Raw genomic sequence first — 142,595 nt, forward strand, 5'->3', positions numbered from 1 at the left:
TACTAAGTGGCGAATCCAAATCATTTATTAGGTTGTAAAGAATTGTCCTCATTTGCCACACATTTTTAAAAAGTTAGGGGACCAATTTGGTTATTAAAAAAAAAAAAAAGTTTACCCAAATAGAACAAATACCAAAACTGAAGGTGCAAATTTATAATGAAGTCTTGAGCTTGTGATACAAGTTTACCTTAGTCACGATCATGGCTGCGTCATATATGTGGATGACATCAACGTCTTTCAACGCGGTAGTTTTAAGTTATAATTTTGTCCTGCCGTGGGAATCTTCTGATTCTTATCCGCCCCACCTGAGGCAAACTGCACCTAAGGGTTATAAGAATCATTTAGGTGGTTACACTTTTTTGCAATCTAACAGCACAGGTTGTGCCACATGGCTCAACCATTTTATTCTTATCAGCCCCTCTCGAAAGGTTGAGCTTTATTAACCTTGTCCGATATTTTTTGGATGGAAACATACGATCGGGAGAAGTCGAGAACTTTCTAGACTCTGAAACATGGGAGCTTTGCTCACAAGTCACAAGAAATAATTGTTTAGAGTAGAGTGACAAGAATGTAGTTTTAACTGTCAGGACCAGATAACGACCAAAGTGAAGGGGTGTGGACCAAAGAGTCAGTGTTCGTCCGTACGAGGGATCGCTGAATTTCATAGCAGACTAGCCTTCATGCATGCACTCACATGCTTGCAGAAGATATTTTTTGAACTACAACGTGCTACGCTTGATTTACACATTTTAAATGTATTTATATGCGTTAATTGCTTCAATATTTTTTTTTATGACAAAAAAGTCAAATATTTGAAGTAAATGAATAATATTCTAACATGCTAGAAGAAACCCCTCATAAACCAATCAAAGCAGCTGAATCAACATAATAAAATCGGTCTTTCAATTTTCATCTACATTATATTGAATTTCCATTAAGAATAGAGAAAATAATATTTAATAAACAACTGATTGAATTACATTATTGCTAGCTTATTGTGAGGCTAGGTCCACCCCTCCCCCTTAGTATAGAAAACATCGTTTGTTAAAAAAAAAAAAAATCATTTGACAACTAATTGAATCACATTATTATGCACGTGCAAAAGACATTTTTTATAATTGCCACTACGTGCCTCTTAAGTGTTTAAAAATACAAAAAAATAATACAACTTATTGAATCACATTATTGTGTGCGGGTGAAAGACCTTTTTTTTTTATCACCAGCGGTACACGGCTCTTAAGATGTTTTGAACATGCTTAAAAGTAGAGAAAATAATATTTAATAAATAACTGATTGGAACACATTATTGCTAACCCAAATATGAAATCCAAAGTTTCATGTGAATAGAAGCTGAGTGCGCTGCCACACGAGCCTCACCGCTTGCATGTTATCAGCTCAAATGCCTAAACTTGCGTGTGAACTGCATGCGCCTGACGGACAAAATTTATATATCTAGGTGACGTCACTCTAACGTCAGACAATCTCAAGCGAGGAGTCAGGCCATGCTCGCCCGATTGCTCGGTCCTAGGGAGATGGGCCCACTAAATGGCCTTACTAATAGGCATGCGCTGGAGCCGATTTTAGAGGAATTGGGGGATTTAATCGGATGATGATTCTCTACCCTCCTAATCTCTCTACCCTTCCATGCCCTCATATTTGAATGGTCATGATTAAGCCACATCAACATGTTATATTAATTTTTTAATAGAGATAATAAGACAAAAAATAATATGTGAAAGAATGGGATGGAAGAGGATGAGAATAGGAGGGTAGAGAATCCTCGTCCGATTTAATCACCAATAGGTGGGACAATTTCGAGGGGTGGACATGCTCCAAGTAAGTTGAGCTTTGTTAATTTTCTCCAATATTTTTTTGGAGGGAAACATATATTCCAGTGAAGTCTGAATGAAGGCAGAGCACTACATCACTACGTTAACTGTGCATGTCCATGACAAGAATGGTAGTTCAAAGTATAACAGATGTCGAGTTTGTATATGGGTATGGCTTACTTGTAATACTTGCGCACGTGTATAATTTAGATGAATTACACCTGGTGGCACTTATTTTGATTGGATTTTTTAAGAGCACGAGTGATTTACAAGAAGTAAAACTCCAACAACCTGTAGAAAATTTGACAATTAAAATATTTCAAATTAAGTTCTTCACAGCAACAATCTAACTCTTAACCATTCTTCTCTTCCCAACGTTTAATCTCAAATTCGAATTCTTCTTTGCCTCCTTCATTGATTCATTGCTTCATTTTGCCTATTACATTAGCAGCCATGATATTGAAATGCCCAAAACCAGTATTTAAGTGACAAAAATAGCAGAAAACATTTGCCACACTTCATAAATAAAGCGAAAAACCAATACAAAATACTCCATTCAACATTCAAATGTTCGAAATAAACCACATTCACAAAAATATTTTCTTTTGATACAACATTCTCAAAGACATGATAATAAAAGCAATATTAACAAAGATACAAGTTTTTGTGTTTCACACTTAAAAAAGTAGGTCATCGATAAGTATAAGACCTTCAATTTTGATCATACATGTTTTTTGAAATATAATTGTAACCACTACTCCATCAAGGATGGAACTCAAAGCTCCAACTTTCATAACCAAGACATCACATAAGTGTCTGGTTATGTTAATATATCAGTTGAGTCTCCAGCAGCCGTGTAGCAGCAGCTCCTGTATAGTGAAGGCGGAACAAAGCAAATCCGCTTTTGATCGAAAATCATAGGACATGGTTGGAATTGAAACGTTGTTACCCTGGACGATTTGATTTATCGCTTAATGGAGATGCTTCCGGGAAATTGAAAGAACCCTTCCAATTCGCTGCGCATTCCATGCCTGCTTCAGACGGTATGAGCAGACAGCAATACAATGCGCTAGCTGCAGCTTCACAGTCCTGCAAACAGAAATCAAATTAAGTACATCAGTGAAAGTAGAAAATAGCTTCTCGGAGTCGAAGGTTAAGCATAAGAGCATTCATTTAATCACGGTGCAAAGCCAGAAAGTATTCACTTCCATGTTTTCAGCTTGATTTTCTCACCTTGTTTCTTGAAACTGCTCTGCATTCGGATCCGTCTTGGAGCATCTCCACGGGGGTGAACAGGAATGGATGTTGGTGGATATTGCAGTTGTCTGAGGAATATCTATAGTTGTGTTGATAGAAGAAGTACCGTCTTCAAATAATGCTTCTGAGAAAAGACATTATTACCTTATCTGGACTCGTTGGGTTCGGAGAATCCAGATAGCAGTTCAACCATTTGCATTTTCAGGTGTTCCTTTGTACCAACAAAATTTCACCTAACAAGGTTGAAGTGTACAGGACTTGGAGATTCTGTGGCACACAACAATGATTTCGGACATAATTGTCCAAAACCAATACTGCGTGTCAAAGACTACATATCTTGGTTTCAGAAATGTAGACAATTGAAGGTGTCTTTGAATTATTTGTAGGAGAATATCACGATGTAATAATGCGAGTTTAAGACACATTCTTACAAGGCCCTCTTAATATTCTCCTACAGATAAGGGTATCGTTGTTCATTATCGATATTGGACTGTTTCTCCAATAGCTAACGCAGAATAATCTTTTGCACGTCCGTGGAGTAACTCAGCATTAGTATCACTGGTTTACTCCACTATCCCCATCATACACCCATCCCAATGACTCTCATAGGTTGGAGCCATTGGAAAGAGTGTACGATGCCTCTGTTATTCAAGAACTTTGCGGGAAAAGAGTCGCAGGCTCCATATTGAAAGATTGCGACTCGTTGTGTCCAATACAGGTATTGGCAAGCAGAAGCTCTCCCAGTTCTGAGAACAATATTGGTGACGGCAATGGGTAATTATGTAGCTGATGAAACAGTTGGAAGGGTGATCCCCGATTTTCTTCTGGCTGAGAATAAGCCTGGATGAAAAATCATGACAAGCAAGTGTTAAGTTTTGATGCACTTCTGGTGCACCATATTCAGTTCATGTAATAAAAATTCAGTCTAACCTCGGAAATCCTTTCATTTGTAGCACAATTTGGAGAATTATGAGTGATGTTGATAACTTGTTCGTTGTCATAATTGGTTGCAATGTTGTTCTTATTTGTAAGATAAAAACCATTATCCCCAATTGGAGATGGACAGTTACTGAATTCGCCGATATGGGCATCTGGAACATCTCCCAGCTGGTGTGGCTGATGTGTTTGAGGTGGCTCGGGAGGAGGAAAGGGTGAATCCAAATCTTTTTGTAGCCCAGCAGGAAACTGCCATATTTAAAGATGGACAAAACAAAGCCAAGGTTAAATTCTGAGTAACTTCTTGTGTTTCGTATTACCAAGTTCACATCAGAAATCTTTAAAATGCGTATTCATCCTCACCTCCAGAATCATATCGTTTAGAGCTTGATCAATAAAATAAGATGAAATACCGCTACTAGGTTCACCATCACCATGATTACCATTGCCAAGCACAGCAAGTTCTAGCTGTTTGTATGTCAGAATTTCCTCTGTGTCGGAAATCACATGATTCATTGCAGCAGCTTGGTTATCAGTATTATAGGTCATGCAACCACCAGTACCAGGATCAATTGATTCATCACTACAGACATCAGGAGCATTTCCAAGCTGAGGTGGCTGAGGTGACTGGGGACGAGGAAAGAGTGAATTCGGATATTCACCTGCAGGAGCACATGACTGCAATGTGTAATTCTGTAGCTGATCAAACCGTTGAAAGGGTGATCCCTGATTTTCTTCTGGCTGAGAATAAGCCTGGATGTAGAATCACGACCAGCTGATCAAACCGTTAAGTTTTATGTATTTATGGTGCACCATATTAAGTTCGTATAATAAAAAGTTCATTCTCACCTCGGAAATCCTTTCATTTGGAGCAAGATTTTGAGAATTATAAGCGATGTTGATAACTGGTTCGTTATCATAATTGGTTGCAATGTTATTCTTAATTATATCATAAGAATCATTATCCCCAATGGTAGATGGCCAGTTACTGAATTCGCCACAATGGACGTCCGGAAAATTTCTTAGCTGGTGTGGCTGAGGTGGCCCGGGAGGAGATAAGGGTGAATCCAAATCTTTTTCTAGCTGATCATAAAACTGCCATATTAAGATTCACCAAACAAAGCAAAGTGTAAATTTTGATATACTTCTTGCAATTCGTATTGCCAAAATTCACATCAGAATGTTTAAAAACGAGTATTCATCCTTACCTCCAGAGTCATATCATCTACAGCTTGATAAATAAAATCAGATGAAATGCCGATACCAGGTTCACCATCATCATGATTGCTACTGCCAAGCACAGCACGTTCTGGCTGTTTGTCTGCCAGAATTTCTTCTTTGTTGGGAACCATATGATTCATTGCAGCAGCTTGGTTATCAAAATTATAGGGGATGCAGCCACCAGTACCAGAACCAGGATCAACTAATTCATGACCATAGATATCAGGAGCATTTCCAAGCTGAGGTGGCTGATGCGGCTGAGGTGGCTGAGGTGGCTCAGGAGGAGGAAAGAGTAAATCCAGAAATCCTCCTAGCGGAGCAAAAGCCTGCCAGTGCCAGATTAAGAATCACAAAACAAGCAAGTGTTAAGTTTTGATACACTTCTTGTGCCACATATTAACATTTTACATCAGAAAATGTTCGAAAAAGTTCTTTTTTTCTTCATGAAAGATTAACTCATGCCCGTCAAGGGTACAAGGTACTACTCTTAGTCATGAAGGAGAGAGGATCAACACATCCAGAAACCTCCCATTGATTCCATGCTTATTAAAACAAAAAACAAAAAAGATACGGGGACATAAAACCAAACCTCATGAATCATGTCACGTAGAGCTTGATCAATAGAATCAGATGAGACACCGCCACCAGGTTCACCATGATCATGGTTTCCACTGCCAAGTAGATCATCTTCTAGCTCTTTATATGCCAAAACTTCTTCTGTATCTGGAGTCATATGATTCATTGCAGCAGCAGAAGCAGTGTGATCATCTCCAGGACTAGAGGCAATGTAGCCACTATTACCAGGATCAGCTAAATCATCACAGACTGATGTACCCTCAGGCTTCTTTTTATCAGACTTAGAATCAACTGGCTTACACTTCAGGAGGCAGATAACATAGTCCCTCTTCAGATCCCTCTCCTGACGGGGACTAGAACCCTGCTTAGGTTTAGTGCAATAGTACTCGTGTATGATCCAGCCAGTCCTAACGGATTTAGACGCACCACCTTCTTGGAAGGTCTTGATTTGGAAGGTTAATGTCCTCTTTTTGCAAGTGAAGTATTTCAAGCTGATATCCCGCGGCTTGCCTGTGATCTTCCAGAAGCCATGCTCTGTGACTCTGTTGCAGCGAAGACTATTTATGTATTTGTAATCACACCAGCTGAAGGAGTACCACGCCTTAGCTTGAAAAACAGAATCAGGGAACATGCGTTCTGCAACACAAAGCAAGATAATGAAAATTTATAACGACTAAAGATTATATTGGATTGAATAACTCATTAGATTCAGGGTCCATTCGGTGCCTAGGATTTGATTGAATTGGATAACTCACAATCTTTAAGCTATGTTGATGGGATAAATGAAAAAAATTTGTCCACTTTGAAGGTAGAAGATGGATTACTCATAAGGAAACTTATTTCTTCCAATCACTACAAAATTGGCAGGATTTGAAGGAATAAGTTTCCTTCATGTCCAATCGCACCTAATACCATCAGACATACCTTGAATGTGATGAGATATCCAACACAATCCAATCCTTCACACTGAACGATCCCTCGATGTAAGTTGAAGGAAGAAAAGAATGCAACTTCCAAGTTGAAGGCAGAAGATGGATTATTCATCAAGCCAACTTATCCCTCCTAATCCTACCATGGAAGGATTGGAAGGGACAAGTTTCCCCCATGACTAATTGATCTTCTACCTTCAATTGGGCACAAAATATCGGAAACTAACATCTATATCTTCATTCAACCTAGTAACTCCTCCATCCAATCTAATCCTAGACGCCAAACGAGGACCTAGTCTTGAACAAATAAAACAATACTACGCATGCACAAAAATCATACCGTGAAAAATAATATATACCTGGGTTTTAAAGAAAATGTGAGATAGAATAATGGGTTACCAGGTAAATCCCAAGGCTCGAACTTGCAGACATCGATGACAGGGAGGAAGTGGCAGGCTTGGGATTTGTGACTTTTCATCTTCTTCCTCAAGAAGTCTGCCATTTCCTTTTCAGTGGGATGGAATCTGATCGCAGCCACCATGTCCGGCACCGATTGTGCGGTTGTTGTTCTGGTGGTGGTGCTGCTGTTTTCCATCCCTCCTCCTCCTCCTTCAAATGTTTTATAATTTTTATTTTTTTTTGGTGAAGAAATGTTTTATAAAATTGTAAAGAAGAAAACCAGATGTTTTTGTCTTCAGAAAACAAAGCAGAAGAAGTAGAGAGTAAAGTGAAGTTGTATATAAAGGTAAAGTCAGTGCCACTGTGCTCCTTGACTTCCAAAGAATCCAAGTCCCGATTCTTGAGCTGCCAGCCAAATCAAGTTTTCTTGTTGGTGATGGAAATGGCTTTGAGTATGGACCCCACCCATTATAATCGTGTTTTTTAATTTACGAATAACGTTGGAGAAATTAAATTTGTAAACTCAATTATATGTAGTTGTTAACAATTGGATTATTACTTAAAAATTAATGAACATACTTATTTGTTGTTGGTGACATATCATTTTATTTATAAATTTAGTTTAAAATTTTGATCATTCTAACTTTATCCGTTACTTTAACACGTTATTTAAGTTTATAATTTTGTCCAGCGATGGGAATCTTATGATTCTTATCAGCCCCTCTCAAAAGGTTGAGCTTTATTAACCTTGTCCAACATTTTTTGGAGGTAAACATACGGGAGAAGTCGAGAACTTTCTAGACTCTAAAACATGGGACCTTTGCTCACAAGTCACAAGAAATAATTGTTTAGAGTAGAGTGACAAGAGTGTAGTTCTAACTATCAGAACCGGATAACGACCAAAGTGAAGGGGTGTGGGACCAAAGAGTCAGCATTCGTCCGTACGAGGGATCGCCGAATTTCCTAACAGATGTGTATAATTTAGATGATTCGTTATACTCATGCGGTACCATATATTTGATTACGTGACATGTTGCATGAAATGTATTCTTTGATCAGATCAAAAATATTATTATTAAGCCTATGAATCCCATATCAAAAAAAAAAAAAGGGAACTTCAATGAAAAGCTCCCGGTACTGTTCACTTTAACGAAAAACCACATTTTTACACTAAAAAGTCATTCATGGTACTATTCACTTTACCCTTTATTTTGTCTTTATTGTTAAAACTCAAAATTTTCAAACCATTTTCATTAGTTTTTCTAAAAAAAAACAGAGACAATGCATATGCATATAGAAATTTTGACTGCTATTTATATTATTAATTAGAAGTGAGATAATTTTTTCATACTACTTTTAGTCACTCTCATAATTTCTTTTATTTTTAGCCGTCAGATTAAATAAACTAAAAGCAAATAACTTACAAGACTTAACATAAATATGTAAGAGGTTAAAAAGATTGTATATTATCATTTCTCTTGATTTGACAGTATAACCTCACTTCTTCATAGTTGAGAATACGAATTAGTTACAATGCTACAATTTTTCTGTAATGAATTTTCTAGGTGATGAATTTGAAGCAGCCTAGTAAAATAGAAATGAATACTATTAGACTGATAGTTTGTTTATTTATATATTTATTTTGACAACAATGCGTTTGATTACTATAATATTTTTATACTGGCAGTTAGTGTTGGAGACTTTTAGGTTTAGGTGGACTTAGGCTTTGAGAATATCCTCTTGTCTCCCTTGGTTCGGTTTTGTACCATGTTCCGAAATATCTCGAAAGAATTAGCATGTCTTAGGAAATATCCCGGTTGGATCAATGATTCGAAGATAATATAAATAAGCAAATAATGGCTTGCTCAAGTGGGGCATGGTGTGGAAGCTAGAAGTTTATCAGTTTTGCATGAAAGAGAGAGAGCTTGGGTGATTGTATGGTGTTTGCTGTTGGATAATATGGGCTTCCTAGGGTGGCAGCAAGGCTTACGATGGCTGGAATACTCAGAGGGAAGTTATGGAAAATACTCTATTTGCATGGTGCCGTTTTGGGTTTCTTTTGGTTCTTTGCGTGAAGCTGGGGGATTAGAGAATCCTTTCTCTATGGTTCTCAACCTATATTTGTAGCTGAATGATTCATTCTCAAAGAATCTCTAGTTAGGGCTTGTTTCTCCCTCCTCTTTCTCCCTAATTCCAAAGACTCAAAGTCCTAACTCTTGAGCTGTCAGCCAAACCAAGTTTTCTTGATGGTGATGGTGAGATGGCTTTTAGTGTGGACTACACCCACTTCCGATCATTTCTTTTACTTTAACGCGTTAGTTAAGTTTATAATCCATTTTGTCCCGTCGTGGGAATCTTATCAGCCCCGCTTGAAAGGTTGAGCTTTAGTAACTTTCTCCACTATTTTTGGGAGGGAAACATACAATCGAGAGAAGTCAAGAACATTCTAGAGTCTGATACATGGGAAGCTTTGCTCACAAGTCACAATAAATCATTGTTTAGAGTAGAGTGACAAGAATGTAGTTCTGACTGTCTGAACTCGGATAACGACCAAGGTGGAAGGGTGTGGGACCAAAGAGTCAATAGTCGTCGGATGATGGATCGTAGAATTTTTTAGCATGTGTATGATTTAGATGATTCGTTACACTCATACGGCAATAATATATGGGTACGTGACATGTCACAAGAAATTTATTCTTTGACCAGATCATGATTAAGCCTATGAATCCCATATCCCAAAAAAAGCAATGCATATGCATATAGAAATTTTGACTACCATTTATATTGTTAACTAGAAGTGAGATAATTTTCACATAATCTTTTTAGTCTCTCCTACATTTTTATTTTATTTTATTTTGATCGGTAGATTGAATTAATCAAAAGCAAACAACTAACAAGATTAAACAGAAGTATGTAAAAGGTTAAAAAGAGTGTAGATTATCTTTTCTCTTGATTTTACAGTATAACCCCACTTCTTCATAGTTGAGAGTACGAACCACTTACAATGCTACAAATTTTCTATAATGAATTTTCTAAGAGATGAATTTGAACCAATTAATAAAATAGAGATGATACTATTAGACTAATAGTTTGTTTATTTATTTACTTTTACAATAATTTTGGAATGGTCTGGACTTTATATTGGTTTTGATTACTATAATATTTTTATGTTGGCAGTTAGCAAAGAGTTTTTCCATTCTATTTTTTTATTTTAGAAATCTCAGCATTGTAGGTAAAGAGTTTGTAGCTTAAGTAGTTTGAGATAGGCTAAATACCAAAACCTAAAAATCCCACCTTAAGTTCTTTATGTGACACCTAACTCTGATCATTCTTTCCTTTCCGAATTTAAATCTCAAATTCCGATTCTCCTTTGCCTCATTCATTTATTCATTGCTTCATTTGGTCTACTACATTAGCAGCCATGACATTGAAATGCCTGAAACCAGTGTTCTAGTGACAAAAATAGGATAAAACATTCACCACAATTCAAAAGTAACGACATGGCTTTAATACTACATAACATTCAATGTTATAACTGTTTTATGTTATAAATAGGCAAAAGTTAGAGAGATAACCTTTGCTAGAGATATGAGCGAGGCTGTAGTAAAATATTATAAAATGATTGCAGATAAGAGAGAAATAGGAGGATACTGAAAATATCCTAGCTTTCTTTCTTTTCTTGTTGTTCTTGTTATTGTTATTGTTGAACACTCATAATGCTCTATTTATAGAGCAATTACCTTGGAAACAAACAAATTACACTATTAATCATATGAAAAGTTTACTGTATGCATGATAGCATACATACCCACTATTTACAACACTCCCCCTTGGATGCCCATATATCAACATCAGTTGCCTTGTTAAAACCTTGCTTGGAAAAATCCAGTGGGAAAAAACCATAGCGAAGGAAAAAGAGTACAACTTTACCGTATTGTTGATATGGTGTTAAGCATGCTTATGTTGCCTCGTTAAAACCTTGATAGCAAAAAACCCAGTGGGAAAAATCCTAATCGAAGGAAAAAGAGTACAACATGCATGTATCATGGATGCTCCCCCTGATTCCGCATTCTTCAAATTTGTAAGCTGACGTAATCCAATTCCCTGCACTAACTTTTGAAATGTGCACTTTGGTAGAGATTTGGTGAACAAGTCTGCCAAATTTTCATTGGAACGGATTTGTATGACTTCAATAAATTTAGCATTCTGAAGCTCATGTGCACTAAAAAACCTTGGAGATATATGCTTAGTCTTATCACCCTTGATGAATCCTTCCTTCATCTGGGCAACACAGGCTGCATTACCTTCATGAATAACAGTTGGAGTGTTTGTCTTTGAAGGTAGACACATGAATTCCAGATGTGATTTATCATTGATCTTAATCAAGAACACTCATGACTTGCTTCATGTAAAGCAATTATTTCCAAGTGATTGAAAGATGTAGCAACTAATGTTTACTTTGTTGAGCGCCATGAAATTGCAGTATCTCTATTAGTGAACACATATCTAGTTTGTGAGAGGGCTTTGTGCGGATCAGAGATGAAACCAGCATCTGTATATCCAACAAGGATCTGGTCCATGTCTGTTGTTCCACGAAGGTATCGCAGAACATCTTTGACTCCCTTCCAATGACGAATTGTTGGAGCAGAGCTATACCTGGCTAACAAGTTTACTGAAAAAGCTATATCTGGTCTAGTACATTGTGCTAAATACAATAAAGCACCTATTGCACTCAAATATGGTACTTCTGGACTAAGGACCAGTTTATCATCTTCTTTTGGACGGAATGGATCTTTCTTAATGTCCAAAGATCGAATGACCATTGGGGTGCTAAGTGGATAAGCCTTGTCCATGCCAAATCGCTTCAATATTTTTTCCATGTAAGCTGATTGATGGACTAAAATTCCATTAGCATAATGCTCGATCTGCAAGCCAAGACAATATTTTGTTTTCCCAAGATCTTTCATTTCAAATTCACTTTTTAGATACTCAACAGTTTTATTTAGATCTTCAAGGGTTCCAACTAGGTTCATATCATCAACATATACTGCCATTATAGCGAAACCAATATTTGATTTCTTAATGAACACATAAGGGCAGATGACATTGTTGGCATATCTTTCTTTGATCAAATACTCACTGAGACGATTATACCACATTCGCCCAGATTGTTTTAGCCTATATAATGATCGCCTTAATTTGATTGAGAACATACCTCGTGGTTTGTTAGTCGTATCATGCAACTTAAGTCCTTCTGAGACTTTTATATATATGTCAATATCTAATTCTCCATATAGATACGCAGTGATGACATCCATAAGTCGCATGTCAAGTTTCTTTGAAACCACTAAACTTATTAAGTAACGGAACGTAATTGCGTCCATTACAGGAGAGTATGTCTCTTCATAATCAATTCCAAGTCTTTGTGAAAAACCTTGTGCAACAAGTCTTGCTTTATATCTTGCAATCTCGTTTTTCTCGTTGCGTTTCCTTGTGAATACCTGTTTGTAACCTACGGGGTTCACACCAGGCGGGGTTTGGACTATTGGTCCAAAAACACTTTGCCTTTCCAAGGAAATTAATTCTGCCTGGATTGCATCTTTCCACTTAGGTCAATTATGTCTCTGTTTGCATTTATCAACAGAGTGAGGCTCAATGTCATCGCTTAATATGATTTCAGTGGCTACTGCGAAAGTGAATATATCATCGATGATTATTTCATTTCAATCCCACAATTCATTAGTACATGCATAATTTATGGAGATTTCTTTGCTTTCATATACTTTTGTCTCTTCAGGGACATGTGTCTCATCAAGGACATTTTCTTTTTCAGAAAATTTAGAATCATGAATTGTGGATGTATCATTCTCTTTCTTTTCCTGAATGATTTCATTTGGATTCAATTGTGCCCTCATCTTTCTCTTTCGAGGGGCTGAATCTTTTGAACCTGGTGGTCTACCACGCTTTAGGCGTGCACCAGATGAATTATTTACTACCACTTTATTTTGTCCAACAGGGACATTAATTCTTACAGGTGCATTTGTAGCTAGTATATGTAACTTTGTCACTTTCGAAGCATCATTAATTGCATCTGACATTTGATTAGCAATACTTTGAAGATGAACAATCATTTTCACTTCATCTTTACGTTGAGTGCTTCGTGGATCAAAATGAGATAGGATGGGAACAACCCATGTCAGCTCTTGCCGTTCTTCTGGAACAGTCTTTTCTCCCTCTAACGACGAGAAAACTGTCTCATCAAAGTGACAATCAGCAAAACGAGCTGTAAACATATCACATATTAAGGGTTCCAAATATCTAATGATAGATGGTGAATCAAAACCCACATAAATTCCCAGTCTGTGCTGAGGTCCCATTTTAGTGCGTTGTGGCGGTGCAATAGGCACATAAACAGTACAACCAAAAACTCGTAAATGTGAAATGTTTGGCTGATGCCCAAACACAAGTTGTATTGATGAGTTTTGGTGGTTGGCTATGGGTCTCAACCGAACCAATGATGCAACATGTAAGATGGTATGTCCCCATGCAGAGATTGGCAATTTTATTTTCATGAGTAGAGTGCGAGCTATTAATTGAAGCCTTTTGATAAATGCCTCTGCTAAGCCATTTTGAGTATGGACATGAGGAACAGAGTGTTCAACATCAATGCTCAGTGTCATGCAGTAATCATCAAAGGTTTGAGACGTAAATTCACCAGTATTATCAAGTCGGATTGACTTAATGGGATGATCAGGGAATTGTGCTCGCAACTTAATTATCTGAGCAAGAAGTCTTGCAAACGCTACATTTCGAGTAGACAACAGGCAAACATGTGACCATTAGGTAGATGCATAAACCAAAACCATAAAATATCGAAATGGTCCACAAGGTGGTTGAATAGGCCCACAGATATCCCCTTGAATTCTTTGCAAAAATGATGGGGATTCAGCATCAACCTTTAGTTGTGATGGTCTAATTACCAACTTCCCTTGGGAACAAGCCTTGCAAGGGTTATCATTTGAGATAATAATGTGTTTGCTCAATAATGGATGTCCATTAGAGTTGGTAATGATCCTACGTATCATGGTGGATCCTGAATGACCTAGACGGTCATGCCAAAGCATATAAACTTTTGAATCAATGAACTTCTGGTTCATGACAGTATATGCCTCAATTGTCTTTATGTATGTATAATACAATCCACTCGATAAACCATGCAACTTCTCCAATATACGCTTCTGGGTATCATTGGAAGTAATGCATAGATATTCCACATTTTCTGCACTTTTCATTTCAATCTGGTATCCATTTAGACGTATGTCTTTAAAACTCAACAAATTTCGAGTGGATCGAGTAGCGTACAACGCATTTTGTATGAACAATATTGTTCCATTTGGCAACATGATATGGGCTTTTCTTTAGCCTTCAATTACATCTGATTGCCCTGATATTGTTGTTACTTTTACTTTTGCAAGTATCAAGTTCGAGAAATAGTTTCGATCTCGAATTATTGTATGCGTGGTTGAGCTGTCTGCAAGACAAAAATCTCCACCATTGTTCTTGTTTTGAGAACAACCATAATTTTTATCCATGCTCTCTGAGTAATGAAAATTACAGTTAAAAACAGTTTATTCATACTGGAATAAAATGCAAGCATTAAATCACAAGTACAAATAACAAGAGTACATCAACATAAATGATTTAATCGGACCCAAACACTTTATTCCCTCTTTCAATAATGAAGTCTGAAACATCTAGGTGGGTTATGTGCAATTGTCTTGATAAATCGAACACTGGATCAGGTGTATCCATCGATTTAGCTTGGTTGAGAAAATTGGTCTCGACACCCTTCTCCTTGAGGGAGGCTTGATACAGATCCACCAGATGTTTTAGCGTACGACAGGTACGTGCCTAGTGCCCATTGCCACCACACCTATGGCAAACTCATTCATGATTTCTAGAAGTGTTCATATGAGCTTTGCCTTTCTAGCGATTTGCATTTTTAAAGCTTGGGCTTGTATTATGCTTTGGAACCTGGTTGTGAAATTAGACACCATGGTTCTTGCCTTTTCGGCCTCGCTTGTGGCCACGTCCTCGTTTGTAATTATTGCCATGAAAGGATGTGGTATTCCCTTCAAGGGAAGTTGCATTCACTTCTGGGAATGGTGCTGATCCAGTAGGCCATGACTGATGATTCTTCATTAGAAGCTCATTGTTTTGCTTAGCTACAAGGAGCACAGATATCAACTGGTTGTACTGAGTAAAGCCTCGCTCTCTATACTGCTGCTGCAGGAGCACGTTGGAGGCATGAAAAGTGCTGAAAGTCTTTTACAACATGTCTTCCTCAGTAATGGTTTCTCCACAGAGTTTCAACTGGGAGGTGATTCTGAACATAGCAGAATTGTACTCAGCCACCATCTTAAAATCTTGGATCCTTGGGTGAGCCCACTTATAACGAGCGCTCAGAAGAATCACCGTTTTCTGGTGATTGTATCTATTTTTCAGTGCCTTCCAGAGGGTTAATGGATCTTTAACTGTGAGGTACTCGCTCTTCAGTCCCTCATCAAGGTGACGACGGATAAAGATCATGGCCTTCGCTCGATCTTGAGAAGATGCACTGTTATCCTCTTTAATAGTTTCTCAAAGATTCGCTGCCTCCAGATGAATCTTAGCATCCATTACCCAAGTAAGGTAATTCTTCCCAGTAATATCCAGGACAACAAAATCAAGCTTTGCCAAGTTTTCCATTTTCTTTTCTGAAAGAAAAATGAGGTGTGTAAGAACTTGCAATAATATGTATTCTGGAGGAACATATTGTTCGAACTTCTAGTTCTTACAAATTTTTCATTTTGATCTTTAGGCCAAAATGATGAGCACTCGAAACTTCAGGCTCGAGATTTACATAATGAATGAGAAGGGCGATTGTACCGCACCATTCTCATCGAAATAATATAGGATGGACAATTATTTCGCACCACTCAAGTAACATAAAAATTAAATATGCAGATCAGGGTGGGCGATTATACCACACCACCTAAAATTGCAATAAAATTAAATAGCAAGCAAATTTAAACATGTAGGGTAGAGTGGGCGATTATACCGCTCCACCCAAAATTTGTAGTAAAATTAAATCTGCAGTCCAAGATGGGTGATAATACCGCACCATCTTTGATCACAGCAAAGATAAATAAACATTGAGTTAGAAATTAGGAACTACACCAAACAAGAAATCAAAGATATAAGTAATTGTTAGGTTGAGAACTAAAAGCAAGCATGGTGCGAACAATTCTTCACAAGGGTATACCTAGTAGTTGAGGCAGATGAAGAAGAAGAACAGTAAAATCCTTAAAGGAAACATTTTTTTTTTCTTTCGACGAAGAGCAATGAGAAATGTTTCAGGGTTAGAGAGTCGTGCTGATAATGTGTTATAAATAAGCAAAAGTTAGAGAGATAACCTTTGTTAGAGACAAGAGCGAGACTGTAGTAAAATATTATAAAATGATTGCAGATAAGAGAGAAATAGGAGGATACTGAAAATATTCCAGCTTTCTTTCTTTTCTTGTTGTTCTTGTTATTGTTATTGTTGAACACTCATAATGTTCTATTTATAGAGAAATAGGAGGATACTGAAAATATTCTAGCTTTCTTTCTTTTCTTGTTGTTCTTGTTATTGTTCTTATTGTATGCATGTGGGCATACATACCCACTATTTACAACATTTTAGTTGTTATATTTAATTTTCGCAACTGTATATTGAATCTTATCCATACAATTTTCAAAACCACTCAGTATATTCAATCTTAACCATCCGGTTTTTTATATTCAATTTTTAAAGAAGACTGCAAAAAAGTAATGAAAAAATAATGCAAAATACTCCATGCAATGTTTGAAATAAATCACATTCACAAGAGTATTTTCCTTTCAATACAACATTCTCAATGACATAATAATAAAAACATATTAACAAGGATACAAGTTTTGGTGTTTCACACTTAAGATAGGTCATTGATGAGTTTAGACCTTCAATTTTAATCATACATAAAGAGAAAAAAAAACAACCGGAACTAGTACTCCATCAAGGATGGAACTCAAAGTTTCAATTTTCATAACCATGACATCACATTAGTGTCTGGTTATGTTAATATATCAGTTGAGTCTCCAGCAGCATGTAGCAGCAGCTCCTGTACAGTGAATGAGGAACAATTCAAATTCGCCTTTGATTGAAAATCATAGGACTTGGTTGGAATTGGAATGTTGTTACCATGGACGACTTGATTTATCGCTTAAAGGAGATGCTTCCAAGAAATTGAAAGAACCCTTTAATTCGTTGCACATTCCATGCCTGCTTCAAACGGTATGAGCAGAAAGCAATACAATGCGCCAGCTGCAGCTTCACTGACCTGCAAATACAAAATCAAATTAAGTACTTCAGTGAACATAGCAAACAGCTTATCGGAGAAAGGATAAACATAAGAGCATTTATTTAATCACAGGGACAAAGCCAGAAAGTATTCACTTCATGTTTTCAGATTGATTTCCTCACCTTGTTTCGTGACACAGCCCTGCATTCGGATTCTTCTTGGAGCATCTCCATGTGGGTAGACAGGGAAAGATGTTGGTGGATATTGCGGTTGTGAGCATCTCCATGTGGGTAGACAGGGAAAGATGTTGGTGGATATTGCGGTTGTGTGTTGTTTGACTTGTAGGATAGAGAGCTGCTCGTCTGAGTAATACATGTAGTTGTGTTGATAGAGGAAGTACCGTCTTCAAATAATGCTTGTGAGAAAAGACATTGTTACTTTATCTGGACTCATCGCGTTCTGAGAAGGGTAGAGTTCCGGATAGCATTTCAACTGCTTGCATTTCCTGGTGTGCCTTTGTACCAACAAAAGTTCACCTAACAAGGTTGAAGTATACAAGACTTGGGGATTCTGTGACACACAACAAAGATTTGGACATAATTGTCCAAAACCAATGCTGTGTCAAAGACTACTTGTGTTGCTTTTCCTGGACATAAGTGTCTGTACCTACGAATAAGTGTCCGAAACTTCTGGTTGCAGAAATATAGATAACTGTGAGTGTTTTTGAATTACCTGTAGAAGAATATCACCGTGTAATAATGTGAGTTGGAGACACATTCTTACAAGGCCCTCTAGATATTCTTCTACAAATAAGAGTACCGTTGTTCATTAACGATATTGGAGTGTTTCTCCAATAGCTAATGCAGAATAATCTAATGCGTATCCGTGGAGTAATTCAGCGTTAGTATAACTGGTTTACTCCACTGCCCTCATCGCACACCCATCCCAATGACTCTCATAGGTTGGAGGCATTTGAAAGAGTGTACGATGCCTCTGTTATTCAAGAACTTTGTGGAGAAGGAGTTGCAATCTCCATAGCTAAAGATTGCAACTCGTTGCATCCAATATAGTTATTGGCATGCAGAAGCTCTCCCAGTTTTGAGAACAATATTGGTGACTGTAATGCGTATTTCTGTAGCTGATCAAACGGCTGAAAGGTTGATCCCCAATTTTCTTCTGCCTGAGAATAAACCTGGATGAAGAATCATGCTTAAGTGTAAAGTTTAGTGTACTTCTGATGCACCATATTAAGTTCATATAATAAAAATTCATTCTCACCTCTGAAATCCATTCGTTTGTAGCATGATTTTTAGAATTATAAGCGATGTTCATAACTGGTTCGTTGTCATAATTGGTTGCAATGTTATTCGTATTAGCAACATAAGAATCATTATCCCCAATTGGAGATGCCCAGTGACTGAATTTGCTACTATGGATGTCCAGAACATTTCCCAGCTGGTGTGGCTGATGTGGCTGAGGTGGCTGAGGTGGCTCGGGAGAAGATAAGGGTGAATCCAATTCTTTTCCTAGCTGAGAACAACACTGCCATATTATAAGATTCACAAAAAAAAAAGCCAATTGTTAAATTAGATATACGTCTTGTAATTCGTATGACCAAGTTCACATCAGAATGTTTAAAACGTGTATTCATACTTACGTAAAGAATCATATCATCTACAGCTGGATCATTAAAATCAGATGAAATGCCGCTACCAAGTTCACCACCATCATCATCGCCACTGCCAAGCACAGAACTATCTGGCTGTTTGTGTGCCAGAATTTCTTCAGTGACTGGAATCATATGATTCATGGCAGCAGCTTGGTTATTAGTATTATAGGTGATGCAGCCACCAGTACCAGGATCAAGTAATTCATGACTATAGATACCAGGAGCATTTCCAAGGTGAGATGGTTGATGCAGCTGAGGTGCCTCGGGAGGAGGAAAGGGTGAATCCAGATATCTTCCTAGCAGAGCATATGACTGCCACTGCCAGATTAAGAATCACAAAACAAGCAAGTGTTAAGTTTTGATACACTTATTGTGCCACATATTAACATTTTTACATCAGAAAATGTTCGAAAAAGTTCATTTTTTCTTCATAAAAGATTAGCACATGCCCGTCAAAGGTACAAAGTACTTCTCTTAGTCATGAAGGAGAGAGGACCAACACATCCAGAAACCTCCCTCCGATTCCATGTTTATTAAAACAAAAAAACAATAAAGATAAATACATACAGGGACATAAAACCAAACCTCATGAATCATGGCACTTAGAGCTTGATCAATTAAATCAGATGAGACACTGCCAAGAGGTTCACCATGGTCATGATTTCCATTGCCAAGTAGATCATCTTCTAGCTCTTTATATGCCAAACCTTCTTCTGAATCTGGAGTCATATGAATCATTGCAGCAGCAGAAGTGGCGTGATCATCTCCGGGACTAGAGGCAATGTAGCCACAATTACCGGGATCAGCTAAATCATCACAGACCGATGTACCCTCAGGCTTCTTTTTATCAGACTTAGAATCAACTGGCTTATACTTCAGGAGGCAGAGAACATAGTCCCTCTTCACATCCCTCTCCTGACAGGGACTAGAACCCTGCTTAGGTTTAGAGCAATAGTACTCGTGTATGATCCAGCCAGTCCTAACGGATTTAGACGCCCCACCTTCTTCGAAGGTCTTGCTTTGGAAGGTTAATATCCTCCTTTTGCAAGTGAAGTATTTCGAGCTGATATCCCGCGGCTTGCCTGTGATCTTCCAGAAGCCATGCTCTGTGACTCTGTTGCGGCGAAGACTATTTGTGTATTTGTAATCACACAGGCTGAAGGAGAACCACGCCTTAGCTTGAAAGGGAGAATCAGAGAACATGAGTTCTGCAACACAAAGCAAGATAATGAAAATTTATAAAGACTAAAGATTATTTTGGATTGGATAACTCATTAGATTCCGGGTCCATTTGGTGCCTAGGATTTGATCGAATTGGATTACTCACAATCTTTAAGCTATGTTGATGGGATACATGAAGAAATTTTGTCCACTTTGAAGGTAGAAGATGGATTACTAATAAGGAAACTTATTCCTTCCAATCACTACAAAATTGGCAGGATGTGAAGGAATAAGTTTCCTTCATGTCCAATCGCACCTAATACCATCAGATACCTTGAATGCGATGAGATATCCAACACAATCCAATCCTTCACACTGAACGATCCATCAATGTAAGTTGAAGGAAGAAAAGAATGCAACTTACAAGTTGAAGGTTGAAGACAGATTATTCATCAAGGCAACTTATCCCTCCTAATCCTACCATGGAAGGATTGGAAGGGACAAGTTTCCCCCATGACTAACTGATCTTCTACCTTCAATTGGGCACAAAATATCGGAAACTAACTATATCTTCATTCAAACAATCTAATCCTAGACGCCAAACGAGGTCCTAGTCTTGAACAAATAAAACAAGATTATGCACGGAAGAAAATCATACCGTGAAAAATAATATATACCTGGGTTTTAAAGAAAATGTGAGATAGAATAATGGGTTACCAGGCAATTCCCGAGGCTCGGACTTATAGACATCAATGACAGGGAGGAAGTGGCAGGCTTGGGATTTGTGACTTCTCATCTTCTTCCCCAAGAAGTCTGCCATTTCCTTTTCAGTGGGATGGAATCTGATCGCAGCCATCATGTCCGGCACCGATTGTGCGGTTGTTGTTTTGGTGGTGGTGGTGCTGTTTCCCATCCCTCCTCCTTCTCCTTCAAATGTTTTATACATTTTTTTTTTTTGGTGAAGAAATGTTTTATAAAATTGTGAACAAGAAAACCAGATGATTTTGTCTTCAGAAAACAAGGCAGAAGAAGTAGAGCAAGTGAAGTTGTATATAAAGGTAAAGTCAGTGCCACTGTGCTCCTTGTCTTCCAAGGACTCAAGTCCCGATTCTTGAGCTGCCAGCCAAACCAAGTTTTCTTGATGGTGAAGGAAATGGCTTTGACTATGGACCCCACCCCATCCCCCACCCTCCAACACCCACTTCCAATTGTTTTTTTTAGTTTACGACTAATGTTGGGAGACTAAATTTTAAAAATTAAAGTTGTAAACTAAATGATATGTAGTTGTTAGTGGTTAGATTATTACTTAAACATTGATGAACATACTTATTTGTTGTTAGTGACACATTATTTTGTTTGCAAATTTAATTTAAAATTTTGATCCTGAGCTTTGTTTGTTCCGTCAACGTGTTAGTTAAGTTTGGGAATATTATAACTCTTATCAGCCCCTCTCGAAAGGTTGAGCTTTATTAACCTTCCCCAATATTTTTTGGAGGGAAACATACAATCAGGAGAAGTCTAGAACTTTCTAGACTCTGAAACGTGGGAGCTTTGCTCACAAGTCACAAGAAATAATTATTTAGAGTAGAGTGACAAGAATGTAGTTCTAACTGTCAAAACCGGATAATGACCAAAGTGAAGGGGTGTGGGACCAAAGAGTTAGTATTCGTCCGTACGAGGGATCGACGAATTTCTTAGCAAACTAGCCCTCATGCAAGCACTCAAGCATATACAGAAGATATTTTTTGAATTACAGCGTGCTATGCTCGACTTACATGTTGTAAATGTATTTATATGCGTTAATTGTTTCAATATTTTTTTTATGACAAAAAGAAAGTCAAATATTTGAAGTAAATGAATAATATTCGAACATGCTAGAAGAAACCCCTCAAAAACCAATCAAAGCAGCTAAATCCACATAATAAAATCAGTCTTTCAATATCTATCTACATTATATTGAATTTACATTAAGAATAGATAAAATAATATTTAATAAACAACTAATTGAATTACATTATTGCTACCTCATTGTGATGCTAAGCCTATCCCCCTCCCCATTAGTGTAGAAAACATCGTTTGTTAAAAAAAAAAAAAGATCATTTGACAACTAATTGAATCATATTATTATGCGCGTAAGAATTTTTTGGAGAAATTTGGAAAACTAACCAGAATTTAGATCCTAAATAGAATTATAGTCATCATTATAAATTTATGATAATTATAATCAAATGTTAATATAAAAGTACTAATATACCCTTACAAAAGAAATTGAGAGATGAGCAAGGTTGAAAATAAATCCCGTAGAAATTACTTCAATTTTTTAACAACAATCGAAACCCAACAACAATTTCACAAAAAAATGATGAACAATACACAATTTTTTTGCTAAAACCTGCATTAGTCAAGCTTTGGAGATTTTGAGTTTTAGGATGAAAAGTAGGTCTGTTTGAGGGATAATTTCCTTCATTTGGGTGTTGTGTTGTGCTTTGATCTGCCGGACCGACGCATCAGTAAACGAATTTTGATGTTCCTAAAGTAAATCGGCTTAGTACTGTCACAGGCTTTTATTCATTTGTCAGATTGCTCTTCAACAAGTTGAGTTATGGATATTAAAACAAGAAAAGTTTCTGGTGCCCAAACATAGAGCACTCCCGACAAATGAAGTAGAGTATCATCGTCAGATTCAGAGACAAAGAAAGGCAACAGAATATCGGCGAACCCTATCTCACGGTAGAGGGAGTGGAAGAAGTCTATTGCAAGCCAGCTACTTTATCTTGAAGTCATTGCTTATTTACCTTTGCTTGTATGCCTCAACAACTTTGCTAATATTTTCCTTTGATACTTCCGCCATTGCCTTCCCACGTTTCATGTTGTTGTTGCATCCCATTGGCATTCTAGCCGTGCTTATGATCTTGGCTTTCAGGCCCTTTAATGTGAGGGATTTGACTTATACATACGCCTAACTATATAAACAATTTTTGTTTATCACACAAATCAAACCGAGAAAACCCTTGTGTTCATGGGTCAGTTTTTTTCTTTGGAAAAATTAAACGAACCCCGTAGGACATTGGGCTAATCTTAGATTTGATTTTGGTTTTTGGATTTGTTTTCAAACTCTCTTTCTTATCTCTCAATTTCTATTTTATGGGTATATTAGTATTTTTATATTAACATTTGGTTATAATTATTACAAACTTAAAAGAATGGCTATTATTCTATCAAAGTTTGGTTATTTTTCCAAATTGAATTTTTTTTAATAATTAGCACTACTTGCCCCTTAAGTGTTTAAAAATAGAAAAAAAAATAATACAACTAAATGAATCACATTATTATGCGTGTGTGAAAGACCTTTTTTTATCACCGGTGGTACGTAGCTCTTAAGATGTTTTGAACGTGTTTAAAAATAAAGAAAATAATATTTAATAAACAACTGATTGAATCACATTATTACTAACCCAATGTGAGGCTAACCCCCTTTTCCTTAGTATAGATAATATCATTTGTTCGAAAAGGCAAAAAAAATCATTTGACAACTAATTGAATTACATTATTATGCATGTGCGAAATACCCTTTTTATAATCATTACTACACGCCTCTTAAGATATTTTGAATGTGTTTAAAAATGGAAAGAAAAAAAAATTTAATAAACAATTGATTGAGTCTATTATTGCTATCTCATTATGAGGCTAAGTCCACCCCCTTCCCTTTAGTGTAAATAATATCGTTTGTTCGGAAAAAAAAATTATTTGACAATTAATTGAATCACATTATTATGCGCGTGTGAAAGACCTTTTTTGTAACGGACACTACGCGCCTCTTAAGATGTTTTGAACATGTTTAAAATAGAGAAAATAATATTTAATAAATAACTGATTGAATTATAATATTCCTAGTCCATTGTAAGACTAAGCCCACCCCCTCCCCTTAGTGTAGATAATATTGTTTGTTTGAAAAAAAAAATTATTTAACAACTAATGGAATCACATTGTTATGCGCAAACGAAAGACTTTTTTTATAACCGACACTACGCACCTCTTAAGATGTTTTGAATATATTTAAAAATAGAGAAAATAATATTTAATAAACAGCTGATTGAATCACATTATTGCTAGTCTATTGTGAGTTACTAATTACCAAAACAAAATAAATAAATAAATTGTACAAAAAGAATTAATTATTAAAAAGATACTGTTTATAAGATGAAAATACCCCTGTATTATTTGATGCATTATTTTAGATTGCTTTTGAACTTTTTTGTTTGGGGGGGCATTTCTGTCCACTTATTTTTGTGGAAGCTTGTGACTCCAAAAACAATGTTCACATCAATGTTGGCTTTATATATAGATTGCTTATGGGGAGGGATCCCCATTTTTTCAAAAAAATGGGGACACGCTCCCCACCGTTAGATTGATTTTAATGAAATTGTGTGGTTGAGATTAAAACACAAGCCACACAATCTCAACCACACAATTTCATTAAAGTTAAATCCAACGGTGGGGAGCATGTCCCCATTTTTTTGAAAAAATGGGGATCCCTCCCCTTAAGCAATCTGTATATATATATATATATATATATATATATATATATATATATATATATATAGAGAGAGAGAGAGAGAGAGAGAGAGAGAGAGAGAGAGAGAGAGAGACAGAGACAGAGACAGAGATGTGTATAATTTAGATAATTCGTTACATCCATGCGGTATGATATATGATTACATGAAATGTATTCTTTGACTAAATCAATGAGATCATTATTAAGCCTATGAATCTCATATCGAAAAAAAGGCAATGCATATGCATATAGAAATTTTGACTACTATTTATATTGTTAATTAGAAGTGAGATAATTTTTACATATATACTACTTTTAGTCTCTCACATAACCTCTTTTACTTTTAGTCGTCAGATTAAATAAACTAAAAGCAAATAACTCACAAGATTTAACAGAAGTATGTAAGAGGTTAAAAAGAGTGTATATTATCATTTCTCTTGATTTGACGGTATAACCTCACTTCTTTGTAGTTAAGAGTAATAATTAATTACAATGCCACAATTTTTCTGTAATGAATTTTCTAGGTGATGAATTTGAACTAGCCTAGTAATATAGAGATGAATACTATTAGACTGATTGTTTGTTTATTTATTTATTTATTTTTACAACAATTTTAGTTTGGTTTGTACTTTATATGCGTTTGATTACTATAATATTTATATACTGGAATTTAGTGTTGAGGGACTTTTAGGTTTAGGTGGACTTAGGCTTTGAGAATATCCTCTTGTCTCCCTTGGTTTGCTTTTGTACCAAGTTCCGGAATATCTTGAAAGAATTATCATGTCTTAGGAAATATCCCAGTTGACTCGAAGATAACATGATTAAGCAAATAGTGGCTTGCTTAAGTGAGGCATAATGTGGAAGCTAGAAATTTATAAGTTTTGCATGAAAGAGAGAGAGAGCTTGGACGATTGTATGGTGTTTTCTGTTGGATAATCTGAGCTTTCTAGGGTGGTAGCAAGGCTTACGATGGCTGGAATACTCAGAGAGAAGTTATGGAAAATACTCTGTTATGGGTTTCTTTTGGTTATCTGCATGAAGGTGGGGGATTAGAGAATCCTCTCTCTAAGGTTCTCGACCTATATTTGTAGTTGAATGATTCATTCTCAAAGAATCTCTAGTTAATGCATGTTTCTCCCTCCTCTTTCTCCTAGTTCCAAAGAATCCAAGTCCTAACTCTTGAGCTGTAAGCCAAACCAAGTTTTCTTGATGGTGATTCCTTTTACTTTTAACGCGTTAGTCAAGTTTATAATCCATTTTGTCCCGTCGTGGGAATCTTATCAGCCTTGCTTGAAAGGTTGAGCTTTAGTAGCTTTCTCCAATATTTTTTGGAGGGAAACATACAATCTAGAGAAGTCAAGAACATTCTAGTGTCTCATACATGGGAAGCTTTGCTCACAAGTCACAATAAATAATTATTTAGAGTAGAGTGACAAGAATGTAGTTCTAACTGTCCGAACCCGGATAACGACTAGGGTGGAGAGGCGTGGGACCAAAGAGTTAGCAATCGCCCGGATGAAGGATTGTAGAATTTTTCAACATATGTGTATGATTTAGATGATTCGTTACACTCATGCGGTGATGATATATGGGTACGTGTCATGTTGCATGAAATTTATTCTTTGACCACATCATTATTGAGCCTATGAATCTCATATCCAAAAAAAAAAAAAAAAGACAATGCATATGCATATAGAAATTTTGACTACCATTTATATTGTTAATTAGAAGTAAGATAATCTTCACATACTCTTTCTAGTCTCTCCCACATTTTTTTATATTTTATTTCTGGTTGTCAAATTGAATTAATCAAAAGCAAACTACTAATCAGATTAAACCAAAGTATGTAGAAGGTTAAAAAGAGTGTAGATTATATTTTCTCTTGATTTTACGGTATAACCTCACTTATTCTGTAACAGCTCGTCCCTAAAAATTATGGTGTTTATAATTTTAATACATGAAAGGACGGAAATGCCCTATGGGCAAAGCGTGATTTTTCGAGGACGTGTGTAACTCTTGTATATTTTGTCATGTTTATTGAGATATTCGGAGAGAGCTCGATTTTACGAATGCGTAGGCACATGTCGAAGAGGATTTGGAGTTACGGTTAAAGTTTTATAGAACTGTAAACCCAAGAAGTATTTTGGTTTTAGTTAATATTTATACTTTTATATATCTATTGATATAAGTATTTTTTTTTAGAGGAGTATTGTTAGTATATGGGAAAAGAAAAGAAGAGAGCCGGGGAGGAAGAATAGAGGGCAAACAGGATTGGGCAAAGCTGTCCAATTTGGAAGAAGGAAGAGATGGCGAATCAGGAGAAGAGAGAAGGAGAGGACGGCCAACCAGAAGAAGGAAAGGAGGGAAAGGAGGGAGAAGGAAAAATAGGGGAGCAGTCAGGTCTTTCTAACCCGCGCGAAGACCCGGTTCTATAGGGTGTTTTCTCGACGGTTTTCCATCCAAATTTCCAGTTTTCTCCAACCTCCCATCACCCTCAAACACCCTCAAGATATCCCAGCATCCAATTCGACCCAAAAATCAACGAATTTCGTTGTGATTTCGCGAAGAACACCCACACGGGTGCCGTGAGGTCTTTGCTCCAAATCTACCATTTCTGAAATAATTTCTTCCAATTACCACTACCCATACACTTCCCTTGAGCCTAGAAACAATGCCCAATTGTTGGTTGGAGTGGCGGAGTTGAGTAGAGGACGAATCGATCACATCAAAAAATAGGGTTTTCGACGGGTTTTGATGAAATTGGAGCCTTTCCAGGCCAAATTGGCCTTAGTCACAGGTATGAAAGTTGTTCTACTCATTGAGATCTTCAAATCTACAAATTTTGGTAATTTTTAAAGATAGTTGATTTTTCCGGCTAGTCAGGGCGACCAACCGCCACCCATGGCGGCGAGTGGTCAGAAGGCCACCAATGTTATTTTTAGGCTATATTTGATGCCTTGAATTCATTTTTGAGAATTGAATGACATAGATTGATCATTAGAACCAAAATTCTACAAGATACGTTAATAGACCATTATCTGAATCGATGATCCGACCGTTGGATCATCATCAAACTTTAATAGCTTATTATTCATAATATTTGAAGAATATAGGAACTTACGGATTGGGAATCCGACGTACATGTCTTCTCGAATTGGATTTTTACGTTCGTAAAATAAAATGTTAACTGCCACTTGGTTTTGGCAATTGGTGGAGATCCGACCGTTGGATTGTTCCGAAACTTTAGTATGTTATTTTGAAAGCATAATTTGGATCCTTGGAAGTTACGGATCAGAGATCTGATTTGTAGATCTTCTAGACCGAATTACGTAGACTCATGTGCGATCTAAGTTATGTATTGTATCGACGAGAATTCTAAGACATGGTTTGATAATTGGTCACAGGTGCCGATCGTTCGGGACGCCTCAATGTGCGTGCTAGAGAATCATAGCGTGGACTCCAGGTGAGTGGGTCTTTTCCTATCTATCGTATATTATATATACATATATATATATATATATATATATATATATATATGATTGGCAATTCCACAAACGTTTATAAATTAATTATTGCACATGATTACTGTGAATATTTTGAAATACTAATACGAACTACGAATGACTTGATCCCTGTTTAGGGTACGTAGGCAGTCTAACAAGACGTTAGATGCAGCCATATAATAAATGAGAACGAAAAATCGAGACAATAGTCTAGTTTGGGAAATTGAATAGTTTGAGGGACATTGGTGGAAAGAGTATAAGATTTGACCCTATGTTTTAGTGGTTAAATGTTGATCATAAATCATTGCGTGAATAATCAAGAAATTGAAGTAAGGAGAGGGAATTAATTGATAGTTAATTTAACTATGTTTAATTAGGCTTATCATCGATGATTACTCTCAAAAGTAAATAGTTTGAGAATGGGGCACTACAGTTTAGACATTCTAGACCAATCGTTCATATGTTTATATATCTGGAAATATTATGAAATGTTTTAAGTTTAGATTTCATCATGGCATATCCATACGTATATTCCTTGCACATAATTATTGTGAACACTCTGAAGTGCAAAGGTGAACGCAGGACACACAGGTAAGTTCAGGTAAGTTTAGGTAAGTTCAAGTAAGTATACGGTATTAGCCATGATTGATGAGATATGTGATGAGATATGAATATGTCGTATAGGTCACTAGAGGTGACTCCGACTTATATGCTAGCCATGATTGATGAGATATGTGATGAGATATGAATATGTCGTATAGGTCACTAAAGGTGACTCCGACTTAGATGCTATCCTACATGTGATGAAATGCTAGCATATATAATGAATATGTGTGATGAGCTAGCATATGTGATGAATACGTGATAAGCTAGGGGACGTGATGAATATGCGATAAGTTAGCATATGATTATAAATATGTGAAGCATGACTTGAACTGATATATATGTATATTTTTATATTCTAATTCTGGAAATTATACAGGCGTTGTAGCGAGGGGTTATAGAAATTTATATGGTTTCTATTAAAATTTTATCTACTGGGCCACTCACCTTTGTCTTGTCTTCACCCTCCAGGTCTTCTAGCTGAGTTTTCTTATCGTCGAGGAATTGTGGCGATTCTTAGTATTGGAGATTATTTCGATGGTACAATTCTTAATTCACTCTTTTGTACTTGCTTATACTCTAACGTCATGTGTGAAGTGGGTTCATTCCCGCTCACCAGTACACTCTGGTATTTAGGCACTCTTAAGTTTAAATTTATTCACAATATTTCCACATCATCACACTTTATGGCTTCGTCACCTTCCAGGTGTCGGCTAACACAACTCGATTCGGAGTCCTAGTGGACATTCTAGGTCGGGGTGTGTCATATTCATAGTTAAGAGTATGACCCACTTACAATGCTACAATTTTTTGAACCTGTTAATGAATTTTCTAGGAGATGAATTTGAACCATGAATTTTCTAGGAGATGAATTTGAACCTGTTAATAAAATAAAGATGAATACTATTAGATTAATAGTTTGTTTATTTATTTACTTTTACAACAATTTTAGAATGGTCTAGACTTTATATTGGTTTTGACTACTATAATATTTTTTTGTTGGCAGTTAGCAAAGAGTTTTTCTATTCTACTTTTTTTATTTTAGAAATCTCGGCATTGCAGGTGAGGAGTATGTAGCTTAAGTAGTTTGAGATAGGCTAAAGACTAAAACCTGGGGGCGTTTGTTTGAGCTCGCTAGCTTTCGCTGGCTTGGACTGGACTATGTAGTAGTCCAGTCCCGTGTTTGTTAACAGTCAGGACTAAGTTTAATGAGATTAGAAGGGACTCGCGGGGACTAACTCCCTCGCTAGCAAACCCGTCGAGAACCATGGGATTAGCGGGGACTAACTCCCTCTTGTCTTCCTCTGCTCCTATGTTTTCACAAACGCCAAGAGCCACCATCATTCCCCCTCGCCAATTCCCCCTTCCCCTCCTCCTCTCTCCTCGTTTTCTTTTCTTTCTGCTCCGCCGAGATCCAAGCTCGGCTCAAACTCGGCCGCCACGGCGATAGTTGCTCCATCCTCTTCATGCTGCAAGTCTGCACGCTGTGTACAAAGTCTGCTTCTCTGCAACTCTGGCCACCTGTACCCAGACCTGAAACCCACCACACCCACTGCCTAATTCTCAACATCCAACCACCAAAATTTGAAAAGTAAAAAAAAATCAATTCGATAACAACAACAAACTCAATAGAAAAATTCTTCATTTTTCCCAAAAAATTAAGAGATTTTCTGAGAAAATCAGAGGAGGGGCGAGAAATGGAGTGGTTGTGAAATCTAAGACGCCGCAGAGAGGAGCCTCTGCACGATTTCAATTTTCCGTGGGATTTGAAGTTGGGAAATCAGAATATGAGGAATCACAACACAAAGAAAAGGAAAGGGAAAAAAGAGAGAACAAAAGGGGGTGATGAATGATGATGTTTTGAGGGAGGAGAGACTGGAGAGGAAAAGAAAAAGACGAAGAGATGGAGAGGGTCGGAGCAGAATTAGGAAGAAAAAGGAAGATCACAGGAAAAAAAATTAGGAATAGGGATGCGAGTTTCCAGAATGACAAAAGAAAGAGACAATGATAGTAATAAAATATTACTAAATACGTATTAAATAATATAAAATATTAATAAAATATGAATGAGAAAATATAATATTAGAATTTTTTGTTTTCCTGTTTTTTAGTCCGACACTGCATCAAACGCTTCATTAAGTCAGTCCAGCTTAGTCTAGTCTAAGCCAGTCCAACTTAGTCCCTAAAGCTAGTCCAGTCCGAGATAGTCCGGTACAACAAACGCACCCAAAATCCCATCTTTTATGTGACACCTAATTCTGATCATTCTTCCCTTTTCGAATTTAAATCTCAAATTCCAATTCTCCTTTGCCTCATTCATTGATTCATTGCTTCATTTGGTCTACTACATTATCAGCCATGACATTGAAATGCCCGAAGCCAATGTTCTAGTGACAAAAAAAAAGGATAAAACATTCACCACAATTCAAAAGTAACGCTATGGCTTTGATACTACTTAGCGTTCAGTGTTAAAACTATTTTAGTTGTTACATTTAATTTTCATAATTGTATATTCAATCTTATCCATGCGATTTTCAAAAACACTCAGTATATTCAATCTTATCCATCCGATTTTCAAAAACACTCAGTATATTCAATCTTACACTTCCCGTTTTTTATATTCAATTTTTAAAGAAGACTGCAAAAAAGTAATGAAAAAACAATTCAGAATACTCCATGCAACATTCAAATGTTCGAAATAAATCACATTCACAAGACTATTTTCCTTTCAATACAACATTCTCAATGACATAATAATAAAAGCATATTAACAAGGATACAAGTTTTGGTGTTTCACACTTAGATAGGTCATTGATAAGTTTTGACCTTCAATTTTAATCATACAATTAAACAAGAAAAAACAACTAGAACTAGTACTCCATGAAGGATGGAACTCAAAGTTTCAATTTTCATACCCATGACATCACATTAGTGTCTAGTTATGTGAATATATCAGTTGAGTCTCCAGCAGCTCCTGTACAGTGAATGAGGAACAAGTTAAATTAGATATACTTCTTGTAATTCGTATGACCAAGTTCACATCAGAATGTTTAAAACGTGTATTCATACTTACCTCAAGAATCATATCATCTACAGCTGGATCATTAAAATCAGATGAAATGCCGCTACCAGGTTCACCATCATCATGATCACCACTGCCAAGTACAGAACGATCTAGCTGTTTGTGTGCCAGAATTTCTTCTGTGACGGGAATCATATGATTCATGGCAGCAGCTTGGTTATCAGTATTATAGGCGATGCAGCCACCAGTACCAGGATCAAGTGATTCATAACTAGACACAAAGTACTTCGATATCAGGATCATTTCCAAGCCGAGGTTGTTGATGCAGCTGAGGTGCCTCGGGAGGAGGAAAGGGTGAATCCAGATATCCTCCTAGCGGAGCAAATGACTGCCAATGCCAGGTTAAAAATCGCAAAACAAGCAAGTGTTAAGTGTTGATATACTTTTGTGCTCCTTTTCATCAAGTTTAGATCAGAAAATGTTCAAAAAGTGGTTTTTTTCTCCGGGCAAGATTAGCTCATGTCCGTCAAAGGCATAAAGTGCTACTTTGAGTCAGGAAGGAGAGAGGGGCCAACATATCCAGAAACCTCCCTCCGATCCATGTGTGTTTATTAAAACAAAAAACAATAAAGATAAATACATACGGGGGGAGACATAAAACCAACCTTTTGAATCATGACACGTAGAGCTTGATCAATAAAATCAGATGAGACGCCGCCACCAGGTTCACCATGATTATGATTAGCAGTGGCAGCTTGATCATCTCCGGAACTAGAGGCAATGTAGCCTCGATTACCAGGATCAGCTAAATTATTACATATCGAAGTACCCTCAAGCTTCTTGTTATCAGACTTACAACCAATTGGCTTATACTTCAGGAGACAGAGAACAAAGTCCCTCTGCTGATCCGTCTCCCGACTAGGATTAGAACCCCGTTTAGATTTAGTGCCATAGTACTCGTGTATGATCCAGCCACTCCTAACGGATTTAGACTTACAACCTTCTTGGGAGGTCTTTTTTTAGAAGGTTAATGTCCTCTTTTTGCAAGTGAAATATTTTGAGCTGATATCCCGCGGCTTGCCTGTGATCTTCCAGAAGCCTTGCTCTGTGATCCTGTTGCAGCTAATATTGGCTTTATTCAATAAAAATCAACCATAAATTGTCTACTATGTGTAATAGGAATGTGTAAGTAGGAAATCAATAAAGCTGTGATTTGATCCTCATATATCATATCCTACATTAAGTGTCTTACATTATAAGTAGGTTTGATAGAATCCTTAATAACATATGATTATGATACTTTACTTGAGAGCCAAGAAAGGAGAGTTTTAGCTTTCCTTTATGGATAGAATCTAAGACTCCTTGGCTAGTATATAAACACCGGTCTCTGCTAACTCTAGATACGACAACTAAGGCTTCCCATAGAGCTACGAGTTTGCAGAAGAGTTGGTGTTTTTCCTCGATCAAATTCTGTTCGAATGGCAGCTGCATCCTCGACAAGTAAGTAATTCTTCCTTGTGCTTGATAACTAATATGTGTTTTGATCATGCAAACATCACGGCTAACAATTGGTATTAGAGCCTTTGTTTGTATGGTTAAAACAGATAAGAATGACATCGTATGTGGTTTCGAGTGGAAAGCATGCATCATAAAATTTTGACATGCATAAAATATAAGCTTATTTCGAAGACTCACTACTACAAAAGGGCCTTATAGTGTCAGTAGGTGGTGTCGGTTTAATATAATATAGTGTCGGACTAGACAATTGCGACACTTATTGAACATGACGTCGGATTTATTGTCGCTTATAAGCGTCATAAACATTTAATGTCGCTTTTAAACCGACTTAAACATTTAATGTCGCTTAAAACTGACATATATTTTAATAATTTTTAAATACTAGTGTCGCTTTAAATAATACAGTGTCGCTTTTAAGCGACATAAAATATTGGTGTCACTTCTAACCGACACTAATTATTGTTTTTAAAATATTTTAAAGCCTACGTCGGTTCTTAGGGACATAGATTTTAGTTTTTTTAAATATTTTGAAACCCAGTGTCGGTTTTAAGCGACAGATTGATGATAAACTCTCCTCCGTGTATTCTTCTTCCTCTCTTGCGTTTTTCTTATTCGTTCTTCCCATTTACAAACCCTCCCCGTGTGTTCTCTCTTGCACCTTTCTTATTTGTTCTTCCAACTTCATTTGTTCCTTCTTCACAATAGTAAGTTTTTCTTACTTGTAATATTTTTATTTTCTCCTCTTATGTTTAATTTTTATTTACAATTTAGTTTTGTAGGGAATTTATTTGAGCTAGTTGAGTACATAAAGAATTGATCGACGACAAAATTCTTCCATAATTCAGGTTTTTATCACTAAATTCTTTAATTTTTAAATTGTATGATACACAAGTTTATTTATTTAAAAATTCTAATTTAAGTACTTAGATAAATTTCTACTATTTTTTTTAAATTAATAAATATGTAGTCAAATTAATGGATAAATTACATAGTAGCCCCTCAGGTTTGAGGTCTATTACAACCTCATACAACATCTTTAAAACATTTCACTTTCATACCTCACGTACTATTTTATTTCAAAATAATACCTCCGTTACATTTTCCATCAATTGATCCGTTAAGTGCTGACGTGGTTGCCACGTGACTGCCAAATGTGTGCCACGTGGCATAATTTTATTAAAAAAATAAAAGATAAAAAAAAACCCTAAAGAGCGCAGAACCCACCCCCACCTCCCCCGCAACCCCTCCCCACCCCTTTAATCCCTAACCCATCACCCTTCCTCCCTGACACCTCCTTCCCTTACCTAACCTCCACTCCTGCCAACAGCCGCCAACCCACACCTCTTCCTAGCTTACACACAATCCCCAGATCAAACAAAAAGGAAGGGAAAGAAAGAAAGAAAATTTATCGCATGGGTCCAATCGATTTTTCTGCAACATCAAATGGGTGCAGACTGCAGAGAGAGAAGAGAAAGAGAACGAACCGGCCGGCGACGTAGATGAAGGCGAAGGTGGCGAACATGGAGACCAAGAGCGTCGGGATCCGAGACCCGAAAACGGTGCCGGAGAGACGAGCACTGGATCATCTGCTCTGCATCTTCTCTCCCATTGCTGGTTCTGAAATCCTAACCAATCCGTTCCGATAGAACCGTGGCGTGTGCAAATTGCCGAGTGAGCTCGGAGAAGACGATGGATTGTGGGGGGTGGACTATTACCAATACATTGTCCGGAAGAAACAGATCTCGAATTTGATTGGAGTCGAGATTTTAAAGTTGTGTAGGCTGTGGCAGAGGTGTAGGCTGTGGAAGAGGGGTGGGGGGTTGCGGGGATGGGGTTCTGGGAAGAGGTGTGGGTTGGCAGCGGTTGGCAGAAGTAGAGGTTAGGTTGGGGAAGGAGATGTCGAGGAGGAAGGGTGCTGGGTTAGGGATTGAAGGGGTGGGGAGGGTTGCTGGGGAGGTGGGGGTGGGTTCTGCGCTTTCAGGTTTTTTTTTTTAAAATAAAATTATGCCACGTGGCAGACATTTGGCAGTCACATGGCAACCACGTCAGCACTTAACGGATCAATGGATGGAAAATGTAACGGAGGTATTATTTTGAAATAAAATAGTACGTGAGGTATGAAAGTGAAATGTTTTAAAGATGTTGTATGAGGTTGTAATAGACCTCAAACCTGAGGGGCTACTATGTAATTTACCCCAAGTTAATTAATTTTGTCACTTGAATTGTTATGAGAAAATAGAAATGAATAATATTTATAAGCATTTATGTTAAATTAACAATATTAAATATAACATGAACTTATAATATTTAGTAATATAAGAATAGAATATATTATGTTAAATTAATAATTAGAATTTATTTATATTTTCATTAGTGTAAATATTTTAAATTGAAGATTGAGTTCATTCATTGTATTCATATAGGGTCAAGGAGTGTAGCTGTAAAAAAATCATCAAAATTGGAGTTAAAATCACCGTTAAATCGTGATTTTTCGTTGATAACCGTTGAAAAGTTTTGTCCCGTTACTTGATCTCTGAATGTTTGTTTTTTGCCATTTTTGGCGTATGTGATCTCAAAGCATATATAAACAAGTTTGATGGCTAGATTGTTGAAATTAGTTTTGTAGAATGCTTATCCCATCAAAACAATAAATTCACTAACACTTTGTATTTATACTTTTATTAAATAAAACATAAGATTTTGTAGTATCCACTAGTGTAACTATTTTAAATTGAAGATCGAATTCATTCATTGTATTCATATAGGGTCAATGAGTGTAACTGTAAAAAAATCATCAAAATCATAATTAAAATAACTGTTAAATCGTGATTTTTCGTTTATAACCGTCGAAAAGTTTTGTCTCGTTACTTGATCTCTGAATGTTTGTTTTTTGCCATTTTTGGCGTATGCGATCTCGAAGCATATACAAATAAGTTTGACGGTTGGATCGTTGAAATTAGTTTCGAAGTATACATATCCCATCAAAACGATAGATTCACTAACACTTAGAGTTTATTTATACTTTATAACATAAGATTTTGTGGTATCCACTAGTGTAAATATTTTAAATTGAAGATCGAATTCATTCATTGTATTCATACAGGATCAAGGAGTGTAGCTATTAAAAATAATCAAAATTGGAGTTAAAATAACTGTTAAATCGTGATTTTTCGTTTTATAACCGTCGAAAAGTTTTGTCCCGTTACTTGATCTCTGAATGTTTTTTTTTCCATTTTTGGCGTATGCGATCTCGAACCATATACAAACAAATTTGACGGTTGGATCGTTGAAATTAGTTTCGAAGTATGCATATCCTATCAAAATGATAGATTCACTAACACTTAGAGTTTATTTATACTTCTATTAAGTATAACATAATATTTTGTGGTATCCACTAGTGTAAATATTTGAAATTAAAGATCGAATTCATTTATTGTATTCATATAGGATCAAGGAGTGTAGCTATAAAAAATAATCAAAATCGGAGTTAAAATAACCGTTAAATCGTGATTTTTTTGTTTTATAACCGTCGAAAAGTTTTGTCCCGTTACTTGATCTCTGAATGTTTGTTTTTTGTGATTTTTTGCTGATGCGATCTCGAAGTATAGACAAACAAGTTTGACAGTTGGATCGTTGAAATTAGTTTCATAGAATTCGTATCCCATCAAGTTTAATGGTGTGTGTATATATTTATTTATTAAGAGATTTAAATTTATTTATTTTGTACATATTTGGCACGTAGTTGTCGAACTCAGCCGAGGGATTTGTTTAATGTATTAGAGGATAGTGATGCAATTGATGATTATGCTATACCTAATTTGGATGATCGAATTCTTGACAATGAAAATTTCCATAAAAGGGTTGGTGTGGAAGAGACTTCTTTTCATGAATCGTTACCGATGCCTACCGAGTTCGTTACTCATGCAAATGTCGACGACGAGCTAACAGATAATGACAGGGAATAAATATATTAATTATTTTATGTATTTTAAATATCAATTAGACTATGTTTCAATTCATGTGTGATGATATTTTATCATAAAATTATATTATTGTTTTATCATATAATTATATTATTGTTTTTTATTATGTATTAAATATTATTTATTAAAATATTATATGAGATAACTTGAAATATTTTAGGCGGGAATGAATGTTTGAAATGTTTTAGACGGGAATGAATGTTTGAAATGTTTGAAATATTTTAGTGTGTAACCGACGCAACCTTTTCTTATTTCGACGCAAAGATGTCCCTATTTCGACGACATGATCTTTTAGTCAAAAGTGTGTCAAGCTGCGTGTATGTAGGTCGTGTCAGATATAGTGTCGGTTTAAACCGACGCAAAGTTCAATTATTCCGACACTACTGACAATTATTTTGACGCAACGTTTAATTATTCCGATGCTACTGACAAATATGTCAGTTTGTCAGAGAGTGTCGGTTTTGACCGACGTAACGTGTTCATATTTCGACGCTAAGTTTTAATCCATATTCAAACCCCCTTCTTTCCCATTACTTTCGTGCTTCCATTTCTATCTCTCATTTCTGTCTCGTTTACTCCCTCTCCTTCTCCCATTTCAGCCTTACTCTTTCCCCCATTTTTGCCATACTCCTGCTCCTTCCACTAACTTGTGCTATGGATAATTCTAGTGAGATCAACGTTTTGACGAACATCATTTGGAAGATGAGGAGTTCGAAGCCAGTATTTTTTTGAATTATTATTAAATTCAGTTTTTGTTTTGTGTTTAAACTTATATTATGCTTAAACTGAAAATTTACATTACTTTCCTGGTTTTTAATTGTTTTTTTTTTTTGGTATTAATAAGGAACATCTCAACGGAGGCGCGGGTCCTCAATTCCCAAATGGACGAAACAACTTTGTTCGTTTGATTCTTCCGGAAAATGCATTAGTGACAATTCTAGTGCATTTGCAAAATATGTAGCAGGGGAGGTTAGAGACCACAGAAATCTCCCGTTGGTGAGTGATTGGTGTAAGATTAAGGAAGAAGATAAGGAAGTTTTCTGGAATAGAATAAAGGTATAGATATTTTTATTTTAACTTGAAAATAGAAGAACAAGTCAATGATAGCAGTAATAATTGGTTAGCTTGGTTTTTTTTATGGATGTAGGGAAATATTTTTTTTTGAAGATGCAGATATAGTAAAAATGCCTATGATTTGCCATATGACACTTAAGGTTGCGAAGCATGCGCACAAAGAGTTTAGAAATAAATTAAAAAAAACTTTTATACTAACAGAGCAGTGAAGGTGCGCAGCCACCCTCCTTGTGAAGTGAATCCTACATAGTGGATTGCATTGGTGGCTTACTGGAATAAAGAAAAAACAAAGGTAATCGTTATGATTTATTTCATTATCACCTTAAATTTGTCTAAATTTTTTTTTTTTTTTTTTTCAGTTGTAAGAGTGCGGCAAGAATTTGTACAGATTGTAAATTTTGGCACTATTTGTATGGATGAGTTTTGTATATTATGTGGAATGTTAGATAAAAAATATTTGTACATTTTTGCACTATTTTTCTTGTTAATTATTTTTATTAATGTTTGATTTGGCCTATACTTAAATTTATTATTTTGGTTATATAATTTTTTTTAGTTACAATTAATTGGAAACGAGTGCAGATTCTCAAATTTTTTTATTATTATTAACAAAGGTAGTGTCAGTTAAGAGCGTCACTAGTTTGAATATTTTATTTATTTAATTGTTATCGGACGTCGGTTTTAGGATATTCTAATAGTTTATCTACATAATTCAAGTTAATCATATATTCAAGCTACAATAGTTTACCATGAGAGATTGAATCATGTAGTCAAGATTGTTGTTCATAAAATTGCATTTAATATATGATATAGAGGCTGTTCATCTTGCTCACAAGTGTTGATCATTGTTTTCTGGATCATATGTGAATGGTATGACATTATTTATGCGCCACATCAATTGTGCTCACAAGTGTTGGGAATCAGCATGAAGGAAACTGGTGTAGTGCATAAGTCAGTGTCAAAAGGCATATTGATTCATCTTGCTCACAAGTGTTGAATCAATTTCGTTTTTATAATGTTTTGGGATTGGTTTACTCAATGCATGTATGTTGTATGTATATATTCAGTGATGAATGATGTCAACACTGTTCAAACCCTAAGGGGAGCAAACTACAAAAAGTGGAAAGAAGACCTTGAGATCTATCTAGGGTTAATGGATTTAGACATGGCAACAAGAGAAAACTCTCATCCAGAATCTGCTGCAGATGTTGTAGTTGATGTCAAGGCAAAGTATGAAAGGTGGCAGAAGGCTAATCGAATTGCTCTCTTGGTGATCAAGTGATCCATGTCTGACACAGTGAGAGGTGGCATTCCTGAGTTCAAGAGTGCCAAGGAATTCTTGACATTTATTGATGAGAAGTTCAAAGAATCAGAGAAGGCAGAAACTGGTAATCTCATGAATGAACTTATGACCAAAAGGTATAATGGTATGGGGTGTGTAACGGAACATATATTTGAACTGCTAGATATTGGTGCTAAATTGAATGTTCTTAAAGTCCCTATGAGTGATCCTTTCTTAGTTCATGTGGCGCTTAACTCATTGCCAAATGAGTGTTCACAACTAAAGAGCACATACAATGCACAGGAGGAGAAGTGAAGCCTTAATAAACCGATTGAAATTTGTGTGCATGCGAAACAACATATAAGGCAGGAAATTTTTGGAAAAAAGGTGAATATGGTGACTGATCACCACAACAACAACACTGCAGGATAGGAGCACAACAAAGAGGCATCACATTACTCCAAAGTTGGTGCGAACAAAGGGTCCAAAACTGTTAAGGGAAAATGTTTCTTCTTTAAGAGACCTGGGCACATGAAGAGACACTGCCAGAAGTACAAAAAGTGGGTTGACAATGGTAAGGGAAAAGGTAATGTTATGATTTTTAGAGGTGAAGTTTTAGTCTATTTTGAAACAAATAATGTTGAATCTGCTAGAGATTCTTGGTGGCTTGACAATGGTGCTTCAATACATGTGACAAACTCTTTACATGACTTCATACACAAGAGAGTGCCAAGAAGGGATAAAGTCTCAGTGGTCGTTGGGAATGGAGGAAGAGTTGCTGTTGAGTTCATTAGAACAAGTAGAATAAAGTTAGATTCTGGTTTTACATGACCTTGAGAATGTGTGATATGTACCTTCATTTCAAAGGAATTTCGTATCAGTTAGTCGGTTAGTCATGAAGGATTTTGTATTTTTAATAAATAACAGTGGCTTTTCGATTTACAAAAACTCTTAGATTATTGGGAATGGTTTGCATATTGGTGGCATGTTTAGACTAAATTGTAAAGAGTCAAATCGTGTAGCACATTTGATAGGTCAGAAAAGATTGAATCATAATGAGACTTCCTCCACTCTTTGGCATAAGAGGCTAGGGCACATTTTGATTGAAAGAATAAAGAATCTGAGTAAAAGTGGCATAATCCCACCATTTGAATTTGATAATCTGGTCATATGTATTGAATGCATTAAAGAAAAAATGACAAGTACACACAAGAAAGATACAACCAGGAGCAGTGGATTACTAGAACTCGTACACACTGATATCTGTAGACCTTTCCGTACACCTACTTATGATGGTTATAAGTACTTCATCACGTTCATAGACGATTATTTGAGGTATTGCTACTTATATCTGCTTATTGAGAAGTCCAGTGCCCTAAGTGCTTTTCAAATTTACAAAACTAAAGTTGAAAAACAGTTGGATAAGAAAATCAAAACAGTAAGATCCGGTAGAGGTGGTGAATACTATGGAAGATATACTAAACATGGAAGGAATCCATGACCTTTTTCACTTTATCTGCAAAGTGAAGGAATTGTAACTCAATATACAAATCCTCGAACACCACAACAGAATGGTGTCTCCGAAAGAAAGAATCGTACTTTGAAGGATATGGTTAGGAGTATGATGAGCACTACCAACTTGCCATTGTTTTTGCAAGGTGATGCAATTAAAACTGTAAACTATATTTGCAATAGGGCACCAAGCAAGTCTATTACTTCAACACCATTTGAACTTTGGAACAACAAAAAACCTAGCTTGTTGCATTTAAGAATATGGGGTTTGTAAAGCAGAAGCTAGGGCATACAATCCTCACAAAATGATGTTAGATGCCAAAACTGTGAGTTGTTATTTCATTGGTTATCTACCAAGAACCAAAGGGTACAAATTTTATTGCCTTGGAAATTCCATGCGATTCATTGAGACAAATAAAGTTAAGTTCATAGAAGAAGTGAAAGAAGAAGTTTTGAATTACAGCTTGGTCTTTTAAGAAGAAAATGAGTTTAACTCACAAGAAGATGCATAAGACAATATTCCCTTGCCACCAGGTACTGAAATTGTTGAGAATATTATGCAAAATGATACAAGGGATGCCACTGATAATACTATAGGCCATATGGAAGAGCATGATACTGCAAATGATGTTCCATGAAAACCAGTGCAAGTCACAACGAGAAAACCAGCAATTTCAGACGATTTTATGGTATTTTTGAGTGAAGTAGATATCAACGTTGGTGAGCCTTCTACATATAAGGAGGCTATAAGTGGACTGCAACGAGAAGAACGGATGAAAGCCATGGAGAGTAAGCTTGAATCCATGGAAAAGAATAAGGTATAGGAACTTGCAATATTACCAAAGGGAGCAAAACCAATTGGATGTAAGTGGGTGTTTAAGACCAAGAAGGACTCCATAGAGGAAGTTGAGAGATTTAAGGCTAAACTTGTAGCCAAGGGATACACTCAACAAGAGGGAATCAATTACACTGAGACATTCTCACCAGTCTCAACAAAAGATTTATTCAAGTTTGTTATGGCCTAGGTAGCTCACTATGATTTCCATCTACATCAAATGGATGTAAAAACTATATTCCTAAATGTGTTTTTTGTTTTTTGGAGGAAAAGATTTATATGAAGTAGCCTGAGGGATTCATTGGCTCTGATGGAAAGGAATTAGTATGCAAACTCAAAAAATCAATTTATGGCTTAAAGCATGCATCAAGGCAATGGTATTTGAGATTCGATGAAGTCATGCAATCACATGGTTTTGTTGAGAATTCTGAAGATGAGTGCATATATTTCGAATCCAGTGGGAGACACTTCACTATATTGGTGCTATATATGTATGATATCCTTATAGCTAGCACTTATTTGACTTTGCTGCATGAAACAAAATTAATACTCCGTGACAACTTTGAGATGAAGGATATGGGTGAAGCATTTTATGTCATGGGGATCGAAATCACTCGTGACAAAAGGAGAGGTTTGCTTGGGCTATCACAGAAGGGATATATAGACAAGATACTCAAGAGGTTCAATATGTCAACATGTAGTGGTTGTGATGTGCCAGTGACTAAGGGAGATAAACTAAGCAAGCTACAAAGCTCTAGAACTGAAGCTGAAAAGCTTGAGATGAATGACAAACCGTATACCTCAGTTATTGGGAGTCTAATGTAGGCACAAGTGTGCACTAGACTTGACATGACTTTTGCATTGAGCTTGTTAGGGAGATATCAATTGAACCCTGGACATGCCCATTGGATTGCAGCTAAGAAGGTGTTACGGTATTTGCAAAAAAAAAAAAGATTATAAGTTAGTATACAAGAGAAGTGACAACCTCTAGTTGGTTGGTTACTGTGACTCATATTATGCAGGGTATCAAGATTCATTGAAGTCTACCTCGAGCTATATTTTTATGATGGCAGGAGGTGCAATCTCATGGAAGAGTATGAAACAGAAGAACATCACTACCTCTACTATGATGGCAGAATACATGGCTTGTTTTGAGGCCACTTCTCAAGCAGTTTGGTTTGGTAAGTTCATAGAAGGAACGAAAGTCCTCAACATTGTCACGAATCCATTACAAATATTTTGTGACAACACTGCATCAGTTTTCTATTTCAAGAACAATAAGAGGTCTTCTGGAACTAAGCATATGCATATCAAGTACAAGTTAATTAGAGAAAAGATCAAGCAAGGGTTTATAAAGATCAGTTACATTGACACAGTATCAATGCTTGCAGGTCTCTTGAACAAGCCACTTCCAGTCAAAGCTTTTAAACAGCATGTGGAAAATATGGGACTGACCTCGAACTTTGATATGCAGAATTAGTGGGAGTAGAAAACTGTTTCTAATTACAGTGCAAATAAGTGAGTTAAACTCACTAAGTTTTAAAGATGTAGTTTGGTTCCGAGTTTGGATTGAATAAAGGTTGTTTTCAATAATTGTGTTCACGTAATGCATGCATGCATATGTATATTTTGTCTGCATTTTATACTTTTGAATTGCAGAAAGTTGAAGAGTTTTCTGGAGTGATGGAAAAGTTTGCATTGGCAAACATATAAGCTGTTCAAAAGCATAAGGTGTGACTTATTAAAGTTACAATACAGTGGACCTGAGATGATATGGAGTAAGACAGTTCTTGAGATAAAGTTTCATCTCTAGATCATAATTTGATGATTTTCATGTGAATGGTTTGCTCAGTGTATGTGATTATGAAGGTTTTGAGATGAGACATAATTACAACCTTGTTAATCCTACATTGAGAAAACTTTTTGACAGAAATTTGAATTAAGGATGAGATTGAATCGCAGGCATATGGCCATTAAAGAAACACTGATTTCCGATACATATTTGAAACATGATCATTACAATTCGTAGACCAAGTGGGAGAATGTTGGATCTATTCAATATAAATCAACCATAAATAGGAATGCATAAGTAGGAAATCAGTAAAGCTGTGATTTGATCCTCATATATCATATCCCACGTTAAGTGTCTTACATTATAAGTAGGCTTGATAGAATCCTTAATAATATATGATTATGATACTTTACTTGAGAGCCAAGAAATGAGAGTTTTAGCTTATCCTTGGCTAGTATATAAACATCGGTCCCTGCTAACCCTAGATACGACAACTAAGGCTTCCCATAGAGCATAGTCATAAGGCTAGGAGTGTGAAGACCTGTAATTTGGAAAATATATTTATAAGACCATCTATAATTATAATATTTGGGTTCCTTGTATTTATTTAATTATTTATTTGTTTACTATATATTAACCTTGTCTAATTACCTGTTTATATTTATTTTATTTATTGATTTTAGCTTTACTATAATTATTTTGGTCTAAAATAATTGGCTGGTCAAGGTCAGTGCTATTGTTGACAACACCTCCCTATTTAGACACACCCGTAGCAGATTATGGGAGTACGGAGATAGGTTCAACTTATCTCTTGCCGCTACACCTTCCAATAAGAGAATAGCTATAACCGTCTCTTAACCTCCTATAAATAGGAGTGCTTTTCATTCATTTGAAAGAGGAAAACAAACGGAAGAAGGGAAAAATAATTCGAGAGAAAGAGACCAGGATAGAGAGAGAGAGAGAGAGAGTTGTTTTTCTGTGGTTTCTGTTGAGAGTGAGAGAGAGATCGATTGAGTGAGGGAGGGAGGACCGTGGAGTCAGTAGCCTGCTTTGTGTGGGTAACAATTTCTATACCTTGTTTATCTTTTCATAACTATTATATATTTTCCTTGTTTATATTTGTCGTGGAGTTTCTATTCGAAGTTAGTTTATACAAATTCTTCGCTTGATCAAATCTAATGTAATTTGGCTTCAAATCTGTATAGATCTTTGAGTTGGCTGTCTTATTATAAAATATGAAAGAAGTATGATAAACCCTAGTTTGACAAATCCAATTCAATTTCCTTTTCCAAAACTACTTTATATTTATACAATATTATGTTAATTTGATTGAGAATAGAATGAAGTTTATATATACACATATGCTACGCTATCAATATATGTAGATGTATATGTATAGCTATTTTTATATACATTAGTATATGCTGGAACAAAACCACACTAAGTCTTAAGCTTTTTGCACTATATATCGTCTAGGTTATAAATGATTAATCATGTTGTGAAATGGTTTTATGTATGGTTATTTTATACAAGTTACATAAGGTTTTGAAGGCAGAGGACTATCTAAGTTTATTCTTTCTTTTGGTCTCCATAGTATGTTTACTATACACAAAACTATTTTGCATAGTATTATAGGTCAACCAATTTGATATCTGATTTGAGTGGTAGTAAATTAGTAACCCAAGTACTTTGATTAGTTAGAGTCTATGTCTTGCATATATTGTGATTTGCTTAATACTTGTGAATAGGATTTTGTCAAGGTGGTGAACTCTTGTAATAGAGAGTTGGAGCAATGCTTTGGAGTCCAGGTAGGGGAAATACGGCAAACCTTTACAGATATTGATTCTATTAAATTTCGTGAAGTACTATATTTGTGTTGGTTGATTAATGTGGTTGGACATTGTTTGGATTATTGCTTCAGTTCGTTGTTTACTTGTTAGTACTACTGGAATGTTATTCGTTGAGATATATATTGTGACTTGTGAAGATGTAATAACGTGCTTGTGCATCACTCATGTGTAAGAAGTGGTTGGAACTTTGTAGGTGAGAAAGGAAATTGGAAAGAGGGTAATGGAAATGATCTTTTGTGTAGTTGAGTCAAACTCTTAGCAGGTACCAGGTCTCAGGTGAGCCCACAGTGCACAGATTCTTTAAGGGTAATTCGGGACTGGCGACGAAGAGTTTTGGCAAGATGACTAACAAAAGGGAAAATTGGGATGATTGAGTTACAGGGGGTTAATTTGTATATTAAACCATTCGAACCACCACTGCAGAGGTAAAATGCACGGTATGGGACGTGCAGGTCCGCGTGTTTTATTATATTAATTAACGGGGGTAGCCGAAGAGGTTCAATTGCATCCATGCATTATTTTATCAATAATAATTTGATATTCGGCTATATGATTTCATGACACATAATTTAATATTGTCAATTTACTGTGATAAGGTTATGTCCCTACTGAGCGACGGTGGTTGTTGCTCACCCCTAACCTATTATTTTACAGATGAGTTATTTGGCAACACTGGTGATAGACGAGCTAAGGTTGTGTTAGACGAGGGATCTAAGAGTGTTGATTTATTATTTCTATACACCTTGTAAAAATTTTGGAGTTATTTTAATAAGAGGAGTTTAATTTTCCAACCCGTGTCAATTTCCTTTTATTTATTTAGCTTTTAACTCGTGTTTCGGACTCGGGATCGAGTTTTTACTACCGACCCCAGGTCCGGGGCGTGACAAGGAGTTTGCAGAAGAGTTAGTGTTTTTCCTCGATCAAATTCTGTAAGCATGGCAGCTGCATCCTCGACAAGTAAGTAATTCTTCTTTGTGCTTGATAACTGATATGTGTTTTGATCATGCAAACATCACGGCTAACAGCGAAGACTATTGATGAATTTGTAATCACACCAGCTGAAGGAGTACCACGGCTTAGCTAGATATGGAGATTCAGGGAACATGCGCTCTGCAACAAAAAACAAGATATTGAAAATGGCTTGGTTGGTCACCACCAGGATTTGATTGGCTAACTCGTTGTACATTCAGAGCTCGTTGGGTGCCTTGAATTGGGGAACTCACTAGTCACTACTTTCAAGTTGACAATCCAATCCTTCCACCAAACGATCCCTCAATGTATGTTGAAGGAAGAAAAGATGCAACTTTCAAGTTAAAGGTAGAAGATGGATCACTCGTTAAGCCAACTTACCCCTCCTAATCCTACCATGGAAGGATTGGAAGGGATAAGTTTCCTCCATGACTAATTAATCTTCTACCTTCAACTTGACAAAAAACCTGGAAATTAACATCTATATCTTCATTCAACATACATCCATTCAACGTAATAATTTATCCAATCCAATCTAATCCAATACACCAAACGAGCCCCAAAGTCTTGAACAAATCAAACAAGATTATGCATGAACAAAAATCATACAGTGAAAAATAATACCTGGGTTTTAAAGAAAAAGTGAGATAGAATAATGGGTTACCAGTCAAATCCCAAGGCTCGAACTTGCAGACATCGATGACAGGGAGGAAGTGGCAGGCTTGGGAGTTGTTATATTTCATCTTCTTCCTCAAGAAGTCTGCCATTTCCTTTTCAGTGGGATGGAATCTGATCGCAGCCACCATGTCCGGCACCGATTGTGCGGTTGTTGATGTGGTGGTGCTGCTACTGATGTTTCCCATCCCTCCTCTTTGTCTTTCAATGTTTTGACAATTTGGAAACAAGATTATCAGATGTTTGTTGCCTAGAGAGAACGAAGCAGAAGAAGCAGAGCAAGTGAAATTTGTATTTAAAAACCGAAGTCACCCAATCAAGTCAGTGCCACTGTGCTTTTTGACTTGCAAAGACTTCCAAGTCTTGGGATGATGCCGCCAAACCAAGTTTTGCTGATGCTGTAGAAATAGAGATTTTCCAGGATGATCGATACACGAAGTGATATATCACGTGTCATTATATAAATTGTAGGATGTGTGTATCAAAAAGTTAATAATTTAAAAAATAAAACTTTTCACTACTCATATAAAAACATGTGATGCATCAACCGTGTTCTCGTTATAATTAAAAATTTCTCTTTGAGTGGATCCCACCCACTTCCTATCGGCAATCATGTCTCTTACTTTGTATTTTGTATTTGTTTTATTTGTTTTTGTTCTTTTGGGAAATATCACCCTTGTAATTGGAGATTGAAAAGCCAAAGTTCAAGCTTTACTATTATTTTCCTCGGATGAGGATCCGGACTTCGGATCTTCTTTGTGAGGATTATGGGAATTATTCAATCGTATCAGTTTATCGTATATTATGCAGTAAAAAATTATTATAAAATTATTATTTAAAATTGAATATAAATATTACCTAATAAAAACTTTTCGCACAATATACGATAAACGGACGCGATTGGAGGATTCCTAGGATCCTCATTCATTTTCTTTAACTGATGATATCAATAGATTTTGAACACAAACCCATTTTTATCAATCACACATTTTTATTAATATTTTTTCATTAATCTTTTTCAATTCATTCCGACGGTTGAAAATTGAGAATAGTGAGTGAGAAGTAAAATGAGTGGCACTACCTTAGATTTTTCTTGAGTAGTACCTGAATTCAGTATCGACATATATTTAACTTTTGAATTTGATTTAATGGCTTAAATTGAGAGATTGAGTACTGCTCTATTAAATTCAACTGTTAAACATGTGTCAACATTATATGTGACAGCCCGTCCCGAAATTTTGGAATATTAATTGGTCTCAAACGTGGAAGTTACTAAAATACCCTTGGACGTTATAGTGTGTTGTGTGTATTGTGTACTTAGGTTTTAGACCCATCCATTATTTTCCCAAGTTAAGAACTAAGGGAAACTAAAAAGGACTTAGTTTTGTTGGTTTTGGTTGGTGACCCACGTGGACACACACACATTCTCCATCACTCCCATGCTCTGTCTCTCCTCCCTCTCGGACTTCTTTCTATTTTCCGTACAAACCGTATGGACAAACTTCAAACTCAAGCTTTCACGCACGGATCGACGTTAAAAAGGTAATGTTCTTGTTCCCTACAAGCTCCTGAGTCCATTCGTACCATTTTTAGGACTTGAAAGCTTGTAAAACCCGAGAAACCATCACCCACGATTTGAGTTTTGTTCACATGGTCATAACTATGGATGTTTTAGGGGATTTTAAGCTCGTAGGAAGCTTTAGGACGTTCTTACAAAGCTCGGAGGACAAAAACCAAGTAAATTGGACGTCGGGAAGTCGAGTTTGGCGAGTATGAAAGTTGGCCGGAATTATCGTGTCTTCTCCGGTGAGATCCCGTGATTTTTGGAGCTTGAAATTGGTAAGAATGTGTTCTACTCGTTATAAGCTTCAATTTGGTTTAAGTTTCATGAGTTTTGGTTCAAAAATGAAGAAGTTATAAGGATTTTAAGATTTTCCAGTTTCTGGCGACGGCGACGGTCGCCGGAGTTCGAAGGTAGAAGACAGAGAATATTCCGTCAAACTTTGACGGAATATTCTGACGTCGTCAGGTAGAATTAACGATTTCTGTTACTTTTTAACGGAATGTTCCTAACGGGGTTAGGGGATTCCTTTAGGGTTCCCTACGCGTGGCCGCGCGTAGGGCTGTGCCCTTGTCGGCGCGTGACGGTGCGTGAGGGCTCCAAAAATTATTTTAAAAATTTGGACGTGTTCATGGAGTTGTGTAGGTCACGATGATATATTTATATACCTCAATTGAGCAATGTATGAGAAGTGATTAGCTAGTATTGGTTATGTGCTTTAAATTAACGTTTTTATAGTTGTTTTGTTTATAGGAGAGACTTATCTCGAGGACGAGCGTAGTCAAGGGCGACTCGGGGGCTACAATCTTTCGACATACCAATGAGTGGGCTTTTGGTTTTGAATATATATGTATATGTTTGGTATATTTCCTAGAAAATGCATTTAAATGAGTTATGACTTAAATTGCCATGCCAAATGTTTTACATTTAGAATATGCATATGATGTTTGCATATATATATATATATATATATATATAATTGTGGTGTTGTGGATGCTCAGGTAAGCCCTAGGTAAGTTATGAATTGTGAATGTGAATAACGGTTCTAATTAATTGAGGAACATAGAGCTCATAAACCTGCACCCCGGTGTTAGTGAGTTAGCCAAAGATATGGCACATGCATGTATCTAATGTCACCTCCCGCACCATATGCTCACATTGGATCCAATTTAGGTGCACAGTCTTGTCGTAAAAACCATTATATGTGGTTCCGACTCGTAGGTGACTAGCGATTTATCGCACAGTTATAATGAGAATGTAGTAAGGAGCATAGTTATATTACACCTAGTCTTGTTGTACAGACCATTTCAGTGGTTCCGACTCGTATGCAGTCTAGTGTCGTATAGGTCACTTGCAGTGACTCTGGCTAGATTGACTAATGAGTTATGAATTCAGCCATATAGACCTCTGCAGGGGTTTCGACTAATATGTTATTTTCCATGAATTTATTTTCACCTGAGTTACTCATTCTGCTTTATATTTTGGCATGGCATACTTATAAAAATGGATATGCGAAGCATGAATTGAAATATATGTGTGTGTGTATATATATATACTTATATATTTATATTCCACTTCTGGGAAATTTATACATGTTTTACGGCGAGGGGTTAGAGCATTTGATAATGAAATGGTTTTGGAAAGCTTTGTTTTTGCCCACTCACACTTTCTGTTTTTGTGCCCCTCCAAGTTTTAGATAAGCTTGTTCGTTGGTGGCTCAAGAGGATTGACTGGAGGTTTTGACAGACTATCACAAATGTAGGGCATCTTTGGGTGTCGTTTAATTAGTACTTATTTTCTGGACTGAACTTAGGCTACTTATGCTCTGATTGTGTATTCACACATTTTCTAGCACTTACCTTAGCTAGTACTCTTATGAATTGGTTTTTAATTATTCGTATTCTCTATTATCCTTATTGCTTCCGCACTGTGCACATGGCTATGTCACCCTCACGTGACGGCCAGCATGCCCTGATTCGGGTCAGGGTGTGTCATTATACGTGTATGTGCTCATCTTGTAAATCATAAGTGTGGAGGTAGGAGGTAGTTTGTGTGTTGAATTTACTGCACCATGTAGGAGTGGTACATGGATGGTCCTGCTTGGTATATCCGCATTGGGGGACCATACGTATTTCAAGGGTGATCATGCTTGGTATATCCGCGTTGGGTGATCACTACATGCACGATGAGATTATGCTATGTTCTGCTTGGTATATCCGTGTTGGGAGACCATAAGCATTCTAGGAATGATCATGCTTGGTATATCCGCATTGGGTGATCACTACCTAGAGCTATAGGATACAGTCCTGCTTGGTATATCCGTGTTGGGGGACTGTTAGGGGTGATCATGCTTGGTATATCTGCGTTGGGTGATCACTGCCTACGTTATTAGACTATGCATATGGTTATGCTTGGTATATCCGCTTTGGGGGACTATACGCATTCTAAGAGTGATCATGCTTGGTATATCGTTGGGTGATTACTACCTAAAGTTAAGATGTGGTCCTACTTGGTATATCCACGTTGGGGGACCATACGTATTTTAGGGGTGATCATGCTTGGTATATCTGCTTTGGGTGATCACTACCTGCATGATTACCTTGAGTTTTTAGAAACATGTTATTGTCAGTTGATGCATACCTATATATATGTATATATATTAAATTGGCCTTGAGTTTTCAATAAATATTTGACCCAAAAATTAGAAATTAATTAAATGGCTTGGATCGATGAACATATGTTTCTAAATAAAAATCCAAATATTTATCAAATTAGCTTATTAGCATACTGATGCGTACTTACACACACACACACACACACACACACACACACACACATATATATATATATTAACCTACAACCATGTATGATTCTTGTAATAGATTGACCGTCAAATAATTGGGAGACATCGCATATTTCATAAATAATATTGCCGTTAACACAAAAATTCATGTTAAATGTATTTATAACGGTATTTAATTGTTAGAAGAAAAAAAATTATGACAAATTTCTTTTTAATTTTCAAGTTGTCAAAAAAATAGGTAGACGGGTAAAAAAAAGTAAACGGGTTAAAAATGGGTAAATGGGTATGCGGTTATGGTATGGTTAACCGTTTATAAATGGTTATGGGTATGGGTATACCCGTTTATGTAAATACCCAACGGGTAAACAGTTATGCGGGTAAAAGCTTAAACAATTATGGGTAAATAACCGCGGTTACCTGCCCGCCATAACCGTTGCTCATCCCTAAGGATTAGTTGTACTTGGTACATTCCGATAGACAATTATATTTCGGGTTGGATTCTATTGAGTGGTTTGAAATCCCTACTCTTTCTCACAGTAGACATTGTGTTTATAAATTGGATTTACCTTATTATTACTTGGAATCCATGCAGGGAATTATATTGAATTCCTTTATTAAATTTCATGAATTGATACGTGATCTTGATGATATATTAATGTAGTTAAATGTTAATATCGTGCATTTGTGATTCATGGGACTGAATAATTGGAGTGATTGTGGAATGACGTTGGATATGATTGTTATTATTATGATAGACTCATTGATCATTGTGAGAATAACATTTTGCTTCGTTGACTGTTCTTTGAGATGTAGCATACTATGAATTGCAGTATTATGTGAAACATAGTGATTTATATGATGGATGAATTGGAAAGCATATGTGTGGGATTGGCATACCTGCGTGCATGATAAGGTGATAATTGTTGTTTTGTGTATGGTTGCTGTGTAGTGTGGTACTCTATAATTTTTGCTCGAAGTGTTTTACGAAAAGATTGAAGTTTGACAAATGGTGAACTACGAATGGCTTTATCCTTGTTTAAGGTACGTAGGCAGTCTAACAAAGCGGTTAGATGCAGTCATAAAGTGCACGAAAAATTACTATATGATTCGATTCTCGAGTTATGCTTTGTCGTATCCCAGAGGCGAGGTAAGTTAGAGATACGGATATTTGGTGGCGTCATGTGTCGATCTTGGACGTATGTTGGGATCGGGGCATGACAATTTTCCCTTCTCATGTGCCTTCCATAACTCTCAGACACTCTTCTCTATCTCTCTCTCATTTTTTCCATCATTTCTCTTTCTATCTTTCCTTGTATATCCTCATTAAAACTCTCACCTCCATTTACTACCACCGACGTCAAGATCAGGATACCACCATCCTCTTCACTGACTCTTTATTATCATTTATTTCTTCTCTTGTCATCTCGGACACATACCAAACGAAACATAGACAATACGGCTGCCATTTCCGTCGAACTCGAGTCACCACCATTTGCCATTTTCTCCTGTGAGTTCCTCGATCACACCACCTTGGTCACACATCCCCCTCTGTGAGTTCTACAAACCTAAGAACGAAGGAAAACACTCACAAATATCCTCCCTCACATCATTGTGCAATGGCATTGTGACCACCCTCATCTCTGGTAAATCTTGTCGTTCACGGCTTAGGTAATCCTCGGGACTTCCTCGATCATTCCCTTCTCGTTGCCTTAAGTCTATTTTTGAAGCCATATGAATGTTTTGATGGTATTCAAGTGCAGAAAAACCTTGGGGAGGATTTTCCATAAAACTGGTGAAGGAAAAACCATGGCCACCAAGCCACTTTCAAGCCATTTTTCCGGCCAACACCGACCATAACTCAGCCCCATTTTGTAAGGATTTGTTCCTTACATTTCTAGCTTTAAATTGACTTTTGAATCATCGATATTGGTTGAGTATTGAGCTTAAAATGAGCTCTGAAAGTTGGGAAGAAAACCTGCAAAATCTGGGAATCGCGAAGAAGGCGCGTGGGCCCGCGTGGTTACCGGAGCGTGGGAAAGCGTGGTGGCCAGCGCGTGCAGTGTGTGGTTTCCAGTGTAACCACCTTGTGGCAGCATGTAGAGGAACTCGATTTCTCGATGTGCCGAACCTAAATTCGTCGTCTGTCTTTTGAAATTCGATGGTTTTAGAATAATTTCTTTATTAGTTGTCTTTATACTAAAAACGCGTTTATACGTTAGTATATTATATATTTACGTAAATGATTTCATTTATAGGCGAAGCGCATTGCAAGGACCCCCGATACCTGCAAGGCGAGTTAGACTTGACGACATGATTTGTGAGTGGGTCTTTTCTTTTATGTAGTATATACATTTGTTTATTTTCCATATATACATCTAATAATGAATTTTCTATGTGATGCCGTAATTAAATTAACGTTTATAGGAAACGACGTAATGATGAGAATTAGGAAATCATTATAAATCCTATGGGATGTCTTAATTAGATTTACGGCTACGAATAGTATTATGTCGACTAGAATTATTGAATCACTGTGGCATGACTATATTTACGTGAATTGCTCATCGTGTGCTACAATGGTATCAGGACTCGCTCAGGCTAGGGCCAGACTTCATGTGTATGTAGGGGTAGGTTCAAAAAATCGAAAACTGAAAAAAAAAAACCGAGATCGAAAAAACCAAATTGAACCAAAAAAATTGAACCAAATTGAAAAAACTAAACCGAACCAAATTAATTAAATTAGTATTTAATTATTTATTTATCTGTTTTGTATATATATGTGTGTGTGTGTGTGTGTTGGAATGTGTAATGGGCAATTATTATATTATTAAAATAACTAAAATGTGGCTGACAAAAGTTGTATCAAGCACATGGGTGCTTGCTTTCTAAAGACAGAAATCTGTCTCTCTCTCTCTCTCATTCTCTGTTATCTCTCTTTACAACCTAGAAACCGTGTGCTGACAAAAGTTATATCAAGCACATGGGTGCTTGCTTTACAAAACTCTATCTATGTCTCTTTCTTATTCTCTGTCTTATCTCACGCGTAATATCTTTCTCTATATCTCAGAATGCAGAAACCACCTAACCCTTCCTTCCTCTCAATCGAAAACCGAGCCGACACTTCCCTACTCACTTTCTCTCATTTCATTTTTCCTTTCTCATCTGCCTTCACTCAGTCTCAGACTCTTTCTCTCTTTCTCGGATTCAAAGCTCAGCAGCCACCCACCCTTTAAAACCCAGAAACCACCTAACCATTCCTGGACTTCAGCCGCACCTTCATTCTTCTCTCCCTTTTTTTCTCCCTAGCTGGACCTTCATTCTGTTTTGCTCTCTAATCATCCTTTTTTTTTTTTTCTCATCTTCGTATTTTGCTGCATCAATAGCAGCCCACAAGTCTTGCAAACTCTAAACTTTGCCCACACTTATCGAGTGAAACCCCAAAGAAAAAGAGTAAGCAAGTTTGCAGATTTTGTTCGATTTTTGTGTTGTGTGGTTGTTAGTTATTTAAATTTCGGCTAAATGAATATAATTGTTGTTGTGATTTGTAGATGAAGATAGTGGTTTGATGAGTATGTGCAGTGTTGTTGCAGATTTGTTTCTTTACCAATATCCATATTAAAAAAAATCATGAAAAAAACTGAACCGGACTGAAATTGAACAGAAATAAATCGAAACTGAAAAAAATCAAACAAAAAAAACTGAAGAAAAACTGAACCGAACATAACATTAACTTTGGTTTGGTTTTCGGTTTTGGCAAAAAAGGGAACAAAACGAAACCGAACCCACCTCTATGTGTATGTTCGCATAGCACCATACACTTACTTTGGATCCATTGTAGGTGCCAGTCCTATCCTAGATTGCTATAGGCAATTAGGACTCGTATGTGTTACGCATAACACCAGTCTTCACTTGATTGTAGTACTAAAGCGTAAATCATTATTACATCCAGTCATGTTCATGTCAGAATACCTATGCATGAACTCGTGTGTCAGCATGTGTCGATGAGCACTCGATGTGAATGCTTATTTCAGTGATATTGTGATTACCGGAAGTTATATGCTTATTTACGAATTTTTGTGAAGTATTGCATTTTTTTAGATATTGTTGGCTACGGTAAGTATTTTCATACTATACGTAGTATGTTATATTTGGAAACTATACTTGTTTTATGGCGATGGGTTATACATTTTTGAAAAGGTTTTTACAAAGCTTTATTTTTAGACTCACTCACCCTTATTTTTGGCCCCTCTAGGTTTTAGTAGCTAAGCTTTCGTGTCGATAAGGATTATTGGCAAATCTCGGTATAGGTGATTACCTTTAATGGTATAATTCTTATCCTACCTTTACTGTACTTCGCTTATACTCTGGCATCACGTGTGAATTTGGTTCATTCCCGCTCACACGCGCACTTGTATTTAGGCACTTTTAGGTTTAAATTTATTCACATTTTTCATCTCATTACACTTTATGGCTTTGTTACCTTCCTGGTATCGGTCAGCACAACTCGATTCGGAGTCCAAGTGAACATTCTGAGTCGAAATGTATCAAATACATGTATGAAAAAGAGAAAAAAGTGCACGGAAATTATTTATAAAATATGATTGAAGATCAATAGTTTAAAAAAAAAAACACTATCTATTGGGAAAAAAAAAAAAAAAAAGAATACCATGTAACCCATCTTCAAATTCCTTACTCTATGCTCTTCTTCCCTTTGCTTTACTATTACCATGCATATGAAGCAAGGGACATTATTTATTTATAAAAATAGTTCCTTATTACTCTTGATAACCAAGCAAGAGACATCCTAGACTCTAAGATGTGAGTCAAAGACGTTTTTGTCCAAGTAAGAGAATATAATTTTCTCCATGAAATTTGACTAGCGGAGAGCCATTTAGATGTAAAAGGAAAGAATATGCAAATTCTCTTTTTCCGATCAAGGCATGTATTTTACATCTCGCCTATTGAAGAGCCTTCGGCCACTCAAAAATATAAATTGACTATTTTAATGCATTTTGCATCTCACACTAGAGATCCTCTAAGGAGTTAGGCTACGACTCATATTACTAATGGAGTTTTATGGGGAACATAAGCTTCCTTCGTGGTTGAGAGCCTGAGACACTTACAATGCTACAATATGTTTCCTTTTTTAGAAGATGATTTTGAACCCGTCCGACAATTTGAGAGTGGTCTAGATTTTATATCGATTGGACTACCATAAAACTTTTACGTTGACAATTATCAAGGAGTTTGTAGCTTAAATGGTTTAAGAGAAGAAAAATATGTCAAAGTAAGTTCTTTACATGACAACTAACTCTTGGTCTCATCATTCTTCTCTTCCTAAAATTAAATCTCAGATTCAAATTCTCTGCCTCATTCGTTGCTTCATTGCTCCATTTGGTCTATAACATTAGGAGCCATGACAGTAAAATGCCCGAAACCAGTATTTAAATGGCAAAAATAGGAGAAAACATACGCCACAGTTCAAAAGCAAAAAGAAAAAAACAAAACAAAATACTCCATTCCACATTCAAATGTTCAAAATAAGCCACATTCACAAGAATGATTTTCTTTTGATATAACATTCTCAAGGACATGATAATAAACGCCATATTAACAAAGATACAAGTTTTGGTGTTTCACAGTTAAGATAGGTCATTGATAAGTTTAAGACCTTCGATTTTAATCATACATTTAACAAAAAATATAATTGTAACTAGTACTCCATCAAGGATGGAACTCAAAGCCTCACTTTTCATAACCATGACATCACATTAGTGTCTGGTTATGTTAATGTATCAGTTGAGTCTCCAGCAGCCATGTAGCAGCAGCTCCTGTATAGTGAATGCGGAACAAAGCAAATCCGCTTTTGATCGAAAATCATAGAACTTGGTTGGAATTGAAATACTGTTACCATGGACGACTTGATATTGCATAATGGAGATGCTTCCTGGAAATTGAAAGAACCCTTCATTTCACCGCACATTCCATGCCTGCTTCAAACGGTATGAGCAGAAAGCAATACAATGCGCTAGCTGCAGCTTCACTGTCCTGCACATACAAAATCAAATTAAGTACTTCAGTAAACATAGCAAATAGCTTATTGGAGTCAAGGGATAAACATAAAAGTATTCGTTTAATCACAGGGACAAAGCCAGAGAGTATTCACTTCATGTTTTCAGCTTGATTTCCTCACCTTGTTTCGTGACACTGCCCTGCATTCGGATTCTTCTTGGAGCATCTCCATGTGGGTAGACAGGAATGGATGTTGGTGTACATTGGAGTCGTGTGTTGTTTGACTGTAGGATAGAAGCTACTCGTCTGAGGAATACATGTAGCTGTGTTGATAGAGGAAGTATCGTCTTCAAATAATGCTTGTGAGAAAAGACATTATTACTTTATCTGGACTCGTCACGCTCTGAGAACGGTAGAGTTCCAGATAGCATTTCAACCATTTGCATCTCCTGGTGTTCCTTTGTACCAACAAAAGTTCACCTAACAAGGTTGAAGCATAAAAACTTGGGGATTCTGTGACACACAACAAAGATTTGGACATAATTGTCCAAAAGCAATGTCGTGCCTCAAAGACTACTTAACTTGGTTGCAGAAATGTAGATAACTGTGAGTGTTTTTGAGTGTTTTTGAAGTATTTGTAGGAGAATATCAGAGAGTTGGGGACCCATTCTTACAAGGCCCTCTTAATATTCTCCTACAGATAAGAGTATCGTTGTTCATTAACAATATTGGAGTGTTTCTCCAATAGCTAATGCAGAATATTCTTTTGCACGTCCGTGGAGTAACTCGGCGTCAGTATCACTGGTTACTCCACTATCCCCATCATACACCCATCACAATGACTCTTATAGGTTGGAGCCATTGGAAGGAGTGTACGATGCCTCTGTTATTCAAGAACTTTGCGGGAAAAGAGTCGCAGGCTCTATATTTAAAGATTGCGACTCGTTGCCTCCAATATAGGTATTGGCAAGCATAAGCTCTCCCAGTTCTGAGGAAAATAATGGTGACTGCAATGGGTAATGATCAAACGGTTGAAAGGGTGATTCCCGATTTTCTTCTCGCTGAGAATAAGCCTGGATGAAGAATCATGACAAGCAAGTGTTAAGTTTTGATGTACTTCTAGTGCACCGTATTAAGTTTATATAATAAAAAATTCATCATCACCTCGGAAATCCTTTCACTTGTAGCACGATTTTGAGAATTATAAACGATGTTGATAACTGATTCGTTGTCATAATTGGTTGGAGACGGACAGTTACTGAATTTGCCACTATGGACGTCCGCAGCATCTCCCAGCTGGTGTGGCTGAATTGTCTGAGATGGCTCGGTAGGAGGAAAGGGTGAATCCGAATCTTTTTGTAGCTCCGCAGAAAGCTGCCATATTAGGATGCACAAAACAAAGCCAAGGTTAAATTTTTAATAACTTCTTGTGTTTCGTATTACCAAGTTCGCATCAGAATGTTTAAAACGTGTACTCATCCTCACCTCCAGAATCATATCATCTACAGCTTGATCATTAAAATCAGATGAACCGCCGCTACCAGGTTCACCATCATCATGATCGCCATTGCCAAGCAAAGCACGTTCTAGCTGTTTGTATGCCAGAATTTCTTCTTCAGCGGAAATCATATGATTCATTGCAGCATCTTGGTTATCAGTATTACAGGTGATGCAGCCACCAGTACTAGGATCAACGAATTCATCACTACAGACATCAGGAGCATTTCCAAGCTGAGGTGGCTGAGGTGGCTGAGGTGACTCAGGAAGAGTCAAGAGTGAATTCAGATATTCACCTACCGGAGCACACGACTTCCACTGCAAGATTAAGAATCACAAAATAAGCAAGTGCTAAGTTTGATGTACTTTTTGTGCTCCATATTATCAAGTTTACATCAGAAAATGTTCAAAAAGGTGGTTTTTTTTCTTTCTTCTTCTTAATAAAACAGAGGACTGGGCGAGATTAGCTCATGTCCGTCAAAGGCACTAAGTGCTAGTCTCAGTCATGAAGGAGAGAGAACCAACACATCCATAAACCTCCCTCCAATCCCGTGTTTATGAAAACAAAATAATTAAATAAAGATATACATACGAGGGGGACATAAAACCAAACCTGTTGAATCATGTCACGTAGAACTTGATCAGTAGAATCAGATGAGATGCCGCCACCAGGTTCGCCACGATCATGATTTCCACTGTCAAACAGATCATCTTCTAGCTCTTGGTATGCAAGAAGTTCTTCTGCAGCTGGAGTCATATCATGATTCAATGCAGCAGCAGTAGCTGCTTGATCATTTCCGGAACTAGATGCAATGCAACTACCATTACCAGGATCAGTTAAATCATCACCGATCAAAGTATCCTGAAGATTCTTGTTATCAGACATAGAATTAGCTGGCTTCTTCTTTAAGCGGTAAAGAACAAAGTCCCTCAGCGGATCCCTCCCCTGACTGGTATTAGAACCCTGTTTAGGTTTAGTGAAATAGTACTCGTGCATCACCCAGCCAGTCCTCTCGGATTTAGACACACGACCTTTGTAGAAGGTCAAGGTTCTCTTTTTGCAAGTGACATGTGTGGAGCTGATATCTCGTGGCTTGCCTGTGATTTTCCAGAAGCCTTTCTCAGTGATCCTGTTGCAGCGAGGACTATTGATGTATTTGTAATCAGGCTGGCTGAATGAGTACCATGCCTTAGCTTGATATCGAGTGTCAGGGAACATGCGCTCTGCAACACAAAGAAAGATATTTAAAATTTGAAATTAACCTACTTAATATCCTTGTTTAGTGTCTAGGATTGGTTGGATTTGATAACTTGTTAGATTCAGGGTCATTTGGTGTGTAGAATTGGATTGAATTGGGGAACTCACTATATTGAAGGTCTAAGATGGACTACTTTTTCTTCAAAACCCAGTTCTTACTTTCCACTGTGGCGAATTCATCTTCTACCTCCAATTTGGACAAACTTAGAAGTTGATATCTATATCTTCATTCAACATACATCCATCAACCTAGTAACTCATCTAATCCAATCTAATCCTAGATGCCAAACGAGGTCCTAGTCTTGAACAAATCAAACAAGATTATGCATGCACAAAAATCATACAGTGAAAAAAAAAAAACCTTGGTTTTAAAGAAAAAGTGAGGTAGAATAACGGGTTACCAGGCAAATCCCAAGGCTCGAACTTGCAGACATCGATGACAGGGAGGGAATGGCAGGCTTGGGAGTTGTGACCTTTCATTTTCTTCCACAAGAAGTCTGCCATTTCCTCTTCAGTGGGATGGAATCTGATCGCAAGCACCATGTCCGGCACCGATTGTCCGGTTGTTGATGTGGCGGTGCTGCTGCTGATGTTTCCCATCCCTCGTTCAAATGTTTTGGAAATTTGGAAGCAAGATTATCAGATGCTTTTGCCTTGGGAGAACAAAGCAGAAGAAGCATAGCAAGTGAAGTTTGTATATATAAAACAAAAGTCACCCAACCAAGTGAGTGCCACTGCTCTTTGACTTGCAAGTCGTGCGATGATGCCGCCAAACCAGGTTTTGTTGATGGTGTGGAAATGGCTTTGAGTGTGGATCCCACTCCCTTCCTGTCATGCCTTTACTTTGTCTTTGTTTTTATTCTTAAAGGAATCTCATCCTTCATGTAATTGGAGATTGAAAAGCCAAAGTTCAAGCTTGTACTATTCTTTTCTTCAACTGATGTTGATCCTTCATTTTGCTTGAGTACTGATGGACGTATATTTCACTTTTGAATTTGATCCAATGGCTCAAATTAAGAGTTCGAGAATTGTTCTCTCTTTATTTTCTTAACCTAAGCTTTCACTCTTAACAAATATATGTTATGAATTTATGTAAAGGGAATCGGAATATTACCACATATGAGTAGTAATGAAAAATAACAATTTATGAAGAAAAAAAATCCATAAAGGAATCAAACACTTAGAACATAGGTATTTACCTTCACCACTTAAGCAAGACTTTCCCATAAACCTGTTAGGTCTTCATCATGATTGTAACGTAAGGCTAGGTTATGGGCTATGAAAGAACGGTTAGAGAAAACTAGAATTTGAGATATATCGAGACTTCTTCATTTGTAATTCGGCCGGCCCTTCTTTTTGAACCTTGATCTTCTATTCTTGGCGTCTAGGACTCATGTTGCAGGAACAAAACAAATTAAAGTGATAACCTTAACATCTTATAATCAAAATTCGTATTATTTCAAACAATTTCTAACACCTATCCCCAAATTTATTTTCTACCTCCTCCTTTTAACACTAAATGCACAATTCACCTATAGATGAAAAGATAGAAATTAGAGAGAGGATACGCCTATTTTTTGGCTCCAGTGGAAAGAAGAATAAGCTTCCAAGATGAAGGATCTGAGCCAAATTGTTGCCGTCCTTAAAAGAGAAATTCTGAAGGAAAAAAAAAAAAACTTTTTAGGGACAAAATAATTGCCCCTAGATGGTCTCTAAATATATGTACAGCTTCTTTAGCGATAAAATTTGTATGAAGGTCGTCACAAAAAGTTATTTAATGAGAAAAAAATTGGAATTTTTCTGCAGCAACCTTCCTTGATTTATCACTTTTAGAGCCTTTAAACCCATCAATTCACAATATAAGCGAATTTATCCCCAAACATATTCCAAAACATCATATTCAATATTCTAAACATGTTGACATCATCAAATTAACTTGCAAACATCTAAATATAATTTGGGCAGTTAAATCAATTAAGACCAAAATATGAACTTTACATGCATTCTTCTCCTTTCTTTGGCCTTTTAACCATAAAACCACCCCAAACACATCTGCAATGACAAAGTAAACATACTCGAAACATTCTATGTATGAAGAAATCAATATTTATCAACTTGGAACATAAATACCTTAAACTTTTTTACCTTAAAAACAAAAATTCAGATGACTCAACATAAAATACTAACAAAGTACTCCCCCCCCCCCCCAAAACCTAAACTAAACATTGTCCGCAATGTAAAACCATAACAAAAGCATGCAATGACCAGTCCGGGAAAAGAATGAAGAAAATATGAAAAAATAACGAAAAATAAGGAACGCAAGAACCTGATTAGGTTGCCTCCTTACAAGCGCTTGGTTTAAAGTTCTCAACCTGACCATGCCGAGATTAAGTCAAAGATGGTGGATCATTGAAATGAGGAACCACTCCATGTTTCTTCTTCATGTTCCTTTCTTCCACTGTGTAGCTTTAAAATTTGGTGTGGATGCAAGACAATGAGGCACTGCATATTTTTGTGTTTTCTTAAATTTCAAAGCTTGAGACTTGTTTTTATTCACTTTTTTCGGTTGTCTCTTCCACATATCTTGGCCATTGGAGTGGAATTTAGTTGACTAGACATCTTTGATTTTTTGTTCGATTCCAAACTCTTCCATAATTCGGCAGGTGGATTAGAAGTGGATCTTTGGAAGTGTTTGGATTAAAACTTGATTTTTGGCCCAAAGATGGAGTCGGCCCAAAAGGAGGCCTGGAGGAATAGAAGATCAAAGCCCAGCCGAGACTTGGGAAGGCAGGAAAGGGCCTTTTCTGACTTGATACAATTCACAAAGGCCACTTGCCTACCTACCCAAGGACCAAGTGGTATAGACTGATCAGACTGCACAGCCCATAAAGTACTTTATAGTGGCATTACATGTAATAAAGCTGATGAGTCATCACCCTCAGACCGCATTCGGGCAAAGCTGTTGCTACAGGAGCCAAACTGAGTAGTCTATAAAATGAGGAAGAGAAGACAGGAATAAAGACACTCAATCAAACAAACAAAAGCACAAACTCTGCTCAAAAAGCCAGATTTGCCTTCAAACGAAGCTGTAGTCAGCCCAAGCTTTCATCCCCCTCGGGATAATCTTTTCTCCTAAACTTTGTAATAGCTCTGCTACCTTGTTCAAACTTGTTGTAGTATCGATTCACCCTTTTGTATTCTCCTTTCCCCTCTCCACCTAAGCTTTCAGACCTTTGACAGAACCACAAAGATAGGGACCTGCAAGACGATCAGCCTTAATTGATAAGGTTTAATCTTGCCCGACCTGCTTTGTTCTGTCTTTGTCTTTTCTTTCTTTAAAGTCTAGCGATATGTTGTATGTTTTTAGTTATATACAAGTTGTCTCTAGTAAAATCACGATGACAAAGCTTTCTCAACACTTGGATCTGATTTAAATATATCTTCAATGCTTAAATTAGATCCAAGTCCTAAGCCCGCAGGCATGTAAATCTGATTAGTTTAAAAGTCCTTGGCCTCAAGGCATAAAAAAGAACTTTATGTGGACTTAACCCATCCACGACAATCCTTGATAAACGAGAAGTCCGAAGTTACTTGGGGCGCAAGTAATCGACCTACCTTCTAGTTTTCTTTCTATTATATCATGATTATCATAGAATGCTTAAGCATGGGATGGACTCTAATGGAAAGCCTCAAGGCCTACACTTAAGGCCCCACAAAGGCATCCATTTGGATTCATCCTATTCAGCGATCTTAAGAGTCTAAGCATAAGAATGAACTCTGATGGGAAGCCTCAAGGCCTACACCTAAGGCCCCACAAAGGCACCCATTTGGGTTCGTTCTATTCCTTGGATTCGGGTAATCAGAAATATAATAGTTAGAAGACTCCTACAATCACAAGAATACATATGATGCGTTCGAGTACTGGTTTAGTTATGTATGGGAAGCCTCAAGGCCTACATTTAAGGCCCCACAAAAGCACCTGTTATAACTAAACACGGTTTCTTGGATACATATATATATATATACAATGAAAGAACGATAAGCATTTTACATCTGCCATGCTAAAGATGGCAGTGGCACGCCTGAGCACCTAAATGTTAACCTTGATTGTGAGCCTCAAGGCCTATACCTAAGGCCCCACAAAGGCACCTCTCAAAGTTAACTCTGTCCTTCTGTTTCAGCCTTGCCCGAAGAGCCTTGCCCGAAGAGTCTTGCCCGACGAGACTTGCCCGACAACGCCCAGAAATGAAGCAGAAGCCCGACAGCAGCCCTCAACCGGCGCCAACCTCCAGGGGAGCTGTGTGCTCGTCAGCCAGGAAACATCCCCATCGGAAATTCCTGCCACGAACATAGTTTTGGCACGCCCGGTGGGATTTACCAATAAGAAGATAGAGAAACGGATATGCCAGAAGACTTGCAGAACACGTTATTTCAAATGTTGCAACGCTTGGAGAAAGCCTCCACGAGCTCTAGAAGTGATATTGATGTAGTTGTTCCTCCCAGAGGAAAAAGACGTGAAAACAACCAGCCAGACGGGATGGACGTGATAATCAACCCTGCATGTCCCTTTCCGGATGCCCCTATAAATATGCTGAATATAACATGGGCGGAGAAGGGAAAAGGGAAGATTACAAGGGAAGAAGAAGAAAGACTGGCCTAGAAACCTACGGAGAAAATAAACAAACTACCCGTGTATCCAAAGGCTGCCATAATCAAAGGGATGGTTATGTGCAGTAAATGCCAGTGTGAGTGTGAGCTCGAGATTCCTTCGGCTGGAGTCCTCATTGATCACGAGTTAATCAGGAGGAAGGAAGAAGATGCAAGAAGAGAGGCCCGCGAGAGAAATAAGCAGGCAACAAGGAAGGACACCTCCCGAAGTGTTTTTCAACGCTTAGGAGGTGATTCCCAGCCCAAGGCTTTGTCAGAAGTGTTTCGAAACCATGAAGCTTCTGACGAGGCAGAAAAAATGGAGGCCACAATCCAAAGAGGTGCAGATTATCCTCATAATGGCCAGATGAGGAGGGAAGTCAAGAGAACTGATGGGATAGCTAATCCCGACAGAAAAGGGAATTCTGCCCACCTCGGGCGGAAATGGTATGTAGTCGGAAAGAACGGACAGCCTACCAAACCAATGGGAGCCTCTATGATCAGGAGGGTTCAAAGGCAGCACAAGGCCTACATGAATTCCTTAAAAACCCCCACTACCTCTGAAACCTCAAAAACTCAAAAGTTGGAAAGAGCAACATCTAGAGGTAGTAGCCAGCTCCATTGGCGACATAAGAAGGAGGTAGAGAAAGCCAACAACAAAGCTGAAGGGGTGGGGGATCATGTGCCGCAGAGCCAACATCCTGGGAAGTATAGGATCTTGAGAAGAGCTCAAGAAGATCCGATCATGGTACCAACTCCTGGATGGAAGCCAGAGCCTATTCACATGGGAACCGTTGCAAGACCACTTTCTCTGCCATTGGTGGATCCCTTTGGTGAAGTTCCAAAACAAACGTTGTACGAGGGCATGGGTCAACTACAACAGGAGGGGATACCAGAACCTCTGCTCCCAGCCGATGCGATGGCCTGGTTAGATGAATTCATGGACCATATTGGGAGCAAGAAGGAGGATGTACTCGAGCCCAGTAATTTCCACATCAACATGGCGTATATATTATCCGCCACTTTTGGTGTCAGACCTGATCAACCTACTACTATGGAGGGTGATTACTTAACAACCGAGCCAATAATGGCACAAGTCAATGTGGATATAGCGGAAGAAGAAGACTTTGGCAAAGCTGAGCCCTCAAAAACATCCAAAGGTGGTCCTCTAAGGATTTACACAAATGAGATGGTGTTTAGCCGTCCGAGTATTTCATTGGCCAACCATCTGAAGCCTATATATGTTTCAGCTCACCTAGAAGGTGTGCCCTTCAAAAGAATTTTGATTGATGGAGGAGCAGCGGTTAACGTGTTACCGGTCAAGCAAATGAGGAAGATGGGGAGAGGTACGGAAGATCTTATTCCCACGGACCTTACGGTCTCTAGCTTCTCAGGTGCCATCACTAAGACTCATGGCATATTACCTTTGGAGGTGGACTTGGGATCCAAAAAGATAATGCTGGCATTCTTTGTGGTGGACTGCACCTCCACTTACGGAGCCTTACTCGTAAGAGATTGGATCTATCAAAGTTTAGCCATACCTTCCACTCTTCATCAACAAGTGGCGGTATATCATGAGGCGGGTGTTGAAGGACCAGGCTTTTGGGATATAGTAGAGGCCAAAACACGGCCGTTCCTCCCCTCGGCCAGTGTTGCGGAAACAGGTTTCTACAATCCCAACGTAGGAATCTTGAAATGTTCAGGAGCTGATAAGAACGGCCGCCCTACCAAGGTGACGGCCCAAAAGCTTTTGGAACAAGGAATGCTCCTTACTAAGGAGGAATGGGATAGACCCTGTCTCATACCAATTTCCCTACACCATCAATGACTGAACAAAAGAAGAAATATCAGGTCATGGCAGTCAGATCCCTGATTAAAAAGCTGTTGGTATATGGGAAAGGAAGAAGACAAGAGAGGGAGCAAGAAGAGCAAGAATGGCAGGAAGAAGCTTCGACCAGCCAGCATGAAAATGAAGAGGAATCTTGCAGTGAATAACTGGATAAGGCTATTCAGATGGCCGAGTGCATATATGATCTAGATGGGCTAGACGACTTGCCCGAGAGCCCAGAATTGGTCGAATTTTTATGTGCAGAACCTGATAAACCATCACCCGAAGTTCAAGATCCTTTGGAAGTTATTGATCTAGGCACAGAGAATGATCCAAGACCAATACAGATCAGTGGTTTATTAGGGGCCAAGGATCGGGCCAGGATTATTTGTCTCCTGCAAGAATTCAAAGACTGTTTTTCTTGGCATTACACCGAGATGCCAGGGTTAGATCCAACCTTGGTGGAACATAGAATGCCTATCAAGGAAGGATATAAACCGGTCAAGCAAGCACCACGGAGGATGTCAAAGGAGATAGAAGAAAAGGTCAAAGAAGAGATTGAGAGGCTAGTGAAAGCTGGCTTTATCAGACCAGCCAAATATGTGGAGTGGTTAGCCAACATCGTACCCGTTTTAAAAGCTGTAACAAAAGCAGTACGATGTTGTGTTGATTACAGAAATATTAATGGCGCTACACCAAAAGATGAGTACCCCATGCCTATGGCTGATTTGTCCATAGATGCAGTAGCAAAGCATAAAGTTTTATCTTTTATGGATGGAAATGCCGGATATAACCAGATAAAGATGGCTCCAGATGATATTCATAAAACAGCTTTTAGGTGTCCTGGTCATGTGGGGGCATATGAACATCTGGTCATGCCATTCGGGCTCAAGAATGCTGGCGCAACATATCAAAGAGCAATGAATGCCATTTTTCATGATCTAATCGGCCAGAGCATGGAGGTCTATATCGACGACATCGTGGTGAAATCTAAAACAGAAGAACAGCATCTAGTAGATCTCAGGCAAGCATTGATAAGGATGCGGATCCACAAATTGAAGATGAATCCAAAGAAGTGTGCATTTGGAGTAAGAGCGGGCAACTTCTTGGGATTCTTGGTGTATCAGAGAGGTGTGGAAGTGGACAAAAACAAGTCTCGGGCAATATTGGAGTCACCTCCACCCACCAACAAAGTGCAGCTTCAGAGACTACTAGGCAAGATCAACTTCTTGAGGAGATTCATTGCCAATTTAGCAGGCAAAATCCAACCGCTGACTCTTTTACTAAGGTTGAAAGATAAAGAAAATTTCGAGTGGGGGCCGACCCACCAACAGGCATTTGACAGCATCAAGGCCTACCTAACTTCTCCACCAGTACCGGTACCACCTCAAAGGGGAAAGCCCTTGAAGCTATATATTTCTGCTTCGGAAAAGTCAATTGGGAGTTTGCTAGCTCAAAATAATGAAGGTAGAAAGGAGCAGGCTGTATACTACCTCAGCAGAATTTTGACCGAAGTAGAAACAAGATATTCTCCAGTGGAGAAATTGTGTTTGGCTCTATATTTTACAGCCAGCAAGCTAAGACATTATATGTTACCTTGTCTCGTACACATCATTGCCAAAACAGATGTGATAAAGTACATGTTGTCAAAGCCTATGCTAGCAGGAAAGATTGGGAAGTGGATTCTAGCACTGTCAGAATTCAGCTTTCAGTATGTACCTCAAAGGGCAGTCAAAGGCCAGGCAATAGCTGATTTCTTGACCGAGCATCAGGAACCTCAAAGTGAGGTAATCAATATCCCAGGAAGTTTGGAGGTTACTAGCATTTGGATCCCACCAAGAAGTGATGTTTCGGGCAAAGAAGATTAGATCCAGCAAGAGATAAGAAGAGTAACGGGCCTATGGATTACTCCTTGGAAGCTATATTTCGATGGATCCCACACTCAGAAGGCTGCAGGAGCTGGGATTGTGATTATAAATCCTCAGGGGGTTTATCATTATTACTCATTCCTGCTCGATTACCAACAAAATACTAATAATCGGGCAGAGTATGAGGCATTGATTATTGGTCTGGAAATCCTGTTGGATTTGGGGGTAGCAGAGGTAGAAGTCTTTGGTGATTCAGAGTTGGTAGTAAACCAGCTAAATGGCGAGTTCAAGTGCAGACATATCACTATGGCGGGGTACTATATGGCAGCAACACAATTGTTGAGTTTCTAGGAATCCGAGATATCAGTCAATCATATTCCTAGGGGATCTAACTTAGCAGCCAATGAAATGGCGCAACTCGCCTCAGGAGTGCCAATACAGGAAAGAAAGTATGGAGTAAATGTCGAGATTCAAACAAGAAACCTTCCTTCCATCTTGGATCGGGGGTTTAGTTTGGATGTAATGGTTCTAGAAGCCAAGATGGAAGATTGGAGGGCACCCATCATTTATCACCTGAAGGATCCTTCTTCACCTACAAGTAAGAAGAATAGACAGCAAGCAACCAAATATGTCTTATGGGCGAAGAACCTTCTGAGAAAAACCCCGGATGGATTACTGTTAAAATGCTTAGGCTAGGAAGAATCCATGAGAGTGATGGCCGAAGTACATGAGGGAATATGTGGAGCACATCAAGCGGGGACAAAGATGAGATGGCTACTCAGAAGGTACGGTTATTTCTGGCCCGACATGGAAAAAGACTGCAAGTCTTATGCCCGCGGTTGTGAAGAATGTCAGAAGCATGGACCTCTCCAACACGTGCCTTCAGTACCTTTGAATCCAGTGGTCAAGCCTTGGCCGTTCCGAGGATGGGCGATGGACTTCATCGGGCAAATTTATCCAGCTTCTAGTAAAGGGCATACTTTTATAATTATGGCGACGGATTACTTCACCAAGTGGGTGGAAGCATCAGCAGTAAAATCCGTAACTTCCACCGTAGTCAAGAATTTTATCGAGACCAAGGTCCTGCACAGATATGGGGTGCCCGAGACTATAGTGACGGACCGTGGGCCATCTTTCATTTCAAAAGAAGTCGAGGAGTTTGCAAGCAAGTATAAGATAAAGATGATCCAATCCAGTCTGTACTACCCTCAGTCAAATGCGCAGGCCGAAGCTAGCAACAAGATCCTGGTCAACATTATTAAAAGAATGGTGACAGATAGTCCAGAAAAGTGGCATGAGATGTTGGGGAACACGTTGTGGGCATACAGAACTTCCAAAAGAGCGGGGACCGGCACAACTCCTTATGCTTTGACGTTCGGGCAAGATGCAGTGCTCCCCATGGAGATCAACGTTGGTTCCGTAAGAATTCAAAACCAATTTGGGTTACATAGTACAGAATATATCGAAGCTATGTGTCAAGGTATTGAAGATCTGGATGCAGCCCGAATTGAAGCCTTGAACCAGATTCAGGAAGGAAAGATAGCTGTTGCCCGAGCTTATAACAAGAAGATGAAGGTAAAGTCTTTCAAAGAGGGAGATTTAGTATGGAAAACAGTCCTCCCGCTGGGAGCTCAGCTTCGGGGTTTTGGAAAGTGGAGCCCGACATGGGAAGGTCCTTTCATTATCAGTCAAGTCTTGAATAAAGGAGGATACTACCTAGCGGACCTCGAAGGAAATAGGCAGAAACATCCCATTAATGTTAGATTCTTAAAGAAATATTGTCCTACATTATGGGATGTTAGGGATTGTTACATTGAAGAGGGGGCAGAGTGAAGCAAGCTTCGGGAATCCCATATGCAGTGTTTTTGTTCATCAAACATTCAAAGAGGGCAGAAAGACAGAAATTGCTAAAATAGTATTTATTTCATGTCGACAAATTGATGAAATTTACAGAGTTCCAATCCTATGTATTACATTTAATTCTCTCTGAGTATGGTGGTGTCTTCAACTGGTTTCCCGACGTCTTCATGGATGGAACCCAATCGGGTGATCGGGTTGTGCGGCCAACATGGGCCTGGTAGAGGATCCTCCAACGGGGCTGTCACCATATGTGATGGTGAAGTCCGATTTATCACCGCAACTTGCGGGAGGACAAACCATCAGGAGGAAGCCGCCTGACCAGGGGTGTTGGAGATAGAGGGGCGGTCGACCAAGGGTGTTGGAGATAGCAGTCATCAGTTAAAACCTCCTTTTCTCGCGAAAAGGGAGTTTTAGGAAACTCCACTCAAAACCTAAGGAACCCATTTCTCAGTTGCTAAGAGAAAACAAGAACGCTCAAGATGGATGGAAGTTGAAGGCCAGAACCAAAGGAAAGTTGGTGGTTTTGTAAGAGAAGTCCCGAGCTAGATTTTATAGAGCTCAAAGGACAGTTCAAGGGTCATGAAAAGAGCAAGGGGCACTGGAAGCACCAATTTCCAAGGACGGATATGCATGCATACGGGTATTCAATCAATGTCGACGCTTGAGATTCCAACCTTCACATTAATTGAAGCGGGCACTGTTTGGATTAAAACTTAATTTTTGGCCTAAAGATGGAGTCGGCCCAAAAGGAGGCCTGGAGGAATAGAAGATTAAAGCCCAGCCGAGACTTGGGAAGGCAGGAAATGGCCTTTTCTGACTTGATACAATTCACAAAGGCCACTTGCCTACCTACCCAAGGACCAAGTGGTATAGACTGATCAGACTGCACAGCCCATAAAGTACTTTATGGTGGCATTACATGTAATAAAGCTGATGAGTCATCACCCTCAGACCGCATTCGGGCAAAGCTGTTGCTACAGGAGCCAAACTGAGTAGTCTATAAAAGGAGGAAGAGAAGACAGGAATAAAGACACTCAATCAAACAAACAAAAGCACAAACTCTGCTCAAAAAGTCAGATTTGCCTTCAAACGAAGCTGTAGTCAGCCCAAGCTTTCATCCCCCTCGGGATAATCTTTTCTCCTAAACTTTGTAATAGCTCTGCTACCTTGTTCAAACTTGTTGTAGTATCGATTCACCCTTTTGTATTCTCCTTTCCCCTCTCCACCTAAGCTTTCAGACCTTTGACATAACCACAAAGATAGGGACCTGCAAGACGATCAGCCTTAATTGATAAGGTTTAATCTTGCCCGACCTGTTTGTTCTGTCTTTGTCTTTTCTTTCTTTAAAGTCTAGCGATATGTTGTATGTTTTTAGTTATATACAAGTTGTCTCTAGTAAAATCACGATGACAAAGCTTTTGACACTTGGATCTGATTTAAATATATCTTCAATGCTTAAATTAGATCCAAGTCCTAAGCCCGCAGGCATGTAAATCTGATTAGTTTAAAAGTCCTTGGCCTCAAGGCATAAAAAAGAACTTTATGTGGACTTAACCCATCCACGACAATCCTTGATAAACGAGAAGTCCGAAGTTACTTGGGGCGCAAGTAATCGACCTACCTTCTAGTTTTCTTTCTATTATATCATGATTATCATAGAACGCTTAAGCATGGGATGGACTCTAATGGAAAGCCTCAAGGCCTACACTTAAGGCCCCACAAAGGCATCCATTTGGATTCATCCTATTTAGCGATCTTAAGAGTCTAAGCATAAGAATGAACTCTGATGGGAAGCCTCAAGGCCTACACCTAAGGCCCTACAAAGGCACCTATTTGGGTTCGTTCTATTCCTTGGATTCGGGTAATCAGAAATATAATAGTTAGAAGACTCCTACAATCACAAGAATACATATGATGCGTTCGAGTACTGGTTTAGTTATGTATGGGAAGCCTCAAGGCCTACATTTAAGGCCCCACAAAGGCACCTGTTATAACTAAACACGGTTTCTTGGATACATATATATATATATATACAATGAAAGAACGACAAGCATTTTACATCTGCCATGCTAAAGATGGCAGTGGCACGCCTGAGCACCTAAATGTTAACCTTGATTGTGAGCCTCAAGGCCTATACCTAAGGCCCCACAAAGGCACCTCTCAAAGTTAACTCTGTCCTTCTGTTTCAGCCTTACCCGAAGAGCCTTGCCCGAAGAGTCTTGCCCGACGAGACTTGCCCGACAACGCCCAGAAACGAAGCAGAAGCCCGACAGCAGCCCTCAACCGGCGCCAACCTCCAGGGGAGCTGTGTGCTCGTCGGCCAGGAAACATCCCCAGCGGAAATTCCTGCCACGAACAGGAAGAATGTAGAATAAATGAATCTAGAGCTTTAGGATCAATGGATTCAAAGACATAGCACTTGGGAATTTCCTGTGGAGATGAACTTGCTTCAAACACATGAATTTCGACAGAAATTAACCGGCTGGCGGAGGTGGTTTGGCTAGTCGGCCGTTACCTATTCCATTAGGAACCACATTTTTTGGTATCCATAGCGTTGCTTCTTTTTTGGCCAAATCCTAATTTCGTTTTGCTTCTCCCGGTCGTCGAGCATGAGACTACTCTTTTCCCTAACACCGACCTCTCACTTCGTTTCGTTCTTCTTCTGTATCGCCGCTTCAATGAAGACATCAGATCGGCCCGACTTTCCCAAATGCCCACCACCGGCCTCCAACTTTGAGTTTTCGATCTTTTTTCAACTTCAAATAGTTCGCTCAATTCGATGTCGATCTCCTCATCACTTCTCAATGTGGTTATAGCACTGTCATGTTCATGGGGCACGTTTTGCTTGCCAAATTGCAGCACTGCCATGTTCATGGGCACATTTTGCTTGCCAAATTGCAGCCGTTTGCAGCCGTGTATCCTTTCGATCTCTTTTCTCCTTAATTGGGTGTAACATAATACAACATGTAACAATTGACATTGCATATATAGAAAGAGAGAAGAATATGCAAAAGCCCGTTCAACGTTAAGAGGTTCTGATAAACGGAAAAGGATCCGGCGATTAAATATAAATAGTATCTAACGACAACTGATCACACGATATACGATGAACGGTCACGATCACAGGATCACTGGATCCTCGATGATCCTTTTCCCTGATAAACAATACAAAAGGATACTTACAAAAAGGTGTAGCACCTTAAACTACAACCATATGTTTTGATAGTCATTCCAAATATAACAAAAATACATCTCAAGTAACACTAATATGTCATCTGATAGATACTACAGCAGACACGCAGCAAGAGCTTCAGAACAAACAAAAGCATTGCCAATAAGGCGCATTATGGCTTGGTCGAAACATTATTCCGTGGAGGATTTGATTAACGACTTCAGGGAGATATTTCCACGAACTTGAAAGAAGGCCTTCAGTTACTGTGAGCTACCTCTTCCATGCCTAATTCAAAAGCCCTCTTTACTATTCTCCTTTAGCTAATGCATAATAGCATTTTACACATCCATGACACTACTTTGGTGTTCGTACCACTCCTGCACTTCGATAGCTTGCTGTCATTCAAAATAAGTTTATGTTACTTCTTCATAGGACTAATAATCATAGTTAACTATAACCTTATTCAAGAACTTGGTGGGAAAAAAGTAATTAGCTTCATATTCGGGATTGAAACTCACTGTCATGCAAAACATCTCCCACTGTTGTTTTCATTGGTGGCTACAGTGTGTAGTCCTCTAGTTGAGGTAGATCAAAGAAAAATGGTAGATCAAAGAGAAATTCCATATCTTCTTCTGGTGGAGGACATACCTAGATTAAGAATCATGAACAAGAGCAAAGTTTAAATATATCCATAAGAAGTTCATATAAGAAAATGTTTAAAGAGACTCATTCTTACCTCTGAAATCCTTTTATTCGTAGCTTGATTTTCAAAATTAGAAATGGAGTTCTTAAATTGTTCATCATCATCACTGGTAGAAACATTATTCTTGGATATAACACATGTTGGTGACTCTTGGGCGACATGTAAACAGAGTGAATCCATGTCGTTTTGGGACTGAACACATAATTGGATTAAAAATCACAAACAAGCAGGTTAAGTTTTGATACACTTTTGTATTATTAAAGTTCATATAGAAATATTCAAATAAGCATTTTTATTCTCACCTGTTGAGACATATTATGTGGAGCTTCATTTTTTAAATCAGATACGGTGAAACTATGAGGTTCACCTTCATCACAGGTTGAAATATCATTCTTATTAATATAAGAATAATTATTATCTCCAAATGGTGATTGTATTGCATTACAATCATCATTGGTGCCATTGGCTTGCAGAACATCTTCCAGCTCTATGTATCCGGATGATAGGGGTGTAGAGGAACTGTTATCCTGTGACTGAAGAGAATCAAAGAGTGATGCATAAGTTTCGATAAATTTCTCGTGATCCATGAGATAAATGTTAAAAGACCAGACGATTCTCATTCTCACCCCTGGAGTCACAACAGCTGCAGCATGATCTTCAACATTAGACACACTACAGCTGCCAAGTTCAACTTCACCGATTGAGGTATCCTCCTCATCGGATTTTTTCTTCATGCGACAGATAACGAAATCCTTCAGCATAAGTTGGACAACAATATTATGAGCTATAGATCCAATCCAATTGCCACACTTCAAAACTATTACTAAATGTATGTTAAACACGGAAACATCAATCCAACACACAAATTTGATGTTGCATAATCCAAAGATAATAAACAAGGAACAAAATAGCAAACTCTGCAACTGGAAAAGAGAGTGACCTGAGGCAGTTTAGGATTGGCTTCACTATCAATGCGATCGTGCTCGTGCATGACCCAGTTGGTTTTTTTCGGTTTAGGCTCACAACGCCGGTAGAACGTCAAGGTCCTCTTCTTACCAATGACAGCTTTGGACCGCCGAACCTTGATATCACGCTCCTTGCCTGTGATTTTCCAGTAGCCTCCTGGTGTGGTTCTGTTGGACCGCTTGCTGTTCTTGTACTTATAATTCTTTCGACCGAAGAAGTACCACTCCATATCGTCGGATGGCATGCGAGCTGAAAATTGCAACAATTCGAACCAAGAAATTGAGGCCAACCAAATTCAAGTCTTGAAAAACCAAGTACTAAAAACAGAGCAAATTTTTCCCCTTGGGAGCTCATACATAATTGTTAGCGAGAAAAAACCAAGTACACCAACAGCACCAAATAAAATCAAAACACGAAATGGATGCCAATCCAATTCAGTTCTTCAAAACCACATACCAAATACAAAACAATATACTATTTTTATGAATAATGATAAATAAACAGTGAAGAAAGAGTGGGAGAGACTGAATAATTACCAGCCAAATCCCCAGGGTCGAAGTTGCAGACATCGACTTCAGGGATGTTTTCAGCTTGGAAATCCTTGTCCTGTTTCTTGAGCTTCAAGTAATGGTCCACCAGTTCCTCCCCGGTGGGGTGGAATCTGAACCCTACCTGCCCTGAACCCCCTCCTCCTCTTGTTTTTCTCTTTCTTCCCGGTGTTTCCATGTGTTTCTTTTCTCTCAGCGTATGTGTGCGTGTGTGCGTGTGTGTTTGTGTGAAATGAGAAGAAGGTGCAGCTACAAGTATTTTATAAAGTCACTTCAGAATAATCAGTACTATTTGATCCAGCCAATCAAGTCTCGGACTTCCCAAACAAGTTTGCTGACATGCCACGCTTTTATTTTTTATTTATATATTTTTGTCTTTTTGATCAACCCCTCTCGGAAGTTTACTTTTTTCCTTTGAATTTTTTGGTAGACAACCCCTCTTGGAAGTTTAGCTTTAGGATTACTTTATAACACTTGGAATCTTCCCACTTCATAAAATCTGTCAGAGGCAGTTACACGTCCTTTTCCCACATTGAATTACAAGTCCAAAAGCATTCGATATGAAATGATACGCTCGTTTTTATAATTTGCACCCTGCATTTGTTTTTGGGATTTGGATCTTCTCCTTAGCCAATGGAAATGATACTTCTGATCAAGTATTGTAGACCGTTAGATTTTTATCTAATGGTTACAAACAGAAGGGTTACTTTAAAATTATAATAATTATAACCGTTTGATGAAAATACAACGATTCACAATACTTGATCAGGAGGATTCTCTTCATTAGCTAAGGAGAGGATCCAGATCCTTGTTTTTGTTTGTTAATTTTCTTTAACTTTTTCAACATAACGATAACAAATAAGTATGAATTGTGCTTGTGGTAAAAAATGATGGGTTGAAGTAACTCGTAATAATACTAGACTTTTGTAATAGAGAGTGACTTTTACGCATCATTTTCATCTTTTGCACTCTTCACTTCGATATTTTATTCTATTTAATTTGTTCAAGTTAACCGAGATCATCATCTTATGTTCTAAGGGAGAAGGAGATCGCGTAATATTCGAAGTTTGAAGAGAGTACTCAGGAAGATTAAGCTCAAGTTGATCATCCATGGTTTTCAATTCTTTAAAACTGCATTCATGTGTATACTCCTAGTCCCCTAACCAAATTATTAACTCTAGGCTTCACTAAAACAAATAGTTCACTCAAAAAGGGCCAAAACCTTTACATTTCATGACTCTTCTAAACACGCAAAAAGGAGCCAAAATACTCATCCTCGATACATAACGGTATGATCTCCTAAAGTATATCATATGCAAGTCACGTGATTTAAATTGATAGAATTTGAATAAAATAACTTTGAATCTTATAATAGAGATGAAATTTACAATTTTTAATAAATTTTAAAAGACTTAATTTTTACTCGGATATTAATTGATGACCAAATTGGCAGCGTGCTCTATTTTTAAACCTGCAATTGAGACAAGAAGTTTAAGAGCAACACATGTGAAAGTATAAAACCACGTACTATTTCTTTAAAACAACTTTCTTTAGAACTCAAAAATTTGATTGGTTTGCGACTTAAACTAGACAAAGAAATCTAAAAAGAGGGGGTCACATGAGAGGGAGAAAGATGAGAGATGAGGAAAGAAAGTAAGAGATGATTGAAGAAAAAAGAAAAAAGAGAGAGAATTGGACGAGATAGAGAGGAAGAGAAGTGAGAGAAAGAACCGAGAAAATGAAGAAAGCGGATTAAAGGAGAGACGAAAAAGGTAAAAAAAAAAGGAGAGAGAGAAGAAAAAAGAGAGAGAGATTTGGAGTGAGAGGGAGGAGGGAGAAAAAAGAAATGAGAGAGTTGAAGTTTAAAAACTCTAAAAACTCACTTTTTATGTTTTTAGAGAATATACTATATTTTTTAGTTAGTCTTAAGTTCAGTTTTTGAAAATAGTCCTACCAAAACAAGTTTTTAAGGCTTAAAACTTGAAAATTATTTTTGAGTTTAAAAAGTTGGATTCAAGTAGAGTACCAAATAGATCCTAAATTTTTAGACCATTTTTTATAGACTGCATGATGTGACGATTAATGATTGAGCTCTTATTTTAATGAGTTAAAGAAGTCCAACCATCAATTACCACATTATATAATTTACAAAAGATAATCTAAAAATTTCATCTCTCTAACATCATTCATAAAACATCATTCATTTATGAAAGACATATAACGCGATGTCATAGTTGATGTGGGTGGAGGAATCCCTTTGGTTCCTCCCTCTTTATAAAAAAATATATATTTCAGAATTTTGTTATTGGAGAATGGAGATATCCAATAGGGCTTTAAGACTTCCCTCACACGTCTCAACTACTTCCTCACCATGTTGTCTCAAGTACCTCTTCTCCAAAATCATGACCTATCTTTATCTCAAGTTACATAATTATCACTCAATCTTACCATATTTTTCGACCAACAAACTTTTTCGTAACTAGCCCGTCTAATTTTACAGCCTCAAGGTCCTTCTCTAGTAGTAACTTTCATAAAAGAATAAGTGTTTAACTCTTTATAAATTCTCTAATTTTATTGTGTATACATGTGTAATACATAATAAACTCACACAACAAACATAATTGAAATTGAAAATGTGCATCTATAACTATTTGTTAAAAGTTGAAAATTTTCGTCGCCAGAAAAATATATACGGTATATATAATATACCCCACTGACGCGGTGGCTGGGGACTCATTATGGCACTTACGTTGGGGAGCTTGTGAGTCATATTTAATGTGACAAAAATGTAAATATTCATATGCTTATAAATATCTTGGCCCACAAATTGTGGCGTAATCTTTTTAAGTATCAATTTTGACTGGTAATGCAGGTCTCCTTCAAACCATTTTTGACCAAGCAAAGTTTTTGAGGATGGTTGTGGGCTTTAAAGTTATGTAATACATTTTGCATGTTCCGTTTAAATTGTACATAACACAGCCTTGAACAGCGTTGGGGTGGTGGCGCAGTTGGCTAGCGCGTAGGTCTCATAGCTTCTGAGTGATCCTGAGGTCGAGAGTTCGAGCCTCTCTCACCCCATTCTTTTTTATCTTTTGCTATTATAGGAAAACAAAAACATTTTAACTTCCAACTTCTAACAACACGAACATGGTCCAGTAGTATTTATCTTTCACAATTTTAAATGATATCCCAAGAGTTTGAATTTCCATATGATTTCTTTAACATCTCAACTTCTAACACTACCATGGTCTAACCGTATTTCTCTTTTACAATTTCAAGAAAATATCCTAAGAGTTCGAATCCCCGCTACCAAATGATTAAACAAAAAACAATATACCGTACCGAGATTCCAGTACCAGCCATACATCATTACATCTGGTACGTAGAAACAGAAACATGTCAAACTCCATAGGCTAGACCTGTAAACGGGTCGGGTTTATTGGGTTTGGATCGGGTTCAACCCGACCCGTTAAGTTAACGGGTCACCCGAACCCGACCCGTTAAGCTAACGGGTCACCCGTTAACCCCCGTTAACAATTTTTTTTTTTGCATAAAGTTTATTTTTTGTTATTAAGACTTTACTAAAATTACTAAAATATCCTCAACTAACGGGTCCTAACGGGTCTAACAGGTTGACCCAAAGTGACCCGTTATTTAACGGGTTGTTAACGGGTTCACCCGTTAGCGACCCAATCCATTAAGCATCCATCCAAATACAAATATTAACGGGTTGAATCGGGTCGGGTTAACGGGTTGGGTCCAAAATGCCAGGCCTACCATAGGCTATGCCAAATGTAAACATTTCATCACTGCAAAACATGGCTGGTACTCCCACATTTTATAGCAGCAATAAGCAACCACTAAGTCTGGCATTACTCATTGTGTGACGCTCATCTAGCACCACTGCCCGTATAAAACTACTTCCCAAGCAAAAACAAAGAACAATATCGCACCTAGAACCGTGTTGAAAAGGTATACTGATGGGGGACTTGTTAATGGGGGGAAAGTTTCCCAGGAAATGAAAGAACAGCTCATCCAATTGCCGGCGGTGGTTGCATTGTGTGTCTGCTTCAAACCCTTTTCTGTATTATTGCCTTGAACCGCCTCTGCGTCTTTGTTAGATTCTGTTATAAAGTTCCTCTTCGGGGGAAAATCAACAGCAGCTCGACGCTCTGCAGCTACTTTGGCCTGCAAAAATAAACCAGATTAAGTTGTGGAAATAGCCTCTCCAAAGAAACATTATTCATGTTCTCCGTGCTGCAGTTTGGGTTCTCTCACTCACCTTGCTTTGCTGCTGTTCTAATTCATTAGGTTTGCCTGGTGCTAAGAGGGCACTTGTTGAATATGTTCTTCTCTCATTGTTATAGTATTCGTCGGAGGCTAACTGAATAGAGTTAATCTGAAGGCTATCTGCATCTACATCCACAGAGGAAGCACTCTTTTTAATGGGTCTTGATGCACCAGAATCTTCATCACTGACTGATTGAAGACGATCAGTCTGAGGTTTAGGTAATACATTGGTAGAGGAAGCAGCCTGTATTAAGATCCGGTTACGAAGCGTAACACCTTTCCCGCCCCGGGACTGGCCCTAAAAAATAATAATAATCAGAAAACATGAGCAAGTTTCCAAAGCTTCCAGTACCAAAAAGTTAAGCGAAGTTTTAGCAGAACGCTTTTTTACCTCTTCAAGTTCAACTGCATGTTGTACTTCTGTGGCTGAGCCACTGCTTACTCCACAATCCTTTAAATACACCTTCCTAGTGTCACGGGCCGCATGTTAAAAACAAAGAAAATGCCCAAGACATCATATATCTAAGCCCATGAAGCCATGTCTTCATGGAAGCTTCTGGAACGTCCCGGAGAAATCAAGAACGTGGCGGAGCATTCAAGATAATCTAGGGCATTCCGGAACATTCCACACAAGTGTACATATTTAAGCCTCACCTAGAATAATCTAGATTAGGCAAGTTGTATCTAGAACTATGCTAGATATTTTTGGATGTAAGTAGGGGATTCTAGAACCCTCCATTGAGGAGGTGACTTAGGCCTATAAATAGGAGGTAAGGCCATTTGGCCAAACCATCCAAGAATTGTAAGCAATTGTAAAGTTCTCTTAACTTTCAATACAAAGCTTCCTTTCTCCCATCTTCTAAGTGATCTTAGCATTCTCCAAGCTATCTTAGCTTTCTTTGTGATTCGATCCGGGGAAGCGAGGCTTCGAAGGCTTACTTAGCTTGTTCGTCGAGGTATTCAAGTCTAAGTGCCGCACGGGCGGAAGGCTTAAAGAGTCATCCCGTGACAGCTGGTATCAGAGCCAAGCTCGTGAATCACTTGAAGGAAAGTAGGATATGGCAAGTGGAGAGATGGTGTCCGGAGTCTCCGACCAAAGGGAGCGTACTGCCGAGGTCCAAGACGTTGCCAAGAGCAAGCCAAAGTTAAAGGACTTGCAAGCATCGATGGAGACCATGGAAGAGCGACTCGAGAAGGTGGAACGAACCATACTCGAGTTCGATACTCGACTTGATGAGGACGTTGTCGACAAGGAGGAAATCCAAACCATGGTGGACAATGGTAAGGATGAATTGCGTGGCTTGGTGGAAGGGCTACGAGATGAGCTCCTTGGCGCTCTCAACACCATGGCAGACAAGATGCGGAGGGAAGTCCAGGTTCACCTTGACAACATAGAGGCAAGGTTTGTGGCGCTTCAAGAAGAGATAAAGGACACAAGAGAACTTAAGGGAGATGTGGCGTTTTGTAAAGAAGCAGTTGTGAAGCAATTCGTGCAAGGGTCGAGGGAAATCAAGGCGTTGGACTCCAAGGTAATCGACTCCTTTAAACCCAAATCCTATAATGGGAAGAGGGAAGCAAAGGAGCTCGACACATTCGTGTGGAACGTGGAGCGATACTTCAAGTACCTAAAGCTTGAAGATGACGAGTCCAAAATCTCAACGGCAACCATGTTCTTAGCTGACAATGCCCTTATGTGGTGGCGTCGCCGAAGCATGGAGATTGAGCAAGGTACGTTCTCTCTCACCACTTGGGATGAATTTAAGAAAGATCTTATGTTGCACTTCTATCCCCAAAATGCCAAGTACGAAGCCAAGGAGAAACTAAGGTGGCTCAAGCAAACGGGGAGCGTCAAAGACTATGTCAACGCCTTCGTGAGCTTGTTATTCGAGGTGCCCAACATGTTAGAGGAAGACAAGCTCATGTACTTCATGAGTGGACTGCAAAATTGGGCAAAACTCGAACTACAAAGGAGGCACGTGCAAACATTGTCTGATGCCATTGCCGCCGCTGAATCCTTGATTGAGTTTAAATCAAGCCACCAAGGTGATTCCAAGTCCACGGGGAAGAGGGGTAACCATGAGAGAAGTGGGGGAGAACATAAGCCGAAGGACAAGGCCGAGACAAGCAAACCGAAGGAGAAGAAAGCCGATAAGCATGACAAAGGCAAAGGTAAGTCTTGGCAACCCACTTGTTACCTATGCGACGGCCCTCACATGATGCGAGATTGCCCACAAAAGAAGGCCCTTAAGGCCATGGCCTTCAAGGAGGACAAGGCCGAGGAGAGTAACGATGCAACGATGGGATGCATCCGTCTACTGAATGCCATCCAGACAACCCTCCCACAACCTAAGGCTCAAGTTGGGGGAGGATCATTGTTCGTCGACGTCAAGACTGGTGACAAGACGACGCGTGTGTTGGTGGACACGGGAGCAACACACAACTTCATGACGTCGGAGGAAGCCACAAGGCTTGGCCTCCGAGTCACCAAGGAGCCCGGTAGCGTGAAGACGGTAAATTCCGCTGCCACCCCCATTGTTGGAGTTGCGCGCAATGTACACGTAGACATTGGCACATGGAAGGGAACAATCGACTTCACCGTAGTCAAGATGGACGACTATGGCGTAGTCATTGGGTTAGAGTTCATGGACAAGGTACGAGCCTTTCCCATTCCATTCTACAATATCTTCTGTATCCTATCCGACGGAAGACAACCTTGCCTAGTGCCATTGGAAAGGCAAGCCAAGAAGTGTACCCAGCACTTGTCGGCAATTCAATTTGCCAAGTCTTGGAAGAAAGGCGAGGCCACATTTCTTGCAACCCTAATGTTGAATGAAGGGGAGGAGAAGCACGGGCCTTTACCGAAACAAGTGGAAGACGTCCTTGTGGAGTTTGCGGACGTGATGCCTAAGGAACTGCCAAAGAAGTTGCCACCAAGGAGAGAGGTCGACCATGCAATTGAGTTGGAGCCTGGTGCTAAGCCTCCCTCCAAATCACCTTATAGGATGTCGCCACCCGAGTTGGAGGAATTGAGGAAGCAACTCAACGAGCTGCTTGATGTTGGCTACATCCAACCCTCCAAGTCCCCATATGGTGCACCTGTCTTGTTCCAACGCAAGAAAGAAGGTAGCCTAAGGTTGTGCATCGACTATAGAGCATTGAACAAGATTACCATCAAGAACAAGTACCCACTTCCGTTGATCGCCGACTTATTCGATCAACTTGGTGAAGCAAGGTACTTCACAAAATTAGATCTTCGATCGGGATACTACCAAGTGAGGATAGCCCCTGGAGACGAATCGAAGACGGCGATGGTGACCAGATATGGAGCTGCACGCTTGTTTTTAAAGCACGTGGTGAAGTATTGGGGAGTTCCGAGAAGCATAGTCAGTGATCGAGATGCTCGCTTCACGGGTAGATTTTGGAAGGAGCTCTTCAAACTACTTGGCTCGAAGTTAGACTTCTCCACAGCTTTTCATCCCCAAACTGATGGACAAACGGAGCGGGTTAATGCATTGTTGGAGACTTATTTGCGGCACTATGTTAGTGCCACTCAACGAGATTGGGCTAAGTTACTTGATGTTGCCCAATTCTCTTATAACTTGCAACGTTCGGAGTCGACGGGGAAAAGTCCGTTCGAGTTGGCTATAGGGCAACAACCCTTGACCCCGAACACGGTCGTGACTGGCTACACGGGGAATAGTCCAGCCGCTTTCAAAACCACGAAGGAGTGGCAATTAGCCCACGAACTTGCTCGAGCTCATTTGGAGAAGGCTTCAAAGAAGATGAAGAAATGGGCGGATCGCAAGCGAAGGAATGTGGAGTTCCAAACTGGCGACCAAGTCTTTGTGAAGCTCAATGCGTCTCAGCACAAGAGTACTCGTGGCTTGCACAAGAGCTTGTTGCGGAAATATGAGGGACCATTCCCTATCATCAAGAAGGTTGGCAAAGCCGCGTATGTTGTGGAACTCCCACCCCGCCTCAAGTTTCACCCGGTGTTCCATGTGAGCAACTTGAAGCCTTATCATGCGGACGATGAAGAACCAAGTCGAGGTGAGTCTCATCGAGCACCCCCTTTGATGACGGAGGCATTTGACAAAGAAGTGGAGAGCATTGAAGCCAAGCGTGTCGTGGTGCGACCAAGACAACCAAAGCATGTGGAGTACTTTGTCAAATGGAAGGGGCTACCATACTCCGAAGCAACCTGGGAGAAGGAGATGTCCTTATGGCAATATAAGGACTTGATTCAGACATTCGAGAGGCAAGAGTCGACGAGGACGTCGACGGCTTAAGTGGGGGAGGATGTCACGGGCCGCATGTTAAAAACAAAGAAAATGCCCAAGACATCATATATCTAAGCCCATGAAGCCATGTCTTCATGGAAGCTTCTGGAACGTCCCGGAGAAATCAAGAACGTGGCGGAGCATTCAAGATAATCTAGGGCATTCCGGAACATTCCACACAAGTGTACATATTTAAACCTCACCTAGAATAATCTAGATTAGGCAAGTTGTATTTAGAACTATGCTAGATATTTTTGGATGTAAGTAGGGGATTCTAGAACCCTCCATTGAGGAGGTGACTTAGGCCTATAAATAGGAGGTAAGGCCATTTGGCCAAACCATCCAAGAATTGTAAGCAATTGTAAAGTTCTCTTAACTTTCAATACAAAGCTTCCTTTCTCCCATCTTCTAAGTGATCTTAGCATTCTCCAAGCTATCTTAGCTTTCTTTGTGATTCGATCCGGGGAAGCGAGGCTTCGAAGGCTTACTTAGCTTGTTCGTCGAGGTATTCAAGTCTAAGTGCCGCACGGGCGGAAGGCTTAAAGAGTCATCCCGTGACACTAGGTGACTGTGGCAGAGTGGAGTTATTTAAGACGTTAGCGTGAGTTATTTGTTCACTGAAAGCCTCATACGGGTCAACAATAACTGTATTTACGAACTCTTCTGAATCTCCATCCGATTCATTAGCTCCAGGTGCAGATTGCGTTCCATGGTGATCATTATTACCACGCGTATGTCCAAGCATACTGCCCATATGCCTCTGAAAAATGTCCGGATTTGGTGGTGGCTGATTATGTTCCTGCATAATGAACAACAAGCAAGCGAAGGTTTTGGATCTGTTTCTTTTGCTCCGAGTATATATATATATGAAGAAGTTTTAATCACCATTCGTGCTCGACATTCTCACCTCTTCAACATGCATATTATGTGCTGGTTGCAGTTGATTTTCAAAGTCATGTGCATTGTTGTAATTACTAGATTCACCTTCATCACAGGTTGAAACATCCGTATTCTTACCTGATTTCTTCTTTACGTGACAGAGAACGAAATCCCTCTGCAAATAAGTTGGAAAACCAATTATGTAATGAAGTATCACCAACAGAAAATTAAACAAGGTTCCAACCAAAAGTCACTGAACTTTGCACATTTACAGAACAAGCCAATTGGCTTGAAGGGGTTTCGATTTTGATCCATCCAATGATTTCAAAACCAAAACCTCTTCGAACCAAACCAAATAGACTTGAGTTTCACAACGAAAACCCCTCAAGCCTCCGGTATAGAACTTGCCTCATACAATGCTGCAAATTGTACATCATATATCCCTAACATTATTAACAAAGACCCGATAACAGAAAGAGAAGGATGACCCGATTGGCATTAGGACTGACTTGAGGGATGTAAAACTCATGCATGACCCAGGGGGTAATTTGGGCTTGACGAGGGCGACCTCGGTAAAATGTCAGAATCCTCTTTTTACCGATAGTTTTGTTGTCTCGAGCCGTGACTATTTTATCCCGGCCAGTGATCTTCCAGAAGCCTGTGTTTGTCGCCCTTTCGATGTCGTGTCTGCTGTTATTTTTGTAAATTGGTCGGTTGTAGAAGTACCATTCCTCATCATCCGACTTTATCAATGACTTAGCTGCATAAAAACACAACATTTGGATCAAACCAACACATAATTTTTACACTCATTCAAATGCAAACTAAAAAGTATCAGTAAAAAGGTAGCGATTTTCGCACCCCATCTTCAGCTATTTCCACTTAAAAAATGAACATTTTACAATTTTTCGAACTCGCAGAAGAGTGTTAAGCGCTAAAATCTCTTACCTTCGTAAAATTGTCACTCAAGAAAAAACAATAGTAACTTTAAGAACTGGTATTGGTAATAAGTTACGTTTGGATCAAACCCAATTGCCTAAACAGAGATTCAAACTGTAGGGGTGTATTCAATTGGGATTTTGAGGGATTTTAATTCTCTTAATGAATCTAATCAAGATTTTAGGTGATTCTCAGAAATTTAATGTGTACTCAATTAGGATTTTAAGATAGTTTATTAAAATCATTAGAAATCCGGGTGTATTCAATTAGAATTTTAAAGAAGTTTATAACATTTTAGGTGTATTCAATTAGAATTAGAATTTAAAGAATTTGGAAAACTTGAGGAATTTGAGGGAATTTAAGAGATTTTGTAGTGTATTTTAAGCATCCACAAATCTCACATTTCCCCATGAGATTTCGAGGGAATTGAATCAAAATTTTACATGGAATCTCTACAAATCAATTAAACTCCATAAAAATCCATGAATTTATAAATCCATTAAAATCTCTCAAATTCTCAATTGAATACATCCCTTAGTAATAAGTTACACATTACTAAAGTTGTCACCAAAAATAAAATAAAAAATTGAATTTTTTAAGAACTGGGTTTGGTAATAAGTTACGTAAGGATTAAACCCAAATACCCAATGGCAAATACAGATTATACAGATTATCCGACTCTTTGAAACAAGAAAAATAAAGAAAATTTAAGACCTGGGGTTTTGCAAATAATTACCAGGCAAGTCCCAGGGCTCGTGTTTGCAGATATTGATTTCACGGATGACGTCGCTGACGAGGGAATCCTCTCCCCGGAGCTTCAACTGCAAGTAATGGCCGATCAGCTCTTCTTCTGTGGGGTGGAATCGGAATCCCACTGGCAGTAATATGCCTCTTGCGGTTGCTCTGGTGAAGGGGATTCCATTGGAAGCCATCCTCCTTCATGTAGGACAAATGGAATGCTGGGTGGGTTATTTTAGGATTAAGAAAAACAAGAGAAACAGTAATTGACTTGAGGTCGATCAAAGTCTTTCTCTTTCAGTGGACATTTTTTGCTTATGGAAGAAGCTATTAAACTTCTGCTTGGTTGTACATGGTGGGCTCTGGAATTTTTGTTGTCGTGATTTTTTGTGGGACCCCGGGCAATCCTACGTGTGGAACTGCTTGCTGTATGGCTGCGTGGGTGTGCTTCTTCGGAAAGAGCAGAGAAGCTACAGGGATCATGAGAAGATTTTGTATCCCATTTTTTCCAAATAGAAGATTAAATGAGGGTAGGTTGTGAGACTGAAATTTCTGATTCAATTGCTTATTTTGCAGTTTTGAAAACAGAGGGCATATAAGAAGTAGACGAATTTCGTCATCGTGTAGGATAAACAGTCGATAAGGTAGATCGAGAAAATCTAATTAAAAAAGTCGGTAGCATTTTCATGGAGTTTCAATCAAAATATGTCTTCATATATTGTCACTTCTCAAATTTATTTATATAAGATTTTGTGCCCGTTTGATAAATAAATATTAGATATATCACTTTAGAGAATATTTTTTAGGAAGCTTTAACGAAAAGCCCATGGTACTGTTCACTTTAACGAAAAACCACATTTTTACACTAAAAAGTCAAACCTGGTACTATTCACTTTACCCTTTATTTTGTCATTATCATTAAAACTTAAAGTTTTCAATCACTTTTCATTAGTTTTCCTTATTTTTTAGGGAACTTTAACAAAAAGCTCCAAGTACTGTTCACTTTAACGAAAAACCACATTTTAACACTAAAAAGTCAATCCTGATACTATTCATTTTACCCTTTATTTTGTCCTTATCGTTAAAACTCAAAATTTTCAAACCCTTTTCATTAGTTTTCCTTATTTTTTAAGGTATATGTTGTTGGAAATTCTTTGGTTGTAACATGAGATTCATCTCAATATATTTGTCTCACTAATTACTCAATTCACTTTAGTGTGGTTACTCTTATTCGCAATAATCTTTCTAATAGTTTAGCTTTATTTAGTTTATAGATCCCAAAACAAATTGCGAGTCTCAAGAAGTTCTTCCAGGCCCGTAGTAAAGGATAGAATTTTCAATGTGTTCAAAATTAGACTTGGCAATTTCTTACACTTGTTAACACGACACATAAATGACACGAAAATAAAAGGTTTCGAATCAACACGATAACTAGTCAGGTCATTAGCAGGTTACACGATAAGAATCTGTTAATAACAGGTCATTAACAGGTTTACACGAAGGTGACACGCGGGTAATCCGTTTCAACAAGTTAAAAAAATATATATATTTTGATGATTTTAATTTTTTTAAAACGACTAAATAAATTTACTATAAAATATAATAGTCATAGTGTATATGCATATATTGTGTATTAAATATGTATTATAGTAATTATTATTCTACATAAACCGAAAAAAATAAAGTTTTATTTATTTATATATTTTAAAAGTATACTATAGGCAAAGAGTGAGATTAAAAAAATTAGAAAACTCATTAAAAATAAAAATATGAAGTAATTTAAAAATACCAAACACATTAAAAATTGTAATAATTAATTTACAAGTGCGAAAAATGTGAAGAAATATGCAAACACTCGTTATCGCATCCTATACGGTTTGGGATGGGTACATTGTCGTTTGAATTTTTAAAACCATACAAACCCTCATGAAACACAACTCCCTTCATTTTGCATATCCTTGAACATTTGGTAATTTGTAGTAATGTACTAATGCTTTTTCATTTGGTTCTTATTTTGAGGTATCTAATACTTGAAAGGTAAATGTTTTTTTTTTATATTTTGAAGTAATATTTATGTGACAATGCGGTATGCATATACTGATTTAGTATTATGTTTTTTATTTTTTTTGGGTCAAATTATGTTTTTTTTTCTTCATTATTTATGGATTTAAAATATATTTTCTTTAACGAGTAACAGGTCGGGTCATATTACCTGATTATATTAATGGGTCGATATGAGGTCAGGTCATATTACCCATATATTTTAATGGATGTTACATGACACGACCTATTAAGATATTGGATATGTTAGAAAAACAACATGAATACGAAAATTATGACACAAATATCATGTCTATTCAAAATACGTAGTAGAATATCACATGTCATTATACTATCAAGTAGACACTTGAAATGGATTTTGTCTAATCTAAAGACATAAAATGAGGGGTAAATCTCAGTTTACTACTCTCAAGTTTCGTGGTATTCAACATTTGGTACATGAAGTTTTTTTCGCACTAGAGTCATACCTAAAGGGTTAATTTTAGGACAGTCTCATACATCCGTTAGTCTAGTTGTTAAGTCTCCTGTTAAATGATGATGTGGCGCCCATATGAACAATGTCTAGGCGCCACGTGTCTTTAAGGATCCACGTGGAAATTAAAAATTAAAAAAAAAACAAAAAACAAAAAATTCAAAAAAACCAAAAGTTTTCTTCTTCGAGAGCAAACACACATCTCTCCCTAGACCTCTGGCACTCGAAGCTTCTCCAATCTCAAATCCATGGAGGCTGCTTTTCCATCAAACCCTAACCTTCATCCTCTAATCGAATCCCTAGATCCTCATCCCCCTCCTTCTGAAACCCTACCCTTCTACTATGAAATCCTTTTCTTAGATTTCACTATTATAATATACGTATCTGCAATATTAGGATTTTATATTATTTTTCGAGAATTTATTTTTAATTTGTTTAAATTTAGATTTTTATTAAACTGGTTACGAAAAGTAAAGTTTGGAAATTAATTATTTAAAATTCGTAGACCTTTCGAGGTCACAATTTATATTTTCGAATAGAGCTCGATTTTACGAACGCGTGAGTGCAAATGGAAAGTAATTTGGAGCTATAACGAAAGAGTTATTAACATTTAATGTTATGGATATTTTTGTATTTTTGACCTTGCTAGAAGATTCCAGATTTTCTGGAACCATCAGATGTAGCCACGTGTGTGGCTGGGATCGAAAAGGAAGAAGAGAAGGGAGAGAGATGTACGGTTAGGATAAAAAGAAAATGAGAGAAAGGAAGGAGGAGGGGAAGTCAGCCAATAAGGAGAGGGGAGAGGAGAAAAGTGGATGAATGGGAAAGGGAAGAAATGAGGGGGAGGGAGAGAATAGAAAGGCACGGGATCACGGATTCCTGCCCAGTTCGTGCAACCCGACCCAATGGGGCTTGCAAACCTGACGCCATTCAATTGAGGCAAATCACCACCTGGGAACGACTCCCTAGCCTTCCCCTTTCCATTTCCACCCAAAATTAGAAGGAATTTTGTGCTAGTTTTGGAAAAAAAAACTGAAGGTGGAGCTTATGGGTGTACGGCGGCGATCCACAAATCGTGAAGCTAACTTAACCCATTTCCACCACTAATAGGCTCCCCTCAATCTCAGTAACAAAGCCCGAACAGTGGAGGATGCGTCAGAGCAAGTATGGAGGTCGAATTGAGGACACCCAAATTCTAGGGTTCTGGCGGGTTTGAGGGAAATTGGAGCATTTCCTGGCATAATTGGCCTTGGTAACAGGTATGAAAATTGTTCCCCTCACTGAGATCTACTTTTCTGTGAAATTTGGTAATTTTTTGAAATAGTTGAATTTTCTGGCAAGTTGGGGTGGCCGACTGCCAACCACAGCGGCGTGTGCGGCGAAGCGCGGCCAGTGGACTGAAAATATCTTTCTAAGTAATATTAGATGCCCTGAGTCCATGTTTGACACCCGTAGTAAGTGATTTGATTATTTGAATCTAGTTTTATTATGATACATTACTTGATCAAAAATTTGAATCGACAATCCGACCGTTGGATCGTCACCAAAATTTAATGCATTATAGAACGTAATATTTGACGATAGCTAGAACTGACGGATCAGGAATCCGATGTACGGATCTTCCTAAACTGGATTTCTAAGTTAGAAAAATTAATTGTTAACCGGCACCTAATTCAAGCAATTGGCAGAGATCCGACCATCGGATTGCCATGAGATTTTAGTAGGTTGTTCTAGAAGCATAATGTGGACTTTGGAAAGTTATGGATCAGAATTTGATAGGCGGATCTTCCGGTTTAAATTTCTAGGGTTATGGGCCCTACTCTCGACCTTGAGTAACGGTTGGCTTTGTAGTCAACTAGCTGAGTTCTTCTAGTGTGTCGGTTATCTTAAAGTGCAGATGAGATTTCATGGAGCTTGATGGACTCATTGTGATGACGTGTCTTCTTGGTTGACGGTGACTCGATTTGCGTACTAGTTGCATCATATTATATTATACTTGTTTATTAAGTATGTTTTGATTTGTGCATTAAAAACGTTTGTGAAATATGGTTTGATTTGTATGATGAGTATGACGTGATGAAATGTGATTTGAAGTGCTTGTTGAATTGTGTGATGAAATGTGATTTGATGTGCATATTTGAAATGTGGTTGATTTGCATAATTGATATGATGTGATGAAATGTGAGGGCTAATTGTGGACCGTTAACCCATTGTCATGGGGTTTGTTGCTTCGAGACTTGTTTCACATATCGTATCATTATATCATTTCTCGTTTCGTTGAGCTGTTCTAATTGTGTACCTTGTGCTTTGTTCCATTTCTTGTTTTGATGAGCTTTTGTATTTTGAGTACTTGTTTCATGACTTGTTCTTTGAGCGTTGCTATATTCCTTGGCCCTCATCTCGGTTCCGTTGAGTAATTCGGAACTGGGTATCCATTGGGGTTCCGTTAAGTGGTCTGGTTCCCTGCTCCGCCTGGATTCAGTTAAGTGGTCCGAAATCCCTTGTGATCTGTAATTCCATTTAGTGGTCCGGAATCGTATCAAGCTTGGATTTCATTCAGTGGTTTGATATGCATTGTACTCCGTGATTTCGTTGAGTGGTCCAGAATTGTATCCGCTCGGATTCCGTTAAAAGGTCCGGAATCCCTTCTACTTCGCGATTCCGTTGAGTGGTTCGGAATCGTATCCTAGGTTGAATTTCGTTAAGTGGTCTGGAATCCCCTTTGGTGTCTTGGTTCCATTGAGTGGTCCAGAACTCGATGTTGATGGATTTCGTTGAGTGGTCCGAAATCGCATCATTTGATTCATTTGAGACAGCTTCAGAGATGTAGGCTTCGACCAAACTGTGTCACTCTAGCCCTGCATTTCGGTGTATTGTATGAGTTATTGATTGATGTGATAATTGGATGGTGTTGGAATGCATATGTGTGGATGAATGATGAGATGACTAGAGATTATTATCGTGCTTTGTTAAATGTTCCTTGAGGTGCTACATGATTGAATTGTGGTATTATGTTGAGACATAGTGGTCTATGTGATGAATGTTCGAGTGTAGTGAAATGGTGAACTACGAATGGCTTGATCCCTATTGATGGTACATAGGCAGTCTAATGAGGAGGTTAGATGTAGCCATAAAGTATATGAAAAATTATTACGCAATTCGAGGAATGAGTTGTGCTTGGTACATATCCCAGAGGCGAGGTATGTTAGATACAGGTTTTTGGTGACGTCACATGTCGGTTCTAGACGTATGTTGGGATCGGGGCGTGACACCTACGATTTCAATCCCCCTCCTCTTGCTGAAACCCTAGCCTCAGATTTGAATGGACCGCCTCAACCGCCGCCCACTGAAACATTAGCTTCTGACGCTTAAAACCCTTTTCCCAAATCCCCAAGCCGCTACGGAGAAGACGACCAGCAGGGGCTGTTGCCGCAGCAGGTGGGATCCTCAGCCTGAGTCGGAGAATCAGAGTAGTGGTGGTGAGACGGGCAGTGGGACGAGGAAGAGGAAGTCGCGGTGGGCAGATGAGGAGCCGAAGGCGATTCAGCCGCCGGATTTCATGGGAGGTATTGAGTTTAATCCATAAATTCAAGCTTTGAATAGTAGGTGCTTGAGATTAGTCGAATGCTATCTTCGGGTTTGCCCTTAGATGATTGTCCCGAAGAGGCTAGGTTTCCTTCATCGGAACCTATATATGATAACATGGGAAATTATTGTTCATATTATTAAGAGGAACCCGAAATTTAAGCCCCCGGCTAATTACAGGTCACCCAAGCTTCATAATAAGCTTTACATACCGATGAAGGAATATCCTAGATACAATTTTATTGAACTTATCATTGGGCCGAGGGGTAATACGCAGAAGAGGATGGGTGGAGTCGAAGATGAAGGGGGAATGGTGGATGTATGACGAGTTGAAGAGGAGAGGAGATGAGGGTTTGGTGGGTTGGTGCAGAGGAGAGAATGGAGGGATAAAGAAGGAAGGGAAGGTCGGGGAAGGTAGAAGACGACCAAATAAAAGTTTTTTTTTTAATTTTTAATTTCCACGTGGACCCCTTAATGACACGTGGCATCCAGTCATTGTCCATATGGATGTCACGTCATCAGTTAACAGGAGACTTAACAACCAGATTAATGGATGTATGAGACTGTCCCAAAATTAACATTTTAGGTATGACTCTGGGATGAAAAAAATTTCATGTACCAAATGTTGAAAACCACAAAATTTGAAGATAGTAAACTGAGATTTATCCTAAAATGAATTACTTGTTAATGAAAATAATCACGAGTTACGAGGCTACCTTTTGATGTGATTGTGTGGGTCCACCGTTTCCTCTCATCACACGTCCCTTGTAATAAGGGTTTTTCTTGTTGATCAAGTACTTGTTTGAACTGGAGCAAATGTTTCCACTTTTTGGGTAGAGATTATGATTACCTCAGTTTCTTCTTGATTAAATTTACTTCTTTGAGCAATGTTCCATCAACTGGCAGAACCAATCTATAAAAGCAGAGACCTTGTAGCTATGGGGCTGTAGCTCATGATTACTTTGTGACTTCATCTCTCTAAATGACCAGATAATTGTTAACGCATGATTATTTTAGACTCGTTAAAATAATATATAAGTTGTTTTGAGCTTAACATATAAAACTTGGATAAGCCCACCAGAGGATGAGAAAATTAAGACATAGGGCCTTCAAGCTAGCCCAAGAAATTCAGATGATAGAGTACAACCACGAGAACGAAAGACGACTACCTTCAACAACCGCTCCTAGCCTTATCTACCGACAAGAAGAGAGGAGCGCAGAACTTAAAGCACTTTTTGACCGCTGAAGCCAGTTGGTAGGCTTGACAATTTTCTAGCATGGAGCTTCAGGACAAGTATGTCCAGATATCAACTTTGAACCACGTGTGTGTTGGCCACCGACGGGAAAAAAAATATATGAAGAGACATACATGTTGTCAGGCTTAGCGCTGTTTTTCAATTACTCTTGAACGAGCGTTGTGCTCAAGACACAACGATCTGGGAAATCATGCAAATAGCTCTGCATGAGTAATGCACAAAGCTATACATTGGTACGAGCGTATGAGCTATGAGGGCTTTGTCTGTAGTATCTCATGGCAGCTAAGATTTGCTTTGTCTTGCTTGTCAATCCAGTACTAGATTTCACGAGAAAGTGATTTTCTGCAAACCCGTTTTGACTTTTTGCACGCCCATTAATTTTGGTCCTAAATTCTCGTCTGGTTTGTTCAGAAAATACAAAAGGATGAGATAAAAACAGATGTGTAAAAATCATCCCTAATTACTAATTTAGCATGTGTATCTTCTCAATTTAGATTCTTTTTTCTGTGTACCAACAAACACAAAAGCAAACAATAACTTGGAATTTGATATGATTGTGAGCCCACCTGACATGGCTTGCAATTGCAAAGCAACAAGAAGTGAGACAAATCCATACAAATCAATAACTATTCAAAATCCAGTTGTTTTAGATAAAAGGCATTCCACATTACAGCTGCTGGACACCCATACACATGATTCCAGTCGTTTTAGGTAAAAAGCATTCCACATTACAGCTGCTGGAGACCCACACACATGATCCTCTCCCCTCCTTCCCCAACAACAACAACAAAAAAAAGGTCGTACCCAGTGCACAAGGCTCCCGCTTTACGCAGGGTTTGGGAGAGGTGAATGTCGGCTAGCCTTACCCCCATTTATGGAGAGGCTGCTTCCAAGTCTCGAACCTGAGACCTACCGCTCATGGGCGAAGGCACTTGCCATCGCACCAAGTGCGACCTCTCCCAACAACAACAACAAAAGAAAAAAAATAATTTGGCCAAGGCTAGTGAGAAACAGTTAAAAGAATGAAGAATATCAACCAGAAAAAACTCTCCAACCCTATATTGCTCTTTTCTTTCTTTTTCTCAAACACAAGTAGTACCACAGAAGGGACCTTTCCTCTGTTGGCTATACACATTTCCTACAGATTCTGCAAATCCCTTCCACGTGCGTCGTTAAGTGAGGTTTATGACTTACAACACCACATCCTTTCTGGTGAAAGTACAACCGAGAGTCGAGCGTGATCAGAGAGAGTATAATCTTCGGGCCATATTCCCTTCTCCGCCTCACGGGGGTATATAATAGAACTGCATTCTTCACATTGAATACGAGGGAGTCCTGCATGCCTCGTTTGGACTCCTCTCTACTACCGTTGAGACTTTCCTTATCCTCTGACGCTCTCGAACTCCAAATTCTATTCTGCAATGCCAAAGGTTTTAGACACGCGATGTTAATCTTGTAGTACTTTGGAAGGACTATTACATGACGGCAATGCTAATGTAATTTCAAAAGGAAAATAAAATAAATTATTATGGATGTAATGTACCTTAAATTCTTCGTAATCAAGAACACCATTTGCATCGGCGTCTGCCTGGATCCAGAGATCCCTTGTCTCCTGGAAACCTAGTCCCTTTAGGATGACCAATTAAATTAACCTGCAAATACCTATATGAGCAAGTTTGATCTTTCCATTTGAACTTTATACAGCTTAATAGCTAATAGAACCAACCTATTGTAGTGCTTCACAGAAAGCTGAGGAGGTAATAAAATCACCATGACTATCACCCTTCAGAAAGGCAAATGCATCATTTTCAGCCATCGAAGCTTTTCGAAGCTGGCGCTGAAAACCCCAAAAGGAAAAAGGAAGTTATTAGGATTGCATGTAGAAACTGTCTAGAGCTTGCATGCCCTATAATATAAAGGATCCAAGCATCTTTTCAAAAGTTTTGAACAAAGCTTTCTGTGCACAATATATCTGATGAACTACGATTCTTGCCCTCTGTGGCAAGGAATTAGATAGTAGGTAGAGAAAATGTGAACGGATGAGTGTTAATGACAAAAAAATAGAATATGGAAACCAAATTGCTTACCCGTAATATTCCAAAAACAGCTTCACACCAACTAGTCTTTAGTGGTTTTCGTGACTTATTGGGATTACAAAGCCAAATGAAGTCAACACTGCAGATGTTTCCCCTATGATTGCGGTGGCTAACCCACTGTCAGATATAAAATACAAATATTCCGTTAAAACAGATGATGAGCATTGTATAGATGGGTCCTTTGGCAGCCAGTAAATCATTGATTTTAGAATTTAAATCCAGAAAACACCAACCTTGTGAGCATCCGCATTGGTATATTGATGAGCAGTATCATATGTTGATTCAAAACCCTGTGATCTAAGGAATTTGTACACATGGCCTCGCTTACTTCCATTCCAGTCACTGCATTGAGAATAACAAAAAAAGAAATACAAATATAAGAACTACCATCCTACACAAAAGAATACAACCAGAGAAAGCCTACCATTTATTAAAATTCCATTGTTTGTGAAGGCGGCCTTCAAAAGGATTTACCAGTTAGGATAGCTAGCACCTTCAAAAGGATGTATATTTTAAAGATTTTCTTCAGAGTATTAGAAATGAGATACTTTGACATGGAACATTATCTAAAAAAGACAAGGCAGGAGACTCACCCACAGAGTACGATGGGCATCGGGTTTAGCTTCTTTTCATTCTGATACGACTTCACAAATTGCAAAATTTTGTAAACCTATTAAAAAACTTCAAGAAACGGGTTAGAATGATTGCTAGTGCAGCTTGTTAAAATAAGTTGACAATTATATGCCATAAGTTGATAACTTGTTTGGAAACTCTGAATACCTGATGCAATCGTACTATAGAGAGACTGGAATCATGAGGAAACAGCAAATGAGTATTCACAATTAGCATTTCTTGTTGAACGTTTCCTCTTTCGTGAAAATGGGGCAGCTAACTGAACATGTAATAGCTGAGCAACACGGTCTCCAAAATCATTAAAATGCAACTCTTGGCAGTTTCGAACACTAAAACAGTCCCTCCTCACAGCAGTCAGCAAACCTGTATAGAGAAAATACAATAAGTCAAGCCATAGAGCATGGAATAGACTTAAAAAGCTCATTTTAATCATGACAACACTCGCAAAACAAGAAATGAGTTGATATCAAACTTGAGGACCATTCTAAGACACAACCTCTTTGGAAACGCTAGCCGATATATGAAGAACCAGTGGAAGAACTCTCTAATAACTTAGACTGCTAAATTGTACTGGGAAAAGTTAACAAAGAAAGGCCAATTCAACTGCAAAGTGTTGTGACAAAGCACTCCAATGCATGAAACATGAACCCATGTGTGCAGAATAATGTACATTTTTTCTCAGAACTTTCAAGTTGTTCAGCATCTGACTTATATTGCAGTTGTGAACTTGGAATTAACATATGAATGTGAGTTAAAAAAACCGCACATTTTACCCATGGAGCAATGCAATAATGAGATTTAACTAAACTCGAATCCAGATAAGTCTAATGTATTAAAATCGACATTAAGGGGAATAGATTCAAGATAGCAATATACCATCTCCCCGGTTGTTAGTTCGGGCGAGCTTAAAGGTAGTATAGCCTGCATCACCAAGCCTGTCCAGGTACATATTCACAAATTCTTCATTTCCAACCCAGAACTCTTAATATTGCAAAAAATGGGTTAGTGTCAGCACATATAGTTGGAAAGGGCCATGACCCTTAAAACCTCATATGCAACAATGGGTATTTTGTTTGAGGCCCAAAAAAGCAAAAGGGTACTCAAATATCACCTGCAGACAAATTAAGGCAGATGATTCACAGAGCAACCAATCCAAAATCCTGTGGTTCCTGGCCACCCAAAACGGCCCGTAGTCGCTCTCGCTAAGGCTTTGATTCTGTTTCACACACACCACAAAGAAATTGAGAAAACAAACTCAGATAAACTAAGTCCGTTTGATAACCACTTCGTTTTGAGAGTACAAACGGCTCTAAAAACGAAATAGTTATCAAACAAAGTGACTCTAAAAACGAAATACATCAAATCACAAAGAAACGCAAATGCGATAGAATAGGACCTGTTGATCGAGTCTTTTGTAGATTGGAGCCAAAATATTGAAAGTCATGCACGAGACTAAGCAAGGCCCTGCCAAAGTCTCTGGCTTTAGCTCTGCTATCGACGGCAATGATATGCAGCTGCCGCTGTAGCTCCTTGAAAGGCTCTCACTTTCTCTGCGATTAATCTTTGCCACATTAGAACCCGCACCTAAACCCTGCAACGTCTCAAAATTTTCAGTATCCATTATCCAATAAACGATTTCCTGAGTACCCATTTTCTCAGAAACCAAATCCATGGAAGAAAATCAGAAGCAAGAGAGAGAAAGAGGAGAGAGATACTATTTGTTAAAAGTTTTAAATTTTTCGTCGCCAGAAAAATATATACCCCACCGATGCGGTGGCCGGGAACGCATTATAGCCCTTACGTTGGGGGGCTTGTGAATCATATTTAATGTGACAACAATGTAAACATTCATATGCTTATAAATATCTTGGCCCACAAATTGAGGCGTAATCTTTTTAAGGGAGGCAGATTGTCTGCCCTCCGTGTTGTGGTGCCCTTCCATACCCTTGTATTTGTGCGATCACGGTTAAGCCACGTCAATATTTTATATTTTTATTATTTTTTGTCTTATTATCTCTATTAAAAAATTAATATAAAATGTTGACGTGGTTTAACCATGACCGCACAAAATAGGAGGGCATGGAAGGGCACCACAACTAGGAGGGCAAACAATCTGCCTCCCTTTTTAAGTATCAATTTTGAATGGTAATGCAGGTCTCCTTCAAACCATTTTTGACCAAGCAAAATTTTTGAGGCTGGTTGTCTGGGCTTTAAAGTTACGTAATACAACCTTTGAACTAGACTTGTAAACGGGTCGGGTTCAATCTGATCCGTTAAGTTAATGGGGCATCCGAATCCGACCCGTTAAGCTAACGGATCACCCGTTTTACCCTTTAACAATTATTATTATTATTTTGCATAGAGTTTATTTTTTGTTGTTAAGACTTTACTGAAATTACTAAAATATCCTCAACTAACGAGTGCTAACGGGTTGACCCAAGGTGACCCATTAGTTAACGGGTTCACCTGTTAGCAACCCGACCCGTTAAGCATCCACCCAAATACTAATATTAATGGGTCGGGTACAAAATGCCATGTCTGCCATGCATTTTGCATATTCCGTTTAAAGCTTACGTAACACAACTTTTGAACGACATTGGGGTGGTGGCGCAGTTGGCTAGCGCGTAGGTCTCATAGCTTCTGAGTGATCCTGAGGTCGAGAGTTCGAGCCTCTCTCACCCCATTCCTTTTTATCTTTTGCTATTATAGGAAAACAAAAACATTTTAACTTCTAACAACATGAACATGGTCTAGTAGTATTTATCTTTCACAATTTTAAATGCCCCAAGAGTTCGAATTTCCATATGATTTCTTTAACGTCTCAACTTCGAACACTATCATGGTCTAACATGATTTCTTTAACGTCTCAACTTTTTGCTATTATAGGAAAACAAAAACATTTTAACTTCTAACAACATGAACATGGCCTAGTAGTATTTATCTTTCACAATTTTAAATGCCCCAAGAGTTCGAATTTCCATATGATTTCTTTAACGTCTCAACTTCTAACACTATCATGGTCTAACATGATTTCTTTAACGTCTCAACTTCTAACACTATCATGGTCTAACAGTATTTATCTTTTACAATTTTAAGAAAATATCCCAAGAGTTCGAATTTCTGCTTCCCAAATGATTAAACAAAAAAACAATACCGTACTGAGATTCCAGTACCAGCCATACATCATTACTTCTGGTCCGTAGAAACAGAAACATGTCAAACTCCATAGGCTATGCCAAATGTAAACATTTCATCACTGCAAAACATGGCTGATACTCCCACATTTTATAGCAGCAATAAGCAACCACTAAGTCTGGCATTACTCATTGTGTGACGCTCATCTAGCACCACTGCCCGTATAAAACTACTTCCCAAGCAAAAACAAGGAACAATATCGCACCTAGAACCGTGTTGAAAAGGTATACTGATGGGGGACTTGTTAATGGGGGGGAAGTTTCCCAGGAAATGAAAGAACAGCTCATCCAATTGCCGGCGGTGGTTGCATTGTGTGTCTGCTTCAAACCCTTTTCTGTTTTATTGCCTTGAACCACCTCTACGTCTTTGTTAGATTCTGTTATAAAGTTCCTCTTCGGGGGGAAATCAACAGCAGCTCGACGCTCTGCAGCTACTTTGGCCTGCAAAAATAAACCAGATTAAGTTGTGGAAATAGCCTCTCCAAAGAAACATTATTCATGTTCTCCGTGCTGCAGTTTGGGTTCTCTCACTCACCTTGCTTTGCTGCTGTTCTAATTCATTAGGTTTGCCTAGTGCTAAGAGGGCACTTGTTGGATATGTTCTTCTGCGTGTTCTCTCATTGTTATAGTATTCGTCGGAGGCTAACTGAATAGAGTTAATCAGAAGGCTATCTGCATCTACATCCACAGAGGAAGCACTCTTTTTAATGGGTCTTGATGCACCAGAATCTTCATCACTGACTGATTGAAGACGATCAGTCTGAGGTTTAGGTAATACATTGGTAGAGGAAGCAGCCTGTATTAAGATCCGGTTACGAAGCGGAACACCTTTCCCGCCCTGGGACTGGCCCTAAAAAATAATAATAATCAGAAAACATGAGCAAGTTTCCAAAGCTTCCAGTACCAAAAAGTTGAGCGAAGTTTTAGCAGAACGCTTTTTTACCTCTTCATCAACTGCATGTTGTACTTCTGTGGCTGAGCCACTGCTTACTCCACAATCCTTTAAATACACCTTCCTAGGTGACTGTGGCAGAGTGGAGTTATTTAAGACGTTAGCGTGAGTTATTTGTTCACTGAAAGCCTCATACGGGTCAACAATAACTGTATTTACGAACTCTTCTGAATCTCCATCCGATTCATTAGCTCCAGGTGCAGATTGCGTTCCATGGTAATCATTATTACCACGCGTATGTCCAAGCATACTATCCAATTCCCTCTGAAAAATGTCCGGATTTGGTGGTGGCTGAGTACGTTCCTGCACAGTGAACAACAAACAAGCAAAGGTTTTGGATCTGTTTCTTTTGCTCCGTCTATATATATGAAGAAGTTTTAATCACCATTCGTGCTCGACATTCTCACCTCTTCAACATGCATATTATGTGCTGGTTGCAGTTGATTTTCAAAGTCATGTGCATTGTTGTAATTACTAGATTCACCTTCATCACCGGTTGCAACATCCGTGTTCTTACCTGATTTCTTCTTTACGTAACAGAGAACGAAATCCCTCTGCAAATAAGTTGGAAAACCAGTTATGCAATGAAGTAGCACCAACAGAAAATTAAACAAGGTTCCAAACCAAAAGCCACTAAACTTTGCAGAGTTACAGAAGAAGCCAATTTGGCTAGAAGCCGAATAGACTTGAGTTTCACAACCAAAACCCCTCCAGCCTCCGGTTTACAACTTGCCTCATACAATGCTGCAAATTGCACATCATATATCGATAACAATATTAACAAAAACCTGAAAATAGAAAGAGAATGATGACCTGATTAGCATTAGGATTGATTTGAGGGATGGAAAACTCATGCATGACCCAGTTGGTAATTGGGGCGTTACGACCGCGACCTTGGCGAAATGTCAGAATCCTCTTTTTACCGATAATTTTGTTGTCTCGAGCCTTGACTATTTTTTCCTTCCCGGTGCTCTTCCAGAAGCCTGTGGCCGTCGCCCTTTCAACTTCGTTTCTGTTGTTTTTTTTGTAAATTGGTCGGTTGTAGAAGTACCATTCATCATCCGACTTTATCAGTGAAATCTCTGCATAAAACACAACATTTGGATTAAACCAATTGCGTACACATTTTTAGACTCATTCAAATGCAAACTTATGGAGAGATTTTAATGGAGTTTAATTGATTTGTAGAGATTTCATGTAAAATTTTGATTCAATTCCTTGGAATCTCATAGGGAAAATACACTACAAATTATCTCCAATTCTCTCTAATTCCTCAACTTTTTGAAATTCTTTAAAATCAAATTCTAATTGAATACATCTGTAATGTTATAAACTTCTTTAAAATTCTAATTGAATACACCCAAATTTATAAGGATTTTAATAAACTACCTTAAAATCTTGATTGAATACTTCTAAATTCATTAAAAGAATTAAAATTGCTCAAAATCCCAATTGAATACACTCCAAAAATGTATCAGTAAAAGTGTAGAGATTTTCGCACTCCATTTTCCGCTATTTATATTTTAACAATGAACATTTTACTACTTTTCCATCTCACAGAAAAGCGTTGAGTGCTGAAATCTCTGACCTTCGTAAAATTGTCACTCGAGAAAAAAAAAATAGTAACTTTATGAACTGGGATTGCTAGTAAGCTACGCTTGGATTAAACCCAAATACCCAATGGCATATACAGATTATCAGACTCATCGGACTAAGAAAAATAATGAAAATTTAAGACCTGGGGTTTTGCAAATAATTACCAGGCAATTCCCAGGGCTCGTAGTTGCAGATATTGATTTCACGGATGGCGTCGCTGACGAGGGAATCCATTCCCCGGAGCTTCAACTTCAAGTAATGGCTGATCAGCTCTTCTTTTGTAGGGTGGAATCGGTATCCCACTTGCAGTAACATGCCTCCTACTTCTACTCTGGTGAAGCGGATTCCATTGGAAGCCATCCTCTTTCATGAAGGAGCAGGGGAATGCTGGCTGGGTTTTTGTACGATTAAGAAAACAAAGAGAAAGAGTACGGAAATTGACTTGGTGTGTCGATCAAGTCTTTGTGGTTTTCAGCGGACGCTTTTTGCTTATTAAGCTTCAGCTTCTGCTTTTACATGGTGCGGTGGGGAATTTTTGTCGTGACTTTTGGTGGGACCCCGGGGGATCCTACGTGTGGAACTGTTTGCCGTATGTATGGCTGCGTGGGTGTGCTTCCTCGGAGAGGACTGAAAAGCTATAGGGATCACGAGAAAATTTTGTATCCCCTTTTGTCAGTACAAGATTAAATGAGGGTAGGTGTAGGATAAAGAGTCGATAAGGTAGAACGAGAACGTCTAATTGAGAAAATCGGTAGCATTCTCATGGAGTTATTTCCAATTAAAATAGATCTCCATATATTGTCACTTCTCATATTTATTTATGAAAATTTTGTGTTTGCTTAAGAAATACTAGATACATCACTTTAGAGAGTACTAGTCATAGTGCCCCCGCGTTGCTGCGGGTGTTGGTGTATAAAACATGTAAAAAGTTGGACATTAAAGTACAAAACAAGGAGCAAAATTAGTGTCTTCAATATCAAAGTCTGCCAAAATGTTCTTGGATCTTCGACTCATGCTGTAAACCTGGGTACTAAAACAATGTAAATTATTGAAACAATGACAATAAATCTTGTCACTTGAATTTCATCTAGGTTTGATCTAGATTTGAACTACATGCTGATGATCTGAATGAAAGAAGGTAATGGTAACAGTAGAAATTGGTTTGAATTTCTGATGTCATGTGTCAGTGGGTTTTAATTTTTTAGACCACTATGCCTATTATATTTGTAGTAAGGAATGAACATTCACATATAACAAAAGGTTCAGGTTTTATCAAGACATTTCAACACAGTTAACTATCCATGCCGAGCTTTTAAATTAGTTTCCAAAAAGAAAAGTAACGCCTCGTTTCGAATTTTATTATCTAAATCTTACCCTCAAGCAATTTAAAACTCGAAAAGATGCCCAAACTATAGTGATCCCTTGCAAAAGAAACCGGCAAACAAAGAAAAAAGAACAAACGATGAGCAATAAAACTCACAAACCATAATACACAAAATTCCCTATAACGTAAATTGATAAAGCATTTTACCCAATCCAATTGAATTCCTGATCACAACACATAAGAAAAACTAATAAACCATTTTATCAAAATAACCATTTAATTTTAAACATTTAAAACCGAAGAGAACCAAACGCGCATATTTGCAAAAAAAATGGAGTGTTTTGAGTATCTAAACCTCACCCGCATCACTTATAAAATGTAGCGGTCCCAATGGAAAGAAAACTTGCAAAATGGCGTCCCAGCACAAACACAACATATTAAACAAACAAATGAAGACAAAAAAAATTAAAAAAACCGACAATGAACGATAAAATTCAGAAATCCCAGGACACAAAATCGCAAACGAAATAAAAATTAGTAATAAAAGTTATGAAAAATAGACACCACTTAACACCAAATGGCTTGACACCAACAACCTCAAAGGCAAGCAAAATCCCAAACCAGTTAAGAAAAAAATTAAGCGTCCATTCCTCTGTCATATTCTTTTCCCCTGTTTTGCTACCCCTAATCCCAAATGCGTCTTCGATGCTCTTTGTCCCGTTTTTCTCTCACCCTAATATCTCACTTGCAAAATCTTAACGCTGCTACTTTCCCCTGCCAGCAAACCCTCAACACCTTGTAATGCTATGTTCTTCCAAATCTATAACAAAAAAATGCATGCATAAACACGATAGAAATTTCCCAATAATCTCTCTTATCAAATGAATACTCCAAAAGAAATTCAATGGTTGATAACAACCCATTTAAAATTGAACCCAAAAAAATTAAAAGCTTCTGACATTTAAAATTGAACAAAACACAATCCATACATTATAACAAAAACTGCATGCATAAACATGCTAGGAATTCACCAATACCCACAGCACTGACCAAGACCCACAAAATCAGCCAAAAGATACAATATAGGGGAAAAAGGCTAAATCTGGAAAAGGAAAAAAAAGAAGGGGGCTGCAGATCGAAGAAGCTGAAAAGAAAAGGAAAAAGGGCGTTAAGGGAGTAGCCAAACAGCTTCGAAAGCAATTCGATGTTGATAACAACCCATTTAATTTGAACCCAAGAAGCTTCTACCATTTAAAATTCAACAAAACACAATCTATACAGTCGGAAAAAAACAGTACCAGATGCGAGATTAGAAGAACTCACCAAAAACAAAAAAACGATTCCATCCAACAAACGATTCAGGAAAAAGAATAAAAATTATATACCTTGTTGATAAAGAGCTTGCAAAGCTGCAGATAAAAACTGGAAAATTCGAGCAACAACTTTTGCTGCAACTAAAAATCAAAGCAGATCAGAAAAGTACACCCCAAAGCTTGAAAAAAATTAAATCACACACAATCAGAAAAATAGAAAATTCACCAGTAAACGTTTGATCGTATCCTTAACTTTTCCTGAAATCAAAAATCAAAACACATCAGAGAACCACGCATAAACCACGAAAAAAATATATAATAAAATCCCATGTGGCAAGAAAACCAAATAACTCACCAAAGAACTTTAGATCACATATCACACAATAATGTTATTGTTAACATCCTCTTCGGTTCTATAAAATCAGAAAAAGAAAATTTGCACAGAAGACCCATTTTGATATTCTTATTTAATTATAAACCCACATCATGTGACATTTTTCAGATGCAGGAAAAAAGAAGAACAAATGAATTCCCACGAATGTAACTCTTAAAAAAAAAAAATTAATTCTACAACAAAACCCAAAAGCGAGCAACGAAAGTTTCTCACCTTAAGCACAAATGTCTTCCAAAGCTGCAGACAACAGTTCCAGAAAAATAAAAACCTGAATCCCCTGAAATTCAAAAGAAAACCTGATTATACACCCATATGCAAAACCCGATGGCACAAAAAAAAAACACAAAAAATGAGAAGAGAAACAATTTCAATATAAAATCCATTTACAAATCGAAAATCCATTTCTCAAGACCCACAACACAACCAAACTAAAAAAACTCACGGATTAAAAGTTTCTCCCCAAAAACCCCATCTCTGTCATCAAACGAAAACTCTGAAAGCAAGCCCATTTAAAATTGAACCCAAAAAAATTAAAAGCTTCTAACATCTAAAATTGAATAGAACACAATTCATACAGTTGCATAAAAAAGTAGTAGATGCAAGATTAGAAGAACTCACCGCAAAACCATCCACTTTGAGACCAACAGAGGCGAAGAGAGGAGAGAGCAAACGGCTACGGAAGAAGAGAAGCAAAAGAAATGGGGAAAAAATTGGACCAAAAGCAATGAAAAGGAATCACTGAAGAAAGCAGGAAAGAAAAGGAACCGGACAAAAATGTTGAAGGGCAAAGTTGAAATAACAAAAAAGAAGCAGGGGCATTTTAGTCCGCACACTGCCCTAGAACAGTAACCAGATGTTTGAGTTTTAGTATATATAGAATTTCTTAAGGTATAAGTTGTTGGAAATTCTTTGGTTGTAACATGAGATTCATCTCAATATATTTATCTCACTAATTACTTAATTCACTTAAGCGTGGTTACTCTTACTTGCAATAATCTTTCTAATAGTTTAGCTTGATTTAGTTTATAGATTCCAAAACAAATTGCGAGTCTCAAGAAGTTGTTTTAGGACGATAGTAAACGAGAGATTTTTTAATGTGTGTTTAAAATACAGAATGAATATAACATATCATTATACTATCGGAGAAACACTTGAAATGAATTTTGTCTAATCAAAAGACATAAGATGAATCACTCGTTAATAAAAATAACAACGATTGACGAGGCTACCCTTTGATTTGATTGTGTGAGTCCACCGTTTCCTCTCATCACATGTCCCTTGTAATAAAGGTTTTCTTGTTGATCAAGTATTTGTTTGAACTTGAAGCAAATGTTTCCACTTCTTGGGTAGAGATTATGACTACCTCAGTTTCTTGTTGATCAAGTACTTCTTTGAGCAATGTTCCATTAACTGGCAGAACCAATCTATAAAAGCATAGAACTTGTAGCTAACGGGGCCGTAGCTCATGATTACTTTGTGACTTCATCTCTCATTCCAATGCTACAACTTACAACTAGGTAAATATTGTTTGATAAACCCCATGATCAAAATTTTGTTCCAATAGAATCTCTAAATGAGCATACAATTGTTTACGCATGATCCTTTTAGACGCATTAAAATAAGGGGTGTGCTATTCACACATCATATTTTACTTCTTACACACCTTTTGATAATTTCTGTCCGTTGATCTTCTTTAATTTATCCTATCCGACGGCTGAAAATTAAAAAGATGTTTGAGAAGTAAAATGAAATGTGTGAATATCACACCCCCTAAAAGAATATACAAGTTGTTTTAGGCTTAACATTTGAGACTTGAAAAGCCCACCAAATGATGAGAAAATCAAGACATAGGGCCTCTAAGCCAGCAAAAGGAATTTCTCCAAAAACTTGGAGGTCCAACTACAAGAAGACAAGTAGTCTGATACAATATGCTTTGTTACTTGTTACTTTTCATTTTGATTTTCTTTTTGTGATTTTTAGATGGGGTACCAGATAAATCTTGATTTGAATCACTGCCTTTTCTTTGACTCTTGTTCTTTATTTATCCAGGAGACGATCCCAAATAAACAGGTATGGAAGCTATAATTGTAAACCAAGATCGAATCTATGGAAGCATTGGTTTATACATTCCTTTTAGTCTCAACTCTAGGAATAATTTTTTTCGCTATCTTTTTTCGAGACCCGCCTAAAGTTCCAACTAAAAAGGTGAAATGATTTGTCATTATCTCAATTAAAGTACGGATCCTCCCAATATTGGGAGGATCCGTACTTCAACTAGTCCCCGTGTTCCTTGAATGGATCTCTTAGTTGTTGAGAGGGTTGCCCAAAAGCAGTATATAAGGCGTACCCAGTAAAACTTACAAGTAAACCAGATAAAAAGATGGCAACTAGGGTTGCTGTTTCCATGATTATATAGTTTTAAGACGTACCACCACGAGAAAGATAGACAACTGCCTTCAACAACTGCTCGTAGCCCTGTCTACCGACAAGAAGATAGGTGCGCAGAACTTAAAGCACTTTCTAACCGCTCAAGTCAGTTGGCAGGCTTGACAATTTTCTAGCATGAAGCTTCATGACAAGTATGTCTAGACGTCAACTTCGAACTATGTGTTGGCCATCGATGAGAAAAGAAATATATGAAGAAATAAAAATGTTGTCGGGCTTAGCGCTCAGTCCTTAATTCTCGTCTAGTTTGTTCACAAAAAACAAAAGGACGAGATAAAAACGGATGTGTAGAAATCATTGTAGACATCGAAATTTCGGTAAATAAATGTTGACCGATAAATCAAAGTGTCAACGCTCATGTATTACATAAATTTTACACGTAGTGTGTGACTCAACGACAATTGAAATGAGTTGGAAAAGTCATCAAATAGGACACGTGTCAACACCTGTCAAAAACGACTTATTTCATCTAGGATATTATATTCAAAATTAGGCCTTGGAAATTTCTATAAATAGAAGGCTAATTCATTCATTTGGGAGGAACCAAAACCAATTCATATTACACCTTGAAGCTCTGAAGCTCTGAAACTCCGAAGCTCTCAAGCATCCAGGTTCCCGAAGAATCAAGAAAGCTCTCTTCGTTCTTCGTTCATCCTAAGACCAAGCCCCAACGGCCCTTTGGATCAACAATCATCCACCAATTCAAGATCAAGCCCCGACGGCCCTTGAAGAAAGTGTTCTTCGTTCTTTGTTCATCTCTCTTTCAAGATCAAGCCCCGACGGCCCTTGAAGAAAGCACCATCGTTCATCATCCGTTCATCCAAGATCAAGCCCCAACGGCCCTTTGGATCAACAACGTCGACAAATCCACACACATCCAACCGTTCTTCAAGATTAAGCCTAAAAGCCCTTGAAGATCTGTTTATCACTGTTTCTTCAAGATCAAGCCCAAAAGCCCTTGAAGATCCGTTCATCACCGTTACTCAAGATCAAGCCCAAACGGCTCCTTGAAGATCCGCTCAAATCCACCTTCAAAGATCAAGCCCACGACCCTTTGAAGAAACTTCCAACAGTTCATCCAAGATCAAGCCCCGACGGCCCTTGGATCAATCGCACATCCACCAATCAACACCTTACGGAGATCGAATCAGAGGATCAAAATAGAGAGAGATTGTAACCCAAAATCATCAAATACAAATATTTGTTTGTGCACGTTATTCTTGTCTATTTCGTTTCAGGAATTTTCCGTGTTCACAAATTGGCACGCCCAGTGGGACAATCTCTACCTCTCATCTCTTTCTCCGTTCAAGGAATCCAAGCACACCTCAAAGTCAATGGCATCAAGCAAGGGACAAGCCGTTCTTGCAACCATTGAGGGAAGGATCCTAAGCACTTCTGCTGCAAATGGACAATCCATTGGCGCCACAACGGCTCCTCAACATGCCATTTCAAAAATGGTGCCGCTAAAAGAGCAAGGGGAGCATCCAAGATGTAAGTCTGTCATCAACCTGACCTCGCAGGGGGCACCGAAGCATGATGCTGAGGCACACAAGATGACATCCCAAAGCAGCCAACGACGTTCTTCATCAGCATCCTGGATGTCTAAAGGAAAGTCACGGCTATTGGTCGCACAAGTCATGACTATCGGCGTTACCTCCGTTGAAGAACAACTGGCTCAAATGAATGAAGCAATTGCAAGGCTAACCCGAACTGTGGAAGAAAAAGACTTGCAAATTGCAGCACTAGTCAACCGATTGGAGGCGCAGGACGGCGATAAACCCGACCCAGAGAATGATCCACTAAAGAGAAGAGATGACGAAGAAGATGAGCCTCAGGTAGAGAGAATCGATGAGAAGCCGGAGCCAGACCAAGCAACGACGCTCATGGGATCTCTCTCTATCAAGCAATTGCAAGAGATGATCGCCAACACCATCAAGGCACAGTACGAAGGGAGCTCAAATACCTCCGGGTTGTACTCGAAGCCGTACTCCAAGAAGATTGATGCCCTGAAGATGCCAAGAGGTTATCAACCACCAAAGTTCATGCAGTTTGATGGAAAAGGAAACCCAAAGCAGCACTTTGCACATTTCGTCAAAACTTGCAACAACGCGGGGACGGAGGGAGACTACCTCGCCAAGCAGTTTATGCGCTCGCTGAAAGGAAATGCCTTTGAGTGGTACACGGACCTAGAGCCCGAGTCCATCAACAGCTGGGAGCAATTAGAGCGGGAATTCCTCAACCGCTTCTACAGCACCCGCCGCGCTGTGAGCATGCTAGAGCTAACGAGCACAAAGCAGTGGAAGGACGAGCCAGTCATTGACTACATCAACAGATGGCGCACTCTAAGCCTCGACTGTAAAGATAAGCTCTCGGAAACCTCTTCAATCGAGATGTGCGTCCAAGGTATGCAATGGCGTTTGCAATACATCCTTCAAGGCATTAAACCACGGACCTTCGAGGAATTGGCCACCCGCGCCCATGACATGGAGTTGAGCATCGCCCATCATGGGAAGAAAGAACCGATCGCCGACTACAAGAACGACAAAGTTCTTGGGACAAAGCAATGAAATGGAAAAAAAATTGGACCAAAAGCAATGAAAAGGAATCACTGAAGAAAGCAGGAAAGAAAAGGAACCGGACAAAAATGTTGAAGGGCAAAGTTGAAATAACAAAAAAGAAGCAGGGGCATTTTAGTCCGCGCAATGCCCTAGAACAGTAACCAGATGTTTGAGTTTTAGTATATATAGAATTTCTTAAGGTATAAGTTGTTGGAAATTCTTTGGTTGTAACATGAGATTCATCTCAATATATTTATCTCACTAATTACTTAATTCACTTAAGCGTGGTTACTCTTACTTGCAATAATCTTTCTAATAGTTTAGCTTGATTTAGTTTATAGATTCCAAAACAAATTGTGAGTCTCAAGAAGTTGTTTTAGGACAGTAGTAAACGAGAGATTTTTTAATGTGTGTTTAAAATACAAAATGAATATAACATATCATTATACTATTAGAGAAACACTTGAAATGAATTTTGTCTCATCAAAAGACATAAGATGAATCACTCGTTAATAAAAATAACAACGATTGACGAGGCTACCCTTTGATTTGATTGTGTGAGTCCACCGTTTCCTCTCATCACATGTCCCTTGTAATAAAGGTTTTCTTGTTGATCAAGTACTTGTTTGAACTTGGAGCAAATGTTTCCACTTCTTGGGTAGAGATTATGACTACCTCAGTTTCTTGTTGATCAAGTACTTCTTTGAGCAATGTTCCATCAACTGGCAGAACCAATCTATAAAAGCATAGAACTTGTAGCTAATGGGGTCGTAGCTCATGATTACTTTGTGACTTCATCTCTCATTTCCAATGCTACAACTTACAACTAGGTAAATATTGTTTGATAAACCCCATGATCAAAATTTTGTTCCAATAGAATCTCTAAATGAGCAGACAATTGTTTACGCATGATTCTTTTAGATGCATTAAAATAAGGGGTATGCTATCTACACACCTCATTTTACTTATCACACATCTCTTGATAATTTCTGTCAGTCGATCTTCTTTAATTTATCCAATCCGACGGCTGAAAATTAAAAAGGTGTGTGAAAAGTAAAATAAGGTGTGTGAATATCACACCCCTAAAATAATATATAAGTTGTTTTAGGCTTAACATATGAGACTTGAAAAGCCCACCAAAGGATGAGAAAATCAAGACATATGGCCTCCAAGCCAGCAAAAGGAATTTACATAATAGAGTACCACCACGAGAAAGAAAGACAACTGCCTTCAACAACCGCTTGTAGCCCTGTCTACTGACAAGAAGAGAGGTGCGCAGAACTTAAAGCACTTTCTGACCGCTCAAGCCAGTTGGCAGGCTTGACAATTTTCTAGCATGGAGCTTCATGGTAGGAATGTCCAGACATCAACTTCGAACCATGTGTTGGCCATCGACGAGAAAAGAAATATATGAGGAAATATAAATGTTGTCAGGCTTAGCGCTCAGTCCTTAATCTCGTCTGGTTTGTTCACAAATAACAGAAGGACGAGATAAAAACGGATGTGTAGAAATCATCCCTAATTACTAATTTAGCATGCGTATCTTCTCAATTTTAGATTTTTTTTTTATATGTACCAACCATGTATCTTCTCAAATTTAGATTCTTTTTTATCTTCTCAATTTGAAATGATTGTGAGCCCACCTGACAGGGCTTGCAATTGCAAAGCAACAAGAAGTGAGACGAATCCATACAAATCAATAACTGATCATATATCATCAAGTAGGATCTTGAAAATCCAGTCGTTTTAGGTAAAAAGCATTCCACATTACAGCAACTGGAGACCCACACACATGATCCTCCCCCCTCCTTCCCCAAAAGATAAAAAATAAGTTGGCCAAGGCTAGTGAGAAACAGTTAAAAGAATGAAGAATATCAACCAGAAAAAACTCTCCAACCCTATATTGCTCTGTTCTTTCTTTTTCTCAAACACAAGTAGTACCACAGAAGGGACCTTTCCTCTGTTGGCTATACACATTTCCTACAGATTCTACAAATCCTTTCCGTGTGCGTCGTTAAGTGAGGTTTATGACTTACAACACCACATCCTTTCTGGTGAAAGTACAACCGAGAGTCGAGCGTGATCAGAGAGAGTATAATCTTCGGGCCATATTCCCTTCTCCGCCTCAGGGGGATATAGAACTGCATTCTTCACATTGAATCCCAGGGAGTCCTGCATGCCTCGTTTGGACTCCTCTCTACTACCGTTGAGACTTTCCTTATCCTCTGACGCTGTTGAACTCCAAATTCTATTCTGCAATGCCAAGGGTTTTAGACACGTGATTTTAATCTTGTAGTACTTTGGAAGGACTATTACATGACGGCAATGCTAATGTAATTCAAAAGGAAAATAAATGAAATTATTATGGATGTAATGTACCTTAAATTCTTCGTAATCAAGAACACCATTTGCATCGGCGTCTGCCTGGATCCAGAGATCCCTTGTCTCCTGGAAACCTAGTCCCGCAGGATGACCAATTAAATTAACCTGCAATATACCTACATGAGCAAGTCTTATCTTTCCATTTGAACTTTATACAGCTTAATAGCTAATAGAACCAACCTGTTGTAGTGCTTCACAGAAAGCTGAGGACGTAATAAAATCACCATGACTATCACCCTTCAGAAAGGCAAATGCATCATTTTCAGCCATCGAAGCTTTTCGAAGCTGGCGCTGAAAACCCCAAAAGGAAAAAGGAAGTTAAATGACTGCATGTAGAAACTGTCTAGAGCTTGCATGCCCTATAATATAAAGGATCCAAGCATCTTTTCAAAAGTTTTGAACAAAGCTTTCTGTGCACAATATATCTGATGAACTACGATTCTTGCCCTCTGTGGCAAGGTATCAGATAGTAGGTAGAGAAAATGTGAACGGATGAGTATTAATGACAATAATATAGAATATGTAAACCGAATTGCTTACCCGTAATATTCAAAAACAGCTTCGCACCAACTAGTCTTTAGTGGTTTTCGTGACTTATTGACGGCAACGAAATGCAGCTGCCGCTGTAGCTTCTTGAAAGACTCTCACTTTCTCTGCGATTAATCTTTGCCACATTAGAACCCGCACTTAAACCCTGCAACGACTCAAAATTTTCAGTATCCATTATCCAATAAACGATTTCCTAAGTACCCATTTTCTCAGAAACCAAATTCATGGAAGAAAAGCAGAAGCAATTGAGAGAAAGAAGAAAGAGACACTATTTGTTATAAGTTGAAATTTTTCGTTGCAGAAAAATATATACCCCACCGGGTGGCCGGGAACTCATGACACTTACGTTGGGGGGCTTGTGCATCACATTTAATGTGACAAAAATGTAAATATTCATATGCTTATAAATATCTTAGCCCACAAATTGAGGCGTAATCTTTTTAAGTATCAATTTTGAATGGTAATGCAGGTCTCCTTCAAACCATTTTTGACCAAGCAAAATTTTTGAGGCTGGTTGTGTGGGCTTTAAAGTTACGTAATACAACCTTTGAACTAGGCCTGTAAACGGGTTGAGTTTATCAGGTTTGGGTCGAGTTCAATCTGACCCGTTAAGTTAACAGGTCATCCAAACTCGACCCATTAAGCTAATGGATCACCCGTTAACAATTATTATTATTATTATTTTACATAGAGTTTATTTTTTGTTGTTAAGATTTTACTGAAATTATTAAAATATCCTCAACTAACGGGTTGACCCAAAGTGATCCGTTAGTTAACGGGTTCACCTGTTAGCAACCCGACCCGTCAAGCATCCACCCAAATACTAATATTAACGGGTCGGGTACAAAATGTCAGGTCTGCTGTGAACAAGACCCATACATTTTGCATATTCCGTTTAAATATTACGTAACACAACTTTAGAACAACATTGGGGTGGTGGCGCAGTTGGCTTGCGCATAGGTCTCATAGTTTCTGAGTGATCCTGAGACACGAACATTTTAACTTCCAACTTCTAACAACATTTATCTTTCACAATTTTAAATGATATCTCAAAAGTTCGAATTTCAATATGATTTCTTTAACATCTCAACTTCTAACTTCTAACACTATCATGGTCTAACAGTATTTATCTTTTACATTTTAAGAAAATATCTCAAGAGTTCGAATCTCCGCTCCCCAAATGATTAAACAAAAAAAAAAAATATACCGTACTGAGATTCCAGTACCAGCCATAAATCATTACATCTGATCCGTAGAAACAGAAACATGTCAAACTCCATAGGCTATGCCAAATGTAAACATTTCATCACTGCAGAACATGGCTGGTACTCCCACATTTTATAGCAGCAATAAGCAACCACTAAGTCTGGCATTACTCTTTGTGTGACGCTCATCTAGCACCACTGCCCGTATAAACCTTCTTCCCAAGCAAAAACAAAGAACAATATCGCACCTAGAAGTAGAACCGTGTTGAAAAGGTATACTGATGGGGGACCTGTTAATGGGGGGGAAGTTTCCCCGGAAATGCAAGAACAGCTCATCCAATTGCCGGCGGTGGTTGCATTGTGTGTCTGCTTCAAACCCTTTTCTGTATTATTGCCTTGAACCGCCTCTGCGTCTTTGTTAGATTCTGTTATAAAGTTCCTCTTCGGGGGGAAATCAACAGCAGCTCGACGCTCTGCAGCTACTTTGGCCTGCAAAAATAAACCAGATTAAGTTGTGGAAATAGCCTCTCCAAAGAAACATTATTCATGTTCTCCGTGCTGCAGTTTGGGTTCTCTCACTCACCTTGCTTTGCTGCTGTTCTAATTCATTAGGTTTGCCTAGTGCTAAGAGGGCACTTGTTGGATATGTTCTTCTGCGTGTTCTCTCACTGTTATAGTATTCGTCGGAGGCTAACTGAATAGAGTTAATCTGAAGGCTAACTGCATCTACATCCACAGAGGAAGCACTCTTTAATTTTAAGGCATTAATGGGTCTTGATGCACGTCGCAGCCTGCTTGTTATTTGGTGTGTACCAGAATCTTCATCACTGATTGATTGAAGACGATCAGTCTGAGGTTTAGGTAACACATTGATAGAGGAAGCAGCCTGTCTTAAGGTCTGGTTACGAAGCATAGCACCTTCCTCTCTTCCGAAGTGGCTCGAACTAGCTTGTGGCACACCAAGCATTTGTAAACTCGGGCCCTAAAAAATAATAATAATCAGAAAATATGAGCAAGTTTCCAAAGTTGGGCGAAGTTCTAGCATTTGACCTGTGGAAACCATAACACATTGACAAAATTTGATTTTAAGATTCTATGGGAGAAAGATTTTTTACCTGTGCAGCTTGATGTTGTACTTCTGTGTCTGAGTCACTGCTCACTCCACAATCCTGTAAATACACCTTCCTAGGTGACTGTGGCAGAGTGGAGTCGTTAAAGACGTTATTGTGAGTTATTTCTTCACTGTAACCCTGATACGGGTCATCCCCAAAAAGTCCATTTACGAACTCTTCCAAATTTTCATCCATTCCATGGTAATCATTATTACCACGCGTATTTCCAAGCATAAGATCCAATTCCCTCTGAAAAATGTCCGGATTTGGTGGTGGCTGAGTACGTTCCTGCATAGTGAACAACAAACAAGCAAAGGTTTTGGATCTGTTTCTTTTGCTCCGTCTATATATATGAAGAAGTTTTAATCACCATTCGTGCTCGACATTCTCACCTCTTCAACATGCATATTACGTGCTGGTTGCAGTTGATTTTCAAAGTCAGGTGCATTGTTGTAATTACTAGATTCGCCTTCATCACCGGTTGCAACATCCGTGTTCTTACCTGATTTCTTCTTTACGTAACAGAGAACGAAATCCCTCTGCAAATAAGTTGGAAAACCAGTTATGTAATGAAGTAGCACCAACAGAAAATTAAACAAGGTTCCAAACCAAAAGCCACTAAACTTTGCAGAGTTACAGAAGAAGCCAATTTGGCTAGAAGCCGAATAGACTTGAGTTTCACAACCAAAACCCCTCCAGCCTCCGGTTTACAACTTGCCTCATACAATGCTGCAAATTGCACATCATATATCGATAACAATATTAACAAGAACCTGAAAATAGAAAGAGAATGATGACCTGATTAGCATTAGGAGTGATTTGAGGGATGGAAAACTCATGCATGACCCAGTTGGTAATTGGGGCATTACGACCGCGACCTTGGCGAAATGTCAGAATCCTCTTTTTACCGATAATTTTGTTGTCTCGAGCCTTGACTATTTTTTCCTTCCCGGTGCTCTTCCAGAAGCCTGTGGCCGTCGCCCTTTCAACTTCGTTTCTGCTGTTTTTTTTGTAAATTGGTCGGTTGTAGAAGTACCATTCATCATCCGACTTTATCAGTGAAATCTCTGCATAAAACACAACATTTGGATTAAACCAATTGCATACACATTTTTAGACTCATTCAAATGCAAACTAAAATGTATCAGTAAAAGTGAAGAGTGTTGAGTGCTGAAATCTCTGACCTTCGTAAAACGGTCACTCGAGATAAAAAAATAGTAACTTTATGAACTGGGATTGGTAATAAGTTACGTTTGGATTAAACCCAAATACCAATGGCAAATACAGATTATCAGACTCATCGGACTAAGAAAAATAATGAAAATTTAAGACCTGGGGCTTTGCAAATAATTACCAGGCAATTCCCTGGGCTCGTAGTTGCAGATATTGATTTCACGGATGGCGTCGCTGACGAGGGAATCCTTTCCCCGGAGCTTCAACTTCAAGTAATGGCTGATCAGCTCTTCTTCTGTGGGGTGGAATCGGTATCCCACTGGCAGTAACAGGCCTTCTACTTCTACTCTAGTGAAGCGGATTCCATTGGAAGCCATCCTCTTTCATGAAGGAGCAGGGGAATGCTGGCTGGGTTTTTGTAGGATTAAGAAAACAAGAGAAACAGTACGGAAATTGACTTGGTGTTGATCAAGTCTTCGTGGTTTTCAGCGGACGCTTTTTGCTTATGGAAGTAACTATTAAGCTTCGGCTTCTGCTTTTACATGGTGCGGTGGGGAATTTTTGTTGTCGTGACTTTTGGTGGGACCCCGGGGAATCCTACGTGTGGAACTGTTTGCCGTATGTATGGCTGGGTGGGTGTGCTTCCTCGGAGAGGACTGAAAAGCTACAGGGATCATGAGAAAATTTTGTATCGCCTTTTGTCAATCCAAGATTAAATGAGGGTAGGTGTAGGATAAAGAGTCGATAAGGTAGAACGAGAAAGTCTAATTGAGAAAATCGGTAGCATTCTCATGGAGTTATTTCCAATTAAAATAGATCTCCATATATTGTCACTGTAGACATCGAAATTTCGGTAAATAAATGTTGACCGATAAATCAAAGTGTCAACGCTCATGTATTACATAAATTTTACACGTAGCGTGTGACTCAATGAAAATTGAAATGAGTTGGAAAAGTCATCAAATAGGACACGTGTCAACACCTGGCAGAAACGACTTATTTCATCTGGGATATTATATTCAAAATTAGGCATTGGAAATTTCTATAAATAGAAGGCTAATTCATTCATAAGGGGGACCAATTCAGATTACACATTGAAGCTCTGAAGCTCTGAAACTCCGAAGCTCTCAAGCATCCAGGTTCCCGAAGAATCAAGAAAGCCTTCTTCGTTCTTCGTTCATCGCTCTTTCAAGATCAAGCCCCGACGGCCCTTGAAGAAAGCACCATCGTTCATCATCCGTTCATCCAAGATCAAGCCCAAACGGCCCTTTGGATCAACAAACGTCGACAAATCTACACATCCAACCGTTCTTCAAGATCAAGCCCAAAAGCCCTTGAAGATCCGTTCATCACTGTTCTTCAAAGATCAAACCCAAACACCCTTGAAGATCCGCTCATCACCGTTATTCAAGATCAAGCCTCAAACGGCCCTTGAAGAAACATTCATCCTCAAGATCAAGCCCCAACGGCTCCTTGAAGATCCGCTCAAATCCAACTTCAAAGATTAAGCCCACGGCCCTTTGAAGAAACTTCCAACTGTTCATCCAAGATCAAGCCTCGACGCCCCTTGGATCAACAAAATATCCACAAATCAACACCTTACGGAGATCGAATCAGAGGATCAAATTTGAGAGAGATTGTAACCCAAAATCATCAAATACAAATATTTGTTTGTGCGCGTTGTTCTTGTCTCTTTCGTTTCAGGAATTTTCCGTGTTCACAAATTGGCACGCCCAGTGGGACAATCTCTACCTCTCATCTCTTCCTCCGTTCAAGGAATATAAGTACACTTCCAAAATCAATGACATCAAGGAAGGCTCAAGCTGTTCCCATAACCGGCGCAAAGAACAAAGACGCCCTCGTCGCAAGTGGTGTCACGTTGGGTATCACGACTCGAAGCATGGCAAAAGCTACTTCTGCCGCCTCTTTCACCTCTGCATCAACTCTGCCAAGGGAACAAAAGCACCCAAGGCACGAGCCTTTGATCACCTTAGCCTCACTAAGGGCACCAAGGGGGGAAAGCCCAAGGAAATACTCCGAATCCATGCTCTCCGATGCCGATTCAAGCGACAGTTCAGCCATGCAAGTCATGACCATTGGAGCAACTTCAATCGATGAGCAGCTAGCTCAAATGAATGAAGCAATCGCAAGGCTAACCCGAACTGTGGAAGAAAAAGACTTGCAAATTGCAGCATTAGTCAACCGACTGGAGGCGCAGGATGGCGATAAACCCGACCCAGAGGATGATCCACTAAAGGGAGGAGCTGGCGGAGACGAAGAACCCCCAGTGAAGAAAATCGATGGGAAACCGGAGCCAGACCAAGCAGCGGCACTCATGGGATCTCTTTCTATCCAGCAGCTGCAGGAGATGATCACCAACACCATCAAGGCACAGTACGAAGGGAGCTCACATACCTCCTTGTTCTACTCGAAGCCCTATTCCAAGAAAATTGATGCCCTAAGGATGCCAAGGGGTTATCAACCACCAAAGTTCATGCAGTTTGATGGAAAAGGAAACCCAAAGCAGCACGTTGCACATTTCGTCGAAACTTGCAACAACGCGGGGACGGAGGGAGACTACCTCGCCAAGCAGTTTGTGCGCTCACTGAAAGGAAACGCCTTTGAGTGGTACACAGACCTAGAACCTGAGACCATCAACAGCTGGGAGCAATTAGAGCGGGAATTCCTCAACCGCTTCTATAGCACCCGCCGCACTGTGAGCATGCTAGAGCTAACAAGCACAAAGCAGTGGAAGGACGAGCCAGTCATTGACTACATCAACAGATGGCGCACTCTAAGCCTCGACTGCAAAGACAGGCTCTCGGAAACCTCTTCAATCGAGATGTGCATCCAAGGCATGCAATGGGGTTTGCAATACATCCTTCAAGGCATTAAACCACGGACCTTCGAGGAATTGGCCACCCGCGCCCATGACATGGAGTTGAGCATCGCTCATCATGGGAAGAAGGAACCGATCGCCGACTACAAGAATGACAAAGTTCTTGAGACAAAGGTGGAGAAGGCTGCATGGAAACCCACCAAGGAAGCAATGACGGTCAACACAGCTCCCGTCAAGATCTCCACACGAGGCAAGGCGATTCAAACCGAAGCTTTTCGTGATCAAGAGATGCGTAGACGCACTTTGAAGGAGCTTGAGGAGAAGACTTATCCATTCCTCGACTCTGATGTGGTTGCCATGTTAGAAGACTTGCTGGAAAAGAAGGTGATCGGCTTGCCTGAGTGTAGACGGCCAGAAGAGATGAATCGCACCGACAGTCCAAGGTACTGTAAATTCCACCGCTTCATCAGTCATCCGACAGAAAAGTGCTTCGTGCTGAAAGATCTCATCATGAAGCTGGCTCAAAAAGGAGTCATCGAGCTAGATCTTGACGATGTGGTGGAGTCAAACTATACCACCTCTACTTTTGGCTCTTCCGACTCAAAGTTTTCACCTCAACCGCTGGGGGCATCCTCCAAGACAAGCAAAGTTGAAGGATGGACTCAAGTCACTCCTAAGAAATTGCACAAGAAGCATACGTCTCCTCCACATGTCCGCCAATTGGAAAGGGGGCAAAGCAGCTTTTGTCAACCTTCAAAGCAACATGAACGTGTTGAAGATGATGAAATTTTGACACATAGATCGTCCATCCCCATCACGATGCGCAATTTCTTTCCTGAAGACTTCTTCAATCACTCGGTCAAGGCTCCTTGTTATGAAGATTGCGAGGAACGACTCTCTCAAATCGCTTGACGAACTAATGCTCCTTGTTCGCACGAGCCTAAACTGCATGAACCAAAGCTCCTTGTTCGCACGAGCCTAAACTGCACGAACCAACGCTCCTAGTCTGCACGAGCATAAAAGGCAACACCAACACTCCTTGTCTGCATGAGCATAAAAGGCAACACCAACGCTCCTTGTCCGCACGAGCTTAAAAGGCGACAACAATTACTCCTTGCCTGCATGAGTTGAAACTGCAAATGGCACCAAAAGAAAATACAAAAAAATATCTATGTATTTGAACTACGTTACGACCTGATCTCTTCTTTGGAGGGGTACATAGGCAGCTTGAATATTCAAAATTTGAGTTCAGTCACACCAAAATAAGGAATAAAGATTTTATTAAAAGTTTGATGCTATTACAATTTCTTTGTACAAAAAAAAAAAAAAAATAAGAGAGAAAAAGAGATACATGTTTTATGTATTTACAAAAAAAAAAAAAAAAATGTTTTTGTATTAAAAAAAAAAAAAATATATATATATATATATAAAGGGCCTCAAAAGAAGCCCCTGTCCAAAACCAGATCAAATTAGGCCCAGCTCCCGTAGCCTACTATCTGCCAAAATTCTTCAAAGCTCTCAAGCCACTCCCACCTCCTCACGGGCCCAACTCAGCACTCGGCTCTTCAAACCCAGAAGACATCAAGAAGGGCAGTCTTGTGGTGGTTCTGGTGCACCCATACTCCGTCCTTGGCGGCTGCGAAGGCCTGTTGAGAGGAATAGCAGCTGGGGTGGCAGACAGAGGTGCCCCAATTGCAGGCTCCGCAGTAGATCAGATAGAACAAGTCGTGGAGCATAGTGGCTCGTGAAGCACCAAAAAACATACAACGACATCGGGGAGGAGGAGAGGAGGTTCGAGATCTTAAGGACAACTTGAAGTTCATCGACGAGTATAACGCACTGGACCATCCGTACAAGGTCGGTCTGAATGCTTTCGCTGACCTGATCAACCAGGAGTACCGTGCCAAGTTTTTGGGCACCAGGAGTGACCCTAAGCGCAGGGTCATGAAAACCAAGAACCCGAGCCTGAGGTACGCTTTTCGCGCCGGCGAGACGTTGCCGGAATCTGTGGATTAGAGACTCAAGGGTGCCGTCAATCCCATAAAAAATCAAGGAAGTTGCGGGAGTTGCTGGGCTTTTTCAACAGTGGCAGCAGTGGAGGGCATAAACCAAATAGTGACCGAAGAATTGGTGTCTCTCTCTCAGAGCAAGAGCTCGTCGACTGTGACACGTCCTACAACGCCGGATGCAATGGCGGTCTCATGGACTACGCCTTCGAGTTCATTATCCTAAACGGCGGCATTGACACTGAATCCGACTACCCTTATCAAAGCCCAAAGGAATCATCACCTCCGGAGCCCAAATCTATGAAAAGGAGCAGCCCAAAAGACCCTTCTTTCCCAAAGCTCTCCATCAGAGCCTCCTCCTCCGACTCCAACCCGGCGAACCCAACTCCTTTGGCCAATTCACTGCCTCCATCAGACATCAAATTGTGGTCGTCTACTGCCGTTTCTTCCAGAGGGTTCGACATGCCGGTGAGTCTTTGTCTGTTTACACAATGAAGGAACTACAGAAAGCCAACTGGAAGAGCATCTGGATCCAGATTCGAAACCGCCAAAGCACGGAATCAAAAGCAATGAAGATTTCCCGCAGGAGAACGGGGGGCACTGCAATTAATCTTCACTCATTCCTTCCACCGTCGCTCGACTCGGACGCCATTGCAGACACCATAAAGTCCTTTTTTTCCCAACAATTGCGGAGAAGACGATCACTTTCCCTGGTTCGGGGTGGAGTGCTCGGATGGAAAAGTGGTCATCCTGAATTTAAGAGATATTTTCGTCTTAGTAGAACGTTGGCCCATGATTTAGGATTTCTTGGTTCCATATCTCCTGAACTCCACCAATTGAAGATGCTTTTGGAATGCCAGGTAGATCAGGATCAACGACTGACAGTTGTCGCTTTCTGAACGAGCAGATCTATCAGCTGGAAGCTCAGGAGGCTCAGTCTCTGATGCCAAACCAAGTGCCTCTTCCTCTGGAGCGTCAACTGCCAAGGTATCAACTGACAAGTACCGAAATTCTGCTGTTGTAGCTGGTGTTATAACTACTACTGCTTCTCTCGGTTGGTCTCCCAAAGCTAGTCGAAAGAAGGAAGAAGTGCAAGACTGAGGTTGTGACTTGGGTTGGTGCTGCAGGATCCATGCTTTCCATCTTCTCCATCCTCATCCTCCTTCAATCCAGATACATAATGCTGCAAGGCCCCTTCCCATTTTTGTTGCCAATGTTGTCACTAGTTTTACGCTTGTGCTTGAGTTCAACAAGAGCAAGCTGCAGAACTTGTACTAAAAAAGGGATGGGTGCTCCAAATGTTCAGGAAGCTCCACCGCAAAAAAAAAAAAAAAAAAAAAAAACTATCTCTGCACATCCGTGGTGGTCCCTGCCAAGCTCAGCCTGCTCTCCGCCATCACCTTCTCCGACTGCATTGCGCAAACCTCCAGCGAGTCGAACATGGTCCAGTAGTAGTGCAGCGCCTTCGTAAACCGGTCCAAAAAGTTGGGTTTTGTTATGGTCCGCTTCCTGCTCCACTAACCACCCCTCGTACGTCAACATCACTTCATCGTCGGTCCTCCAGCTACCTGACGACTTGCTGTGCTCGGTGGCTGGGCTCAATGACAGTGCAAGGATGACAGGCAGTGCAATGGTGTGCAGCAGGCAGTGCAATGGTGCAGCGACGGCGGTGCAGCAAGGACAGCAGAACGTGAGCAACCCGGTTCGATACATCTTCTTCTTCCTCTCTACCGTCGGTTTGGTTGAAAGTTATGGCCCTTCTACTATGCGATGAAGTGGGAGAAGGCAGCAATTCTTTTATAAAGCCACAAGAGGCAAAGTGGAATACCCGTGCTTTCCACTTTGCTTCTCCGTCGAAGAATCATTCTTCTGGGTTCTCAAGAATAAAAAATAAAAAAAATAAAAAATAAAAAGAAAGAAAAAGAAAAATATATAAAAAGAGTGATGGTGCATCTAGCACCATGTGAAAGAAAAGAAAGAAAAAAATATATAAAAAGAGTGATGGTGCATCTGGCACCATGAGAAAGAAAGAAGAGAAATAAAAAAATATATATATAAAGAGGAATGGTGCATCTGGCACCACGTGAAAAAAAAAGAGGGAATGGTGGATCACACCATGTGAAAAAAGAGAGGGAATGGTGCATCTGGCACCAAACAAAAAAAAATAGAAAAAAAAGAGAGGGAATGGTGGATCAGTCCACGTGAAAATATATATATATGTATATATACATAAAAAAATATAAAAAAATATAAAAAAAACAAAACAAAACAAATGCATTGAGAGAAATAAAATCTATTTTTATTTATTTCTCTGGAAAAATTACATAAAATTGCATTCTACAAAAAAAAAAAAATACAAATGTGCAAGCAGCAAACATAAGGGGCCTTCATTGATCAGATGGCGCCTTATCACTCGGCGGAACTCCGGGAAGAAGAGGAGCCGGAGGTTGATCATTTGGAGCTTCACTACGCGGTACAGCCCCAGAAGACGAAGGCAAATGTTGTTGGAACAAACCCACAAACCTCTGATGATCAAGTAAAATCTGACCATCAGATTCCTGCATCTGGTCAATCTTCCTCTTCATGTTTGTCGCATAGCTATGTGCGAGCTTATGCAACTGTTTATTCTCCTGCTTGAGCCCTCTAATCTCCTGTTTGAGACTCATCACTTCAGCCGCCAATGATTCAACTTGACGGGTTCGAGCAAATAGGCGTTGGGCCATATTAGACACAGAACCTGCACACTGCACACTGAGAGCCAGAGAATCCTTAACAGTCAACTCATCAGACCGTTTGGAAAGTAGTCTGTTATCTCTGGGAATGACAAGGTTCCGGGCCACCACCGCAGCGGTCATATCATTCTTCACCACTGAATCCCCAACGGTAAGAGGACCAGTGGGAGATATGAAGGATGGGCGCCATATGTTGTCTGGAGAAGAAGGGACTGCCTCTTCACTAAGATTCAAGTCAAAACGACGATCGGAGGGGCCAGACATTTTCAAAGGTGTTAAAGAAAGAAGAGATCAGACAAATCAAGCTCTTAGAAGTACAAGAGGGGAGTTTTCACAAGCGAAAATTCAAGTGTGCTTTGAAACGAACTGCATGCCTCTATAAAAAATCAGCACTCGACGGGATTTCAGAGATCGAAGAGGCGAGCTCAGAATTCGAAGAGGCCATTCAAAAATCGAAGAGGCAAGCTCAGAAATCGGAGAAGCATCTTGCTTTTCCAGACGCGTCGGCACCCGTCACACGCAAACTCAGCTTTGCGAAAATCACGGGCAATTTGTCGAAGCGCCGATCCCAGATATCGAAGAGGCGCCAGTCTTTTTCAGCCACGTCAACACCCATCACACGCAAACTCAGCTTTGCGGAAATCACGGATAATTTGTCGAAGCGCCGATCCCAGTTATCGAAGAGGCGCCAGTCTTTTTCAGCCGCGTCAACACCTGTCACATGCACACTCAGCTTGGCGGAAATTACGGACAATTTGTCGAAGATTTATGATAAAGAAGGAAGCACGTGAAGCCATATAGATCAATCACGCATTGGTTGCCGACACGAGTGAAAGAATAGTACCTCTACAGGTATCAAAGAACTTCCTATAATTGTCTACCTTCGCCTTCCATAACAAGGGAGACATACAGAGTCTTTCTTCATCTCCAAAGATGCTTTCTCAACGAAGCCTCTCGAGTCATTCAGTGTTCCTTATTCCTTAGGGTACCTCTGCAAGCCAATGACTCCAAAGCAAAATTATCTCATATCACCAGGGTAGAAAGCAAGAGTATCTCATATCATGTGTTCTCCCTGTCATTTCCTTTGTCCTTGTTCTTACCTACAAAGACAAGGATAAAGAAAACAATATGCCGGAACTTCCACTCAAACTCGGGTAAGGAACCAACTGCTTGGAACCCTTCCCTGATTGCCTACCTAGCACTGCTCTCGAGTACTCGTTTCCCACTGCTGCTGTACTTCCAAAGAAGCTACCACATCTGCCTGAAGAACAGATAAGGCAAGTGAAAATGATACCTTGCAGCATGTGGAGACAAGGTGCAGAAGGAACAAGCAGAGAAGAATGCGGTCTGCACAGTCAACTCAGCAGAAGGAGTCCGAACTGAGGAACTCGAGAAGCTGCCACATCTGCCTGAAGAAACAAGCAGAGAAGAATGCAGCATGCACAGTCAACTCAGCAGAAAGAGTCTGAGATGAAGAACTCGAGAAGATGCCGCATCTGCCTGAGACGGTGAACTTGTTTTGACCCTCAAATTCTTGGGTCGACTTACTAGGCGTTGTGGGCTGCACGTGCCGATTCACCACCCTTGAATCAAATCCTTAAAGACCAAGTCACCAATTGGAAGAGGAGCCCATCAATCTCGAAGATCATACCGTTGACCAAACTACTCAGGTGTGAATTAGAAAGATTGAACAAAGCAACAAGTCGTCACCTTCACCTCGTGCCTGCTTGCCGTGTGTTCGAGTCAGCCTTCAAGAATCAAGCCTCAACGGCCCTTGAAGAAGCTTCCAGCCAAATTCAAAATCAAGCCTCGACGGCCCTGGAAGAAATCACAAGTCCGATTCAAGATTAAGTGTCTACCACCCTTGAATCAAAACCTAGTTCAAGAATAAGCTGTGGAAAATCAACAATTGGAGGAATCTAGAAAATCCTTCAACCCAGTTCAAGATCAAAGCTGTGGAAAGTCAACAAAGCGCAACAAAATATGTGCCGATTCACCCACTACCAAAGCCAAAGATCATCTACCACATGAAGTTCCTTGTGGTTCAATTTCAACCTTCAAAATCAAGCCTCGACGGCCCTTGAAGAAATTTCAAACAACAATTCAAGATCAAGCCTCAACAGCCCTTGAATCGACATCTACAGTAAGGGACTTCAAAACGCATCTCCTACACGTGACAAGCACATGTATACGACGCGCCTTGAAGTGGGGGCATTTGTAGACATCGAAATTTCGGTAAATAAATGTTGACCGATAAATCAAAGTGTCAACGCTCATGTATTACATAAATTTTACACGTAGCGTGTGACTCAATGAAAATTGAAATGAGTTGGAAAAGTCATCAAATAGGACACGTGTCAACACCTGGCAGAAACGACTTATTTCATCTGGGATATTATATTCAAAATTAGGCATTGGAAATTTCTATAAATAGAAGGCTAATTCATTCATAAGGGGGACCAATTTAGATTACACATTGAAGCTCTGAAGCTCTGAAACTCCGAAGCTCTCAAGCATCCAGGTTCCCGAAGAATCAAGAAAGCCTTCTTCGTTCTTCGTTCATCGCTCTTTCAAGATCAAGCCCCGACGGCCCTTGAAGAAAGCACCATCGTTCATCATCCGTTCATCCAAGATCAAGCCCCAACGGCCATTTGGATCAACAAACGTCGACAAATCCACACATCCAACCGTTCTTCAAGATCAAGCCCAAAAGCCCTTGAAGATCCGTTCATCACTGTTCTTCAAAGATCAAACCCAAACACCCTTGAAGATCCGCTCATCACCGTTATTCAAGATCAAGCCTCAAACGGCCCTTGAAGAAACATTCATCCTCAAGATCAAGCCCCAACGGCTCCTTGAAGATCCGCTCAAATCCAACTTCAAAGATTAAGCCCACGGCCCTTTGAAGAAACTTCCAACTGTTCATCCAAGATCAAGCCTCGACGCCCCTTGGATCAACAAAATATCCACAAATCAACACCTTACGGAGATCGAATCAGAGGATCAAATTTGAGAGAGATTGTAACCCAAAATCATCAAATACAAATATTTGTTTGTGCGCGTTGTTCTTGTCTCTTTCGTTTCAGGAATTTTCCGTGTTCACAGTCACTTCTCATATTTATTTATGAAAATTTTGTGTTTGCTTAAGAAATACTAGATACATAACTTTAGAGAGTATTTCTTAAGGTATAAGTTGTTGGAAATTCTTTGGTTGTAACATGAGATTCGTCTCAATATATTTATCTCACTAATTACTTAATTCACTTAAGCGTGGTTACTCTTACTTGCAATAATCTTTCTAATAGTTTAGCTTGATTTAGTTTATAGATTCCAAAACAAATTGCGAGTCTCAAGAAGTTGTTTTACGACGGTAGTAAACGAGAGATTTGTTAATGTGTGTTTAAAATACAAAATGAATATAACATATCATTATACTATTAGAGAAACACTTGAAATAGATTTTGTCTCATCAAAAGACATAAGATGAATCACTCGTTAATAAAAATAACATCGATTGACGAGGCTACCCTTTGATTTGATTGTGTGAGTCCACCGTTTCCTCTCATCCCATGTCCCTTGTAATAAAGGTTTTCTTGTTGATCAAGTACTTGTTTGAACTTGGAGCAAATGTTTCCACTTCTTGGGTAGAGATTATGACTACCTCAGTTTCTTGTTGATCAAGTACTTCTTTGAGCAATGTTCCATCGACTGGCAGAACCAATCTATAAAAGCATAGAACTTGTAGCTAATGGGGCCGTAGCTCATGATTACTTTGTGACTTCATCTCTCATTCCAATGCTACAACTTACAACCAGGTAAATATTGTTTGATAAACCCCATGATCAAAATTTTGTTCCAATAGAATCGCTAAATGAGCAGACAATTGTTTACGCATGATTCTTTTAGACGCATTAAAATAAGAGGTGTGCTATCCACACCTCATTTTATTTCTCATACCCCTCTTGATAATTTCTGTCCTTTGATCTTCTTTAATTTATCCAATCCGACGGCTGAAAATTAAAAATATGTGTGAGATGTAAAATGGGGTGTGTGGATATCACACCCCTAAAATAATATATAAGTTGTTTTAGGCTTAACATTTGAGACTTGAAAAGCCCACCAAAGGATGAGAAAATCAAGACATAGGGCCTCCAAGCCAGCAAAAGGAATTTAGATAATAGAGTGCCACCACGAGAAAGAAAGACAACTGCCTTCAACAACTGCATGTAGCCCCGTCTACCGACAAGAAGAGAGGTGCATAGAACTTAAAGCACTTTCTGACCGCTCAAGCCAGTTGGCAGGCTTGACAATTTTCTAGCATGGAGCTTCATGACAGGTACGTCCAGACGTCAACTTCGAACCATGTGTTGGCCATCGACGAGAAAAGAAATATATGAAGAAATATAAATGTTGTCAAGCTTAGCGCTCAGTCCTTAATTCTCGTCTAGTTTGTTCACAAAAAACAAAAGGACGAGATAAAAACGGATGTGTAGAAATCATCCCTAATTACTAATTTAGCATGCTTATCTTCTCAATTTTAGATTCTTTTTTATGTGTACCAACCATGTATCTTCTCAAATTTAGATTCTGTTTTTATCTTCTCAATTTGGAATGATTGTGAGCCCACTTGACAGGGCTTGCAATTGCAAAGCAACAAGAAGTGAGACGAATCCATACAAATCAATAACTGATCATATATCATCAAGTAGGATCTTGAAAATCCAGTCGTTTTAGGTAAAAAGCATTCCACATTACAGCAACTGGAGACCCACACACATGATCCTCTCCCCTCCTTCCTCAAAAGATAAAAAATAATTTGGCCAAGGCTAGTGAGAAACAGTTAAAAGAATGAAGAATATCAACCAGAAAATACTTTCCAACCCTATATTGCTCTGTTCTTTCTTTTTCTCAAACACAAGTAGTACCACAGAAGGGACCTTTCCTCTGTTGGCTATACACATTTCCTACAGATTCTACAAATCCTTTCCGTGTGCGTCGTTAAGTGAGGTTTATGACTTACAACACCACATCCTTTCTGGTGAAAGTACAACCGAGAGTCGAGCGTGATCGGAGAGAGTATAATCTTCGGGCCATATTCCCTTCTCCACCTCACGGGGATATAGAACTGCATTCTTCACATTGAATCCCAGGGAGTCCTGCATGCCTCGTTTGGACTCCTCTCTACTACCGTTGAGACTTTCCTTATCCTCTGACGCTGTTGAACTCCAAATTCTATTCTGCAATGCCAAGGGTTTTAGACACGTGATTTTAATCTTGTAGTACTTTGGAAGGACTATTACATGACGGCAATGCTAATGTAATTTCAAAAGGAAAATAAACGAAATTATTATGGATGTAATGTACCTTAAATTCTTCGTAATCAAGAACACCATTTGCATCGGCGTCTGCCTGGATCCAGAGATCCCTTGTCTCCTGGAAACCTAGTCCCGCAGGATGACCAATTAAATTAACCTGCAATATACCTATATGAGCAAGTCTGATCTTTCCATTTGAACTTTATACAGCTTAATAGCTAATAGAACCAACCTGTTGTAGTGCTTCACAGAAAGCTGAGGACGTAATAAAATCACCATGACTATCACCCTTCAGAAAGGCAAATGCATCATTTTCAGCCATCGAAGCTTTTCGAAGCTGGCGCTGAAAACCCCAAAAGGAAAAAGGATGTTATAGGATTGCATGTAGAAACTGTCTAGAGCTTGCATGCCCTATAATATAAAGGATCCAAGCATCTTTTCAAAAGTTTTGAACAAAGCTTTCTGTGCACAATATATCTGATGAACTACGATTCTTGCCCTCTGTGGCAAGGTATCAGATAGTAGGTAGAGAAAAATTGAACGGATGAGTATTAATGACAATAATATAGAATACGTAAACCAAATTGCTTACCCGTAATATTCCAAAAACAGCTTCGCACCAACTAGTCTTGAGTGGTTTTCGTGACTTATTGGGATTACAAAGCCAAATGAAGTCAACACCGCAGATGTTTCCCCTATGATTGCGGTGGCTAACCCACTATAGGATAGAAAATACAAATATTCCGTTAATAAAGATGATGAGCATTGTATAGATGGGCCCTGTGGCAGCCAGTAAATCACTGATTTCAGAATTGAAATCCAGAAAACACCAACCTTGTGAGCATCCGCATCGGTATATTGATGAGCAGTATCATATGTTGATTCAAAACCCTGTGATCTAAGGAATTTGTACACATGGCCTTGCTTACTTCCATTCCAGTCACTGCATCGAGAATAACAAAAAAAGAAATACAAATATAAGAACTACCATCCTACACAAAAGAATACAACCAGAGAAAGCCTACCATTTATTAAAATTCCATTGTTTGTGAAGGCGGCCTTCAAAAGGATTTACCAGTTAGGATAGCTAGCACCTTCAAAAGGCAGGAGACTCACCCACAGAGTACGATAGGCATCGGGTTTAGCATCTTTTCATTCTGATATGACTCCACAAATTGCAAAATTTTGTAAACCTATTAAAAAATTTCCAGAAATGGGTTAAAGTGATTGCTAGTGGAGCTTGTTCAAATAAGTTGACAATTATTTGCCAAAGTTGATAACTTGTTTGGAAACTCTGAATACCTGATGCAATCGTACTATAGAGAGACTGGAATCATGAGGAAACAACAAATGAGTATTCACAATTAGCATTTCTTGTTGAACGTTTCCTCTCTGGTTTTGTGAAAATGGGGTAGCTAACTGAACATGTAATAGCTGAGCAACACGGTCTCCAAAATCATTAAAATGCAACTCTCGGTAGTTTCGAACACTAAAACAGTCCCTCCTCACAGCAGTCAGCAAACCTGTATAGAGAAAATACAATAAGTCAAGCCATAGAGCATGGAATAGACTTAAAAGGCTCATTTTAATCATGACAACACTCGCAAAACAAGAAATGAGTTGATATCAAACTTGAGGACCATTCTAAGACACAACGTCTTTGGAAACGCTAGCCGATATATGAAGAACTAGTGGAAGAACTCTACAATAACTTAGACTGCTAAATTGTACTGGGAAAAGATAAAAAAGAAAGGCCAATTCAACTGCAAAGTGTTGTGACAAAGCACTCCAATGCATGAAACATGAACCCATGTGTGCAGAATAATGTACATTCTTTTCTCAGAACTTTCAAGTTGTTCAGCATCTGACTTATATTGCAGTTGTGAACTTGGAATTAACATATGAATGTGAGTTTAAAAAACCGCACATTTTTCCCATGAAGCAATGCAATAATGAGATTTAACTAAACTCGAATGATGCCAGATAAGTCTAATGTGCAATGCAATAATGAGATTTAACTAAACTCGAATCCAGATAAGTCTAATGTATTAAAATCGATATTAAGGGGAATAGATTCAAGATAGCAATATACCATCTCCCCGGTTGTTAGTTCGGGCGAGCTTAAAGGTAGTATAGCCTGCTTCACCAAGCCTGTCCAGGTACATATTCACAAATTCTTCATTTCCAACCCAGAACTCCTAATATTGCAAAAAATGGGTTAGTGTCAGCACATAAGCACATATAGTTGGAAAGGACCATGACCCTTAAAACCTCATACAAGTGCAATTTGTTCTCATATACAACAAGGGGTATTTCGTTTGAGGTCCAAAAAAGCAAAAGGGTAATCAAATATCACCTGCAGACAAATAATGGCAGATGATTCACAGAGCAACCAATCCAAAATCCTCTGGTTCCTGGCCACCCAAAACGCCCCGTAGTCGCTCTCTCTAAGGCTTTGATTCTGTTTCACACACACCACAAAGAAACTGAGAAAACAAACTCAGATAAACTAAGTCCGTTTGATAACCACTTCGTTTTGAGAGTACAAACGGCTCTAAAAACGAAATAGTTATCAAACAAAGTGACTCTAAAAACGAAATAATTATCAAATCACAGACAAACGCAAATGGGATAGAATAGGACCTGTTGATCGAGTCTTTTGTAGATTGGAGCCAAAATATTGAAAGTCGTGCACGAGACTAAGCAAGGCCCTGCCAAAGTCTCTGGCTTTGGCTCTGCTATCGACGGCAACGAAATGCAGCCGCCGCTGTAGCTCCTTGAAAGACTCTCACTTTCTCTGCGATTAATCTTTGCCACATTAGAACCCGCCCCTAAACCCTGCAAAGTCTCAAAATTTTCAGTACCCATTATCCAATAAACGATTTCCTGAGTACCCATTTTCTCAGAAACCAAATCCATGGAAGAAAAACAGAAGGAATCTAGAAAGAGAAAGAAGAGAGAGATACCATGCTAAAAATCCTTGCCACTGTAACTGTTTCTGATACAAAAGTTGCTAAATTTCGAGTAGTTCTGATTAACAAGATGAAACGAGTGATGGGTTTGCTTCCAATTTTGCAATAACTTTCAAGTTATTAGAAGTTGTGGAGATTGAAGAGCAATGTGGTTGGATTTTTTGATGAACTGCGTTACTTATAGCAAAATGCGGGCATGAAAAATAAAGGTTGGAACTTTAATTTTGTCGTCCGCGTTGGAAGATAGAAGTGAAAGGAATTGGAAGCTTGTGTGGTGGGGACCATACCGAAGGTTCTGCTTCTATCTTAACCAAGAATATTGAGGCTGTCCAGCTAGACCTTGTGCTGTAATTGCAATCTTAAAATATGAAGGAATTGAAGAAGATCCTTCTGACCCATTAACCTGGACCGTTGAATTTTAATTCAACGGTTACAATTATTATAAATGTCTTCCTCAATCTTCTCACTTTAAATAATCAAATCAACCATTTGGCAATTGCAATTTGCAAGCGTGTGTCCTACTCCTACTCCAACTAGCATAAAGTGGCACAGATTCTTACAATTTTAGATGCAACTGTGACGGTGTAAACCAAATTCAATAGCAATTCCACTTAGAAAATGATTTTTGCACATTCATATTCTTTTTTATGTACGAATAATTGTATTTTTCTGTTAGATTTTTTAAGGTGTGTGAGGAAATTAATTTTCTTTAGTTTATGTCATCTTGTAATGATTTGAGCATTAGGGTTAATCATTAAGTGCAATTTGAGTTCAACCACCTATACATTATATGTTTCACTTGCATCACAGACCAAAATTAGCCTCCGAATTTTGTGGCTTGAAACCTAGCGCTGCAACTACCACTGAGTAGTCCAGTAGTTGGTGACGAATTCCAGGCCTGTATTTCACACGGCACGTCCTAAGTTCGATTCCTATCGCTAGTGAATCGCACGATGATGATCAAGAGGAGGTTGAAATGCCCATATGAGTCTTCTCGAATCCCGAAAGGGTAAACTGCCATTACGAAGCTACCAGGTATCCTTTTGGTAAAAACAAAAAAAAAAAAAAACAACCCTAGCACTGCTCTTTGACACATTAGCAAATCCATGTTAGGCCCTAATTTATCCACATTACGCCCTGTGTATCTTTTGGTAAAAAACAAAAACAAAAAAAAGCCCTAGCGCTGCTCTTTGACACATCAGCGAATCCACGTTAGGCCCTAATTTATCCACGTTACAACCTGTGTATCAATATGGCTCACCCTGTCAATTGTTTTTTTTTATGCTCACTTTAAACATGATTATCATGAAAGCAAGACATTAATACCTTAAAAACAAAAATAAGAAGTCAAGTAAAGTGGTATAGCTTACCCTTAAAATAAAATTTCCTGAATCTACCATTAGTCACGCAATTTAATTTCAACTTTCTTTCAACCTTGATGGGTAAGAATTTATTAAATAAACCCAAATAGTACTATGTCACATGAAATGAACCCAAACACGGGGCCGAAAGAAAAAAGAGAAATAATGATTTGTCACAAAAATCTTGTACCGAAAGCCGAAACATGTGTACGTACTGGACTACTACTAGTTGCACCTTAAACGCGCAAAAAACATGACAAGACACCGCGTCGGTGACGTCTGTGCATTTGTCGGTCCATCATCATTGATAACCCTTTTATTTTTATTTTTCTTTTATTTTTCATTTTTCTTGGGAGGGGACGTTTTATATTTTAGGGTTTTGTTAAACCACTTGGATTATTATCCTGCTTGGATGTCATTCTCATCTCCTTCTATTTGTGCGGTATCAGTTAAGTCACGTCAATATTTTATATTAATTTTTTTTATAAAGATAATAAGACAAAAAATAATAAGAATATAAAATGTTGACATGACTTAATCGTAACCGCACAAATAGAAAGAGATGGGAATGACATCCAAACAGAAGTGCAGACAATCTGCCTCCTATATACTCCCCAACCCTAAGCCAGGTGTCTCAAAGTGCATTACATTACAAAAAAAAAAAATTATTTTGAAATATAGGGTCAAAACTAATAATTAGTGGTATGTTTGATTATTTCTGTATTTACAATAATGTTATTGTAAACTAATTTATCCACAAGATAATAGTATTATATGGAACAATTTCCTGAGAAAATAGTATTGCGAAAACAATATAATAAAATTGCAATGGATGTGTTTAAGGTAACAGTCATCCAATTAACGTCTAGCCGTTTATAAAACTAAAAAAGCACCTATATTGCTTAGGTCATAACTTTTATTTCGACAAAAAATAGATAACTTTCATTTTATATTTTATTTTATCGAAAAACTGTAAGTGACTTGTTGAATACTTAGATGAACACTCATTATATCCTTATTCCCCATGTTTTATATGTTTAATACTTTATATCTATATGTCACTTTATTTTACAATTTATGAATTCCATACAATTATGTATTTGTTAAAGTTTTAAGTAGACATTTATTTATGTTATATAATAAATTTAGCTGAAACTGAAAAAAAATCGCATAAATCCTTCTAGACATCTAGGTACTAGACCTCCTCCAAGTTCCCGACTAACGGTTTTTTAAAGTTTAAGCAACCTTGCTTACTACTTCTTTAGAGGAATATTTTTGCTTTAAAACAATAATTTCAAATTTCAATGGGCAGTTCGAGTAAATCGATATTTTCAACTATAAAGTCAGGTTAAACCGTTCAAGTCTTCAAGAAAACGTCTATATATCACTTTCATCATATTTACTTACTGTAAATATGATTGCACACGGACTGGCTACTTTATGAGGCCGAAAGAAAAAAGAGAAATAATGATTTGTCAAAAAAAATCTTGTACCGAAAGACGAAGCATGCGTAAGTACTGGACTACTACTTATTGCACCTTAAACATGAGTACCTAACAGTTATGATCAAGGTTTGAAATGCCGATATTATCGACGATATTTTGCTGATAATATCGATTTTTTGAGTTACCGATATTTTAATACTTATCCACTGAGTTTTCGTCAAAATATCGCGATATTATCGACAAATGAACTCGGCGGCCTCCTTGTGCTCGGCGCCGGTCTTGAACTTGGCAAGATAACGGTGGTAATCGCCCTTCATCTTGAGATAAAAGACCTTGGAATCGCCGCCGATGGCGGAGGGGATGAGCCTGGAGTCGAGGAGCTTGAGAATGTTGTTGCAGATGTTGGAGAGCTAGGTCTCGATCTTGGATTGGTAGTCACGGATCGTGGCAACGTGGTCCTCGTTGTCGCGACTCTCCTCCTTTTGCTCAATGGAGGAGATGATGCGCCAGGAGGCACGGCAGGCACCGATGACGTTCTTGTAGGCGACGGAGAGGAGGTTGCGCTCCTCGACGGTGAGCTCCTCTTTATAGGCGGAGGCGGAAACCTTCTCGACGAACTCGACCATCTCCTCGTAACGCTCGGCTTGCTCGGCCAGCTTGGCCATGTAGACGTTCTCTTCGCAGGGGGAGGGGGTGGTTGCCGCCATTGTTGTTAGGGTTCGGAGGTCGATGGAGGGGTTGGATCTGGAGATCTGAAAGGGATTGTGTGATTTTTGGTAGGGGAAGGAGAAGAGAGAGGTTTGAGGTTCGAGGGGAAATGGGGGTGTTATTTTTGGGAGTAGTGGAGCGATAATTGCGTTGGGAGGAGGGGAGATGTGGGCCGTTGGATTTGTACCGGCCTTGTTCCCCAATTGGACGGTGTGGAAGTAGCAGCTGGCAAAGCACCTTTTTTTTGTTAAATTTTAATTTTTTATTTTATTTTATAAATCCTTGTGGTAATAATAAATATCGATATTATCGGTGATTCGTTTTTGTGAGAGGACGATATTTTCACTCTTATCCACTTAATTACGCGAGATGAAACCCAAAAATACTTGAAAAATGCTGAAAAGTCTCAATCTTGCGCATAAAGGGATTCGAACCCCTCCCTTCTTATAAAGTGTAAAATATTGTACTAATTCATTATATATAAATGATTATGGTGTGTTTAAACTTCTTTCATTAATTACTATATATTTTCTACAATCACAATGTTTGCTAGCTCGCTATATAATCAACTTAAATCAGTTAAATCCATCATGCAATGCATTTCCTTCCAATTTTTTTGTGATAAACCAATAGATAATTGACTAAACAAACATCGTGCAAAGTTTCAATAAAAATTTCCAAGTTTTTCTTACAATTTCCGTGGTTTCCATATTATTTTTATCGATATCGATAATATCCCAATATTTCCATCGATATTTCCGTGTTTTTGGACTACCGATATTTCCGATATCATCGATATTTTATACCTTGGTTATGATCATACTTCTTTTTTTTATGGGGTATAATATCCACACACCTATTTTTACTTCTCACACATCCTTTTAATTTTTGGTCGTCGGATTGAATGAATTGAAGAAGATTAACAGATATAAATTAACAAAGGATGTGTGAGAAGTAAAAAGGGTGTGTGGATAGCACACCCCTTTTTTATAAGAGTTATGATCATACTTTTATATAGTTTACTAATTTTCCTAATAATGTCATTCATTGGTTAAAACTTGTCATCAATAAGTTAAAAATCCCTCGAAGGTCTTTCTTTATACTTTGTTTGTAGTCACAAATATCAATTTCATGTGAAAATTCCAATAAGAAAATTATTTTAAAAATGCAGGGAGATAGGGTAAGGGGAAGATTTTTTCTGTGTCTTCCGTAGGAATGAGGTGGTCTGGTATTCTGTTCTTAGAATTTTTTGCATTAGAGATGCTCTAAGAGCACCTCCACCCCAAAAAATCAAGGTTGGAGCCAGCGGGTAGGTGCACTCAGCCATTCAACAAGAAATCAGGGTTGGGGCCCCCGGGTAGGTGCACTTATTAGCCATTTTGAAGTGATGTGGCTCTTCCTGAGCGGTTGGATTTCCATCGGCTATATTTCTAGGACATTGGATTTTCAATGGTAAAAAAAATTTGAAATCCAACCCCAACGTCTAGATGACATGGAAACTTTTGGACTGTTCCGATCAATGGTCTAGATTTTTTGGCCTAAAAAAATCTGAAAATTTTCAATTGTTAATAATACGTGTCACAATCTAGGCTGTTCGATTACAATTCTTTTGTAATCCAACTGTCCATACTAATTAAATTATTAAAAATATATATTAAAAAAAAAGTTTACACTTTTTACCTGTAAATACCTAAACATTCTCTTCCACCTTACACCATATTCAATATTTTCAAATACTTTCAACTAATCTCAAAGTTTTCATATGCTTTTGTTTGCAAAAAAATGGCTAATGATGCAAGTTTGAATTGGTCAATCATTGAATATGTTACGTTATGTGAATGTTGAGGTCAAGCTACTCATGATCTGATTATGGGGCATGAGCAGAAGTTGTGAGAACTTTGGAAGATTGTTTGTACCTTGTTTTATGAGAAGTTGGGTGCTAGAAAAACAAATCAAGCTCTTCAAAGTTGGTGGAAAATGCTCAACCAATCGTTCACTAGTTGAAGAAACACCCTCGCTAAAGCTTGTTATAATCTTCAAAGTGGCAAAAATTCATTAGATTAGTTGACAATATTGTATTTATTTATTTGTATTACCCCCAAATTGACATTAATTAGTTTGAATACAACTTATTTTCTCCCTTTTTTATAGGCACTTCAAACACAAGCTTGGTACAATATGGCCAACAAGAACTAGGGATGTCAATTCTAACTGTTAAACCAGATAACCATGGATAACCACTCGAATGGAACAAATTTGGGTATGAAAATTCGAGTATATTTTGGATATGGGAAAAAACCGTGAATACTATTTGGTTATCGTTTTGGATGGTTATAGAGGTCCCAATCCGTATCAGTACCCGAATCCAACCCGAATAACATATAATATAGTAGTATAATTTTGTATATATGTGTGTGTGCATGTTCATTATTCACCGAATCTGTTATCTTGACAATACAAAAGTTGTATTGTGTGAGTTGCAATTTGTAGGAAAGTTCAAAAGTTTTGAATTAAAATCAATGAGAATACAATGATGCTTATGAAAGATATCAAAGATCAGCCAACATTATCAATATTTTAAATTCAATCTTTTAATTTTTATACTCCACAAGATCCATTCATTAAATCATTTTATATATCAAATGTTTAATATCTACTACATTATAATGCGTTAATTAAACGAATATATTTTTTGTATTGACGAAGATGGATATAACCGTTAACCTATGAGAATCCGATACTTGGTGGGTATGGTTATGGATAACCCTCGATGGTTAATTCACAATTATGGATGTAGTTAATTTTCGTGGTTATGGGGATGGATATATATTTTCGTTCCCCAAACTGAACCGTTGCCATCCCTAGCAAGAATAAATCATTCAACCACGATGAATGTAGGAATGTTGTCAAAGAGTGTCCCAAATACAAAAGTATGTCAATCAGTCCAAAAGTTATCATGAACGACACCCCTCCACACTCTACGCCAGGAGAAGACTCACCTGTTTAGGAAGGTGACACATTTGAAGTGTCAGAATCGACCAGTGAAGAAGTGCCGGAACAAACCTGTCATTCGCTTAGGCCTCAAGGTAAGAAGGCTGTAAAGAAAAAAGGGAGATTGTGATTATACAAAATATATGGAAGAACTTAATCTCGGCAAGGTGAAGTGAGTTTGGCATGGTATGTGGCCAGAATTGAGGCTAAAGCTGTCGCTACTGAGAGACAAAAGAGCTACTTAGGCAAGAAAGAGAGATGCTTAGAGAAGAAAGAAGGGGAGAAAGATTGTGAAATTATGAACAAGCCTATAGAACGAATGTCTTCGAATTCTAAATATTTTTGGAAAACGGAAAAAACGGACGTAATGCGGATGAGGCGTGCAAGAGAAGAGGGACAAAGTGGAGATGGTCTCGAGCACCACAAATTCATTAGGTGATTTGTAGGGAATTTGTTGTAAAATCGAAGCCCATTATTTACTGTTCACTTTGGGTTGTAATTCGGTATTTATCCAATTTGGTATGTTATTAAAACTAAGAAAATCGTTAAAAAATCCTATCCGAAATTTAGGAATACAATAATCTTTTATTATTTTATAAAAAAAATATTCTAAACCAATAGCATGCTATTCAGTTTAAAGATGAAAATGCACTTGGACAGTTATAGTTCACTAAACACAATAATTACCTTGCTCAATAGCCTTAACAGTAATCGCTTGGGCCATTTGATAGGGGTAAAGGTGCTCTAAGGATTACCTTATTTATTGTGTTGAAAAACAAAATCCAATATAAGGAAATACGTCTACTTTTAACAAAGAACAAAAATCCAACAACAAAAAAAGAAAATGAATAAAAAAGAATAATTCAAATGTCATCAATAATTTATTGTGGCCAGTGGCCATTGTCTGAGAAACTGTGGTCACTTATTGTAGCATCGTTCGATCTTAATTTACGGTAGGTGATCATGTAACTTTTATGTTTTGTATTTTTTCCTATATCGTTGAATTAAGATCAAATGGTACTTAAAACGAGATTCTATAAGTATAATCCAAAATTTGCAACATTTCACCACTCATATAATACCATAGCTTCTTCAACTATTTCAAAGCCGCATTCGTCAGCATTAGGGATGGGCAAATACCCATTGGTTATGGGTAACCGTGGTTATCCGCCTATTTAAATTTGACGATTATGGTTATGGGTAACCGTTTAGATAAATAAACAGTTATGGGTATAACCGTTTACCCGTGAAATTTAAATGGGCAATTATGTGTATTATCCGTGGTTATAAACGGGTACCCATTTAACCATTTATTTTAATATATGTAAAACTTAAAAAAAAAAATTAGTTTATAGCTAAGTTTAGTATCCCGAAACTTATTTGGCTATAAAGGGCCATAATATATATGCTTCACTTGAGAGAAAAAAATAGTTAATAGAACATGCCAATATTTAATATATGTGATTGAATGTGCTAAAGCATTAGAGTATTCGACAGTTTTGTTTTGGAGTCTTTTGGAGCTTTGGCCAATTCAAGATAATGATTACTTTGAGCTTTTAGAAACATGTCATTGTCGGCTGATGCGTACCTATATATATGTGTGTGAGTATATATTTAATTGGCCTCGGGTTTTCAATAAGTATTTGACCCAAAATTTAGAAATCAATTAAATGGCTTGGATCTATGAACATATGTTTCTAAATAAAAATCCAAATATTTATCAAATTAGCTTATTAGCAGACTGATGTGTACGTTCAATGAAAACTATAAGCATTGACAAAGCACTTGCAACTATGACATCATGTCACTCATGCTAGGAATTGGACTTAACGCGATCGTGACTAGCGACCTTCACTACATATGAATATAAGTGTGTGACGATTATGTGAAACAACCTTATATTCTAGCAACATATTCATGCAAGCCAATTAAGTGTCGACCCCTAATTAACAAACACAAATAAGTTATTACTCGCACAGTTAAGCCAATTGCAATTATGAAGACTTTCTAAGCATTCTAGGATTCTCGGACACAAAACAAAAGCCTAGAACCCTTTTAAACCCTAGCCGAATTTCCCTTGCCCTTTCCTTTAATTTTCTGATTTATTTCCTAATTCTATAATCCTTAGACTTAATTTCTGATTTCCTAATCAACCTAGGGTTTGAATTTCTGTTTCCCTTTAAATAAACCTCTTGTTGCAGCCACAAAACATTCCACACAAGCCCATTCAGTCCCATTCACGCCAGAAACATCACCACTCTCTCTGCCGCACCTATCCTTCACCATTCACCATATTTTCTGACCAAAAACCACCCTAGCCGTCCCATACACCTATCCCAGCCATAAACCCATCATTCTACACCATTCATAACCCCCAAAACTCACCCATTCATGTGCAGCAGCAAGGAGAAAGAAGGAAGGATATATATATATATATATATATATATATATATATATATATATATATGTATGTATACAAGAATATTAATTAACCTACAACCATGCATGATTCTTGTAATAGATTGACTGTCAAATAATTGGGAGACATCACATATATTCATAAATA

At 38.6% G+C, this 142,595-nt stretch overlaps 9 protein-coding genes, 2 non-coding genes and 3 pseudogenes across 23 annotated transcripts; 2 read left to right on the plus strand and 12 right to left on the minus strand.

Moving 5' to 3' along the window:
* Nucleotides 1-2,415: 2,415 nt before the first annotated feature.
* On the minus strand, nt 2,416-7,464 carry LOC103439459 (uncharacterized). 2 transcript variants are annotated; one of them, XM_017325504.3, is made up of 8 exons: nt 7,148-7,464; nt 5,833-6,455; nt 5,231-5,569; nt 4,872-5,117; nt 4,386-4,775; nt 4,017-4,271; nt 3,063-3,926; nt 2,416-2,918 (listed from the first exon to the last, which is right to left on the minus strand). In XM_017325504.3, the coding sequence occupies exons 1-7, from the start codon at nt 7,341-7,343 to the stop codon at nt 3,735-3,737; spliced, it is 2,241 nt and encodes a 746-aa protein (XP_017180993.3). In that variant the 5' UTR covers nt 7,344-7,464; the 3' UTR covers nt 2,416-2,918; nt 3,063-3,734. The 2 variants fall into 2 exon arrangements, with proteins under 2 accessions (XP_017180993.3, XP_028961604.2); XM_029105771.2 differs by having other exon boundaries at nt 7,108-7,461.
* Nucleotides 7,465-17,776: 10,312 nt separating this feature from the next.
* LOC103439489 (protein CUP-SHAPED COTYLEDON 1-like) lies at nt 17,777-21,356 on the minus strand. The gene is made up of 5 exons (XM_017333193.3): nt 21,056-21,356; nt 19,763-20,385; nt 19,166-19,495; nt 18,787-19,050; nt 17,777-18,700 (listed from the first exon to the last, which is right to left on the minus strand). Exons 1-5 carry the CDS (start codon nt 21,282-21,284, stop codon nt 18,509-18,511), a joined length of 1,638 nt encoding a protein of 545 aa, XP_017188682.3. The 5' UTR covers nt 21,285-21,356; the 3' UTR covers nt 17,777-18,508.
* An 8,983-nt stretch (nt 21,357-30,339) lies between these two features.
* LOC114826077 (NAC domain-containing protein 30-like) lies at nt 30,340-47,800 on the minus strand (annotated as a pseudogene).
* Nucleotides 47,801-57,425: 9,625 nt separating this feature from the next.
* LOC139187573 (NAC domain-containing protein 53-like) lies at nt 57,426-62,255 on the minus strand. 2 transcript variants are annotated; one of them, XM_070824808.1, is made up of 6 exons: nt 61,044-62,255; nt 59,998-60,608; nt 59,373-59,702; nt 59,052-59,261; nt 58,069-58,960; nt 57,426-57,923 (listed from the first exon to the last, which is right to left on the minus strand). In XM_070824808.1, the coding sequence occupies exons 1-5, from the start codon at nt 61,240-61,242 to the stop codon at nt 58,778-58,780; spliced, it is 1,533 nt and encodes a 510-aa protein (XP_070680909.1). In that variant the 5' UTR covers nt 61,243-62,255; the 3' UTR covers nt 57,426-57,923; nt 58,069-58,777. The 2 variants fall into 2 exon arrangements, with proteins under 2 accessions (XP_070680909.1, XP_070680910.1); XM_070824809.1 differs by having other exon boundaries at nt 61,004-61,313.
* An 11,692-nt stretch (nt 62,256-73,947) lies between these two features.
* LOC103439461 (NAC domain-containing protein 71-like) lies at nt 73,948-76,558 on the minus strand. 3 transcript variants are annotated; one of them, XM_008378024.4, is made up of 7 exons: nt 76,223-76,558; nt 75,661-75,935; nt 75,347-75,472; nt 75,023-75,253; nt 74,754-74,912; nt 74,536-74,665; nt 73,948-74,412 (listed from the first exon to the last, which is right to left on the minus strand). In XM_008378024.4, the coding sequence occupies exons 1-6, from the start codon at nt 76,410-76,412 to the stop codon at nt 74,576-74,578; spliced, it is 1,071 nt and encodes a 356-aa protein (XP_008376246.3). In that variant the 5' UTR covers nt 76,413-76,558; the 3' UTR covers nt 73,948-74,412; nt 74,536-74,575. The 3 variants fall into 3 exon arrangements, with proteins under 3 accessions (XP_008376246.3, XP_070680912.1, XP_028961610.2); XM_070824811.1 differs by having other exon boundaries at nt 73,948-74,408; nt 75,023-75,472; XM_029105777.2 differs by having other exon boundaries at nt 75,023-75,472.
* A 2,669-nt stretch (nt 76,559-79,227) lies between these two features.
* Nucleotides 79,228-79,312, plus strand: TRNAM-CAU (transfer RNA methionine (anticodon CAU)). The gene is given in 2 exon segments: nt 79,228-79,265; nt 79,277-79,312. It is a non-coding gene; the product is annotated as a tRNA-Met (tRNA).
* A 118-nt stretch (nt 79,313-79,430) lies between these two features.
* LOC103439460 (NAC domain-containing protein 69-like) lies at nt 79,431-87,920 on the minus strand. Of its 3 annotated transcripts, none has more exons than XM_029105780.2 (8): nt 87,359-87,920; nt 86,193-86,443; nt 85,712-85,858; nt 85,365-85,603; nt 80,916-80,991; nt 80,517-80,822; nt 80,017-80,422; nt 79,431-79,646 (listed from the first exon to the last, which is right to left on the minus strand). In XM_029105780.2, the coding sequence occupies exons 1-7, from the start codon at nt 87,552-87,554 to the stop codon at nt 80,129-80,131; spliced, it is 1,509 nt and encodes a 502-aa protein (XP_028961613.2). In that variant the 5' UTR covers nt 87,555-87,920; the 3' UTR covers nt 79,431-79,646; nt 80,017-80,128. The 3 variants fall into 3 exon arrangements, with proteins under 3 accessions (XP_028961613.2, XP_028961612.2, XP_008376245.3); XM_029105779.2 differs by having other exon boundaries at nt 80,517-80,816; nt 86,172-86,443; nt 87,359-87,761; XM_008378023.4 differs by having other exon boundaries at nt 86,172-86,443; nt 87,359-87,761.
* A 7,396-nt stretch (nt 87,921-95,316) lies between these two features.
* On the minus strand, nt 95,317-98,684 carry LOC103439492 (uncharacterized calcium-binding protein At1g02270-like; annotated as a pseudogene).
* A 1,377-nt stretch (nt 98,685-100,061) lies between these two features.
* TRNAM-CAU (transfer RNA methionine (anticodon CAU)) lies at nt 100,062-100,146 on the plus strand. Its single transcript is given in 2 exon segments — nt 100,062-100,099; nt 100,111-100,146. It is a non-coding gene; the product is annotated as a tRNA-Met (tRNA).
* A 379-nt stretch (nt 100,147-100,525) lies between these two features.
* On the minus strand, nt 100,526-107,080 carry LOC103439493 (NAC domain-containing protein 69-like). Of its 7 annotated transcripts, XM_070824814.1 has the most exons (11): nt 106,855-106,991; nt 106,450-106,513; nt 106,198-106,255; nt 106,069-106,100; nt 105,915-105,977; nt 103,370-103,840; nt 102,423-102,691; nt 102,017-102,163; nt 101,601-101,912; nt 101,193-101,507; nt 100,526-101,098 (listed from the first exon to the last, which is right to left on the minus strand). In XM_070824814.1, exons 6-11 carry the CDS (start codon nt 103,563-103,565, stop codon nt 100,805-100,807), a joined length of 1,533 nt encoding a protein of 510 aa, XP_070680915.1. In that variant the 5' UTR covers nt 103,566-103,840; nt 105,915-105,977; nt 106,069-106,100; nt 106,198-106,255; nt 106,450-106,513; nt 106,855-106,991; the 3' UTR covers nt 100,526-100,804. The 7 variants fall into 7 exon arrangements, with proteins under 7 accessions (XP_070680915.1, XP_070680913.1, XP_070680918.1 ...); XM_070824812.1 differs by lacking the exon at nt 106,198-106,255; XM_070824817.1 differs by lacking the exons at nt 106,069-106,100; nt 106,198-106,255.
* A 5,849-nt stretch (nt 107,081-112,929) lies between these two features.
* On the minus strand, nt 112,930-114,437 carry LOC139197424 (uncharacterized calcium-binding protein At1g02270-like). The gene is made up of 4 exons (XM_070824818.1): nt 114,162-114,437; nt 113,802-113,912; nt 113,619-113,726; nt 112,930-113,492 (listed from the first exon to the last, which is right to left on the minus strand). The coding sequence occupies exons 2-4, from the start codon at nt 113,889-113,891 to the stop codon at nt 113,265-113,267; spliced, it is 426 nt and encodes a 141-aa protein (XP_070680919.1). The 5' UTR covers nt 113,892-113,912; nt 114,162-114,437; the 3' UTR covers nt 112,930-113,264.
* An 845-nt stretch (nt 114,438-115,282) lies between these two features.
* On the minus strand, nt 115,283-118,194 carry LOC108170703 (NAC domain-containing protein 68-like). The gene is made up of 6 exons (XM_029105782.2): nt 117,842-118,194; nt 117,286-117,554; nt 116,880-117,026; nt 116,491-116,775; nt 115,959-116,357; nt 115,283-115,864 (listed from the first exon to the last, which is right to left on the minus strand). The coding sequence occupies exons 1-6, from the start codon at nt 118,035-118,037 to the stop codon at nt 115,565-115,567; spliced, it is 1,596 nt and encodes a 531-aa protein (XP_028961615.2). The 5' UTR covers nt 118,038-118,194; the 3' UTR covers nt 115,283-115,564.
* An 11,717-nt stretch (nt 118,195-129,911) lies between these two features.
* Nucleotides 129,912-133,865, minus strand: LOC103439466 (uncharacterized calcium-binding protein At1g02270-like). The gene is made up of 11 exons (XM_008378030.4): nt 133,519-133,865; nt 133,196-133,390; nt 132,909-133,013; nt 132,645-132,750; nt 131,855-132,075; nt 131,669-131,745; nt 131,387-131,495; nt 131,145-131,270; nt 130,785-130,895; nt 130,602-130,709; nt 129,912-130,474 (listed from the first exon to the last, which is right to left on the minus strand). The coding sequence occupies exons 1-11, from the start codon at nt 133,519-133,521 to the stop codon at nt 130,247-130,249; spliced, it is 1,389 nt and encodes a 462-aa protein (XP_008376252.3). The 5' UTR covers nt 133,522-133,865; the 3' UTR covers nt 129,912-130,246.
* Nucleotides 133,866-136,337: 2,472 nt separating this feature from the next.
* On the minus strand, nt 136,338-137,538 carry LOC103439468 (14-3-3-like protein; annotated as a pseudogene).
* Between the last annotated feature and the right edge of the window lie 5,057 nt (nt 137,539-142,595).

This window comes from Malus domestica, chromosome 07, assembly GCF_042453785.1.
Source record: "Malus domestica chromosome 07, GDT2T_hap1".
NCBI lineage: Eukaryota > Viridiplantae > Streptophyta > Magnoliopsida > Rosales > Rosaceae > Malus > Malus domestica.

Excerpts from the sequence above, each read along its gene's own strand:
- LOC103439460 (XM_008378023.4), bottom strand. The coding sequence starts at position 87,554 with ATGGCTTCCAATGGAATCCCCTTCACCAGAGCAACCGCAAGAGGCATA. Across the intron at positions 85,859-86,171 it reads TCAGTCCTAATGCCAATCGG|AGGGATTTCGTTCTCTGTCA; the intron begins GTCATCCTTCTC and ends ACTTATTTGCAG. Across the intron at positions 80,823-80,915 it reads ATGCAGTTGAACTTGAAGAG|GGCCAGTCCCGGGGCGGGAA; the intron begins GTAAAAAAGCGT and ends ATTATTTTTTAG.
- LOC103439461 (XM_070824811.1), bottom strand. The coding sequence starts at position 76,412 with ATGGAAACACCGGGAAGAAAGAGAAAAACAAGAGGAGGAGGGGGTTCA. Across the intron at positions 74,913-75,022 it reads CACATAATATGTCTCAACAG|TCCCAAAACGACATGGATTC; the intron begins GTGAGAATAAAA and ends TTATGTGTTCAG. Across the intron at positions 74,666-74,753 it reads CGAATAAAAGGATTTCAGAG|GTATGTCCTCCACCAGAAGA; the intron begins GTAAGAATGAGT and ends TTCTTAATCTAG.
- LOC103439466 (XM_008378030.4), bottom strand. Across the intron at positions 132,751-132,908 it reads CTGCCATTATTTGTCTGCAG|GAGTTCTGGGTTGGAAATGA; the intron begins GTGATATTTGAT and ends TTGCAATATTAG. Across the intron at positions 131,496-131,668 it reads ATGCCTATCGTACTCTGTGG|TGACTGGAATGGAAGTAAGC; the intron begins GTGAGTCTCCTG and ends TTCTCGATGCAG.
- LOC103439459 (XM_017325504.3), bottom strand. The coding sequence starts at position 7,343 with ATGGAAAACAGCAGCACCACCACCAGAACAACAACCGCACAATCGGTG. Across the intron at positions 6,456-7,147 it reads CGAGCCTTGGGATTTACCTG|AACGCATGTTCCCTGATTCT; the intron begins GTAACCCATTAT and ends TTTGTGTTGCAG. Across the intron at positions 3,927-4,016 it reads CAAATGAAAGGATTTCCGAG|GCTTATTCTCAGCCAGAAGA; the intron begins GTTAGACTGAAT and ends TTTTTCATCCAG.
- LOC139197424 (XM_070824818.1), bottom strand. The coding sequence starts at position 113,891 with ATGGCTGAAAATGATGCATTTGCCTTTCTGAAGGGTGATAGTCATGGT. Across the intron at positions 113,727-113,801 it reads TCTGTGAAGCACTACAACAG|GTTAATTTAATTGGTCATCC; the intron begins GTTGGTTCTATT and ends GGTATATTGCAG. Across the intron at positions 113,493-113,618 it reads TTGATTACGAAGAATTTAAG|AATAGAATTTGGAGTTCAAC; the intron begins GTACATTACATC and ends TTGGCATTGCAG.
- LOC103439489 (XM_017333193.3), bottom strand. The coding sequence starts at position 21,284 with ATGTATAAAACATTTGAAGGAGAAGGAGGAGGGATGGGAAACAGCACC. Across the intron at positions 20,386-21,055 it reads CGAGCCTCGGGAATTGCCTG|AACTCATGTTCTCTGATTCT; the intron begins GTAACCCATTAT and ends TTTGTGTTGCAG. Across the intron at positions 19,051-19,165 it reads TAGATGATATGATTCTTTAC|TGTTGTTCTCAGCTAGGAAA; the intron begins GTAAGTATGAAT and ends ATAATATGGCAG.
- LOC103439493 (XM_070824813.1), bottom strand. The coding sequence starts at position 103,565 with ATGGCTTCCAATGGAATCCGCTTCACCAGAGTAGAAGTAGGAGGCATG. Across the intron at positions 102,692-103,369 it reads CGAGCCCTGGGAATTGCCTG|AGATTTCACTGATAAAGTCG; the intron begins GTAATTATTTGC and ends TGTTTTATGCAG. Across the intron at positions 102,164-102,422 it reads TCAATCCTAATGCTAATCAG|AGGGATTTCGTTCTCTGTTA; the intron begins GTCATCATTCTC and ends ACTTATTTGCAG.
- LOC108170703 (XM_029105782.2), bottom strand. The coding sequence starts at position 118,037 with ATGGCTTCCAATGGAATCCGCTTCACTAGAGTAGAAGTAGAAGGCCTG. Across the intron at positions 116,776-116,879 it reads GTAATATGCATGTTGAAGAG|GAACGTACTCAGCCACCACC; the intron begins GTGAGAATGTCG and ends TTCACTATGCAG. Across the intron at positions 115,865-115,958 it reads TAGAACAGCAGCAAAGCAAG|GCCAAAGTAGCTGCAGAGCG; the intron begins GTGAGTGAGAGA and ends TTATTTTTGCAG.
- LOC139187573 (XM_070824808.1), bottom strand. The coding sequence starts at position 61,242 with ATGGGAAACATCAGCAGCAGCACCGCCACATCAACAACCGGACAATCG. Across the intron at positions 60,609-61,043 it reads CGAGCCTTGGGATTTGCCTG|AGCGCATGTTCCCTGACACT; the intron begins GTAACCCGTTAT and ends TTTGTGTTGCAG. Across the intron at positions 58,961-59,051 it reads CAAGTGAAAGGATTTCCGAG|GCTTATTCTCAGCGAGAAGA; the intron begins GTGATGATGAAT and ends TTCTTCATCCAG.